This window comes from Monodelphis domestica, chromosome 2 (assembly GCF_027887165.1).
Source record: "Monodelphis domestica isolate mMonDom1 chromosome 2, mMonDom1.pri, whole genome shotgun sequence".
NCBI lineage: Eukaryota > Metazoa > Chordata > Mammalia > Didelphimorphia > Didelphidae > Monodelphis > Monodelphis domestica.
This window is the reverse complement of record NC_077228.1, coordinates 292,561,023-292,705,201: the sequence shown is the minus strand read 5'-3', so window position 1 is coordinate 292,705,201 and position 144,179 is coordinate 292,561,023. Positions and strand designations below refer to the sequence as shown.

General features: G+C 38.1%; 1 protein-coding gene and 1 long non-coding RNA gene across 3 annotated transcripts; one reads left to right on the top strand and one right to left on the bottom strand.

The window, feature by feature from the left end:
• Positions 1 to 27,798: 27,798 nt before the first annotated feature.
• Positions 27,799 to 126,869, top strand: TNFRSF21 (TNF receptor superfamily member 21). Of its 2 annotated transcripts, none has more exons than XM_007484039.3 (6): positions 27,799 to 28,354; positions 54,313 to 54,979; positions 57,988 to 58,491; positions 91,648 to 91,913; positions 123,488 to 123,716; positions 125,414 to 126,869. In XM_007484039.3, exons 1-6 carry the CDS (start codon positions 28,235 to 28,237, stop codon positions 125,641 to 125,643), a joined length of 2,016 nt encoding a protein of 671 aa, XP_007484101.1. In that variant the 5' UTR covers positions 27,799 to 28,234; the 3' UTR covers positions 125,644 to 126,869. The 2 variants fall into 2 exon arrangements, with proteins under 2 accessions (XP_007484101.1, XP_007484102.1); XM_007484040.3 differs by lacking the exon at positions 27,799 to 28,354 and adding an exon at positions 33,526 to 33,817.
• LOC103102161 (uncharacterized) lies at positions 101,931 to 120,828 on the bottom strand. The gene is made up of 3 exons (XR_001628286.2): positions 120,445 to 120,828; positions 119,998 to 120,047; positions 101,931 to 104,076 (listed from the first exon to the last, which is right to left on the bottom strand). It is a non-coding gene; the product is annotated as an uncharacterized LOC103102161 (long non-coding RNA).
• Positions 126,870 to 144,179: the final 17,310 nt, after the last annotated feature.

Here is a 144,179-nt window from a genome sequence, read left to right as displayed (position 1 = left end):
CACTGAGATTTCTACCTGGGTAAGATCAAAATTTCTATGTAACTGGCTGTAAAAGCCTACTGAGGGTGCTTCTGGCAACCACGAAGGGATATCCTCACTCTTCTGATCTTTTAAGTTCAGCCTTTAATAGCTACTGCCTAGTTTGTTTGTTTTTTTAAGCCACGTTTCTCCAATATGCTTTTTTAGAAAACCGTCTTGATCAGCTCTGGCCTTCCCGCCGGCCTGGCTTGGCTTGGCTACTGTTGCTTGTAATTTGGACCTGTTTTAATTGCTTCTGCTCTGCCTCCTTGCCCTGCCTGCCACTGTCTGCCTGTTTCTGCAACTCAGACCCTGGTGGCTCCTGCTCCTGGTCTTTCTCTCGCTCACCTGGCCTGATTCCAGCTGATTCCTGCACCTCTGGCCTCCGACCCAGATGGCTCATCACCCAGGCTGCTGGTAGCAGACCCAACTTCTTCAGGACTCATTTCTATCAGCTGGTAAAAAATGGGGGTAATTTTCCCTTAGGCTATGGTGATCTGGGGGCAGAGGATCACAGGAGGGGAGAAAGAAAGGGAAAGAAGAAAGAGACTTTTCCAAACAGGAAGTTGATTACAAGCATGACATATTTCAAAGAATATCTTTTGAGTGCACTGGTCCTTTTATTTATCTCACTTGAGATTCAGGAGAGAAATTCATCTCCCTGCAACTCTTTGCCATTTGTTGAGATTCCAAAAACTCACTATGGGAGGGCAACTGGGTGGCTCAGTGGACTGAGAGCCAGGCCTAGAGACAGGAGGTCCTGGGTTGGAATCTGGCCTCAGACACTTGCTGGTGGTATGGCCCTGAGCGGGTCGCTTAAACCCCATTGCCTAACCATGACCATTCTCTTGCCTTCTGACAATAGGCATCTAAATGGATAAAAACCCAAGGAACTTTAAAGAGACTGGAGGTTATATTTTTAAGGCATTTCAGACTCCAATGTTTTATAAAAAATCTCTGTGTTCTATTGCATTTACTGTTTGTTTTGTTTATGGTTTAACTTTGTGATTTTAAGTTCATACATTACTGCATTCAATATTATTCTTTTATACTGAATCATTGTAATGTACTGAGTTTTAACTACTGTTATATTCTGTTGCTTTTCCCCTATAACCATACTGAACAAACATTGAGTAAGCCCATATAAAAACAGCTTTTCTATTTTGGCTTTGTAAATTGTCACATAGAGGATAGATGGACTCCATCAGAAAAATTGCTATAACAACCTTTGCAAAAATTTACTGTGCTAAATAAATATCTCAATTGATTTTAAGGGTTTTCTAGACAGGATTTTTAGAATTTTTCTTAACAATCTCTGGTCATTTTTCCCTGCCCCCACCATGAGGTAAAGCCATTTTAATAGCTGAAGTGAAATACATTTTATAAACCCCAACCTTTCTACATTTCTCAATATGTGACTGGAAGTTGGGCAGTTAATCTCAGGGCATTTGTACCCCTAAAAAGCCTCCAAAAAAGGAGCAACTTTAATAACTCTTCAGCTCATTTTACTTCCACCAGAATGATCTCTAGATTTCTTGATGATGTTCTTAACTCAAAATGAGTTTTACTTTGTTTAAAAATGTATTTGCCAAGATTGAACGATTTGCTATGTTTGTAACAAATTGTGACAAATATCCATCAGCTTATAGGCTTTAAAAATGCCATACAGCAACTTATGTGAAATATGAGAGTGTGTTTGTTTGCTATTGTAATTAATTGGGCTATTGAGAATTTGGGGGATATTGATAACTACATATTTGTACTATTGTTCTTTAAAAATGAAAAAATGTTACCTTGTTCAATTCATTTGCTTGCACTCACAGTGGATCATGGCCAGATATGAAGAGGAAATGGATCACATTTTTGGTAAGAAAGCCTTGTATTCTGTATTTTCTTAGCTGACACAGTGTGTCAATGATTGTAAGCTACATTTTTGAATTTTAAAACTCTTTATTGTATTTTTATTGCATGTGCAATATGCTATTTCAGTTTTTTTTGTAGTTTTCTCTTCTTTTTATATTTGAAGCACATGTCACTTAGCATTAAAAATCTTCTTTAACCTTTTTGATTTAGCAGTAATATAAGTTTAAAATACATTTGCTCTAATGCTAATGCATGCCCTAAAAGCTTGAGACTATAAAAATGATGCCACTGATTGTTTAAAAAAATTATGGACTTTCAGGTAAACATGGCTGCAATCTAGATGTGAATCACTTCCTCTCCCTGGCACTGAACGAAATAGACTACCTCAAAAGAGCATAAAAATCATCTTTGGAAGAACGGAGGGACTCTTCAGTATCCCACAGAAATGAAGGTACATAGGGTTTGAACATTGCCACACAATAAGGAGGAAAAGCTTGCACAAAAACGTGAACTGAGCTACCTTCCCCCTCCTCCCCCATGGAACCAGAGTAGGGGCTCAGAGTGCTCACCAGGACAGCAAGTGAGTGAGGAACATCTCTGTCTGGGGGGGGGCACACCAGCATCCTTGGGATCTAAAGACTGCTAGGGAACAACCTCTCAGGGCAGTTTCATGGGAGAACCCTGAACACTGGAGAGCACACAGACCACAGGACTCTGCAAACTGCGAACAGTGTGGAGTCTCCAGAAATGGTAGAAATTGCCTGAGGCCAAAGGGCAGCTCCTCGCTGTAGTGAGGGGGGGGGTCATGCCAGGCTCCCTGGAAACTGACAGGGTCTACCATAGATCCACCCCTAAGAGTGGTTTTACAGGAGATTTCTGCACACCGGTGAGAAGAGACCACAGAGCACAGGGGCGGACACACTAACAAACTGCAGAGGCTGGGAAGAACTAGTCTGAGGCAACTTAAATCCACAGAAAACCCGCCCATATCACCCAGACCTCAGACCAAAAAGGAAAGGGGGAAAAACCCACCAAAGGGATGGCTCATACTGCCCTAAATCAATCCTCCAAGAAGAAAGGGGGAAAAGTGACTATTGAAAAATTTTATGGGGGGGAATACCCAAGGGAAAGAAGAGAAGGAGGATGAAATTCAAATAAAATCAAAACATGCCTCCCAGAATGGAAATTATCCACAAGCTCTGGAAGAACTCAAATTGGAGCTTATCCAAAAGATGGAAACCTTCTGGCAAGAAAAATGGGAAAAAATTCAGAAAGAGATCAGCAGCCTGACAGACAAGACCTCAAAATTGGAGAAAGAGCTGGAAGCCTCTAACAGAAGGGCAGACCAAGCCGAAAAGCAAAACCAGTCCCTAAAGACCAGAATTAAGCAACTGGAAGACAGTGATCTTGCAAAACAGCAAGAATTAATAAAGCAAAAAAAAAAAATTAATGAATTAGAAGAAAACATAAAATATCTCACTGACAAGGTAACAGACCAGGAAAACAGAGAAAGGAGAGACAACTTGAGAATCATTGGTCTGCCCGAAAAAGACAGAGATAAACAAAAACCTTGATGCCATACTACAGGAAATTATAGAAGAGAATTGCCCCAATGTTCTTGAGCAAGGAGGCAAAATAGAAATAGAAAGGGTTCATAGAACACCCTCTATACTACATCCCCAAAAGACAACCCCCAGGAATGTAATCCTCAAATTCAAGAGCTTCCAAGCTAAGGAGAAAATCTTACAAGAAGCCAAGAAGAGGAGCTTCAGATATAGAGGAGCCCCCATAAGGATCACACATGACTTAGCAGCAAACATGCAAAGCATGGAACATGATATTTAGAAAGGCAAGAGAGCTGGGTCTCCAACCAATAATCAACTACCCATCAAAACTGACTATATATTTCCAGGGGAAAGTATGGGCATTCAACAAAATAGAAGATTTCCAAGTATTTGCAAAGAAAAGACCAGAACTTAGTGGAAAATTTGACATCCAAACACAGAGGGCAAGAGAAACATGAAAAGGTAAATATGAAAGAAAGGGAAAAGGAGAAAAATCTTATTTTTCTTTTATTCAAACTCTCTTCTATAAGGACTACATTTATATCAAATTATATATATTAATATGTGGGGAAAATGTAATGTGTAACTCTCAAAAATTGTAGCATCATAGGAGTAGTTATCACTACTCTTATGAATCTTAAGAATCACACATAGGGAAAGACTGGGGCATCAAGACGATTTGGTGAAAGGGGGGAAAGAAAGAAAAAGGGAGGGGGGAATCATTGATGATACTATGATTTACTTCAAAAATTAGAGGGAAAGAAAAAAAACTAAATAGAATAATCTTTCCCACACAAAGATACACATGGGAAGGGGAAGGGAAGAATTCTCATATGTGAAGGAGAGGAAGAGAGCATGAAATGGTATTACATAAACCTTACTCTCAGTGAAATCAACTCTGAGAGGGAAGAACATCTAGATCCATTGGGATCTTGAATTCTATCTTATCAAACAGGGTAAGAGAGAAGAGGAAATTAAGGAAACTAAGGGGAGGGAATATAAAAAGGGAGGGAAGGAGAGGGGGAGGGGAAGGGAACAAAAAAGGGAGGGGCTAGAAAGGGAAGAATATCAAGGGAGGGGACTAGGAGGACTGATCTAAAGTAAATCACTGGTTCAAAAGGTTATAGCTAAAGAAGAAAGGTCAGAAGTAGGAGAGGATATAAATATGCCAGGGAATCCACAAGTGACAATCATAACTTTGAACATGAATGGGATGAACTCATCCATAAAACATAGACAAATAGCAGATTGGATTAGAACCCCAAACCCTACCATATGTTGTCTTCAAGAAACACATATGAGGCCAGGTTAATACTCACAAGGTTAGAATTAAAGGATGGAGTAAGACCTTTTGGGCCTCAACTGATAGAAAGAAGGCAGGAGTTGCAATCATGATATCTGACAAAGCCAAAGCAAAAATAGACCAGATTAAAAAGGATAGGGAAGGTAAATATATTCTGTTAAAAGGGAGTATAGACAATGAGGAAATATCACTAATCAACATGTATACACCAAATGGTATAGAACCCAAATTTCTCATGGAGAAACTAGGAGAATTGAAGGAGGAAATAGACAGTAAAACCATATTAGTGGGAGACTTGAACCAACCACTATCAAATTTAGATAAATCAAACCAAAAAATAAATAAGAAAGAAGTAAAATATGTGAATGAAATCTTAGAAAAATTAGAGCTAACAGATATATGGAGAAAAATAAATAGGGGCAAAAAGGAATACACCTTCTTCTCAGCACCACATGGCACATTCACAAAGATAGATCATACACTAGGTCACAGAAACATGGCATACAAATGCAAAAAAGCAGAAATAATAAATGCAAAATTTTCAGATCATAAGGCAATAAAAATAATGATCAGTAAGGGTACATGGAGAGCCAAATAAAAAATTAATTGGAAATTAAATAACATGATACTCCAAAATCGGTTAGTTAGAGAACAAATCATAGAAACAATAATTTCATTGAGGAAAATAACAATGGTGAGACATCCTTTCAAACCTTATGGGATGCAGCCAAAGCAGTAATCAGAGGAAAATTCATATCCTTGAGAGCATATATTAACAAATTATGGAGAGCAGAGATCAATGAATTGGAAATGCAAATCAAAAAACTTGAAAGCGAACAAATTAAAACCCCCCAGAAGAAAACCAAACTAGAGATCCTAAAAATTAAGGGAGAAATTAATAAAATCGAAAGTGATAGAACTATCAAACTAATAAAGAAGACTAGAAGCTGGTGCTTTGAAAAAACAGACAAAATAGACAAAGTACTGGTCAATCTAATTTAAAAAAGGAAAGAAGAAAGGCAAATTAACAGCATCAAAGATGAAAAGGGGGACCTCACCTCCAATGAAGAGGAAATTAAGGCAATCATTAAAAACTACTTTGCCTAACTATATGTCAATAAATATACCAAACTAGGTGATATGGATGAATATTTACAAAAATATAAATTGCCTAGACTAACAGAAGAAGAAATAGAATTCTTAAATAATCCCATATCAAAAAAAAAAAAATCTAACAAGCCATCAAAGAACTCCCTAAGAAAAAATCCCCAGGGCCTGATGGATTCACAAGTGAATTCTATCAAACATTCAAAGAACAGCTAATCCCAATACTATACAAATTATTTGACATAATAAGCAAAGAGGGAGTTCTATCAAATTCCTTTTATGACACAAACATGGTACTGATTCCAAAGCCAGGCAGGTCAAAAACGGAGAAAGAAAACTATAGACCAATCTCCCTAATGAATATAGATGCAAAAATCTTAAATAGGATACTAGCAAAAATACTCCAGCAAGTGATCAGGAGGGTCATTCACTATGATCAAGTAGGATTTATACCAGGAATGCAGGGCTGGTTCAATACTAGGAAAATCATTCACATAATCGACCATATCAACAAGCAAACTGACAAAAATCATATGATTATTTCAATAGATGCAGAAAAAGCCTTTGATAAAATACAACATCCATTCCTATTAAAAACATTAGAAAGCATAGGAATAGAAGGATCGTTCCTAAAAATAATAAACAGTATATATCTAAAACCACCAGCTAACATCATCTGCAATGGGGATAAACTAGATGTATTCCCAATAAGATCAGGAGTGAAACAAGGATGCCCATTATCACCTCTACTATTTGACATTGTACTAGAAACACTAGCAGTAGCAATTAGAGAAGAAAAAGAAATTGAAGGCATTAAAATAGGCAAGGAGAAGACCAAGTTATTGTTCTTTGCAGATGACATGATGGTCTACTTAAAGAATCCTAGAGAATCAACCAAAAAGCTAGTCGAAATAATCAACAACTTTAGCAAAGTTGCAGGTTACAAAATAAATCCGCATAAGTCATCAGCATTTCTATATATTTTCAACACAGCTCAGTGGCAAAAACTAGAAAGAGAAATCCCATTCAAAATCACCTTAGACAAAATAAAATACTTAGGAATCTATCTCCGGAGACAAACACAGGAACTGTATGAACACGACTACAAAACACTCGCCACACAACTAAAACTAGACTTGAGCAATTAGAAAAATATTAACTGCTCATGGATAGGACGAGCCAATATAATAAAAATGACCATCCAACCCAAGATTATTTATGTATTTAGTGCTATACCCATTGAACTTCCAAAAAAACTTTTTACTGACTTAGAAAAAACCATAACAAAGTTGATTTGGAAGAACAAAGGGTCAAGGATTTCCAGGGAAATCATGAAAAAAAAAATACAAAGGAAGGTGGCCTTGCAGTCCCAGATCTCAAACTATATTATAAAGCAGTGGTTATCAAAACAATTTGGTACTGGCTAAGAGACAGAAAGTAGGATCAGTGGAATAGACTTGGGGCAAGTGACCTCAGCAAGACAGTATATGATAAACTCAAAGATCCCAGCTTTGGGGACAAAAATCCACTATTTGATAAAAACTGCTGGGAAAATTGGAAGACAGTGTGGGAGAGATTAGGTTTGGATCAACACCTCACACCCTACACCAAGATAAATTCAAAATGGGTGAATGACTTGAACATAAAGAAGGAAACTATAAGTAAATTGAATTAAAAAGTTTTTGTACAAACAAAACCAATGTAACCAAATTGAGAAGGGAAGCAACAAATTGGAAACAATTTTCATAACAAAATCCTCTGACAAAGGTCTAATTACTCAAATTTATAAATAGCTAAATCAATTGTACAAAAAATCAAGCCATTCTCCAATTGATAAATGGGAAAGAGACCTGAACAGGCAGTTTTCAGCCAAAGAAATCAAAACTATTAATAAGCACATGAAAAAGTGCTCTAAATCTCTGAGAGAGATGCAAATCAAAACAGCTCTGAAGTATCACCCCACACCTAGCAGATTCGCTCACATGATAGTGAAGGAAAGTAACAAATGCTGGAGGGTGGCAAAGTCGGGACATTAATTCATTGCTGGTGGAGTTGTGAATTGATCCAACCATTCTGGAGGGCAATTTGGAACTATGCCCAAAGGGTGATAAAAGACTGTCTGCCCTATTATCCAGCCTTAGCACTGCTGGGCTTGTACCCCAAAGAGATAATAAGGAAAAAGACCTGTACAAGAATATTCATAGGTGCGCTCTTTGTGGTGGCCAAAAATTGGAAAATGAGGGGATACCCTTCAAATGGGGAATGGCTGAACAAATTGTGGTATATGTTGGTGATGGAATAGTATTGTGCTCAAAGGAATAATAAAGTGGAGGAATTCCATGGAGACTGGAACAACCTCCAGGAAGTCATGCAGAGCGAAATGAGTAGAACCAGGAAAACATTGTACACAGAGACTGAAACACTGTCGTACAATAGAACGTAATGGACTTCTCCATTAGTGTAAATATAATGTCCCTGAACATTCTGCAGGGATCTAGGAGAAAAAAAAAACACAATCCACAAGCAAAGGACAAATTGTGGGAGTAAAAACACTGCTGAAAAGCAACTGTTTGACTACAGGGACTGAGGGGACATGAATGAGGAGAGACTCTAAATGAATACCCTAATACAAATACCAACAACACGGAAATGGGTTTGAATCAAGGACACATGCGATACCCAGTGGAAACGTGCGTTGGCTAGGGGAGGGGTGGTAGGAGGGGGTAGGAAAAGAAAATTATCTTTGTTTCCAAGGAATATTGTTTGAAAATGACCAAATAAAATAATGTTTAAATTGGGAAAAAAAAATATGGGACTTTGCTTAATACTTCTGTCTGATTCCAGGACAAGATATACAGAAAAGAGCCATTGCATAGGGCCAAAGATAAACCAATCCAGAATGGATTGATGCATGTCTAAGCCAATACAAAGGTCTTGATCCTATTGTGAAGACTCGAGGTTGCTATGTTTAACATTGTTAAAACATAGACCTTCCTTGTGTCCACACTCACTCTGAAAATACAGACGAGTATTCCCAAACTTGGCTCCTATATGGCTCCTATAATCTGGTCCCTTTTCTGTCTTTCATAATGTGTTAACTTTCTGTAGTCCTGGCTACTGACTGGGTAAATGCATCATTGCTTAGATAATTTTAATTGGGCCCTGATTCAAGGACCTATTATAGATGTATTTTCCCTTGACTTAGAATTTTTACACATAAGACTTTGATAGTCTATATTTTCATCCAGTAATTTTTTTATTTGGATTTTTATGATGTCTTTTTAATCTCTCTTGCCAATTGATTCATATACCTCATAACTCAGCTATGCATCTTTAAGTGATCCTGTATTTTTTCAATCACCCTCAAGACAGGGAAATGTAAAAAAATATTATTATTTAAATTGCAAAGTTTAATTTCCTTTTAAGAAGAATTTTAGGTAAAGAAAGATGATACTCTGATCCAGAAACTGAACTGTTGGAGAAGACACCATGAAGAAGCCTCCAGACCACAAGCTGCAGAAGAAGATGAAGAATGAACTTTGGGTGTGGTTGATTGAACATTTATTTGTATCTATACTTTCATGCCAAAGGGGATTGTCCCCTAACTGGCCTTTTGTCAATGATTCCAGCAATTATTGGTTTTGTTTTATTTTTCCTCTTATCCTGAAATTATTGTAATCTTTAGGCTGATTATGTTTTCATGATCCTTTGGGAAAAGTCTTTTTCCCAGAGGATCATACGAGGAAATGTAAAAAAATGGAGATTTGAACCCCAGACTTCAATCCCCAGATGTCCTTGGCCACTTCCCAGAATGCTTTGTAATCTCACTGAGATTTCCACCTGGGCAAGATCAAAATTTCTATTTAACTGGCTGTAAAAGCCTACTGAGGGCGCTTCCTACTTCCGCTTCCAAGCAGAGGCGTCTCTCATGATGTAAGTGAAATTGAATGGGCCTTTTGGCTTTCCTAGGCGCATGCTTTCTTACTTGTATTTTCTTAAATTCTTAATATTTAATAAACCTCTAAAATATAATACTTCTAGCAGAGAAGCTAATTTTTAACTATTACATGTTCAGTCTCCTTACCAGGCTTGGGCAATGGACTGTTCCTGCCAGTTCTGCCAATGCCACAGCCCAGTGCTGCTTCCACTCTTATATTGTGGAAGATTGAGGGATACAAAGAAACCATCCTGGCCAGCCTCTACCTTTGTGGAACACAAAGTATCCAACCTGGCTGGCTCTCATTCCACAGACACATCTATCTTTCTAATCGGTCCTGGGCTGGAAAATGACTCACTGACTTTTTCTTGACTTTCTCACTTAGAATTTTGTTTGAATGTTTTTTACAGAAGGAGTTTTGGCAAAGTTGCTACCTCTTGCTCTACCATCTTGAACCTTGATAATTCTTTAAAAAAACAAAACACCATTTTCACTAGTGACTCCTTCTACACCCAGTATTACCATAGAACAATAAAGTAAACTGCAATAAAACAAAAGTAAATAGTAAAACATTTACAAGAAAGTATAATATAAGTAAAAGAAATCAATCCACTGGCCACAAATTATTACCTGTAACCTACTATCTTCATTTTAGGAATGCTGTATCATCATTCCTTCAAAATCACCATTAGTCATTTCATATCTTTTCTCTGTATTGCCTCTTAAATTTATCGGAATTAGTTATACTCTATGCTCAGCAGCATTTATTTACTATAGGCTTATCCTACACTCAAAAATCCCTTTTAAAAATTAATGAAACCCCAAGTATGATGAGTCTATTGTAACTCATGGATTAGTTTTAATTAAAAAAAAATACTGAGACTACCAGAATCCCTGTGTTAGATCCTGAGGGACACAAAGAAATGTAAGACACTGAAATAAAAGTCACTGAGCTTATAGTAACTCAAGGTAGAGAGAAAAGAAAATTCTTACATTAAAATATAACTAAAGTATTATTTGAGCATTAACTGTGATTTCAATGGCATAGAAAATTCTGGCTGAGAAAATTCTTCTACTTCTGTAGAAATTTCAGATCAGCCATTCTGCAACTTCTGATCTTAGACAGTTGTCTGGGGGCATTGAGAGGTCCATCAACTTTCTCATTGCCCAATATGTATTGGTGTCAGAATTTGAACCCAGGTATTCCTAACTCTCAGGTCAGCTCTCTATCCACTATATTAGGCTGCCTATTAACTAATAACACCAAAGAACATACAATGAGAGCTAAATGAGTGGAAAAAAGAAGATTTCAAAGTTGAGTGAAATTTTTGTAGGTTGAAAAGGTCAGGGAAGGAGTGAATACACCAGTCTTAAATAAGCCCTTGAAATACAGGAAATTTTTTTTAAAAGCTGAGAAATCACCATAAATGGAATGTTTGGGGGCAAACAAGGGAAAAGAAGAAAACTGTGAAAAATGTTTGGGAATTTGTGGAAAGAAAGGGAAAAGAGGAGAAAGTCAATTTTGTCTCTGCTTTCACTCCTTAAATTGTAACTGTGCCAACAATTAACGGATGTTCATATATTTTCATCTTCTATTTCAACAACAACAAATTCCTCTAGTGGGTATCATGAAATTCTGATCATCACTCCTTACAAAGACAAAATATCTGGAAGGAAAATAAGGTTGGGAAGATTAGTTATTTTCTCAAATTGAATTCTGATTCTTTCTGAAGTGGAATTATATAAAGCTATAAGAACCATTGTACACTTTATTTTTTAAAAACTAAGTTTCTAGTTAATGTTCATGAATGAAGAATAACGTGTTCATCAATTTAGTCTATAAGCAAATTTATTGAAATCATGGGAGGAAATAGAATTGTACTTCCCCATCTATCAAAATGGAGCTTTCATTTCTATAACATCTCCCTTGACCAAAATAATTGATGCAATTAGAAAGTTAGAGAAGCCAAAACTGCTGAATTGATCTCTTTTTCCTCATAGCTCCCTTTCTACTACAAAGAAGTAATGAATAATGAATAAGTGAATGAATATTTCTTCAAAATTTTACTGGTTTGGAAATTCATTGATGTGGGTGATCCTTCCAGATGTGCAATTCAGTTCACCAAGAATTTATTTATTTTCTTTTCAACTCAACAAACACCCAATAATATGAGCATTTCCATAAAAAAAAAAGCACAGAAGAAAAAGAGGATTAAGAATTCAGATGTAAACCAGTGTCATGCCCAGTTTTCATCACCTTCCAACTCTATTCCAAATCAACATTTTATGTTTGAAGCTGTTTATTTGTATTTCATACTGACCTCCCCCCCCCCATTTTTGTATATTTTAAAGGTCTTACAATGGCTGCCTTTTGTTACTTCTCTCTTTAAGAAAAAAATAATTTTGGCAACCCTATTTCTACCCTCCCTCTCCTCCACTACTTTTTATTGTATAAAGTCTTGCGTGTTTATCTTTTTTGTTTTTATATTACAAACATTTATAGATTTCTCTTGCTTCATGAGAGTAAAATAAAATAGTTAAGTGAAATTAACAATTCAAAGACTTCATCTGAAAGTGCATGCAACATTTTACATGTGTAACATCCCTTACCTCTAATTTTTAAAGTTACCAAAAATATATTTTTTCTTCTTCCCACAGCCACCCCATTGAAGAAGAGGAAAGAAAAACAAATTTCTTATCATAAATTTGCATAATCAAGCAAAATAAATTTCCTCCATGGTTGTGTATATTGTTTTTGTTCAGTCATTCAGTCATGTCCAACTCTTCATGACCCCATGGGCCATATTGTCCATTGGCAAAGATAATGGAGCAGTTTGTCATTTCCTTCTCTAGTAGATTAAGGCAGAGGTTAAGTGACTTCCCCAGGGTCATATAGCTAGTTATTGAAATCAGTTTTGAACTCAGGTCTTCCTGACTCTAAGGCTAGTGTTCTATTTCCTGAGCCACCTGGCTGTCTTTTGGTTGTATTTACAAACTCACACACATATGCACATATACACACATACACATATACACGAAAGAGATTTTTTAAAAGGATTGTGCATTCAAATGCAGATTTATATCATATACAGTTTTCTTCACTTCCAAGTACAAATAAAATCAATGTTATTTTCAAAACTTTGTGGCTTGTCTGTTTTCTATTAACATTTTATTGTTCTCTATATATTATTCAGATATAATATGTAATGTATATGCTATATATTTCTGCATGTGTACATATATGTATCTATATATGTATTTTTATGTGTGTATGAGGGTATATATAACTCTCTACTCTAAATCCATGACCTTTCTCTGATAGGTAATAGATAGGTCTTTCATTTTCAAAGAGGATCAATGACACCATGGGGTGATGCCTTTTTATTATTATTATATTTTCCCCAATTGCATGAAAATACCTTTTTTATGTTTTAATTGTCATGCAAAACACAGTTTACATTGGTCATTGTTATAAAAGCACACTCAAACCCCAAAATAAAACTATAAATGCACTGATGTGAAAGACGACTCCAACTGATCTTCTGGAGGCAGAGAGCATTCCCATCATGAGTCTTTCAAAATTGTCCCAGATGGTCAAATTGTTGAGAGTAGCTAAATTTTCACAGATAGTTAATATCTAATATTGCTGTTACTACAAACAATGTCCTCCCAGTTCTGCTTATTTCACTAGGCATCAGTTTCTACAGATCCTTCCAACTTTTTCTGAAATCAGAAGACAATATTTTTTTAAACCCTCACCTTCCACCTTAGAATAAGGCTGAAGAGTGGGAAGGGCTAGGCAATGAGGGTTAAGTGACTTGCCAAGGGTCACACAGTTAGAAAGTATCTGAGGCTAGATTTGAACCTAGGACCTCCAGTCTCTAGGTCTGGCTCTCAGTCCACTGAACTACCCAGCTGCCCTCCCCCCCTCCCCAGAAGATACAATTTTTAATGTTTTCTGGCTTTTTGTGATCCTTTCCTTCCTACCCCACCCCCTGGAAATGGCAAGTAATATGATATAGGTTATAAATGTGCTATCATGTAATAAATACATATTTCCATTTTGTCATTGGAGCATTTTTGCTGTGTTGTGAAAGAAGACATGCATTATTTATACTAGGAAAAAAACTCATGAAGGAAATGAAATGATAAATGGTATGCTTCAATTTACATTCAGTCTCCATCAATTCCTTCTATGATGGTGGATAGCCTTTTTTTTCATGAGTCCCTCGGAGTTCTCTTGGATCCTTGCATTGCTTGTAATTTCCATCATTCACAGTTGAGCACTGTACATTATTGTTATTACTGTGTATACTGTTCTTGGGTTCTGTTCTTTTCACTTTGTATTACTTCATAAAAGTCTTTCCAGGTTTTTTTGTATGTGTGATAGTCTTGTTTATCATTTCTTATGGTACACTTGTATTCCATTACAAGTATATATCACAATATGTTTAGCCATTCCCTAATTGATATACATCCCTTCTAGTTCTTTGCCACTATAAAAAGTTGCAAAAAATATTTTTATACAAATAGGTTCCTTTCTTGCTATCTTTGATCTCTTTGTAATATACACCTACTAGTGGTATTGCTGGGTCAAAAGGTTTGGCCCCTTAGGTATGATTCCAAATCACTCTCCAAAATGTTCACAGTTCCACCAACTGTGTATGTGTCCCAATTTCACAATATTCTTCTCCAACATTTATCATTTTTCTTTTTTTAGATCCTATTAGCCAACCTGATAGATGTAAAGTGGTACCTCAGAGAGGTTTTAATCTGCATTTCTCTGATTAATAGTGATTTGGAGCATTTTTTTCATATGATTAAAGATAGTTTTAACTTCTTTGTCTGAGAATTTTATCTAAGCATGCCACATCCCGAGCATGCTGTTTATAGCCTTTGACCATATATCAATTGAAGAATGAATTGTATTCTTATAAATTTAACTCAGTTCTTAATATATTTGAGAAATGAGACCCTTGCCAGAGAACTTGCTAGAATTTTTTCCTCTAGTTTTCTGTTTCCCTTCTAATCCTAGTTCTTTATATCTGAGAGATGAGGACCTTGTCAGAAACACTTGTTCTAATTTCTTACCCCAGTTTGTTGTTTCTTTTCTAATCTTGGTTGCATTGGTGTATTTGTGCATGATTTTTAAAATTTAACATAACCAAAATTATCTATATTATATCTCATCATGTTCTTTGTCTTGTTTCTTTATAAATTCTTCCCTTATCCAAGGGTCTGACAGATAAACTATTTCATGTTTCCCTAATTTGTTTGAGGTATCACCTTTTAATTATTTTTAAAAATAATGTTTTATTTTTTAATTGAAAAAATATATTTAATTAATTTAAAATATCTTCCCATGATTACATGATTCATGTTCTTTCCCTCTCCTCCTTCCCCTTCCCCCTTCCCCCAAGCTGAAGCACAATTCTGCTGGGTTTTACTTGTGTCATTGATCAAGACTTATTTACATATTATTGCTATTTTCACTTGGGTGATCATTTGGAGTCTACATCCCCAATCATATTCCCATCAACCCATGTGATCAAGTTGTTGTTTTTCTTCTGTGTTTCTATTCCCATAGTTCTTCACCTTTTATTTCTAAACCATGTACCCATTGTGACTTTATCTTGGTATGTGGCATGAGGTGTTTTTCTATGCCTAGTTTCTACATGACTTCCCCCCCCCCCAGTTTTCCCAGCAGTTTTTCTTGGTATGTGGCATAAGGTGTTATTCTATGCCTAGTTTCTACATGACTCCCCCCCCCCAGTTTTCCCAGCAGTTTTTGTTGAATAGTGAGTTCTTCTTCCAAAAGCATAAATCTTTGGGTTTGTCAAACACTAGGCTGCTATAGTTAATAGCTACTGCCTAATTGAATGCCAAATATATTCCAGTAATATACTACTTTTATTTCTTAGCTGATACGAGATTGTTCTGATGATTACTGCTTTAAAATAATGTTTGAGATCTAATACAGCTAAGCCAATTTCCTTCATTCTGTTTTTTCATTAATTCCCTTGATATTTTTGGCCTTTTATTCTTTCAGATGAATTTGATTATTTTTTTAGTTTTATTTTCTAGTTCTATGAAATAATTTTTGGGGAGTTTGATTGTTATGGCACTAAAGAGATAAATTAATTTAGGTAGAATTTTCTTTTTTATTATATTGGCTCAGACTACCCATGAACAATTAAAGTTTTTCCAGTTGTTTAGATCTGATTTTATCTGTGTCAATAGTTTTGTAGTTGTGTTCAGTACTATAGAGAAATGCAAATGATTTATGTGGATTTATTTTATATCTTATAACTTTGCTTAAAGTTGTTAATTATTTCAATTAGGTTTTTTTGGTTGATTCTCTAGAATTATATAATTATACCAGCATGGCATTGCCTATTCTAATTCCTTTGACTTCTTTATTTTTCATTGGTTTCATTTCAAATACAATTTTGAATAGTAGTGATGATAATGGGCATCCTCCCTTGTAAGTTAACCCTTACAAAAGGTTTGCAGAGTCTCAAGTTGTTTTAGCTGCTCCTCCCTGGCCTAAGGGCAAGATGGCTACCCTCAGACCTGGAGCTCTAATAAACTCTGATCTGACTTCTTAAGTAAACAACAGCAGATTTATTAAAGTTGGTAATTAGTAGTTTGGGAAGGATAGTGGGCTAAAAAGTTCTCTATTCTTTTAACAATCTATCTGTCTCAGATCCTTTCTGATCTGCAAGGATCCCTTTGGTTTCCAGCAAAGTTGGAGCTATATTATCTTCCTCTCTAGCTCTGTTCCAATGTTTCTATCTAACCACCCAAGTTGTGCCCACCAACAAAAGTCTTCGATGAAGTACAAGTCAAGTAGTTGGGTAAAAAACCAAGTGACCAGATTGATCCAGTCACTTAAAGTTCAGGCTGATGATAGCAGAGGTAAAACAGCACATTGAAGGTATCAAGAGAGTATTTTGTAGTCTTCAAGGAGTTCAAAGCTGTCTCTGGGATAAAAGAATTGCTGGCTGAAGCTTACAGGACAACAGGACTCAAAGTATAAGGTTTGGGATGGAGAAGAGAGAGATATCAGCCCAACCCTGTGACAGGCTCACTCCTCTCTAACCTCCCCCCCCCCCCTTCCTGGCAATGCGTTAAGTATACCATGACAGAATTCGAATTCTTCTCTTGCATTCTGTCCCTTGTCTTTCAACCAAATCTGCTTTTTCTCACTCTGCCACACACCTTCTCCGCACTCTGACATTTCTGTCTTTAACGCTTCACTCCTGATCTTATTGGGAAGGCTTTTACCTTATCTCCATTATTGAAAATGCTTGATGGTAGTTTTTGATAAATGCTCTTTATTATTTTAAGGAATATTCTATTTATTCCAATTTTCTCTAGTATTCTTAATAGGAATGAGTGTTGAATGGGGTGAATGGGCTTGTGCATGAATAGGATTTAAGTGAGGTAGAGTTGCACAAAGTCATCAGCCTTACTCTCTCTTCCCAAGTCTTCAAAGCCCAGTGACTAGACAAAACTTAGGATGACTGGTAATGGCCTTAGATGCAGTGGATGATACACCTTGTCATCTTCCCTGATTGATGAAACTCTACACACTCTACTATACCTGTTTCAGCTGCCTTCCTGGCCACTGGGGGAAAAAAGTTCTCATCTACTCATTCCTCCTCATTTCCTACCAGGAGAAAGCTTCCGGTAGACACACCCTTAATTCAATGATGGATTTGTCATCCATTGGTAACCCTCAACCTTGTTTAGCCTGCCTGCTGATACAGTTTACTGGTACAGGGTTGCTGAGTATGCCAATTTGGAGTCACAGAGAATGGTCAACTAGTACTATAAGAGAATGTTGAAAAGGACTTTGAAGAAATGCAATAGCAGACCACTAAAGTTTCTTAAGCATGGGAGTAATTTGATCAGACCTATGCTCTATGCTTTAGGAATATCCATTTGGCAGATACATGGAAGATAAATTAGAAAGGGAAGAAATTGGAAACAGGAAGGCCAATTATGAGGCTACTACCATAATAAGATAATGAGGGCCTAAACTAGGGTTGAAGCTATGGGAGTGAAAAGAAAGAATGGATGCGAGAGAGGTTATAGAGAGTCCATATGACTTGACCACTGAATGAAGTGTCAAAGATGGTTCTGAGATTTGTAATAATTTATACATACCTTCTTATCCTTGTGAATATCTTCCCATAAATCCTTTATCAAGGATCTACTACATGTCCTCAAGGTTTCTGAACATTTTGTGGGTAACTGTAAGTAATGATAAAGATAAAAAATTAAAAGAAATATGGGAAGACATATGATATAAAGTAGAAAGCATATCCCAAGGAACAATATAACTGATAATTACATTATAAATGAAGACAACAGCAACAAAGTAGAGGTTAAACACCATAAGTAATGTGGATACTATTTTGTTAAAGTTGAAGCACACAGCCTTCCCTTTTTTTTTAATATAAGTTCCTTTTGGGCTAGAATTGCTTCATCTTTATATTTGGGTCCTCAGTGGTAGTTCAGTGCCTGGCACATAACAGGCCCTGAAAAAGGTTTACTGACTGATCAACAAATGATACATTACAAAAAGGTAATGACAAGTACTATCAATTTGAAACACTCTTTTTTCTAATTTTGCTTAATTTCTTTTGAAAGAGTGGGGAGATTTTGCTTAGTGATTTTAGCCAGCCATATTAAAACAGAATTTAGCCATTTAAAAAAGAGGGACAAAGGTTGGTACCAGGCTAACCCTAAGTTATGCTTCACACTTGCTATGTGACCAGCAATCTACTTTTCAGATTATATATGTCCTGAATATCTTTCATGCTATGGAGCAGGAGTTCTTAACCATTCTGTGTCAGGAAAGCCTTTGGCATTCTGGTAAAGCCAATGGACTCTTTTTCAGAATGTTTTTAAATGCATAAAATAAAATATAGGTTACAAAGGAAATAAAGTCTATTGAAATTGAAACCAGATTATATCAAGTTATCAGTAACTATGAGTGATTGGGCTATTCTAAGTAATATGAATATTCAAATCAATTACAAAGGAATTATGAAGGAAGATGCTAACCACCTCCAGAGAAAGTACTGATATATGGAAGTATGTATCATATGACATGTATATCTGGGTCAAATGTTGGCTTTTTCTGGTAGTGAGTTGAGAGAGAGGGAGATAACATGGAACTAAAAATGTAACACAAAATAAACAAAATTAATATTAAAGAAATGCATTTATCAAAATATTAGCAATAAAAACAAGTTCATAGAGTCTAAACTAAGAACCCTTAATATGGAGATTGTAAAAATAAAATGGGGAGCTATAAAATAGAATATTTAGCTGGAAAAACAGTTCCAATATAGGTTCAAAACTGTTTAACTTGCCAATCAGGTTCAAACTGTTTGGATACTTTTGATAGAGGCAATCAAAAGTATCCTCAGAGATGAAGTGAAGCTCAAATGTGAACTCCCCTTCAGGGCCATTTGCAAGGACACTAAAGAGACTCTTATTATAAAATAAAACATTTATTGAAATATATAAGGATAAATAAAGGATTTCTAATTCTAAGTTATTCTAAATCCACCCAAATAAACTCCCAGGTTCCAGAAGTAACCACTTCTGTGTTTCACAAGCTACACTAATCCTCCCTGATCTTACTTACCCAAATTCATATTATCTAAGTAAAAACTACTGCTATTATCCTTCTAAATCTTAACTTTACCTTCAAATGATAAAATAGCAAAGGCTAGCTGTCTGAATCTCAACAAGAATCAAGTTAGGACTCTGAGTCTTAACAGATTCAGAGTCCAAACCAAAGACCAGGTTTTCCTTTGGTCTTCTCAGATATAAACCAATCTATAAAAAACGCAGTAGATATTCAATAATGTTTCCCAAGTTGGGAAAAGAAAACCCTGATTTCCTTCAGATCTTTCCCTCAGAGAGAGAGAGGCAAAGATGTTACCTCCTCCAGCCCTGAGAGAGACTCTGCCAACTGCTAGAGACTAACTCCCAACTGCCAGAGAGAGTAACTGACATAGAAAAACGGTTATAACTGTCAGCAGTTGACATTAACATGCTCTCTCAGCTCTGCTTCAAACTCCAGTTCTTTTTTCAAGACAGCCGCTTTACTTCTTATCCCTAAACTAATAAAACAATACTTATTTTCTAATATCACCCTTACAATTTCCCCCCTTCGAGCATATGGAGAGATGAAAAAAATCTCTTTCATATGCTCACTATTCTATGTAATTCTAAGGCTATACCCAACCCTATTATTATTATATTTCCTAAAAATGGTCTTAATCTTATGCTTATCTTATCCTACCCTTATTGCTACACTTTATCTATGCTAACCTGTACTAGGGATATAAATTTTTAAAAATTCAGTGAAAACAAATAATCAATGAAAATATATTTACAGAAATTCAAGTGCAAAACATACAATTACAGAAATTCAAAATGTAAAATACAAAATGCAAACTTTTGAAAAAGTTTCAAAACAATAAAATACAGTTACAAACTAACTTATGTTTTACAAAAAACTGAAGTCTATTTAAAATAATAACTATGCAAAACCCAAGCAAACTTCATTTTACAAATCCTATTTGAACAATTCAAATGAAACTTTTTACTATGCTAAGACCTTATCCTATCATTAATACAGAAAACCAAAACTAACTACATTAAAACTCAAAATCAACTTACTATAATAAAATCAAAACTTTGTAATAATTTAACTACATACACATCTATATAAATATGCAGATCTATATAATTTCTACATCAATGTATGTTATAGACAAACTATTTACATGTTGCAGGAGGAAAATAAACTCCCCCCCTTAAGATAATCTAAGAAAAACTTAAAGATTTTCTTTAGAAAATTATGTATGTTTTCTTGATTTTATCTCCAAAGAACACATAAAGTCTTCCTGTGAGATAAGATCTTGTTATTTTAATGTGTACAATTATTATTTTCCCAAGGTGATTTATCTGTATTTATTTATTTCTATGGATACTCATCACCTGGTTATGATGTTGCAGAGTTTATGAGAAATGTGTCCTATATGTGTGTTATTTTATAGTGAATACTTACTAAGTCTTTAAAGTTACTTCCTCTACTACTATCGTCTGTCTTCATGTTGTTACTATGTAGTGTTTGTTTGCAACTAGAGTGAAAGTATGTAGTGTTAGAATGGCGCAAAAATCTTACAGTTCATGTCCATAATGAGTCTGTATTCCTCTTCTCTGTGTTGATTTTTTTCTGCAATGTCTTTGTTACAGTTCAATTGTCCTTTTTGCTGTGATTTATGTTTCTTCTATGTTGTCTTCTCCTTTGTCTTGATCTTGATCTCTGTCTCCATTTTCTTCCTCTTCTGATATCTTTTTGACTGCAGCCATGTGTCTGAAGTAATCTCTTCTGCTATTGCTTTTTTTCACATACGAGCAATGCAGCCACATTTCTTTCTCTAATACACTTAATACTTAAAGGTTTTGATGTAAACCAAATCCCCTGGTTTTATCATATGCATAATCTAATAGACACCCATCACACCCCCAACTTCCATTTAACCTACTGCTTTGCATTCTTCAGGGGATTTCTACAATACAGATTTGGCAGCACCTGTGTCTAAGAGACAATCATAAATTTATGTTCCTATTTTTAGGGTTACATGGGGTTCTTTGCTATTTTCTGGAGAATGGACAGGTATCACAGGAGCTAAAATACTAGAATCAGAAAAATTCAATACTTGTTCCTATTCCTCATTCTCTAATTCTTCATTGATTACTCCTGCATTAATTTGCACATTTTAAAAATCTTTGTCATTTTCATTAGTTTTTATTCCATTGCCCATACTTCCTAGTCCATTTTCTCCATGTACTCCATGTATATTTTTAACTGCACAGGCCTTGGTACACCTTCATAATGAAGTTGCACCTTTTTGCATATCAAGTTTTGGGGTATTCCCACCAGCTACTTGGGAATATTTTGGACGAGCACCTGCTTTGATATATTCTTGTATGATATTCAGGTCTGGTGCTTGTCGTGAATTATGGTAGCATCCAGTATCAAAATAATTTGGGTAGTTTGATCTCCCATACTGCAATGCATTATTAAATCCATTATTAAACCCATAATGTCTATATCCATTTTTCCTGAATCCATTAGAGCAATTAAATCTATTGTCTCAGTTTCCCCTGAAGCTTTGTCCAAAGAATTGTCCCCTAAATCTGCATTTTCTCATGAGATAACCACATCTGCTACAAAGAAAACATCTTGGGGTTTGTCTGTATTGTCTGGGGTTGTAATTATTACTGGGTTGCCTTTAAGCTTTTAGTGCAGCAATTGTAGCCTACTCTTCACTAGATTTCAGTTTTTGTTTAAGCTCTCTAATTTCTTTGGTTAAGTTATCAATTATATCATTTTTCTCTTCTGATTGCCTATCTTTCTCATCTTGGAAAACATAGTTTGAAATTCTCCTAATTTCATCAAGACCCATGTCAAACCAATTTGGACAGTTACTCCAAAATTAATTTTGGACCGCAGATCATGCAGTTTTCACAAACTGCCCACAAATGTGATTTACATTCTCATTTCTTAAAGTATCTAACCCAATCCATTTTTCAGCACAGTCAATAATTCTATTGAGGAAAGTAGAGGCTTTAGGTGCTCAAATTTAGACCAAGTTCCTGGGTGTCTGGAATTTTGCCTCATAGTTTCAATTATTGCCTCCCTGGATGTAGTTAAGTCTCTGTATCCCACAAAATAGTTATATTCCTAATCAGGATCCCGAGTTGGCCAATTGGCAATTAGGAGGTTATTATTAGTGTCCTGTATAATCTTCTATTTCTCCCTTTTTGTTAATAATTCATCTATAAGGATGTCAAAGTCCACATAAGAAGGATTGTAAAACTAAATTAAATGCTTAAACTACTTTACAACACCAATGGATTCTTCTTCATATGATGGCATATCTTTCTTAAAACTATCTATATCAGCCTGTGTAAACTTTTTGTGGCACATGAGATTCACTATACCATGGTCTGGGGACACTATGGATACCTCCCTTAGAGGAAATATATGAGCTGGTTTGCTTCAGTTTCCATTTCTAATTTAATTGGATTATCTGATTTAGTTGCACCCTCTAATTTGTTTCATGATCTTTAGTTTCTGCCATTGTCCCTTTAGCCTTGAGTAATTCCTCTTATTGAGTTTGCATTCTATCTAGTTTAGTCTCTAGATAGTTAACTTTTAACATTAGATCACTCTTTGCAGTAGCTTGCTTGATGCTTGCTTTTAAATGTTTAAACACAACTGCCAAAGATTTGATCATCATGTAAAAGCACATGATAAACAATAGTAGCACAGGGACATAAGAGATTAGTTGTAGGAGTGTCATTGAGAGTACTAGCATTAGAAAATCATAGGCAAGTAGTTTATATAAATTCTGGTACAATAGTGAAAATGAGAGAAGTCATATTTGATAGAGAAAATCCCATGGTGATTTTATGTAGCTAATTCACCAGGTTTTCTGAGAGTAGAGTCTTTGTATCAACTTGACTGTAGCCAAGTAGAGTTCAGCTCACTGTTACCACAGCTCACCTCTAGCTGCTTCCACAGACCCCCTTCTGAGATAATGGTTCCAACTGCCTGAGTTGACAATTGGACCCTTAAAATCAGACAGTTAGGTTCTTTGTCCTATTTAGCTCGCCAAACTAGGTTTTTCTTTGGTATTCTCCAGACATAAAATAATCTATAAAAACCACAATAGATATTCAATAGTGTTTCCCAAGTTGGGAAAGGAAAACCCTGATTTCCTTCAGATCTTTCCCTCAGACAGAGAGGCAAAGATATCACCTCTTCCAGCCCTGAGAAAGTCTCTGAGAGTGTGTCTCTGCCAACTGCTAGAGAGAGTAATTGACATAGAAAAATGATTATAACTGTCAGCAGTTGAAATTAACACATTCTCTCAGCTCTGCTTCAAACTCCAGTTCTTTTCTCAAGCCAACCACTTTACTACTTATCCCTAAATTAATAAAACAATATTTATTTTCTAATATCATCCTTACAATTTAGAGAATATGGAGGAGAGACCAGTGGAGTCCTAGGCTTGGAGTCAGAAAGATCTATGTTCAAATCTGTGTCTGTTGCTAGATTTTTTTTCTTCCTTTCTTAGGCAATTGTTTAACCATTCTTTGCACTTCGTGTTGTTCTGTAGGACTTATTTACTAAGTTACAAATGTGAAGTTGGCATTGGTGGAGGGAGTTCCTTCACTGGGAGTTCCTATAGGGTGTAAAGCAGAGCCTGGGAACATGACCTATGACTATAGAGAATGTAAACAACCTTAAGTAAATATAAATAGCAAAAGAACTCCCAACTATCCCATGGGAGAACTTGCATGTGAACCTGGCCACCCCTGGCACCATGCCTTCTTTGTCCTGCTTCTATAGAATACCTAGACTGACCTGAGGTTTGTGCAGGAATCCATTTTATTCTGTCCTGCAGCCACTTAGTCCTGGCCTCATGTTAGTAAGCTCCCCCAATTAACCCTAATAAAACTATTCAGTATTTTATCTTTAATACCTTGGAGGGTCTGTAACCTTATAATTGGCATATCCAGGGCAGAACAGCTTTTTCCTCATATATTTAGTATAACTAGCAAGACAGTCTGACCCCCTACAAATCTTGTGTGCTTACAGTCACCCTCCTGATAAAATCACAGATTTTTTTATTTCCCTTCTTGAATGCAAATTATTATTGGCAGTATGTCATAGGAAACTTACATCTACCATGTCTTTTTAAGCCATCCAAAACTTTGATGCTTTGGAGATTGTCTTTCATGATCTACAATGGTTTTTAAAGTGACTTGCCCAGGGTCACACAACTAGGACAAAGTATCTGAGGTCACATATGAACCCAGGTCTTCCTGACTCCAGGCCTGGTACTCTGTCTGCTTTGCCACCTAGCTGCCCTTTTGTTGTTATTATTATTAAAATCCCTGAGTCACAAACCTAGTACCCACAGGTGGGTGATGTGTTTGACCTTTTAGTAGCCAGGATAATATTCTGTTCAACAACTTCCCTCAACGTTGTCATGTTAGTCTAATGTTTTAGGTATAGTTTCTGGAAATTGAGGAGAGAACCATATATTGAAATTGAGTTCATATACAGAAAGAGTAACATAGTAGAAAGATCATTAGATTTGGAATAATAAGTTGTTGGTTCAAATTCCAGTGCTGCCTCTGTGTGACCAGTTCTACCTATGTGATCCTGGACAAGTTGCTTCCCCTCTTTGGGCCTCAGTTTCCTCATTAGTATCATTAAAGGTGTTGGAATAAGTAACTGCCATCTCTAAAGTTGATGAAATATGTGAATTATAAAACTTGGTTTGAGAGAAGATGTTTTTGACATAAAGTTGTGTGTTTTGACTAACTTGCCTAATGAATTCAATTAACCAGCCTATTCTGTCTAAAAGACTGGGGTGGGGTCAAAGAACTAACTAATTTTCCCCTACACTATCTGGATTGTTTTTGTTTTTATTTCCATACACTTGATCTGGTATTTCAATTTCAGTCAAAACTGTCTACTCAGCACATATGTATATACTTAGAATCCTTTATTCATTGCATTTTCTAGCTCAAACTTAATGAGGAAAATTAAACTCTAAATCCCTTAACCTCTTCTTTCCTTGTTCATTAAAAATATAATAAACACTATGGATTTTGACAATATTTTTAGAAATCTTTGTGACATTTGCCAAAGATTATGTTTGGAGACCTTAAGGATACCAAATGGTTCTCTTATAAAACCAGTGACCTTTTCCTCCTTCCCTCTCAATAAAGCCTTGATTTTTGAATATTTGGGGATATTCTGTCATGTATATGGGAGAGTCTTCTGAGATGTGTTAGAATTAATCTCTGAATTAAGTTTCAGAGTTTTCTGAAGCGATCAACAGAGTGTAAGTCAGAGTAATATTTTAATTAACAAGTAAATTGAGCAATTGCTCCATGTGCCTTTATAGATAATCTCCCAGAACGGAATCCATTCAAGTCTTCTGCCTTGAAACTGACAAACTGACAATGAAGAATAGATTTGTTAGTATTTTGTTGTTGCTATTGTTCAGTCATGTCCAACTCCTTATGACTCCATTTAGGATTTTCATGGCAAAGATACTAGAGTGGTTTGCCATTTCCTTCTCCAGACATTTTACATTTTACAGATTAGCAACCAGGACAAACAAAGTTAAATGCCCAGTCACACAACCAGTAAGTGTCTCAGGCCAAATTTGAGCTGAAGAATATGAGTTATCCTGATTCCAGGCCTGGCACTCTAGATGCCCTTAGTATAGGAGACTACAGTAACCCAGGCCATCTGTAACACCTCCAGACCAAAAACTTCTCCATAGCTTTGTGAAGTAAGCCCTAATGCACTCTCATATGGTGAAATACTAAAATGGATTCTCAGGGTTATGACCTCTGACCAAGACGGGAGGAATCAGAGTACAGAACACTGTATTTAGAATTAGAGGACCCTGTTCTGCTACTTACCACATCTGATCTTGGACAAGTTCCTTAATCTCTTTGCCTCAGTTTCCTCATTTATGTACTGAGAGAGTTGGAACAGATTATCTCTAAAATCTCCTTCACTTTTAAATCTATGATCTTATGAGCAAGATTACAGTATCAGAAACAACTCTGTAGTATCAGAAAAGGCAGAATATATTGCTCTATCTGGGGCCTCTATAGAAGTCACTTCCCTTTCCAAATCTGCCCTTATATTTATATGCTCCATAACTTCTTCTGGGATGCAATTTTAATAACATGTTTTGCATAGATGGGGTCTCTGATAATCATAAGAATCTATGGTGATGTAAATAATATCCAATATGATAGGTTGTTTCCTATTCATTAGATACAGAATATCTGAATGTTTGACCTGAAAAGAATCTTGAGAGATAATTTAGTCTAATCTCACTGAAGGAATATGGAAACTCAGGACCAGCAGAGAGAATAATTTGTCTAAACTCACAAAGCTACTGAGTTATTTCACTTGTCACATTCCATATCTACTTAGTTCTACTGAGCCCCTCATGAAGTTGAACTCTACTCACCGGTATTGTCTTTCCCCATAAGCAAAGCTTCTCTTATAATATATGCATAGTTCCTCCATTTAATTTTTGTTATTTATCTGTGTCCCATTCTTCATGACCCCATCTGGGGTTTTCATGTCAAAGATATTAGAGTGATTTCCCATTTGATTCTCCAGCTCTTTTTCCAAAACAGGAAACGGAGACCAACAGGGTTGTGATTTATTTGCTCAGGGTCACAGAGCTAGTGTCTGAGGGTAGATTTGAATTCAGAGAAACATGTCTCTTTCTCCAGGTCTGTGAGTCTATCCACTGTACCATCTAGCCATCCTCTCCCATTAAATACTTTGTATTAATAATAACCGACATTTGCATCATGCTTTAAGGCATGAAAATAGCTGTACATATGTTTTGACTTAATCCTCAAAACAACCACAAGAAGCAGGTGTTATTATCCCCATTTTACAGATGAGATTGGGGCTCAGAAAATGATTCGTTCAGGTTCACACGGCTGAAATTTGTCTGAGGCAGAATTTGAACTGAGGTCTTCGTGATTCTAAGTCCACTGTTCAGATGCCCTTGCTCTTCAATGTCATTGTATCTGGAATGCCAATAACCTACACAAAACATCTTTTTTCGTGCCCTATTTAACGTGAAAGCACCTTAGGAGGAAGCAAAAGGAAAATATTGGCGAAGAGTGTGTAAAATAGACAGCATGAAATTAGCTAATCTCTTCCAGGAGTTGAGAGAAAACTCGGTTGTAATTCCTGAAGAGAACGCCAAGGGGCAACATTTCCCTCCCCCCCACTTTTACACCTGGAACCCTCCTTTCTAACTACACAAAGAGATCTGTCTCCGCCTGTTTGTGACATCACAAAGGGCAGTAGACCCGCCCCTTTCTCTTCCACCACGTGTGTATCTTAGCCTGGGCTGCCGCCCTAGCTCATTCCCTAGCCGGCTGGTTTGAGAGGCGGAGGAGGGGGTTGTTAGTCTTGGACTGAGGGTTCGCTATGGGAAGTTGCTCGTTCGTTCTCCTGCACCCAGCCCTTCTCCCTGGTTATTCGCAGCCGGTTTCGGAGGCGAGGAAAGGGAGGCGACGGCTGCTGCAGCGGCTGCCTCTCCTCTCCTTGGCTGCTGCACCGCTGGGCAGGTGCTGAAAGCCACCCAAATCCAATTCTTGCGCTCTCTCTTCCACCTCTCCGCCTGCCGCAGTCTCTATGGAGCATCTGAGTTAGATGGGCTCCTGGCCCCGGAGGCAGCGGTGGATGTGGCGCTGGGCAGAGGCAGCTAGGGAGAGTAGCTGCCGCGGGGCAGCGGGCCACAGGCTCCTCTGCGAGCCCCCGGACCATCCATGGGGGCTTCTGCGAGCAGCACTGCCGCCGGCCGGCGCTGCTCCAGCTTCCCCTCTTCCTCCTCCAGCCGGTTCGCCAGAGGACCCCGAGCCGCAATGATCACCCACTCCTTCTTCCTGGTGAGTGAGACTCTTGGCGGGACCGGGGAGGCTGAGGTGGAAGGGTTAGAGAAAACCGAGGGAGTGTGGGTGATCGTACAAGGGGTAGCCTACCCCTCTTTACAATCCCTCAGCTCCCAAGCTCTGGTGCCTCCGGACCAGCGGGGCAAGTGAGGCCCTGGACACCTGCCCTAGAAGAGAGGTTGTATTCATGAGGGTTGTTGGAAGCCCGTAGTTACCAGGGCTTTGAAAGGCTGGAGAGCGGCCTTTTAGGGAACTCTGCCAGGTCGGACTTTGGGGGAGTAAGGTCTTATTCCCCCCCCCCCGCCCCTGCAGTTTTGCTGGGTAGTGGGGGGAACCGAGCGGTGTAGGTTTAGACAACCATCGCCAGCTACCCATCCCTAGGGTGCCACCATTCCCTGCAGTGAAGCTTCAAGGCTGTATCCCTCCCTTCCTAGTCCGCAGGTGTGCCCCGGGCCTCCGGGTCAGATTCTTCGGTGCGGGGAACCAGGGTTGGGAGCTAGATCTTCTGCGGGCAGCGCGACAGCCGCAGCTTTTGTTCCAGCCGCAGCGTCATGTCGGGATGCTACCGCAGTAGGGAAGAAGAACGAAAGAGAGCGCGCGCCCATGTGCACCGGAACCCCGCATTCCGGAGCAGGGCGCCTGGGTCAGCTGGACTCCTCTCCAGCCGTGCCTTCGCCTTCTGTCCCCTTCCCCCATTCTCACCCCGGGCTGGGTCTCTGATGCTGAAAACCTTAGACCACCCATCCCAAGGAGCTGATAAAGTTCCGGCCACTGCATTCGAGATGGAAATAGGGGGAGGGGGAACAAGACGCAAAAAGGAAGATGAGCTCTTCCTTCTCTCTCCCGTTGGTTTTCCGCCCCTCCCCTCCTATTTACGGGCAGCAGGCTGGGATTCTTTCTAACTGGTGCAGTCCCTCGGTCTGCTGCACCTGCTTCAGGCGCGACTAGATTTAGGACCTTAATTACCTTGGCCCTTTGCCCTCAGCACCCAAAACAACTCCCTACGAAAACGAATGCCCCTACCCTGTGAGTTCTGCATATTCGCCTCTCTGAGACCCTGGGGAAGGGAGTGGTAATGGGGAAGAGTTGAGGGTGTAGAATATAGGAGGTCAGACCTACTAATCCTTTCCCTTTCCTAATCATTAATCTCAACCTCTTAATATTTCTTTTCCTTTTGTCCCCTGCTCTAGGGAAAATGGGGAGCCCTGGGCCAGGGGCCAGGATTTCAGAGAACTGTCGCTTCTCTCCCCTCCCTCCCTCCCCCCTTCCTCCAGTGGCCTGGATTAGAAAACAAGAGTCAGGCTTCAAGGCAATCTTTCCCTTGTGTATACCAGAGGCAGTCTTGCTGTCTCCTTTTCCAGAAAGGCTCAGAGCTGGGCCACCATGGGCTGCTTTGATCCCAGATCCTTGCAGTTGCTATGGTAGGGTGCACATTCAGTGGTGTGTGTGTGTGTGTGTGTGTGTGTGTGTGTGTGTGTGTGTGTGAGTGTGTGAGAGAGAGAGAGAGAGAGAGAGAGAGAGAGAGAGAGAGAGAGAGAGAGAGAGAGAGAGAGAGAGAGAGAGATTGAATAACCGAGGATAGAGGCTGGGGAAAGGGAGAGGACTTTTTTTATTAATAGCCCTAATTAATCTTTTCTACCCCCCCCCTTCTATATTTGGGTAGGTAATTTCTAGATTCCTATTCTTGAAATGTGTGTTAACATAGAGGGTTAAACACATCAGAAGAATTCATTTCAGAAGGCACTGGGGTTAGGTTTAAAAAAAAACAACAACTGGTAAATGGACAACAACGGAAGGGATGGGGTTTTTAGTTTTCTCAGACCAATGCTTGGCAGTTTCACAAGGTTGCTCATTCCACCTAATTATTCTGCTGGCCTGAGTTTACCCACCTGGTTGAATCTTAGTTTGCTAATGAATGAGCCTGAGAGGTAGTTTTATGTTTCTAAGTTAGAGTGAGGTGAAAAATGAGGCTCTGGGTAAATCAAGTGAATCACATGAAGTACTTAAACCAGGAAAAAAACAAAAGAGAATGTAATTTCTTCTTTTCTTAAATGCCCCTGGAATTTTTAATTTGACTTAAGGGTACCATTTGTGAGCCTGGAAACTTTGAGAGTACATCTGCTGTATTTAAAACTCTAGGGAGTTGTATGACCCTGGGCAATTCACTTAACCCCCATTGTCTAGCCCTCAGCACTCTTCTGCTTTGGAGCCAATACACAGTATTGACTCCTAGATGAAGGTAAGAGTTTAAAAACAAAAACAAAAACAAAAACAAAAAAAACTCTAGGGAGGAAAGAGTCCCTGGACTGGAAGTCAGGAGAATTGAATTCTAGTTCTCTATATGCTGCTCAGTAGCTTTGTGGCCTTGGATGAGCTATTGGAGGTCTTGATTTCCCCATCTGTAAACTGAAAGATTTAAAACAAAAGATCTCCTAAGATCTCTTCCAACTTTTGCATTCTAAATTGGAAAATAGGGTGGTGGTAGTGAGGATGTCATGAAGTTGGGACATTTGATTCTCAGATTGAGTATGATGCAAGATGTTTCACATCTCACTAAAATGATAATGATGTGCCCTTTTAAATTTGAAATGTCAAGGGAACTGAGCATGGGAGTTTTCAAGGAATTATGTTTGAATTTTTATAGAAGTTTTTTTTCTGTCTCCCTCCTGACTTTCTTAGTTATGGGCAAGTCATTCATGTCCTCTTTCCCAGGTACCAAGACTTTGCTTATCTGTATAGCACCAACCTGCATCCTCAGGATTTTTCTATGGATAACCTATGACCTGAGGCTATTTTGAAAAGTTTAAAAACATACTATCCATGAGGTTTCTAGAAGCATTGTGGCCCTCAGTTTTCCAATCTGTAAAATGAGGAGAGAGTAATTCATGTATTGCCTGCCTTGTATGAATGGTAGGTTTAGATCTGTAAAAGATCTTAGAGGCTAGTCCATACCCCTCCCAGTTATATGAGGGAAAAGCTGGCATTAGAATACATATATATGTTAATTCTTTAAAAAAAGTTTTAATTCATTTGTTCTTTTTTTACATTAGATTTTCTAGGTATGTCTCTCACTCCCTCCCTACCCTAAACTAGAGAAGGTATCATATGATAAAAAATTAGATATATATTTCTTGTTTGTTTCTATTTATCAGTTCTTTCTCTGGAGTTGGACCTACATAAGTCATTGTTCAAAAACTATTTCTGTTGCTTTAAATTATCTTTTGGTACTGTTCATTTCACTCTTCATATTTGTATGTAGGTCTTTCCATGTTTTTATAATATTAATCTGCTCCTCATTTTTTTTTAAACCCTTACCTTCCATCTTAGAATTAATACTGTGTATTGGTTGTAAGGCAAAAGAATGGTAAGGACTAGGCAATAGAGGTTAAGTGACTTGCCCAGGGTCACATAGCTAGGAAGTATTTGAGGCCAGATTTGAACCTAAGACTTCCTGACTCTCAATCCACTGAGCCACCCAGTTGCCCCCTCATCATTTCTTCTGGCACAGTAATATTCCATCACAATCATATGCCACAACTTGGTTAGCCATTCCCCATTTGATGGGCAAAACCTCAATTTCCAGTTCTTTGCCACCACAAAGGGCTGCTATAAGTATTTTAGAACATATTTGTTCTTTTCCCTTTCCCCTCATCACCTTAGGAAACAAACCTACTAGTGGTAGTGCTGGATAAAAAAGTATACATAATTTTATGACTCTTAATACCTAATAAATCATAAATAAATTTAAAGTACTCTAATATTTTATATCATCATGATATAACTGAGCTATGAATAAAAATATTACAGACTTAAGAGCAAGAACTTTGTAATTTAAGCACTGATTCATTGCAATTTTAAAAGATTTTAACATTCTTCATCACAGTTTATATTTCATCAGTGGAGTAATGGGGGGAGGAGAGGCAAAGTACAAGGAGTAAGGAAACTTGGATTTTAATCTCAGTTCTGTTACTTGCTAGTTACACTACCATGGACAGATCATTTCCTCTATCTGGATCTGTTTCTTTATCTGTAAAATAAAAATATTGAACTAGAATACCTTTATGGTGACTTTTATTTTGAGCATTCTAAAATTCATATTGACCAGGTCTTAATTAGATGTAGAGTTGGGAAAAACATTGTGATCTTGTTCAAAGCCACTGTTTTATAGTTGAGGAAACTGAGACCACTGGCACTAAGAAGTAGCAGAGCTGAGTCAAATGGATGAGAATCAACTCTCTTAAGCCCAAATCTCACTCATATTCTATCCACTATGCTCCATACTCAGCTGCCTTTGTTTAGTTTTGCTCAGTAAGATGATGCTTTCAAGTTTCTGAAAACGTTCCTTTAACTTTTTTAAAAATGGTAACATAATAGCTGAAAGAGAAGGAGAATGCTTTAGACTTTTTAAAAAGCAATTTTGCTGTTGCCAAGTTGCCAAGTGTTGAAAGCAATAGCAACATCTTTTTAGGAGAGAAAGGGAGAGACACTACAGCACAGGTTGGCTTTTTAGATTAAAAAAAGTGAATTTCTTCTGTGTCTCAGAGGGAAAAATCTGTCTTGTCACTTGTGTTTATATTGAATTGAAGCATCTGTACAGTACTAGAAACAATAAAACACCAACTAAGTGCTTGTGTATTGTAAAGTTTCAAGTAGGAATAATGACTGAAATATTACTAGGATGCTTAATTTCAATGCATAAAGTAAGAGAACTGTTAATAGATTATATAGATAATAATAGATGGCACAGTGGATAGAGTATCGTGTCTAGAGTTTGGAAGGAGTCTTCTTCCTGATTTCAAATCTAGCCCTCATACATTTATTAGCTGTGTGTTCCCTCCTCACTGCCTACCTGCAAGTCACTTTACTTTGTCTCAGTTTCTTCATCCAAAAAATGATTTGGAAAAGGAAATGGCCAACTACTCCAGTATCTTTGCCAAGAAACTCCTTCCCCCTCCAAAGGTTGGACAAAACTGAAAAATGGTTGAATGAAATAGTTAATTAGCAAATTTATTTTTATAATGATATTAGATGTTAAGTTTTTGAGCCTATGTTGAATTTTTTAAAAGTTTTGGAGCCATAAGACACTTCCTCCTTGGAGTCCTCTTTTTCTTCCTACTCCTGCCCCTCCCTAAAGTGATAGTTCCATCATCAGTTGTCTCATAGTACATTGCATATAGCTGTCTGCATTCATATGCTAAGATCTTATGATAAGACAGAATACAGTAAATGATAGAAGATAACTTAAAAATGATTTTAGCCTTTCGTTGTCTAGATGGGGAAACTGAGCAGGCCAAGTACCTTTTCCAATATGACATAATCCACATCCTCTTGACTCCAAAGTCAAATTTACTTCCATAGTTATTGGTATACATGTTTTACCTATGAGCTACAATTACAGTGTAAGCTCCTCTGGGAAGAGACTACATCATTGGACCTAGCATAGTACCTCACATGTAGCAGGTGAGTAATTATATAACTGTTCAGATGAGTGATTCTTTAGTCACTTTTCCACCATCACCTTTGTTTCTCCTGTAACTCAGAAGAAAAGACAAACAAAACCTTGAGTTGCTCCTGGTGTCAACATGCACACTGTAGCCTTAGTGCCAAGTATGACACAATAGAGGCAGGACCTGTTCATTGATCTCAAGGAGCTTATCTTGAAATGAGTCAGATCAAGTAGGCTTGAGAGAGCTGGAAGAAGGCCCTTGGTGGCCATCTAGTCCCAACTCTTTCACCTCATAGAAGAAGAAACTTAGGTCAAAGGTACCAGGTGTAGTAAGCTTCAGAGATGGAATTCAAACCCAAATCCTTTGACTCCAGTGCTTGTATTCCTTCTTTCCCCTGTATCACATTATTTTCAATAATGAAAAGGATCATGAAGTCTTAGAAACTTTTATAGATGTCTTGCCTTTGCTATCAGTGGCTACCAAACTTTGGTTTTGGTAGAAAGCAGCAAGTATGATTATAAGATAGTATTGAACCTTTAAAACTTGACCCCCCCCCCACCATTTCTCCCAGATGAGTTCATACTGATTTCTCTTTTATTGGGGGTGATTACTTAGCATCTGGGCACCTCAGGATGCCCATTTGTCAAGAGGGAGTAAGTACCTTCTTATACAAGGCTCAACGTCATATTCATTAATAAGCTCGGAGGAGGACATCATTAATGTCATGTCCAGAATCTAAATTATTTAAAGGCTGAGCTAGGCTGCCTCATTTCTGTGTGTTCTGATCAGATAATCTTAGAATATCAGAACTGGAAAGAGCCTTTAAAGCCATCTACACCAGTTTGCTAAAGAAGTGATGTGATTACAGTTTTTTCTTTTCTCATGAATTTAAACAAACTTAAATAAATCACATTCTGAAATATGAAAAGCAGACTAAAGTACATAAAAGGAACTTTAGTTATGTATCTTAAAAAACAAAACAAAATAACCTTATCTTCCACCTTAGAATCAATAGTGTGTATTGACTCTTAAGACAGAAGAGCAGTAAGAGCTAAGTAAGACTTGTTCAGGGTCACACAGCTATAAGTGTCTAAACCTAGGATGTCCTGGCTTTCAATCTGCTAAGCCACATAGCTATATCTTTTAAAAAACACATATTAAATTTAATAAAATAGTATCATAATTGCCCTACTTGTCTCTTTCTAAACTTTATTAATAAATGTTTTACTCAATTTTTTTCTGCTTATTGACATTTTTCTCATTTACTTTCCTTTTATCTTATCTTTTTTCTCTTTTTCTCACTCCTCTTGCTTTCCTCCTCATTCATTCTTCCTCCTCCTCTTTATCTCCTGTATCTTCCCACTCAGTGGAAAGAGCCCTGGGTTCAAATCTCACTTATACTTACTATTTGTAACCTTGGACAAGTCACTGAGCTTTCCTGGTTCTATTTCCTTATCTGTAACGTGAGGAGGTTGAACTAGAGGGCCTCTGAAGTCCTTTCCAATTTTAGATCTGTAGTCCTATGATCTCAGCAGAAGTTATATCCCCATGTCAAATAAATCTATTAAAACACACTAAGAGAGTGTGACTTAAAAATGCATGTCTCATTCTGCAACTATAGCACCTGTCTTCCAGGAGGTGGGAGGCATGCTTCATCATCAGCCTTCTGAAGTCATAAATGACCACAATCTTTGGGCCAGAGTTCTAGAATCCTTCAAAATTGTATCTCTTTACATCATTATGGTCATCCTCTAAATTGTTCCTCAATTCTTATTTCATGCTACGTCAGTTCATAGTGAACTTGTAAAGAGACTTATTCAAGGTCACATAGTTAGTGGCAGAGTCAAGACTTGAAACTAGGGTTCATTCTACCAGACCAACCAAAATATATGATAGACTAGTGACTTTTCTTTAAAAAAAATATTACCTACATCTTAGATGTGTATATTTACTTAACAAGATTTTATTAAGCTTATTAACATGCCTACTATGTGCCAAACACTGTTAAGCACTAGAGAAAAAAATTAAATACATCTCTCAAGGAACTTGCATTCTTTTGGAGAGTAAGGGGGAAACAACTTACACTCAGGTAAATAAAAATGAAATGTTTTTAATTTCTGTCTTGTTCTTTGACAATATGTGTGTCATCTGGAAAAAGCATAGCATTTATGAAAAGAGCATTGAATTTGGAGACCATATGACTAATTAATACTTATTAGCTGTGTGATCCTGGACAAGTCCCTGAACTACTAAAGCCTTAATTTCCTCATGTACCAAATAGGGATAAATACCTGTTCCCCTTCCCACTGTAGTATTATGAAGATCATAGAGATTTTATGTGAAAATCATTTATTAGTTGTAAAAATATTGTACAAAATAATTAGACAATGTAGTACAGTGAAAAGAATGCTAAACTTGGAGTTGCAGGACCTGAATTTGATTCCCTTCTTTGTTCAACTTGTTACCTATGTGACCTGGGGAAAGTAAGCCATTTTACCTCTTGCAGATCCTTTTTTTTTTTTCAAATCTGTAAACTGAGAAAATTGGATTAGATGACTTATAAGGTAACTTACGATTTAAGAGCTGTGATCCTTTGATTTATAATAAAAAATAGTTAGCTTTAATACTTGGTTAAGAAATGGAGATAACTTGGGGCCAGAGAAATGATTGAAATACTCAGAATCATACCACTAAATAGCAGTACCTTGTCCTAGATAAGTGATGACTAACTTTTTAGAGACCTAGTGCTCAAGCTGCACCTGCACGGCACATATGAGCTACCCCGTTTACCCCAGATAGGGAAGGGAGAAAGTATTCCCATTGGGCTGTTGGGAAGAGGGGTAGGTGATATGAAAAAGTGTCCTCAGGTATGATGAAAAGGGAGAAGGGAACAGCCCACCCTGGCACATGTGCCATAGGTTTGCCAACATGGCCCTAGATCATACAGTATGCAACAGATCTCTTTATAACCAAACAATTGGCATACATCATTTCATTTGAGCCAAAAAAAACTTTTGTGAGGTAGGTAATATGACTGTTATAATCCCCACTTTATAGATGGGGATATTCAAGCAAAACATTAAGTGATGTGTATTATTAAAGATCTTATACATCAGAAATAAGATACAAAACCAGGTTTTCCTAAGTCTTTCACTCTTTCCAATATATGCCATGTTATCATTCTAGTTGGGCAGCTAGATGGTATGGGGGCTGGAGTTCAGATCTGGCCTGTCTCAAGCACTTAACCCTGTGACCCTGGACAAGTCACTGAACCCTGTTTGCCTCAATTTCCTTCTGTAAAATGAGTTATAGAAGGGAATGGCAGATTACTTTGATATCTTTGCCAAGATAACCCCAAATGGGGTCACAAAGAGGTAAAGGTGACTGAAAAAATGAATGAACAATCTTTTCAGTTGCATAAATAACATTTCACATTTACTTAGTCAAATTCACATTTATGTAGTGCTTTGCCATTTTTCAAAGCCCTTGCTCCCTTAGAGACAAACTTGTGATGTTGGTAATGCAACCATTAATAATAACAGCAATGACAACAACAATAATATATATGTTTGTGTATGTGTATAAAATTCTCTATGTGCCAAACACTTGACAGATATTATTTTATTTTATTTTATTATCACAGCAACTCTGGGAGGTAGGCACTATCATTTCCCTCATTTTACAGATGAGGAAACTAGAGTAAACAAATGTTAAGTGATTTGCCAAGAATCACACATGTATTAAGGATCTGAGGCCAGCTTTGAAATCAGAAAGATGAGCTCAGCACTTTATCCAATGTGCCACCCAGCTTCCCCATTAGTATTCCCATTTGACAGATGCAGAAACTGAAGTTGAGAGAGCTAAAACCTAAATAAGTGGCAGAACCAGTATTCTAAGTCAGAGGCAGCTAGATGGTGCAGTAGACAGAACAGTGAGCCTAGAGAGAGTCAGGAAGACCCAGACCCCAACTCAAATCTGTCCTGAGCCACTAGGTAGTTGTGTGGTGCTGGGCAAGGTACTTAACCACAGTCTTCTTGACTGAATGAGGATAATCAGAGCACATATATCCCAAGGTTGTTTTAGGATCAAATGAGAGACTATTTGTAAAGCATTTAGCAGCTAGGCACAGCTTACATGTCTATCCTTTGCCCTTCCTCCTTTCCAAAGTAGGATGCTATTCCCTCCACACTGGCTTCCCAGAAAGCAAGGAAGGCATTAAGCTTAATAGCTTAGTAGCCAATTCTTGTAGATCACTGTGCTGGAGGGCCAAAGTGGTAAATCCCTTTGACTTCATCAGAAGTTGGTGGTTTTGCATTCTAATGGTGCTTTGTAGAAACACTTGCCATAATTGGCATAATCAAACTGTTTTATTTTTTTAAGCCCATTAAACTAGATGACCAGATTCATCTTCAGACTTTTCAGCCACCAATATGAAACAAGTGAATTTTCTGAGTGATTACTCTAATGTTGATTGCTTTCCATTAGGCACTAATAAAGCACTGGACTTTTACCCAGTGGAGACTGGGCAGATTCCCAAGATGTTTACTCCCCAAGCAGTTTTGCAGGCAAATAGGAAAGGTCCCCCTACTTTCTTTCTTCTTTGACCCTTGGAAAGGTGTAGATTTTCTTCTCTCTTGCCCTGGGAAAATGCCTAAATGTCTCAGGCTGGCCTAACCTAGACTAACCTATAGGCTACATTCTACCCTGAGGGGGGATGTAGTAACTAGAAGACCAGGAAGTCCTGGTCCCAAAGTGGGCTTGCATGGGGGCAGGGTTTTGTTGCTGCAGCTGCAGAACTTTTGATTCTTTCTGGATAGGGTAATGAATCTCCCATTCATTTTTCACCCATGTGCAAGTACTGGCCTTGCCTTCAATGTTTGTGTTTGGCAAACACAGAAAAATAAATAGGAGTCTTAAGCTGGCTCCAAATGCTGCCACATGGTTTCTTTTACCTATTTCCTTCCCTTTTCCATCCTGAGTCTATGAGGATAGAGCTGAGCTTGAGCAGGGTCTATGAAGAAAAGGAGCCTCTGGCTGGAGGTTTTAGTGCTGGCAGGTACTAAATGATCTAACTTCTAGATAATTTAAAACACTTTTTACTGATGGGAAAACGCCCCTGGAGTCAAATGAATATAAACTTCCTGAGGGCAGAGATTGCTTTTATTTTGTCTGTTTCTTTAGCACTAACAATACAGTGCTTGATATGTAGTGATCACTTAATGGATGTTTGATCTATTGAGTCAAAAGGACTTGACTTTAGCAGAACTGAGGAGCCTGATGATGACTGGGAGTAGAGAAGGGGGGCGGATCTATGCTACAGTGTTGGATAGTGTCTTTTGAGAAGATCCATAGTCCTAGGGATGGTTGGAAGTCTGCTTATTACTTTTTGTGCTTTAGTTGTTTTTCAATTGGGTCTGACTCTTTGTGTCTCCATTTAGGTTTCTCTTGGCAAAAAACTTGACTGGTTTGTTATTTCCTTCTTCAGCTCATTTCACAAATGAGGAGACTGAGGCCAACTAGGTTAGAGGATTTGTCCCCGATCACATAACTTTGTAAGTCTCTGAAGCTGGACTTGAACTCGGGAAAATGAGTCTTCTTGACTCTAGGTCTCACACTCTATCCACTTCACCATCTATCTGCCTACTTTTTACAGATGAGTTAACTTAAGTCCAAGAGAGGTGAAATGAGTTGCCCAGAGCCACATATGCAGTAAATTTCAAAGCCTGGACAAGAGCTACCAGGCCTTCTGATACCAAGTCCAGTATACTTTCATCAATATCATGCTGCCTTTAAAAAAATTAGAGTGTGAGATTTGGAATTGAAAAATGAATGGTAGATGGAATCATCTTTTAGTTTTTAGAATCATCATCTAGTCCCAGTTCTACTTCTGAGTTTAAGACCTTAGTTTCATTTTCTTTTTAAACCTGGGTTTCCTCATCTGTAAAATATTTATGTGTTATGGGGGAGTGTTGGAGGGATTGATGGGAATTAAATATCTTTAAAGATCCCTTGCTCTTCTAAGATTCTATGGATCTCTGAAATGTTTTTCTTCCCAGAGTGAAGGGGAATCTTGAATAGGTATATCCTGTAATCTACCCAGTCAGCATCTAGATTTTGTTTACATTTATCATCTCTACTTTTGAAGATAATTGCAGGCCACCTAAGTGGCCACTGAACTTATAGCCATGGGCAAGGTAGGGAGACCTAGTCTCCAAAAAGAAAAGAAAATAATTATTGGTAGTGGGTGGGTAGGAATGGACAGTCATTTATTGTTGGTAGTGTGGAAACCTATACATATATGCTTTTGGAGTGAGGAAAGTTATTTCATTTTGATGTTTTTGGTGCATTTAAAACTTTTCTAAAGCTTTTTTTTTCATTGAGAGACAATGACCAATAACTGATCTTAAAATCATTTCAATCTTTATTCCTTTCACTTGATATATTAGGGCATTCTAGCTTTGGAATCAGGTCTTGGCTTCTAATTTTGCTTGTCATTCATTACCTGCGTGACTTTGGGCAAGTGGCAACTTCTCTGGCCTCATTTTCCTTATATGTAGAAAGTGGGAATTGGATTGTATGCATCTATAATCACTTCTAGCTGGACATGGTGACACAGTGATACAAACCTATAGTCCCTGATGCTAGACTGCCTGTCTGTCTCTCAGCTGAGGCTGGTAGATCACTTGAAGTTGGAAGTTCTGAACAGCAGTTCAGCTAAAGCTGATCCCACAGATTGGACTAATCACTGTAATAAGTCTAACCACTGATATAGTGAGCCTCCAGGAGGGGAGAGACCACAAAGCTGCCTAAAATAATGATCAACAAATATTAAGTGCATAATATGTGCCAACAACTGTAATAAGTGCTGAGAATATAAATATAAGCAGAAAGACAGCTTCAAGGAACTCACATTTTAATTGAGGAAAACAGCACATTAAAAAAAAAAACCAAACCTGAAAAGGAGGAGGGGGGGTCGTGGTAGAGACAGTCTAGAGCCCTGTTGGCAAACCCATGGCTCATGTGCCCCTGAGTGTCGGGGGAACTATACCATTCCACCTCTCCACAGTGTCTGAGGACATTTTTCACATGCTCCTTCTCTCTGCCCAGCAGCTCAGTGCAAGCACTTCCTCCCCTGTCTGGGATAATGTGAGGGGTTCACAGGCAGCTTGATGGTGCAGTTTGATCATGCAATCTCTAAAAGTTTTGCCATCACTGGTCTAGAGTATAGCCTGGAGAGGAACAAGACATGCCTGACCTTCAATTAGACTGCCTAAGCAGAGTAAACAGGCCAGGTTGGAAAAATGAAGCAATCTATCCTGAGAATGGGTCTGTAGTTGATGTAATTCTAGTCTGGGAGAGATAGGGAACCTTAGTCTAAAACCTAGTCACTTCCGTCTCTGTGATCTTTTTTTTTTTAGTTTAAAATTTTTTGTTTTCCCAATTACATGTAATAATTTTCAACAGATGTTTTCCAAAATTATAAGATCCAAGCCATCTCCCTCTCTCTCTTTCCCCCCCTGATTCCAAGATGGTAAGCAATTTGATCTGGACCACTATCATGCAAAAATACTTCCCTGTTGGTCACCATTGTAAAAGGACACTCATACAAAACCAAAATCCCCATATAAGACTGTAAATACACAGATGGGAAAGCTAGTATGCTTTGATACACATCCCATCTGACTATAACAGTTATTCCTCTGGAAGTGAATAACATTCCTGTCACAAGTTTTTCAGGATTGTCCCAAATCATTGCATTTCTGAGAGTATAGCCAAGTTTTCACCATTGATCATTATACAATATTTCTGTTACTGTGTATATCATTCTTCTGGTTCTATGTATTTCACTCTGTATAAGTTCCTGCAGATCTTTCCAGATTTTTTCTGAAATCCTCTTGCTTATTATTTCTTAAAGTACAATAATAGTATTCCATCACCAACATGTACCACAAGTTGTTCAGTCATTCCCCAATGGATGAGCATCCCCTCAATTTCCAATTCTTTGCCTCCACAAAAAGAGCTGCTATAAATATTTTTGTACAAATAGGTCCTTTCCTCCTCCTTATTATCTCTTATTATCTCTAGATACAGATCCAGTAGTAGTATTACAGGGTCAAAGGAAATGTTCAATTTTATATCTAAATTATATACCCATTTTGACCAGCTCTGTGATCTTGAACAGTATTGCTGAACAGTATTGCAGTCTTGGTTGATGGTTTCTTTGGAACCATTTCTTATTAAGGATCTCTGTCTTAGAACATATAACCTAAGCTAAAATATGAAGTAGAGAGAGTAGGGGAAGTTGGGCATGTATAAGAAGGATAGACACAAGTACCTTAGTGGAGGTAGATATGGAATTGTCCTCCTTTAAAACAGGCTCCCATAGTCAGATCTCAAAAGTTAATGTAGTTCATGTATTTTCTTCACTGGTGGTTCCCCCTTCCCCCTTTTTGGAGAATTGTAGGGCCTTTATAGTAAAAAGATAATTTTAGGGTTTTTTTTTTTTCATAAGCCATCTTAACAGGACCATAAACTGAGAGCTAGAGGATATCTTAGAGGCTATCTAGTTCAGTCCTCTTATTTTGCAGATGAGGAAATAGCTACACTACTTCTGTATATTATTGGCAGGTTTTGGCCAAAGCTCTTCTGTTCTAAACTAAAAAATAACCACTGTATGTCCCTTGTGGGAGGAGAAAAGGCAGGAAGCATTTTACCCGCCAGCATTTTCCAGTGGCATGTTTTCTGACGAGGGATGGTGCCACTGTAAGAGATGGAAAGATACTCCTACAAGTTGAAATGTTCTAAATGGGGACTAGATGGAGATGCTCTTTCCTGCACCCTGGGACATTTTGAAAAATATTTGCTTAGTGAGTAATGATGTGAATTGACTTCTGCTTAGCAATCTAGTTACAAAACACTTGTCTTTTGCCACTTGGTAGAGGAATTGGGGCCTTGGAAGAGATATAGCACTTCTTTATCTCTGTGTGTTGTTGTTGTTGTTGTTGTTTGTCATTTAGGTCTTTTTTTTAGTTGTGTCCAATGCTTCATGACCCAATTTGGACTTGGTAAAGATACTGATATGGTTTGCCATTTCCTTATGCTTATTTTACATGAGGAAACTAAGGCAAATAGGTTTCAGTGACTTGCCTAGAGTCATACAACTAAAAAGTTTCTGAGGCCAGATTTGAACTTAGTAAGATGAGTCTTCCTGACTCCAAGCTTGGTGCTCTATCCATTGTGCCACCTACCTGCCCATATATATGCATACATGCACATACCTTTTAAAAACTCTTCCATTTCACAATATGTGTTCCCCTGTATTGAAATCTAGCAATCAGTAATAAAGGCACACATACACGCACATGTGTATATATATGTATCTCCTAACTTTTTTATTCTAGGCTCTACTGAAGTGCTTAGAAATTGGTGGGATTCTGAGATCTTAAGTATGCACATGTAAGGTGTTTGTGTGTAGTTTTAAGATGAGGTCTAGTTTCAATATCCACTTAACCAGACTTTTGAAATAGAACTTTTCCACTTGCCAACTGGAGGACTAAAGGATTAACATATATAACAAGAAATTATAATATATAATAAAAAGAATGTGAGAGGTGGGAGGTGGGATGGAAGTTGGTGACAGGGATAGAAGAGAGTGAATATGGCAAGCATTACTGAGAACCCCCTGGCATTGGGGTACAGTGGGAAGAGAGTTAGCTTTGTGGTAGGATGACCTGGGTCAGAATCCTGGTTCTACCAGGATTTCCTATTTGACGTTATATAAATCAGGCTACCTCTCCTGGTCTTGGTTTCCAGAGCAGTAAATAGAAGAGTTTGGATAAGACAGACTCATAAGATCCTTTTCAATTCTAATCCTATTTGAATTATTTTCCTTGAAACATTGATATACTTGACTTCTTACCCATTTAATGCCAAATCCCCATAATTTCAGTATTGTTTTACATCTGTCTGCACAGCTTAGCCAGTGAGTAGAAGGAGGTGGGAGGGTCAGGATTTTAAGGATAAGTCAGAGATTCTGTGGTGATGAGGAGGATGTGTTGGTGGATGAACATCACTACTGCTCTGAATGGTACTTTCTAGCTTCAGCATGTAAAATCCTCATCTGTAAAATTTAGGTTGGATTTGATGACCTATAAAAGACCCTTCCACCTCACAGTATATATTCCTATATTGAAATCAAGCAATCAGAAATAAAAAGAATTTAGAATTTCAGGGCCACACTGAATGAATTTTTGTAAATTTTTGTGATTTTTGATGACATCTCTACTTTCAAAGTTGCCTGTAAGACGTATGGGAAGATAAGTTTAAAGAGCTAGGCAGAGATGGAAATTGGGATTTAGTTAAGGAGGCAAAGGACCTTGCTAGTTGTTAGTGGCATAGCAAAACTTGGGGGTCAAGATACTAGAGTTCCAATCCTGGTCTTCCCACTATGAACCACAGGCAAGTCACTTTTCTCTTGACCTCAGTTTCCACATTTATAAAATGAAGGGATTGGGTTTCTAAATTTGTTCTTGTTTTAAAATCTTATTTTCATTTTTGTAATTAAGGCAAGGAGCAGCCTTACCATAGTTGTATCATTTGTATCTTAAGTAATTAATGTTGAGTCATTTCAGTTGTCTGTTTGTGACCCCATTTGGATTTGCCAAAGAGACTGGAGTGTTTTCTCATTTCCCTCTCCAGCTCATTTTTTTAACAGATGAAGAAGCTGAGGCAAAAAGAGTTAAATGACTTGCCCAGGGTCACACAGCTAGTAAATGTCGGAGGCCAGATTTGAACTCAGTTTTCCTGACTCCATTCCCAGTACTTTACACTGCACCATCAGGTTACCCTTCCCTTTGTCAGTTTTCCTTTATGTAAAGATTCAAGGTTTACAAAGAATGCTTTCCCCACAGCCATCCTAGAAAGTAGTGTGGTTATGTAGGTAGAATGTAAAGTACTGTTTTCATTTAAGTGACCATTACATACAATGGCTTGAGGGAGATAGAATAGAAAGAAGCTGAGGGTCCTTGGCTTCTAGAATTTATCTTCTAGGACAGATTCAATGTAGAGAATAAAATCAAATAGCTAGGATACAAAGTGGAATATCATAGACTTGTCCAATGTAGTAGGATCTTGACCATCATGTACCAATTCCCTCATTTTATGGACAAATAGAAGATCAGAAAGAGGAAATTACTAGCCCAAGTTCACCAGGAGAGTTAATGGGAGATTCGGGATTCAAACTCATGTGTTTTGATCCGCAGTCGCCCTCTCTTTTCCTCAGTACCTAGCATAGTACCTTACTTATCATAGGCACTTCACAGATTATTTGTGGAATAAATAACCTATTCCTGATACCAAGCAGAATTGGAAGATTTATTCTGAAACAACATCTTTTGCATATCACAGGTGCAGAGGTTTAGTTTGTGCTGAATCGACTCTCAATTCTCTGCATTGCAGATTTAAGTGAGAGAAATAACTGCATGTGCTTAAATTCCTCTGCTTTGCTCTCCCTGATGTTCTTTCCTCCCCCCCATTCCTTCAGGATTCTACAGTCAGCACGATCAAGCCTTGGCATCTTCTGCTTCAGCCTTCACTAGACTAGGCACTGTTCTTTACCTAGCAACAGACAGCATCTCCCTCCCCCTGTCTCCTGTCTCCCTTCTCTCCCTCCTCCTTCCTTTTGACTTTATTCCACCTCCTGTCTCCTCCTGTTTCCTCCTGTCTCTCCTGCCTCACCCCATCTCTCTTCTTTCCCCCTCCCTTCCTTTTTCTCCCTTTCTCTGTCTCTCTTCTCCCCCTCACTTTTCTCTCTTCTTTTTCTCTTGTCTCTTTTCCCCTCCCGTTTTCTAGCTTCCTCTTTTCCCCTCTTATTTTCTCCTTCCTCCCTCAGTCTCTCCTCTTTCCTCTCTCCACATCTCTTTTCTTTTTTCTTTCTCCTCTGTCCCTCTTTCCTCCCTTTCCTCTTGTCCCTCTCTTCTAGTCCTCTCCTCCTTCTCTTCCCCCACTCACTCCCTCTCCTCTTTCCTTCTTTCTCTTTGCCTTCCTACTCTCCTCTCTTTTCCTTTCTCCATTTCTTTTTTACTCTCTCTCTCTTCTCCCTCTCTTTTTTTCCACTCCCATTTCCTTCTTCTCCCATTATACCTTCCAGGATATGGCAGGAAATAGCAGAATTGGAGATATCTGCATTTTTATAACATAGCTACTAATCAATATGTGGTCTGGAGCAACTTTTATGTCGAATTTTTCCTTTTCATCTTTCCAAATTTAAGGAAAGAAACAAACAGAAGAAAAATGATAAGAAATAAAATTCCAAACAGGTTTTCTTTGTTTTTATCATGGAAGAAAATTTATTTTGGTAGAAAAGGCAAATTGTGGAAGCTCCAGAGATGCATAATTATGTCTGACTTTTTCCTTTAATTAAGGGGAAGTAGTAGGAGGTTCATATAACAGTGAAATGAACATTTATTGAGCTGATTGTTTTTATTTATATTAATGATATATAATGATAGTTGAAATGTGTATAGCATTTTTAGGTTTGCAAAGTACTTTGCATGGTTAAGTGTTATTCTTATTCCCATTGTACAGATGAACAAACTGATTCATAGAAATTAAATGTCCTATCAGAGAGTCATATAGCTAGTAAGTGTCTGAGGTAATATTTGAATTCAGATCCTTCTGACAAGTCCTGAAAACTGTACTCCCTACATGCACACCATGCTGCTGTGATCACATTATTCACTGAGAATTAACGATGGTTTCATTCAAGTAGCTCACAGGTTAGTACAGGATATGATTAGGATGGATATATCTTATATGTATATGTATATACACATACACATACATACACACTCAAATGTGATAAGTGCATCAGAGTGATATAGACATAATGTGTTATTTGAGATTCAAAGAGAGAGGTCATTTTTGGCTGGGGATGAGGGATCTAGGAAGGCTTCATGGAGGACTTGGCACTAGTCTTAGACCTTCTTTGATTTCAATAGTTAGAAAAGTGGTGGTGAGGGTTCGGTATTCCAGGCCTTAGAACGGTGTAAGCAAAGGTACTATTGTGTTTATGGGGGAAAGAGGTCCCAGGGTATGTGTGTGTGATGAATTTGGAGATGAATTTGGCCAAAGCATAATAGAATTAAAATATGAAGTAGTCTTAAAAAGAATGTTAGCACTTGATTTTAGAGAGATTTAAATGCCAGACTTAGAAATTGATTAATGTGACTGGGGAGCCATTGGAGGTTGTTGATCAGTAGAGTAACATGATATTTTTGTATTGAGAAGACATTCTGCCAGTGGTCTGGGTATAGGATAATTGGCATAGAGAGAGGATGGAGTTAGACTGACAAGTAGTCTAGGCGAGAGGTAACTTGAGTCTATATTCCTTTGGGAGTGCTAAGGGATAAATTGCTAGTAGTAGCATGAATATAGACTAGGCTGGAAGATGATTTTCATTTGACATCCTTGCATTAACTTATTTTTATCTTAATCTCAAAAATTCATCTTCTCTGAGGAAGAATAAATGAATATGCTTGAAGAAAAAAATACTTGTTGCAAGTAGGCAAAAATCACATCTCTGTCTCTCTTTTTTAAACCTTTTCTGTTTTTCCTTTTAAAAATTGCTTTATTCAACAAATTTTTTATTTAGTCACTTGTCCTATTCTCAACATTGTTTTTTTTTTGACTCTTACCTTCCATCTTAATTAATACTATGTATTGATTTTAAAGGAGAAGAGCAATAAGGGCTAGGCACTGGGGGTTAAGTGACTTGCCCAGGGTCACACAGCTAGAAAGTGTCTGAGGCCAGATTTGAATGCAGGAACTCCCATCTCTGGGCCTGGCTTTCAATCCACTGAGCTACCCAGCTGCCTACCTCAAAACTGTCCTAAGGGATATGGGAGGGACCTTTATATAGTAGCTCCTTACCTTAATATTGTCAGAAAATAAAGTCTTCTAAAGAAATGAATTTTCCAGTTAACTAAAGCTGATTTTGAAAAAAAAGTTTTCATGGGAATCTCTATAGGGCAAATTACGGTTTCTTAATCAAAGTATCCCAAGTAGGCATTGCCCTATTTTAAGGCTTCATTTGGCTTCTTCATGACCCTATTTGGGTTGTGGAATTGGTTGTTATTAGGACCATCTATTACATTAGAGTACCATGATGCCCTCACAATCCATTCAGATACGTGTCATCTATAGGTTTGAAGGCCATCCTTCATAGTTTGAAGCTGCTTTTCTTTTCTTTTTTTTGGGGGGGGGGGAGTTTTTGTGCCTGCTTTTTATAGCTTTTTTTCTGTTTTCTCTTGTATCAGACTCTCTACCGTTACTTCCTACTATTGGAGTCTATCTCTAAAAGCTTCCACCTACTCACACTTCTCTTCTCATTTGCTGTTTTCAGTTTTCTGTGTGATTAAAAGCAGAGACCAAAGGAAAAATTTGGGGTAAAATATGTGAACACATACTGATCTTATCAGTTATTACTATGATTTGCAAATTGATATGTCCAGCCCTAACCGCTCTTCTGAATTCCGTTCCCACATTGTTGCTAACTGATTGCCTGATGGATAGCTCAACTCGGATGCTCCAATAGCACTTGAATTTCCACAAAACTTGAGATCTTAATATCTTCCTATGCTCCACACTTCCCTACTTTTTATGACTAGGCAGGTCACTTAACTGTTTGCCTATGTTTCCTGATCTGTAAAATGAGCTGGAGAAGGAAATAGCAAACCACTCTCATAATCTCTGCCAATAAAACCCCAATAGTTTGATGGAACTGAAAAACAACTGAACAACAACCACCACAGGTTTAACAGAGTAACTTAGCTCAAAAATTCAGGATTACTTCGACATTGTGATAAGGAATTAGAGGACTGAAGTGAATCTTTACCAATGGACTTTACCAATGAATTTCTCAATTTTATAAATTATTCCTCTTCCTCTCAACATTTTTTTAACTGTTCCCCTCCCTGGTCAAATGAAAGGGAGAAAGAAAAAAAGAAGAGATCCCTTTTTATCCCCAAATTGGGATAATTAATTTTTAGAGTCCAAGGAAGACTCCAGTCCTCCATTATTTCCTCTTTAGGACCTGACTCTGCTGCCTTGAATTCTACTGTTATGACTTGATTCCTTTGGGGTTTCAGTGTGGTCACCTATTAAATACTTAGGTTTAATGTGCATCAACTATTGAGCTACTGTAAAAAATGAGTTTGTGGCTTTCCAAACCTACCATTAGCTGAGAGCAACACTTTCTCTATAAAGAGAGGTTCAGGAGGTAAGTTTTCATGGAGAGGAGGTCCTTAGCTTGAGTGAGAGATTAGATTTAAGGTTTTTAAACAGTTAAACAGTAACATAAAAATACTGGGCTGTGGTACAGGAGCTTGGCAAAAAAAAGGGGCACCACGAATCACAAAATCTAAAAGTTGGCAGAGATGGTGAGAGATAATTTAGTTCAATACCCTCATTATACAAGAGGAAGTTGAGGCCCAGAGAAGGGTAGGAGGTTGTTTAAGATCACAAGGGTAATGAGTGGCAGAGCTAAAACTTGAATCAAGCCTGAGGAGCCCTGAAAGGAGAGAGGATAGAAAAGCATTTCTCTTATTTCATGATTTCATGATTGCCCCTGGGCCCAACTATCTCTTAATTCTTTAAAAAAAGAATGTGACATGGTATTTTGTACTTAGCGGCTTCATATAACTATTCTTCCTTCTCTTTGAATCACCATTCTGCCACTCTCCAACCCATCCTAATACACTAAAAATCTTTTTTACATCTTTGTAGGATATCAGGAAAGGCCTTGATCTCTAGAGAAGTGTATTTGTCTCCCCTTCTTAAGATAAAGTAAAGTAGCCATGTTGAGGTATAATGGAGAGACTGTTGGTCTAGGAGTCAGGATGTTAATCCTGTCTCTGCTATGACTGTCTAGATGATTTGAGGCAAGTTAGTCACTCTCAATATTGTTTCCCCTTTCCTCTTTTTCCCCTCATCCCACCCCTCTATAATATGAGAATCCATAATTCCAGTGATATTTCCTTCTAAGATATTAAGTATAAAATTAGATATATAGCAAAAGTACTTATTAGAGAGAACAGTTATTTAGTATGATAATACAGTGATCCCTCACCTATCATGAGAGTTATGATCCAGAGACCTTCATGATAGGTGAAAATCCACAAAGAAGCTGCATTATATTTATTTTATTATATATATATATATATATATATATATTAAAGCTTTATAAACCCTTTCCACTCTCCTATAAACATTTTCCATACTTATAAACACTTCATATGCTCTTAAACACTTTCTATTCTCATTAGCCTATGTAATTTTAACAACATATAAAATTCTATGAGTACTCAACAAAGAAGTACTATACCATAATTTGAATAAAAATCCTGCAATATAGTGAGGGACGACTGTAGTCCCAAACTCCAATAGATCTAAGATATCATCATTGAAGGTATTCCCTCCAATGATGCATGCCACAGGTTTCTGTGCCTGCCTGTCCTCATGACATCCATTCCTTTCCTCCTAAACACCTGTCATGGTTTGAAAATAAGCTTCCCAATTTCCCCAATTGCTCTTTATTATTTATTTACATTTATTCACTATATTCCAGTGGATATTGCAAACCCATTAGATCAGGATTTTTAGGTTCTGTCTACACAGTTGAAAATATTGGATAAATCCCAGCCCTTAACATGTTGTGGTTCTAGGTTCCTCCTCTGTATCTGCAGAACTGCTGAATAACCAAAAACATTCCCTCATCTTTTCTTCACCAAAGATTTTGTAAGAATGTGTGTATGAATATATAAATATGTCTATGTGTCTAGATGTATGATTATAGGTATATGCATATATATGTATACATACCATAGACATATATACATATATGGGCTATATGAATAGTCTTAGGGCATGGTGAAATAGCATGGTTATTGAATCTGGTATCAGAGGTCCTTGGCCAAAATCTGAGTTTTAATGTTTCTTCCCTGTATGATTGTGAGCAATCTTCCAAGCCTCATTTTACTCATTGGTCAAGTAAGAGGCTTTGGTCTACATGACATCTAATGTCCCTTTCAACCCCAAATTTATGATTCTGCTTTGGTTTTTTGTTTGTTTTTGAGTAAATGTAAGATCAGAAGATTTTTAAAATTCCTTCATATGTGGCCATTGTTTGACTGGGTCCTCTGCAATGCTTGGTTTTCTATAACCTAGCTGGTATAAGGCAATATGAATAACATTAGCCTTCTTTTAATTAGAACTGTGATTAGTTATCCCAAATGAATGAGAAGGGAGGAATCCACTTGATAGGTAGGGAAGTGTAGTGAGGGTTGGAGGGTGGTTTGTTTACTGCCAGGACAGTCTTATGAGATACAATAATCAGTGGGCCTCTGAAGCATCTGTCATCTCTGATGATTTCAACAATTGCTTCCTTATTCAGTATCTCGAAATGTCAGGCAGCCTCTTCCTACCAATAGATTACTTGGGAAAATGTAAAAAGGTCTTTTCTGGGGAACTAAAAGCACAGCCCCCAAAACCTAGCACAGAGCAATTTGACAGCTTATGTTCCTTCTGCAGAGGTGTGTGTGTGTGTGTGTGTGTGTGTGTGTGTGTGTGTGTGTGTGTGTGTAATACATTCAGTCTGGTATGGTCTGGCTGTTCTCCCCCATCAGGTAGGGAGCCAGAGTTGTAACATACTGTCCATCAGAATGTTATATGTGCCCAACTTCCATGCTAAAGTGCCCTGGGCCAGCCCCCAGTATTCTCCTCTCTTCTTAATATAATCTTCTCTGATTTAATAACCTGTTTGAGGCAGGTTTTTAGGGGTAGGGGACAAGAGAGGTTATCATTTTGAGTATTCATGCTTCCTTTCAAACTTTAATGCTGCTGCTTTTCTAAGTCAGCCTTTTCATTTAGAAATGAGGTACTGAATTACACACAGTGGAACAAGATGCCCTCTCTGCTCAGGTTCTTTGGTATTAGGCCCTTTGGGTCTAAATCTTCTCATCAGGAAACTTGGCAAGGAAAGGTGCCATTCTTCACAGTGGAGGTTTGGGGGCCTATTCTCCACAGTTCACTTGGTGGTGGTTGTCAAAGCGGCGAGACTAGGAATGAGCTTCTGGAGACAAGAAATGAGTAAGGAAAGTAAATTTAGTCAGAAATAGAAACTGGATGATTTATAGGACAATGTAATCAAAAGTGAGCCTTTTTTCTTTTTTTTTTAAACTTAAGATGATCTTTAAAAAAAACAAACAAACTTTATCTTCTGTCTTAGAATCAATACTTAGTATTGGTTCCAAGGCAGAAGAATGATAAGAGCTTGGCAATGGGGCTTAAATGTTTTGCCCAAGGTCACACATTTAGGAAATGTCTGAGGCCAGTTTTGAAACTGGGACTTCCCACCTCCTGACCTGGCTCTCTATTCTCTGAACCACCTAGCAGCCTCAGCATAAGATGATCTTAAATTTTCTTAATTAGAAAATAAGTAAATACTCTACCTCCCCCCTACCCCACAATCCTTTAAAGAAAAGATGAATAAGTGAGTTATATATACATCTCAGAATATTAGTCTGCCTTTCAACATCACTTGATAGACTGAAGTACCTTTCTCTCCAGAGAAAGTCATATCTTTAGTTATTTGTTATAATTAAAAGTCATATCTTTAGTTATTTGTTATAATTAAAATTATCTTGAGAGATTGACTTTTGGTTGAAAATAAAATTTATTGATTAGGCAGGCATCATAACCGAGAAAGTGATCTGTGACCAGGGACAACCTGAGCTGGGTCAGGCAGCTTAATAAAGAGGTTTTTAGTAGGTCATTATTCAACCCTTCCCTTGAACATCCCAAGACATCTTTAATTAGAGATAGCCAATTAAGAGGTGGTTCATCAACTTATTGACCCTTCCCTATGCCTACATCTTGGGAAACACACAGGGTATAGGAAAAGAACTCTTCTCCCCTTCAGTTCTTAAACAAATCCTGTAATGATGAACTGGAGGATTTCTAGATGAACTGGAAGAACCTCCATGAAGTGATGCAGAGTTAAATGAGAACAAGAGAACATTGTACACAGAAAGTGAAACACTGGTACAATTGAATGTAATGGACTTCTCTACTAGCAGTAATGCAATGATCCAGGACAATCCTGAGGGACTTAAGAGAAAGAATGCTCTCCACATGCAGAGAAAGAACTGTGGGAGTAGAAACACAGAAGAAATGACAATCTATTAAAGTCACCCATAGTAAAAGTTAGAAAGACTGGAAAATTCCCAGGAGGCTCCAGGTAGCTGAGAAATTATGGGAGCAAAGCAGAATATAGAAGAGGACCACTCATGCCCAGGATCCCTGTTTTTCTGGGCAATGATCTGCAAAGGTTCATTTATATTCCCAATGCCTTATACAGTACTTGGCTCATAGTAGGAACTTAATAAAAACTTGTTCTCTGAGATTGTGGATAACTTATGAATCAGATCATTAAATTGTTAGGGAACTGCAAACCTCTCATTAATACAAATTACTCCTTGTCTGGGACTCAGTTATACCATTTGTTAAAGAAGAATTAGATTCCAGTATTCTAAAAGTTCCCTCTTACTGCTGAAACTGTTGATTAACAGGCTGATTCACTGTGAATAATGATAATAGATATAGATAGCAGATAATAGGAATAGGAATAATGATGATGACTGTCTTGGTTTATATAAATAAGTGCACAAATTTTGGATGTGCTAGATTTGGGGACTTTGGGAAAGTGTGAAAATTTATTCAGTAGAATGTTTCCTTTGATATAAGTACTCTATAAAACAATTAACCAAGTGACTGAAGGGTCCTCATGGTTTCTTCTTTGCTTAGTCTAGCATTTAAGGCCCTCCATGATCTTACCCCATTGTACCTTTTCAGCTCTGTCTCCACTATTCCTTTTCACGTGCCTTCTGTTCTAGCCAGGTTTGGCCATGTACTCATACCTGAATATGCCCTTCACTTTTCTGTACTCTCTCCCTTCTTTGTTCTTTCTGCTCTTTTTACCTCGAATGTCCTCCTCTTCTGTTGTTGCTTTTTGAAAACCTCTCCATCCTTCAATGCCCAAATCAACCACCACCTTCCCCCTGAAGCTTTCCCTAGTTTTCTCCCTCCCTCTAACTCATCTTTCCTTTCTTGTGATCACAAAGCACTTTGTTCATCTCCCGTAGTGATATTGTGTCCTTCCATGTATTAATCATTTGTCATATGTCTGGCCTCCTTTCCTAGATGATAAGCTCTTTGGGGGCAGAGACCATATTGTACTCATCTCTGTGTCTTCCCCACATACAGTGCCTGGTATGTAGTTAGTGCTTAGTTAACTTTTGACTACTTCTTTACTGATTCATTTCAACCTTGTAGATCTTTGGTCCTTTGAAACTCAGTGGTGGTGGGAATCAGTCCTCTATTCTGGTCTTTCCTATTGCTATCTAACACCTTCTTGGGTTTTTTTGTTCCTTCCTTCCCCAACTTTTCTTTCAGCTTATCTTCCTTAGCACCACTCCTGCTCAGCCCAAGCAGCTGACTTCTGAACAGGATGCCATGAATCACTTTGGCACATATCTCCATTTTGACTCTGCCACTGGCCACTGGCTTACCTGTGACAAGTGTCCAGCTGGAAACTTTGTGTCTGAGCACTGTACCAACACTACCCTGCGGGTATGCAGCCGCTGCCCCCCTGGGACTTTTACCAGGCACGAGAATGGCATCCAGAAATGCCATAACTGTAGTCAACCTTGCAAACAGCCAATGGTTGAGAAAATACCCTGTACTGCCTTGACTGACCGGGAATGCGCTTGCCCATCTGGCACATTTCAGTCTAATGGTACCTGTGTCCCCCACACGGTTTGTCCCGTGGGTTGGGGTGTGCGGAAGAAAGGGACAGAGACTGAAGACGTGCGGTGCAAGCAGTGCCCTCCGGGTTCCTTTTCTGATGTGCCTTCTAGTGTGAAGAAATGCAAAACTTACACCAACTGCCTGAGCCAGAACCTGATGTTGGTAAAGCTGGGGACTAAGGAGACAGACAACGTCTGTGGCCCGCTCCCGTCTTTCCCAGGCACTCTTCCGTCTTTCCCTGACACAGCCATCTTTGCCAGCCCTGAGCAGGTGGAATACCATGAAGTTCCTCCTCCCACTTACATTCCCAAAGGTAACTGCGCCATGACCTTGCTAAATGTGGGTTAGCAGGATGGATCTGAGCACCAGGGATGCTGGGTAAAGATGCATTGACCCCCAAAATGGTTTCTGTCTAATTCACTAGCCCTCCTGGTGAAGTGGTACCAGGTGTGGACCCAAAACTCTTACTTCTTTGTGGAGGCATACAATTATTCTTCATGATTGTAAAGTTTAACTTCTCTTGAGCTATCCACATAAAAGAGCGAGCTAGATCTTAAAAAGTAAAACCTTAAATCCCATTTCAGTTATAAGATTTAGAGCTACTTCCTAATAAACCTTTTGCTGTAGCTGTTTATGGAAGCAAATTGGACTCAGGATCATAGACTCATCAATTTAGAGCTCAAAAGGACCTTGAAAGCCATTCCATTCCAATCCCTTTATTTTATAGATGAGGATGCTGAAGCACATAGCACTAAAGTGACTTGACCCGGATTTCACAGCTATTATGTGTCAGAGGCAGGATTTGAACCCAGGTCTTCCTGGCTTCAAGTCCAACATTCTGTCCCCTTGTTGACTTTCTATCTTTTTTTCTATCCCAATCAACCCCAACTGCACCCCTAACCATGGAAATTCTGCCTCTTTCTGTTAAGAGCTACTAGACTTAAAAATTTCTCATGGTAAGGTCATTGTTTTGATGTGGTTGCCACTGTAGTTTTCTAAACCCAAAGATGGACCTGTTAAGAAAAGAGGGAACTATGTGAGAAAGAAGAAAAAGGAACATGGGAACTGGAATAAATCTGTGATCTCAAATTGGAAATGAGAGAGGCAAGTAAATTATTCAAGTGGTGAGAAAAGTTGGAAATCTTGGTTAAAAAAACTAACTAAATGTTTTCTATTTAAATAACATCACATAACTAAGCATATTTTATATGGGGACACATTGTGTCTGTCTTCTGCTCATGATTTTAAGGTTTTTTTGTTTTTTTTTTTTAACTCACTCTCCAAGTAGCTGTCCTACAAAAAGTGGAGTTTGTGCCTTGATGTCTTTCAAAATTCCAGTAGGAAAAATAGATATGTAGCCCTCCAGAAATATCTAAGACTGATCTAAGGCTTTTTCAAACATGTTCTGCAGTTAATCCAATTCAGTTCAGTTTACTAAATATTTATTAAGCCTATTAAAAGAGGATCTATGCCCCAAATCTTGCATCTCTCTCCTGTGCTGCCACACAGTGATGATGGTGAAGTACAAAGGAAGAGCATCAACCCCCCAAGAGCATAGATAAGCCCAGACTGAACAGTTCCTTAATAGCCAAGAATTGATTAGAGTCCATAAAGGTATGGCCAAGGGTTACAGAGTGGAGAGAGTCATATAAGAAGTCTTCTTCTGGCTTTAATATCACCTGTGGTATAATCGCCCTCAGTTTCTGGATTTAGAAGCAGATTCATCTCTTTTTTATCCCAGAGGTGAAATGGATCATTGGTCAATTATGAAACTACAAGTAAACATACAAACAAACATACATAAGATCAGTATTGGAATGGAGCTCTTATATATTAATTCTCATTTGAAGCCCGAGTTCCTTCTTTAATGTCCTTGATAAGTGGGCATCTAGTTCTTGTCTGAAGATCTCTAATGATGGACCTCTCATTGCTTCTCAGGGTAGCCTATTCCTATTTTTTATTATTGAAAATAATAACACTTATTTAGCCTTTTGTAAATGTTTCATCCAATTGACCTGAGAAATGGTGTAGCTAGAAAGAGCATGAGGTTTGAGAGTTGGAGGACCTGAGTTTGAATCCCAGCTCTGCCGCTTAATGACCTGTGTGACCTTGAGCAAGTCATTTTATCTCTCTTTAAATAAGGCAGCAGGACTAAATGACTTTTGACCTTTTGAGCTCTAACTATGATCCTCTGCTACCACATAAGTCATGGCCAGACCTTCCTGCTTCTCCTTTTCAACTTTGTTTAAATCCAACATTTGACTGCATGGAGGTGCAATCAAACTGTGTTTCCTTATTTACTTTCTCCCCACTCCTACTCCCTCACCCCAATCTCTGTGATAGTGATAGTTTAATTGTAAAGTCTTTTCTTTTCTCTCCCCAAAGCCCAGCTAATGAGGCATTTGGTTCAAATTCAATCAACTTTCCTTCTATCTGGGCTAAGGTCGGTTGGGGCAGGAGAGAGGAAAGCAGAAAAATCTTTCTTTCTGTCTCCCCCCTCCCCCCCTCTCTCCCCTATTCCATCTCTCCCCCATTCTATCTCCCTTTCCTTCTGTCTCTCTCTTACTTCCCCTCTCTTCCCACCTCTTTATCCATTCTTTCTCTATATATCTTCCTTTCTGTCTTCCTCTTTCTCTACTCTCTCTCTGTCTCCCTTTCTTTTCTCTCTTTCTAACCTCTACCTCTTTCCCTATCCCCACTTTCTTACCCTTTCCCTTTCTTTTCTTTCTCCTCTCTGTCTCCACCTCTCCTGTTCTCTCTATCCCTATCTCTACATTCTTCCTTTCTGACCATCTTCTTCCCTCTCACTCACCCTCTCTGTTCATTCTCTCTCCCTATTTTCCCTTTCCCTTTCTCCCTTTCTTTTTTCACTATCCCTATTCTCTTCCCCTCCCCCTTTCTTTTCTCTTACTCCCTTTCTCCACTTTCTGTCTTTCTTTCTGTCTTTCTCCCTTTCTATCTCCACTCTTTCTATCTCCTCTCTCACTCTCCCCATCTCTGTCCACTCTCTCCCTATCTCCACTCTCTCCCTTTCTTCCTTTCTTTTCGCTCTTCCTTTCTTTTTGTTCTCCCTTTCTCTGTCTCTCTTCTCTTTCCTTAGCCCTACTCTTCCCCCTTTTTCTTTCTCACTTTCTTTGACTCCATCTCTCCTTCTCTCTCTCTTGCACTCCATCTCCACTCTCCCTTTCTGTCTGTCTCCTTCCCTCTCACTTTCCCCATCTCTCTCTTTCTTTCCTCCCTCTCTTTTTTTACATTTCTGTAAACATAGCCCTATGTATTTATATAAATATGTATATGCCAAATTGCTTTCCTTTATTTCAGGTATGAACTCGACAGGATCCAACTCTTCTGCTTCTGCCAGACCAAAGGTACACAGTGGCAGCCAGGAATTGGCAGCCTCCAAAAATGCCACCTTGTCCAGGGAGATGGGAGGCGTGAACAAGACCTCCCCAAACCTCCAGGTTGTGAACCACCAGCAAAGTCACCACCACCGGCATATCCAGTCAGTCCCAAAACCATTGCCCCCCATGGAAGCCACGGGAGGGGAGCGCTCTAGCACGCCCATCAAGGCCCCCAAAAGGGGGTCACCGAGGCAGAACTTGCACAAACATTTTGATATCAATGAGCATTTGCCATGGATGATAGTACTCTTCCTCCTGCTGGTGCTTGTGGTGATTGTGGTGTGCAGCATTCGGAAGAGCTCAAGGACTCTAAAGAAAGGCCCCAGGCAGGATCCCAGCTCCATTGTGGAGAAAGCTGGGCTGAAGAAATCTGTAACCCCTACACAAAACAGAGAGAAATGGGTTTACTACTGCAATGGGCATGGTGAGTCCTTCCCATATTTTTCTAGATCCTTCTTTCTTCCAAGATTCTAGAAGGGCTTTGAAGTAAGGGAAGATGAGGTGTGCTGATGGCAATGTTCTTTAAGTATGTCTTTTAGACATGCTCTCAGAGCTAATTGTGCTTTAGGGAAAATAAAATCAATATTAGTCCAAATAAGTTGAAACAGGGTAAACATACTTCATGCTATTAAAACAGGCTGTCATAGGTGCATAGGAAAGGACGTTAGAGATCATCTTACCCAAAATTTACTTCTTACAATTGATGAAACTGAGTCCAAAAATGTTAGCTTAAGATAACTACAAAATCAGAGTAGGAAGAAGTCTTAAAGGTCCATCTCATACCTAAGCGGGAATCCTTGAAAGCATATGATCATGCAGGCACTACTCTATTCAAAGACCTCAAATGATGGGGAGCTCAATACTCTATCGGATAGTCCAGTCCACTTTGGGTCATATTCAATTTTAGACAGATAAATGACCTTTGGACCAGTCACATAATTAGTGACAGAAATAATTTTGTGATTCCCATTTCAGTGCCCTTTCTGAACTTCCACAGCTCTTTTGGTTATATCAGAAATTTGGACATTAGTAGTTGGTCTAGTAGAGCTATTCCTGAGATATATGGATCTGATTGAGCTTGGTCCTTTTGGATCTCAATTTCTAAAGTTAAGATTTAGATTATTTGCCACATATGCCCATTGCCGCCTTCTCCATCTTCTGAAAATGCACTAGCAGAAGTGAAAATTCCATTGTATAGCTGGACCCTCAAATACAAAGTCTATACATTTTGTCCTTATTTAATTGCAAGTCCTGCATCTTGGGTGGAGGTCTGAAATTGTTGTCATTTTTAATCATGTCTGATTTTTCATGTTCCCATTTGGGGTTTTCTTGGCAAAGACACTGGAATGGTTTGCCATTTCATTCTCCAGCTCATTTTATAGATGAGGATACTGAGGCAAATAGAAGCAATTTGCCCAAGGTCATACAGCTAATAAATTTCTGAGGCCAGATTTGAATTCACAAAGTAAGTTTTTCTCACTCCATTCTAATCACTATACCACCTAGCTACCCCAGAAGTCTGGAGATCTGAATTCAAATCCTTAATATGCTATATGCTACTTGTATGACCTTGGGGAAGTTATTTATGTGATGGGATTAAATGATCTCTAAGGTCTTTTCAAATGCTCTCCCTCTAAGATCATTCACTTACTACAGAATCCTAGAATGCAAGAATTTGAAGGTCTTTAGAAGTCAAAGGGGCATATACCTAGAGCTGAAGGGTGGATCCTGTGAGGCCTTCTGCTCCAGTCATTTTATTTTACAAATGAGGAGAGTGGCCCTGAGTAACATCACAGGAGACTGGTTAAGTGACATCAAAGGGCACAGTGGAGAGAATGTTAGGCTTAGAGTTAGGTAAGACAAGTTTAATTCTTTCTTTAGACATTTAGCTGTGTAACCCTGTACAGGTCACCTAACCTCTTATCCTCAGTTTCCTTATCTATAAAATGGAGATAATAGTAATACCTACCTTGGTATTGTTGTGAGGTTCAAATGAGGTAACATATGACAAGTGCTCTGCAAACTATAAAGTGTTCTAGTAATGCAAGCTGGCATTAAGGGACTTTTCTGGGACTGCATCCAGCATTAGTGACAGATCTAGAACAAGGATCTCCTGACCATCTCCAGCTTGGTGCTAGTACCAGATAGCCTAGAACCCTCTGGTCTCATTTGTATGGAATCATATTCAAGATTCTGAAATATGATGTCAAAACCATTGATTAATCAGCTTTCTAGGACTTTGCTCATTTCTTTAAGTGAACTGGAAGGGTTCTTTGAGGTCACCTAGTCCAGATCTCTCATTTTACAGATGAGGAAACTGAGTTCAGTTTTTTTGTTTGTTTATTTGTTTGTTTCTTTTCTGTCCTGAGCTGACAGATAAAATGGAAGCCCGACCCAGGCACATTGGCTCCTGGCCCACTGTAGAGCAGATGAGTCAAGGAATTTCTCTCTTGGTAATCTGATCTGAGTAGGCAGCTTAAATTGCCCTCCAATAGGCCAGTTACTACATACCTTTGTATCCTGCTCCTGACTCATCGGGCTAAAGTCTTTACTTTTGCCCCATCAGTGTTTCCATGGGGAAATAAGTTTGAAGGCCCTTTTAGAATGTGTCAGCATTGATATCTTGGTTACCTGAGTTACTCCAGAAGCACTATTGCCTTCTGGAAGTTGTATTTAACAGAACTAGTGCTATTAGTGTTCTCTTGGGCTTTCTTTCTTTCTAGTTGCCAGATGCCTGAGGAATAGAGTGAATTTTACAGTTCAAACTTAGCTCATAACCAAGAAGATAATTTAGTCTAAGGATGATCCCACAAGCTTTTATTGTGCTTTATGCAGTGTGTATGAACCATTTTGATGTCTGCTTCCTTAGCTGATCCTCTGTTGAGTCAATCAATCAATTAATTATAAACATGTGGCACTGTGCTAAGTGATGGGATATAAGAAGAGACAAAAACAGTCCCTAGCCTGGAGGACCCCTCCAATGATGTATTAGTAGTTGACTTAGTTAAGTTCCTTAGTTACAAAGTACTAATATAACTGTACTCTGTAACATAGTACCACGTATAATATAATATACTATTGTAACTCCTGCCTCCCCCCCCAACACACACACTTTTTTTTTTTAACACTTATCTTCTGCCTTGGAATCATTGGAATCAATACTAAGTATTGATTCCAAGGCAAAAGAGTGGTAAGAGCCAGGTAATTCGAGTTAAATGACTTGCTCAAAGTCACACAACTAGGAAGTGTCTGAGGCCAGATTTTTTGAACCCAGATCACCTCAACTTCAGATCTGGTACTGTATTCACTGTGCTACTTAGCTATGCCTATAATTCCTTTATAGAGAAGAAAATGGCAAACTGTTATAATATCTTTGCCAAGAAAACTCCATGGGCAATATTGGCATGCTGTGGTCCATTGGGTCATGAAGAGTTGGACATGACTAAACAATGACAACAAGAATAATGTAACCATGAAGTAGATAAAGCAGATGGTATCATACCCATTTTACAGATGTATAAACTGAGGCCCAAAAGTTAAGGGACTTAGTCATAATTACTACAGCTAAAAAGAAACAGAACCTAAGTCCTTTACCTTGAAGTCTAGTGTTCTTTCCACTGTTAGACACTCACATAACTTGAGCAGCCTTGGAAACAACTTCCTCCGTGCCATTAAAGTGATATAAATTGCTGGTCAAGTGGGTAATCCTAGCTGCTATGGAGGCTGAGGTTGTTTGGAACATCTCTTGAGTTTCAGGAATAATCAGCTGAAGTGGACTGTGCTGACTATGTGTCTGTATTAAGTACAACATCAGTGGGGTGAGTTCTTGGGATTGGGGGTGTTAGGTTGCCCAGGTAGTGACAAACTATCCCAGGTCAGAAATGGAGCAGGTTATGGGATCAGTGGATGGAGAATCAGGTTTGGAGTCAGGAAGACCTGGGTTCAAATGTGGCTTGAGATACTTCCTTACTATGTGACTCTGGGCAAGTCACTTTATCTCAGTTGCCTAGCCTTTGCTATTCTTTTACTTAAGAACAGATACTTAGTATTTATTCTAAAACAAAAGGTAAGGGGTCTAAAGAAAGAAAGAATAGAAAATGGAGCAAGTTAAAATTCTCTTGATCTGTTTTGGGATCAAGTCTATGAGTAGTCCCTCTATTTGCAGTTTGGAACAGATGAGAAGATCCAGATTTCACAAACAAAATACAATGACCAACTACTGCCCTAAAAACACAAACCAAAATTCTTTTTCCCCAACAATAATATGGGTTGTTTGGAATTTGGAGGGGAAGGTTCAAATTAGTCAAAAGCATGATGAAGGAATTGTGAATCTAGCTTTTTAGCCATCTACTCAGTGTTAGTAGTCTGTCACATTGACTTTATTTGATGACAGCATTTCTTTAAATAGTTTCTTAACATCTTATTTCCAGTGTTTAGTATTAGCTCTTTTGGCCTTGTAGATTCTTCTAAGGTCTGTATTTTGCTTTCCAACTTCCCAGTTTCCAAGGAGAAAAAGGGAAAGTCCCATTGAAGAGAGAACTCCTCTGTCTGATGGCTATTCCATGTTACAAACTATCTGTAGAGAACAACAGGGGCTTATTGATCTGATCATAATATATACAAATCCTGTCTAATAAGAGCCTTCCTTGACCTTTCTCTTTCTAGCCCTCTGACATAGGAACCCAGTTGTACGGGCAGTAAGTAGTACACAGAAAGAACCCTAGACAAAACATTGGGACATGAGTATTCTAGTCCAGACTCTGAGACCTTGTAGTTTGTGTAGTTTGTGAGACCTTGGGCAAGTCGCTGTTTCTCACTGGGACTTCATTTTTCATCACTGTTTTTTTAAAAGACAGTTCAACTGGATCTCCAATTCTCTTTAACATCCTATTTTTCTTTATTTGGTCTTTTTTTGCTGAACTATTCTTTTGGTATTTCAGAGATCAATTAACCTGGAAATCTGTGTGAAGGCAATTATTTAGGGGACATTGATTCAAGTACAGAGTCCAGCACTGCCATCTTGCCCTCTTCTGTGCCATCCTAAACATGCCAATTATTGAAACCTACCTTAATCTTAATGATAAACTACCAAATCACTTATCATCAGTAAAGATTCTGTAGAAAGGAAGGAGTGAGGGCTATTTAGACTCACACCAATTTCCTTCCCCATATGGGCATCCAAACACTCTTTTTACTGCCTTTTTTTTTTTTAAAGCAAGACTGGTCCCAAACATTAGAACAGTAGCAAATATACTCAATGTAATGTGGAATTCCATTTCAAGACAATTGGAAGATTCTCTTGGGATTTGTTAAAATTCAAACAATGGGTTCTAGAGACTGTAGGATAAAATCAAATGCTCCTGCCCTCAGGGAACCTATCCTAGAGATAAGTACCTTGAAGAAGTCAATAGAAAAGAAATAAAGGGATATAGAAGACATAGAAATGTCATTTTGAACACAGTTATCTGTAAAAATCATAATAACAATAACTAACATTTATATAACACTTTATATGGGCCAGGCAGGATGCTATTAACTCATTTGATCCTATAATACATATAACTCATTTAATCTTCACAATAATTCTGAGAGGTGACTACTATTATTATCCCCATTTTACAGATGACAAACTAAGGCAGAGAGTGGTTAAGTGTCTTTTTTAAAGTTATACAACTGATAGGTAACTTTGGTCACATTTGAACTCTGGTCAACCTGACTTCAGGCCCATTGATATTATGCATGCAAAATACATGTATTACCTGAATACACAGATATATTTGTGCATGTGCCTATATGTGTCTATATAAATTGGCTCATACCTATGTTGTATTTGGGTATGGAGCTTCTGACCCCTGCTGGCTATGTGGCCTTGAACAAGGCTCGACTTTTGTTCTGAGAGAGAGAAGAAAGGGGAAACAACTCATGGCATCTCAGTCACTTGATAGGAAGGTTTAAGTGGAAAGTATAAATAATAACTTCAATTTTGTAGCAAATTTAGCTTTACCAGAAGCAGTCCTTAACAAAGTTCTGTTTAGTAAATAGCTCAAGTGGTCTTACCCTGATTTCATAGACAAGAAAGCTGAGGCTCAGAATAATCTATTCTTAATACCATGCTGCTGATAGGTATCAAGAATGTGGGATTTGAACCCAGGTCTTGTGATTACAAATAAATCTAAGACTATTGCCACTACCTCTATATGTAAAGCTCCCTTTAAGGAAACAATAATTCTCTCTCTCCCTCTCTTTCTTTCTCCCTTCCCCTTCCTTCCTCCTTCCCCCCCTCCCTCCTTTCTCCCCCCCCTCCCCTCTCACTTCCCTCCCCCTTTCCCCCAGCTAGGCAATCAAGGTTAAGTGATTTGTCCAGGGTCTCACAGCTAGGAAATATCTGAGGCCACATTTGAACCCAAGTCCTCTCAACTCCAAACCTGGTACTCTCTCCACTGTGCTACTAGCTTCCTCAAAATAATATACTCTTGATTTGGAGAGAGGGCCAAATCCAACCCCATGAAAAGGACAAAGATACTTTATAACTTAATCTCAGTGCTATCTTACCTTTCTCATTTCTTGGTTGTCTTGCCCTGTTGGTCATTGAGAAATTGCCTTGTAACTGGGTTGAGAAGATGAAGGTAAGGAGAGGAAAGCCTTATATTTATTCTTGGAACTAAGAAGGCTTCTGGAAAGCAAACTCATAACTCTCCAGGACATTTCCCAATTAATTTACATGTGATATTTCAAAAAAAGTTGTTGAGCTTCTTGTCTTGGGAGCTATCTCAGGGGAGACTAAAGAGAGAAATGAGGAAAAGAGAAAATGAGAGATGGTGAAAGAATGAGATTATTTTGTTAAGTCTGTATAGAGTTGCAGATTATCATTTTATTTAGTCTCTGGAGTCTCTGATCAAGAATTGAGGTCAGATAACTCAGGAAACAATCAAAGAAATTTGTCCTATGATTTTCTTTAAATGTATGTATGTGATCTTAAGGCTAGCAAATTGTGCTCTCCAGGGCACAAAGGTTTTTATCCTATAGTAAATTCAATTATATGTACTATAGAGAGCCCAGAGAGTCTATTGGGCTATAACATATCTAGAATTCCTAGCAATTTTGAATCTTTTCCATTGTCCCAGTTCTGGATTCAAGTGCCTCAATCCTCAGGGGCCATGATGGATATAGAGCTGGAAGGGACCCCAGAGACTGTCAAATCCAACTTTTGTTTTAACCGATAAACAAACTGAGGCCCAAGGTCACTTGGTAACAAAAACAAGCTCTTAACCTAGATCTCCAGATTCCTGAACTAGGATGATCCTATAAACTGACTGCCATTCAGTGTCATAAATTCTCAATATGGATTTGCCATTAAATAAATTCATTTCCTCAAGACTCATTAACTGGAAAATTAAGGCAAGTGGAAATCTCATTTGCACGGATATCTCAAGTGGAAATCTCATTGCCTCTTTTTCTTTTATATTATATGATTCCCTGGGTAACAGCAATTCCCTGGGTATACAAATACAGTTGCTATGCAGGCCATGTAGAGGACTGTATTCAATTGGCCTGGGTTTGTGAAGACATCTGTTGGAGAATTGGTACCTCTGTGCGCAAGCTGGAAATTGAACAGGAAAATAGTCACCTTTTATAGAATTATATGTTATAATGCCATTTGCTTGAATGGCAAGCCCAGAATGCCTAATACCACTTCAGTTTGTCTAGTTCACTCTATTTGGGGGATTTGATTATATATTGCTGCACAATGACTTTTGTTGTACAATGAACGTAAGTAAATTCCATTGCAGGCACTGATCCACATTGGTAGAGGGTTTTCCTCAACCAATAAAATCATAGACCTGGTCTCCAAAAAAAGGGCTTATTGGATTCGATTCTTTTAGTAGTACTGTCACAAAGACAAAATGGGCACATAAGGGTCCCTGTGGCCACATATTGACTTACTTTCAAAATGTAATGTTAACCTTTTTATTACATTTTATTTATTTGTAAAATAAATAGTTCCCAATTACATTTTAATCTGGTTTGGGCCACATTCAGGTGTTTGAAATCTTGTTTAAATCCTGGTTTAGAAGATGGAGCCAGATTTTGCAGTGTTTTCTACCACATCCCTAGCATAGTACTCCGTAAATCATAGGTCTTTAGTTAGTACATTAGGGCCCTTAAATGGACCCTACACGGACTGTTATTTTGTGCTGGGGATTTAAAAAAAAACAGCCCTGTGAATATGGGCTATAATGTATGATATGTTTATTTATAAGGCTGGATAGATGCTTCAAGGCATTGAGCCATAAGCATCCTTCTCAGCCTTCTCTTTGCTTGACCATATGACAACAGTGGTGGAGAATTGTGCATAATCAATTTTATGTAATCTTCATATAGCTAAATTGGCTTCAAGCTTTAGACTAAGGCCAGTTGACTCTAGCTAAGGGAAACTCCTATATGACAGACAGTAAGAGCTTAAGTGCCTTTTAGAAAGGAAAGAAAAAGAAAAGTTGAAGGAAAAAAAGCTTACAAATATCCTTGGAAATGGGATTTTCATTTGCCTAAATTTTTACAAAATCTGTCTTATTTAAATGAATTTATTTCATAGTAAATCTGCACTGAGAATTAGCAAGATGGCATTGCATAGATCCAGAGATGGATCAACTTCAGGTCATCCAGTCTAGCTCTCTCATTTCATTGATGAGGAAACTGAGCCCCAGGGAGACTAAGAAACTTCCTATGTTAAAAGGGAAGTTCTTTTAAGAGACACATGGAATCGTTGGGATTTTATACTCTTGGAAGAGAAATGCAGGGAGAATGTTTCTTAGTTCACTTTTGGCCAACTCTTACCCCACTAAACTATACGTTGCCATGGTGGTAGTTTGTTGTTGTTGTGTATGTTGTATATAATGTTGTATATATTTTGTTGTATATAGTTTGTATTATGTTGTATATCATTTAAAAAAAAAGAAAATTCAGCCCAGGAGAGGATTTTACATATAATAGACATTTAAATATTTGTTAAATGATAAGGAAATTCAATACAAAAGTAAAGATATAATGGTAGATCCCTTCCCCCCCCCCTTTTTTTGCAAAGAGCAGCCATCTTTATTTTCCTGATTTTAATTTTGTAACCTAAAAAGAATCCACCAGAAATGTTATCTTTTTTCTTGTACTGGATCTCGGTTTTTCTGCTGATAATTGTTCTTGGCTTGTATAAATGATCTCTATCTTTTTGCTCTTATTGATCTTACCTAGTTACAGAGTAAGAATTCTTAACTCTTTTTGTGCCATGGATACATTGACAGTTTGGTGTAAACTATGGACACCTTCTTGGCACAGTATTTTGAAGTGAGTAAAATAAAATACATAAGTTTGCAAAGGAACCCAGTTATGCTAAATTGTATTTTTCAAAATATTAAAACAAGTTCATGGACCCCCAGGTTAAGAACTTTTGCAATAGAGTCATTCTCAGCAAAGCCAACTGTTTTCCGGAATTCACTCAATAAAATGATGATATCATAATGGAGTTAATTGAGAGAAATGTTCAGTGTCTTATGGAAGTGTCACATGCTTTGTTTCCGTATGTTAAAGGATTGCATTAGCTGGGTTGAGGCCATCACTGTGTTAACAGAAAAATTGTGAAATTTAAATGGAATGGTTTATTGGTGGTTCCAACTACCAGCTTTCTTGACTTCTTGATTTTCCCAGTGCTCATTTTCCATATGCCCAAGGGAAGGGCAGGATGGGTCAAAAGAACAATATGGAAAAGAAAGGGAATTAAGGAGGAGGAAGGGAAGAGGCAATACTATATATTCTTGTATATATATTCTTTGCAAAGAACTGGACTATTGACAATTCTACTGTAAAATTACTCATATTTGCATAACTTTATGGTCTGGGAAGCTCCTTCACAACTGCCCTCTGAAATTGTTTTTAACTTTATTATTCCTATTTTACAGAAGAGAAAACGGAGACTAAAATAAGCGAATAGTTCCATAGTCATAAAATTATACTGTGTCTGAGCCAGGATTTAATTCAATTCAACCAGCACTTATTAAGAATCTCACCTGATATCAGATTGTCCAAAGTGCTGGGGAATACAAAGGCCAACAAATAAAAGTCTCTGATTTCATGGAACTAGCAAGCCACCAGTAAACAGATGAGTAAGTACAAAATAATTAGAGGAGAAAAGGCAATAAAAACTAGGAGGAGGAAAAAAGACTTACTGTTGGAGACAGCATAGAGACTAGTAAGGAACTAGGGATTCTAAGAGGTGGGAGATGAGGAGAGCATATGTTGCAGACTTAGGTATGCTAGTGCAAAGCAAGAGACATAGAATGCCAAGGAGATGGAATACCAGGATGGAATATTCAACTCAGGTCTCATGACTCTGTATTCACTCTGTACTACACTCTCAGAGCTTCTCATTTCCCACTTACATGGCATTCTGTATATCTTATTGCTGTTATTGTTCATTGATTTCAGTTGTGTCTGACTTTTTGTGACTCCATTTGGAGTTTTCTTCACAAAGATACTAGGGTTGTTTGCCATTTCCTTCTCTGACTCATTTTACAGATGAAGAAATTGAGGCAAACAGGGTTAAATGAGCTGCCCAGGGTCACACAGCTACTGAATGACTAGGATCAGATTTGAACTCAGCTCTTCTTGATTTCAGGCTTGGCACTCTATCCATTTCACCATGTTGCCCTTCTATATATATTCTACAGTCTATATTTCTACCTACATTTTAAAAAAACTCTTACCTTTTGTCTTAGAATCAACACTAAGTATTTGTTCTGAGCAGAAGAGTCACAAAGGGTAGGCTATTGGGGTTAAATGATTTGTCCAGGGTCACACAGCTAGGAAGTGTGTGAGGCCCAATTTGAATCTGGGACTTCCTGTCTCCAGGCCTGCTCTCTATTCACCGAATCACCTAGCTTCCTCTCTGCCTATAATTCTTATACCTAAACTACCTATCACCAAAATCATCTGCTTCACATTATTAAAAGGCTTTTAATCAGTAGACTTTGAAGCCATCTGCCTCTATTCTATATTTCTTCTCTTTTCCCCTTCTGGAGGAAGCCAGCATCTCCATTAGAGAGGGTGAATGTAGTCCCAAGAATGCTTTCCTGCTCCCTGGATCTATTCAGATATCTCATTGACTCCTTAGAGGTAAAAAAAAAAAAGATGGGGAACATCAAGCTGGTTTTTCTCCAGCACTGCTCCCTGCCCTTCTCATAGACACATGGTGAGAATAGAGTTAAATTATTCTGAACTTGGTTCAAAAAACAGTTAATTCTTGCCTAATGCCATTTTGGGGAATGGAGGTGAGTTGTAGGGATAGACAAGGTGAAAGTCTCAATCCAGAATTGGAAATCCATGTTTGGGACTCAAAAAATGATTCCCATCTTTACTCCACCAAGGTCTGACTTAACCTATTCTGGAGGACAGAACAGGCCCAGCCACCTTGCAAAATCTGAGCCTTGAACCCACCAGATGGGACTAAATCTCTTCTTGCCATTAGTATAAATCTCTGAGTGCTTGTTCTACTGATGGAGAGTGGAGGCTGCTAATTCTGTACCTCTCTAGGACTGCAAACTGAGCCAGCTACCTATTCCTTCTGATCCAATTAAGTAAATAGACTTAGCCTTTGCCTTTGCTGAAATACTATTTAACCTTAATGTATTCTGCTTATTGTTCATTAGGGTGAATATTACACTGTCTGATAAAGGACCTTTTTTTTTCCCCCAGCTTTGTGTGTATTGCCAGTTACTGGCACCTAAGTAAAGGCCAATATATGTATGTGTTTTGGTAATGAACAGTATTAAAATGCTCCCCCAGTATGATTTCATTGAAGAGAAACCCATATATAGGGATGGAGAGGTTAGGCTAACAGAAATACTTTCCTTTACGTATAAAGACTTAATGGGAAATTCTGATTTAGCCTATGGACACATGCATGGCTAAGCAGCTTCTAAATTTAGAGGGCTCAGGGAAGGCTACCAGCTATATAAAGGTTATCATTAATATCAAAAGCAGAAAATTTTCTTCTGGTAAAAAAAAACAAAACACCTCTGATTCCTATAGTCTTAATATGGAAGTTCATATGATGGATTGGAGAGCACACTTGGCTTGAGAGTCTGGAGGAAAGAAAAAGAAGGCAATGAGCGTTCCTTAAGTGCTTACTATGGATTATGTCAGTCTCTGTGCTAAGTGCCAGGGACAAATAGAAACCAAAAAAAAAAAAAAGGAAAAGAAAAGAAAGATAACCCTTCTTACCCTCAAGGAGGTTATTTTCTAATGGGGGAAAACAACACCCAAAAGGGAAGTGAAAAGTGATGAAGAGAGAAGATGAAGGCATCCAGTGCAGTGGGCATAGTTTTGAAGTGAAGAAAGTCAGCTCCTGACTGTGTGATCCTGGGCAAGTCACTTACCCCCTAATTGCCTAGCTCTTGCCACTTTTCTGATACTAAGACAGAAGGTAAGGTGTTTTGTTTTTTTATGTCAGAATTAGGGGTGTGATGGGAATGAAAGCTGGTCAGCCCAAGCCTCTTCACAAAATGGAGGTCTGAGGAGAAACTCTCAAATGGGAGAATGGGGAAGTGGGGTACAGCTTGGTGGAAGGATATTGCTGGGGTTAGATCCAGCAGGGTTTATAATGGATCTTCCAGGTTGAGGAGATTCCAGGCAATAAGGGAGATCCCAGGGTATGGTTATAACTAATGCATGATCCTGAAGTTCAGAAAGTCAGGACATTTCTTCTAGTTGCTGAATTCTAGTCTTGTCTCTGTTGAATACATGAGGAAATGTCTTAATTTCTCTATATCTTCAGTACTCTACTTATGTAAAATAATGGTGTTTGACTGGTTTTGTTGTTGTTCAGTCATACCTAACTCTTAGGGATCTTATTTGAGGTTTTCTTAGCAAAGCTCATGGAGAGGTTTGCCACTTCTTTCTCCAGCTCATTTTACAGATGAGGAAACTGTGGCAAACAGGGTTTTTGCTCAGAATTATGCAACTAGTAAGTGACCGAGGCCAGATTTTAAGTCAGGAAGATGAATCTTCCTAACTCTAGGCCTGGCACTCTATCTACCAGGTGCCCCACTTGCCTGATATCTATTCCCTGAATGGGGTATTCCATCTGCTATCTCCCTAGCCTTTGTAGGGACTGTCTCAATGCTCCTTTTCCTGGATAGTAGTTCCTCTTCATCCCAGCCTTTTAGAACTGCTTTCATGTCACCTCCCTTATAAAGCTCTTTACCAACTCCCTCTCTCCCCATTGAAATCATTTTGCACATAATTTACTGTGTACATGTTGTACTGTAGAAGCTCCTTGAGGGCAGGAGCTGTTTTGTTTTTTTCTTTGTATTCCCAGTACCTACAGGCAGTACCTAGTAATTTTTGTAAAATGAATTGAACCTCTAAAGCCTCTTCTAGTTTCACCATTTAATGCTTCTTTGGTTTTGGTGAACCTGATGATAATAATGTGCAAAATGCTTTACTGTGTCATGGAATTGGATTCTTCCTACCATTTGAGGTAGGTGTTTTTATTATCTCCATTTTCCAGATATGGAAACTTGAGGCTGCATGATTTATTCATTTGCCCATGTTAGTAAGTATGTGAGGTAAGATTTGAATTCACACTTTGCCACTTCACTGGCATCTGTCTTGGTTTCTGTCTTAATTATTCTACTTAGTCCTATAGTGTGTGTATGTATACATATGAAATAGACATGCATAATGTGAAAAAGGAAGGCGTGTGATTCCTGTGTATCATGGTTAGAGCTGTCAATATCCAAATACTGATCATTTCCTAAAACAAAACCTACAGCAGCGTTAGGGCCCTGAATCCTGGTTTCCTGAGGAACTGGACTGGTTTTATCTTAGAGCAGATGCAGTAATCTAATCTATGAAGCAAGCATTTCCTTTGCACATGACAACACCCTAACCTGAAGCCTTGGAGGAAAGTTTTGGGTTTGAAGCTAGTAGCCAAACATCCTCCTCCCACTTTCATCTTCTTTCTCCTCCTTCCCCTCCTGCAAAGGAATGAGCAGTCTCAGCTTGGAGACTTTCTAAAGAAGTATGACAACTTTTTAGTGCTTAGAATCTGGTTATTGCCGGTTCTGCTTCCTTGTTTTCAGAAGGCTTACTGGAACAATAGAGATAAGGTTCTATTTAAAGCTGGAAGGGATATTCCAGTCCAAGACCTTCATTTATACAGATAAGGCCAAGGTAGTAAGCCTGAATTTGAATCTGGGACCTCTGTGTTTAAATACAGGCCTCTTTTACCATACTACACAGTGCATTTGGTAATAACTTTTATTTATAGATCTTTTTAAATTTATGACTCACTAATAAATCTGTGGAGAAAGTATTATGACCTTTGTCTTGCAGATAAGGAAACACTCAGAGGTATTCTGCTACACAAAAGCATTGGACTTGGCACTAGGAGACTTGACTTCAACCAGTGGTCTTGATGGCTTGCTAGATGGCTGTTCATTGTCCTGTTGGTTCCATATGATTTCCCATATCCTTAAAATGAGCTGGAGAAGGAAATGGCAAATCACTGTAGTATCTATGCCAAGAAAGCACCAATGGGCTTATGAAGATTTAGACGTGACTGAACAACATCATCCTTTTCTTGCCCATCTAATTGTGCTAACAAAATTAATAATCCTACCTGAAGGGAAAAATAGACTTTACTTTGCCTTATGCTGTTGGGATGGTGAGAAGAGACAGAGTTACTGAAGGGTTTCTATAGACTTTAGCAATCCCTGTTCATTGCCTCCTTTCTATCCCATATCCTACTTCTCAAACTAATGTTCTTCTATCCCTGCTTGGTTCATTTAAAAAATATTTTATAAGCACACAGTAGGAGATGAGGTTGAGATGTGACGGGGTAATATTGCTGATAAAGAGGATAATTAACCCCTTAGGTTCCCATTCAGGCCACAGGGCAAGCTTTAACCCAGATTTTTGAGAATAAAAATGGAGAGGATGTTGGCTTGTTGACCTCTGCATGGTTTTTCTCTTTCCTATTTATCTTCTTGAGGAGGGAGGAGAGCTGAGGGGCTGGAGGAAGTTTTCTAACTTCTTTGAGATTTTTTACTCAGCCAGTCCAACTCTCTGTGAGCACTAAAAGAGATGCCAGGTCCTCTAATTGGCAGAGTGCAGTGCCTCGATAGGGAGCTGCTTGTGGGACTTGGGGGGCAGTGCTGTTAAAGAGTTCTGAAGCACATAGATATAGTCAGTCAGTAAACATTTACTAAGTTCCTACTGTATTCCAGATGGTAGCACTGGGGGATACAAAGAAATGGGAGAGTTGGCTCTGATCTCCTGGAGCCCAAAGTCTCCTGGGGAGGATTGGTGGTGAAACAACATGCAAACAGCTATGTAGAAGCAACTATAGACAGCATGAACTGGAAGTTATCAATACAGGGAAGGCCCTAGAATTAAGGGGATTGAGAAAACTTTTCTTGTAGAAGGTGGGATTTCCCCTGGGACTTAAAGGAAGCCATGGACTATCTGGGAGATAGAGATGAGCAGGAGGGCAATTCCCTGGGATGGGGAACTGCCAGAGAAAATATCAACAGCAGAACTGAGGCAGAAGTGTGGGACTGCCAGTCCTCCTTCCACTACCCACCTTCATCCTATTTGCTTTTTGGCTGTCTTCTCTCCTTCTTTGCCAGTGATTTTTCCTACATAGTAATGCTGGGGTAGTTTGCATCTGTGATTTGTATTATCTACTGGGGCTTTTAGATGACTTGGGGTATAGAGAGCCAAGCCTGGAGACAGAGAGCCTTTGGTTCAAATCTACTTTCAGATTCTTCCTGGCTGTTTGATCCTGGGCAAGTCACTTAACCCCAATTGCTTAGCCCTACTACCCTTTTGCTTTAGAACTTATATGTAATATTGAATCTAAGACAGAAGGTAAGGTTTGTTTAAAGGGGGGAAAAAAGAAGAAAACAACCTAGTTCTTAGATCATAATTTTTGATTAGATATCATCTTACCTAAACCCTATATTTTACATGAGAGGATACTGAAGCCTACAAAGGTTGTATTAAATTACTGAGGTAGTTTAGAAGCAGAGCTGGAATTTGAACTTGGAAATCTAGGTCCTTTGATTCTAAATTTAGTACCCCCCATTTTGCAACCCAGTGGTCCATCCTTCTGCATCAGCTTCTGGAGAAGAAGAGCAAAGTTATAATGTTACAGATTTTTACCAAAAGAGGCAACATACATGTGCTAAATTATAACTGATCTTTTCTAGATAGGTGAAGAATTATGAAGAATTACATCCCACAGAATGGCAATAACTTATGGGTGGAATTAATAATAGAAAATCACATATTTCATATAGGCCTTCTTTTTGTTGGCTCTAGTAGTCTACAAATATACTAAACAGAAATCTATTAGTCTTTTGGGCCAAAAATAAGTTATTACTTGTATTTGGAGATAAGAAGCAGAGAGGTCTTATAGAAAGAGAGCTGGCCTTGGAACCAGCAAGAACTGGGATCAGGTTTAACCTCTGACATCTTTTGGCTGTATGACTTGAGGCAACCCCCTTTACTATTCAGGATTTAAGGGAATTTTTTAAGAACATAAACTGTAAATGGGTAGCTAGGTGGTATAGTGCCCAAAATTCTGGGCTGGAAGTTGGAAAAATTCATCTTCCTGAATACAAATCTAAGACACTTAATAGCTATGTAACCCTGGGCAAGTCACTTAACCCTGTTTGTCTCAAAACAAAACAAAACAAAAAACCAAGGTCCATCTCACTTTAGGGGGCAAATAGGTAGCTCAGTGACTTAAGAGCCAGGCCTAGAGGTGGGAGGTCCTGGGTTCAAATCTGTCCTCAGACACTTCCTAGCTGTGTGACCCTGGGCAAGTCACTTAACCCCCATTGCCTGGCCCTTACTGCTCTTCTGCCTTGGAACTAATACACAGCATTGATTCTAAGACAGAAGGGAAGGATTTTTTAAAAAAGAAAAGACTGTAAACTAAAGCTGGTGTTGACCTGCTTGAGTATAGGTTGTATACTAGGAGCTCCCAGTGCCAATGAAATCATAGGTCCAGGTGATAGCTTTACATCAAAATGACAGCTACATAAGGATATTCTTAATAATGATTATACTAGCTAGCACTTAGATAGCTCTTTAAAGCTTGCAAAGCACTTTACACATATAAGTTCATTCTATTTTCACAACAGCCCTGGAAAGTAGGTGTTATTATTATCCCTATTTTATAGATGAGGAAACTGAGGCAGGCAAAGGTTAAATTACTTGTCCAGGGTCTAGTAAGGTAAAGGTAAGTAGTTGGGATGGAAACATGAATTGGTAAGCAGCAAAATTTATTAATGCCCTTTTGGGGAAGAAGGAGAAAAATATAGAGGGTTCAGAACAGGGTATGATCATATTCAAATCCTTGTCAGGGAATGAATTTAAGATCTGGAAAAGAATTTGCCGCATAGCATGTGTTCAAGTGCCATCAGTGGCATCTGGTTCAGAGACAAAAATGCATCCTTTGGGAAAAATGTAAGGAAAAACAGTCTTTCCATTTTCTAAATGGAAACATTTGGCATAAGACAGAATGTTAGTATCTGTAGTGTGCCAATCATGAACATTGGGGACTGTGGCAAACCCAACACTGGAGAAGAGTTTCAGAGAACAGACTGTAAGGGGGAAATGTGGTTAATTTTTAAAGGGTTGGACCTGATTATTTAAGAGTTTGGTCACCAGGAATTTAATTCCAAAGAGATTTTATTTACAATTTATTTACAAAATGTAGAAAGAGTGAATTAAGAAATCAGAGAGAGGATAAGGTTTATCTAGCCTAAACACTAAGTCATTTACTCCCAGCCCCTGGGCAGGGAGAGTAAGTTCTTAACCCTGGGGATGCAGGAAATCTCTCTAAAGAGGATAGGTCTTTCCTGAGGTTAGTCTCTTCTGAATATCCAGCAGTTAAGAGACAGCTTTTCACTCACTATGTATCAGTCTAAAGGAATAGGGTCTCAGGTCCAGACAGCCTTCTGCCCTTCTTTACCAACCTCAACTCAAGCATGAAGAATTGAGCTCCTTTCAGGAAGTTGTCACTCCCTTTTAAAGACATTTTCTCTTGTGTCACTTCCTGTGCCTTCCCCTAATTCTATGTCTACCAATCACAGTTGAAGGCAGTTAGTCGATTCTGATTCATCACCCACAATCACACAACATGGGTCACAGACCTCCCACTTAATGATTAAGTGGGATGTTTACACTTTTGGTGATAAGATCTAAAAATGGGCAGCTCTCCATACTCAACTTTAAGTAGGGTGTTCTAAAAATAGTCAGGGGTTACAGTTTCATCTTCACAATCAGGGGAGAGTTCATTAATTTCATTGTTATAATGGGGGGGATTAAATTTAATCTTCACAAAACCAAGGTGCTCTGGTTCCCACCTACATTGTGATTGGGACCATAATGTGATGATGATGAGAGGGATAATTGATTTAGGGATTTACATGTATGCCTCATTCAATCTCCACCACAACCATATGGAGTAAATGCTTATTATCTATTTTTAAAGATGACCAAAGTGGTGTTGAGAGTTTAAGTGACTTATCCAGGGTCACACAAGTAGTGTTTGAGGAAGGATTCAAACTCGGGTCTTCTGACTCCCATGTATATCCCCTGAAACTCCTAGTTGAGACATATCACTCTCCACTCTTTGGCCTTCATCTTCCTCATTTCTAAAATGAGAAGATTGCTCGAAAAGATCTCTTAAGGTCTTTTCCTGGTTCTGAGATACTATGAACCTTACACTATCATGTTAACTTTAGGAAGAAAGAAGTTTAGTTGCTCTTATGTGATGGGCTCGGAAGACAAAAATCTAGGAATGCCTCATAGATGACTGTTCAGTTGTGTCCAACTCTTAGTGACCCTTCCATTTGGTGTTTTCTTGGCAAAAATACTGAAGTAGTTTGCCATTTCCTTCTCTAGTTTACTTTGCAAATGAGGAAACTGAGGCAAACAATTTTAAGTGACTTGTTCAGGGTCACACAGCTAGTAAATGTCTGAGATTAGATTTGAACTCAGGAAGGTGAGTCTTCCTGACTTCAGGACCAACACTCTCTGCTCTGCCACCTAGCTACCCCAATGCCCTGACATGGATGGCAGGACTCACTAAATCAGCCTGCTGAGAGTCTTGGGGATGGTGATATTGTAGCTATAGTGGACTGTTGTATTTTGTGGGTTGTCCTTAGAGACAAGTTAGGAAAGTGGGTTTTGGACCTGAAGGAATCAGTTTCAACTTCTCTAACTTCAAGACTAGAACTCTTTCCACTGTAGCACACTAAAGACCAAGTCCCCTAGTCAGAGCCTTGGTTTCTCCATTGATAATATGGAAGTAAAGGCTATTCTGACACAGGTATTTTGAGGAAATCACTTTATATATCACCAACTGCTGTAGAAATGTGAGTGGTTGTTCCTGATATGGCAATGTTGCTGCTATCATTAGGAGGCTCAGAATAAATTCAAACTTTTGATTGGAATGTTCTATGGCTTCAATTTTCTAGGAATGGCTTGGGTTTTAGTTGGCCAATACCATATCTTGTGAAATTATAGCATTCACTGGACATAGTTTCTGAGGACAGGGAAATATTGCTCTACCTGTTCTGGAAGCCTAGAGACCTGAGTTTGAGTCTTAGCCATTGGTGTTCTTTTTTTTTTATGTTGGACCAATCACCTTTAATACCTCTGGGCTTCAGTTTCCCCATCCGTAAAAAGGAAGGGGTTAGATTGAACTATGTTTTGACCATTGTCATTCTCTGATTTTATCACTGAAATGGTGAGGCTTATGAAGAGCTGAGTATTCCTGCAACATTTTCCCCTAAATATCAAGTTAAAGAGGAAAACATCAGATGGGATGAATAAAGACTTTCCATCAGTTCTTATTTGGCATAATAATTACATCTTTTCTTTTGAATGGTTGCAGTCCCCATGGCAGAATGTAAATGAGGGTCCTTGGCACAAAAATGTTGTTTAAGGAATTGAGGTTAGTTTGCATAACTGTTTAAAAAGTTTTTTTTTTTTAATTTAGATATTGTCCTGATTTGATCTGAATTTATTTTTTTCAATTAGCAAAATTGAATCTATTTTCTCTCCCTCCTACCACCTTTCCATTGGAGGGAGGAAGAGAAAAATAGAATTCTTTTAACATATGCAAAGTTAATCAAAACAAATTCTCTCATTGATCATATCCAACAAAATCTTATTATACACTAAATCCAATAACTATTGAGGGTTAAGAGGAGTGCTTCATTATCAGTCCATTAGAATTCGGATTAATCATTGCATAGATATATGTTCTTAAGATTTTTCCAGTTGTTTGTTTGACCACTATACTGTCTGTTGGTTTTTAAATAAACATCTGTTAAGCATCTACTATGGTACTAGGCTCTATGCTAATCACTGGGAATACAAATATTTAAAAAAATACAATCCTTGTCCTCAAGAAGATTAGTATCTAAAGAGAGAAGATAAGAAATAGGGGAGTAAAAGGATTCTGCAAGGAGAGCTGGGAGGCATTACAGAAATCCATAGGAGAGTGGTTGATTGGGAAATAAAGTCCATATATTATTTATTATTGTTATTGTATAAATTATTCTCCCTGTATCAGACCATACAATTCTCCCTAGGTTTGTTTGAAAATAATCTTTCAAACATCTCGGGTAGCAGTGATACAGTGGATAGAGATCCTGGCTTGGAATCAGGAAGACTCTAGTTCAAATGTGATCTCAGACACTATGTGACCCTGGGCAAGTCAGTTAACCCAGTTTGCTTCAGTTTTCTCCTCTGTAAAATGATCTGGACAAGGAAATGGCCAGTTCTAGTATTTCTGCCAAGAAAACCCAGAATGGGAATATAGAGAATTAGATACAACTCAACATTAACAGAGACAACATCCTTTTCATCATTTCAAAACTAGAATTTCACTACGTTCAGAGATCATAATTTGTGCAACCATTCTCTAACCTATCAGTTGGGTTTTTTGATGGATTTCTTTGCTACTACTACCACCCTACCTCCCCACCCCCTACACACATACACCTCTACTAAAAAAAGAAAAAAGAAAGAAAAGCCCTTATTCTTTCTGAGTTGATAATTTGGCCCAAGAGTCTAGTTTCAGACAACAGAAGCCTTTTTATCACTTCTTGGTCCCTACTAACCTTCATATGACAGGCTTTGCAAAAATGTTTCCTATGCTTGTGTACTGTGGTTTCTGTTCAGGGTTGGTGAGCCAGCCTGAATTAGTCTTTAGTCTCCTCTGAGGGCTGTGGAATGTTCAGGCATTTCCCAAATTCACTAACAAGTCAGTCTGATTTCTCTTTCCAGGTTAATAAGTAAGACACCCCGAATTTATGGGAGTAGATTTGGAACTGAAAGTATGGCTTGTTTAAATATTTCCTTTGGTTGGTTTGCAATTATTAGCAGCTAACAGATGTTAAACACAACCAGAGCCTGTGTGGATGCTGTATTTTTAAATGCCTGCCCCTCACTCCACTTTTTTTCCCTTTTTTTTTTAACTCTTACCTTCTGTCTTAAAATCAATATTAAGTATCACAAGAGTGGTAGGAGGTAGGCTGTTGGGGTTAAATAAGTTGTCCAGGGATACCCAGCTAGGAAGTGTCTGAGGTTAGATTTGAATCCAGGACCTCCTTTCTCCAAGCCTGGCTAAATAATCTTCTTGCCTCCCCCAACCCCCGTTTCTGTCAGTTTTAGTTCCATTCAGGGCTAGGCTCAATGTTACTTGAATTAAACTGAATCCTTTTCTTAATTTTCTTAATTAAATTTAAAAAAACTTCTATAAATTATACATGTTAAGAAATAGGGAAACAGTTCTTTTAAGTGTTTGTTAGGATAGAGCTTATTTTTCTGTATTTTTCTCCAGCTTTATTTAGAGGTGTGGTGGGGAAAGTCATTTTAGAAAAGATGACTTGGGCTGTTGATGCAAAGAATTCAAAAGTTGTGAGCGTCTTGCCAATCTTTATCTTTTTGAGATATTTCCCTTGAAATTATCATGATTGACACAGAGGTGGCTCAGTTGAAAGAGAGCCAGGCTCTGACATAGGAAGTCCTGAGTTCAATTTCATGTCTAATGTTTCTTAACTGTGTGATCCTGGGCAAGTCACTTAACCTCCATTGCCTAGCCCTTCCTGCTTTTCTGCCTTGGAACTAATACTTAATATTGATTCTAAGATGGATGGTAAGAGTTTAAAAAAAAAAAAAGAGTATTCCTATGCCATCCAAACTTACTTCTCTCATAGCTTTGCTCCTGATTTTCAGGACTTTTCCACCTTTCCCCTATCTCTCCTTATACACTCCCCAGTCTCCCTTTCAGTTGGGAAGATATAAAAAATGTATTTTGGGGCAGCTAAATAGTGTGAGGAAATTTACCCCCACCCTGTTTGATGTCACAGTCTCGTAATATTTAATAGGTAGCACAGTGGATAAAGCATCAGGCCTGGAGTTATGAGGACTTAGGTTCAAATTTGACTTCAGACAGCTTCTAAAACTAAATACTTAATACTGATTCTAAGACAGAAGGTAAAGATTTTAGAAAAACAAAGAAAGAAATTAGCATGGTATAGAGAAAAAAGGGATGGATCAATCAGAGGACATAGGTTCAAATCCACCTTTTAGCATAGTGCCTGGGCACATAGTAGGCACTTAATAAATGTAAATAATAAAAATAAAATAAATTGGCAGACTAGTTGATTTTTTTCTGCCTGTAACTTATTGTGTATTACCTGTATACTTTGGGGTAAGTCATTTCACCTGTCTGGGTCTCAGGATCCTTCTCTGTGAAATGAGGGGATTGGACTTGCTGACCTGTGAAGTTGCTTCCAGTTCTAAATATATGATAGTACATTGATTGTGTGATGTGAAAAGAGGTTCATCTTGATTTCTTTAGCCTGAATTTCCCAAGTATTTCCTGGAAGGGGGGGGGGCATGCTTTTGTTCCTGTGGTTTATTTATCATGTCCAATTAGGAAAAATGCTTCATTTTAGGGGAAAATTCATCTTCTTGTTACATTAACAACCACAAGATTATCAATTTTGGAAGCTTTCCTATATAATCATTAGAAATTGACATTGCTATTGTCCTTTAAAGATACCAAAGCACTTCATGTTCTCTGTGTCCATTGTGCATTGTATTCTGACCATCTTATAGGAAGCCATGTGACCTGGCCATAGTTGCACAGGGAAATTTGCTTTTGTTTGGCAGTTAGGGCTCATTACCACCTGGCCCCAACCTACCTTTTCAGGCTGAATATGTATTGTTCCCCTCTGTGCATTCTAGTACTTTACCTTCCAGTCAGACCAGATTACTTGATGTTTCTCAAATATGAACTTTTCTTTTAACCTTTATCTTTTGTGTTAGCATCAGACATAAGAGTGGTAAGGGCTAGGCAATTGGTTTGAAGTGACTTGAGCAGGGTTATATAGCTAGAAAGTATCTGAGGTCAAATTTGAATCCAGGACTCCCCCCTACTCCAGGTCTGACACTCCAGCTACTGGACTTCCTAGCTGCCCCCTGAACATGATCGTTTCCCATGCATGGTCTGTCCCTCTTACTTGAATGATTCTCTATCCTCTCTCCCACTGCTAATTTTAGGATTCAGCTCTAGTGTTGTCTCCTCCAAGAAGCATTTCCTGATTTTATCCAATTAATATTGGATCTCCAATCCCTTTCGCTACTTTTTGGTTAATCTAACTGTGTAGGTAAAGCTTCCTCCATCCCCCATTGGAATGTATACTCCTTGAGAGCAAGTACTTAAAAAAAAAATTGGCATCCCTAGCTCCTAGCACATAATTCCTCGTGGAATTAATTGAAGCTCAGAGGTAGAATTTGAACCTACGTTCATCAATACCATACCACTAGGGTATATGGAGTGTTTCGGGAGAACTAACTAGCACCCCTGAGGAGAGGATTGTAGAATGGGCAGTGGTGCCTACACCCTGGTAAAACCATCTTGGCAGACAGGCTAAACCAGGTTGAGGATAACTAAGAGAGCTCAAAAATTTGTCAGTGACTTAGGAGGAGGATGTCTCCCCTAAGCATGTGAAGACTTCCACCAGGGGAGGAATGGGTGGATGAAAACAGTTTTTTCCACTGGCTATGAAGGTAGGTCATTGTAGCAGGCACTATAGAGCACTTGGAGCTTGGTGAAACATGGAAGATGCCAAGGTTATCCACTACATGTGAGGCTATCACCAGTTTTTCTGACTTTTGTCTTGCCACTGGACTTCAATAACTCTAAAAGCAAGAGTGAGCAACTCTTCCTCACTTAAAATACAATTCACACCCAAGTCAAGACATTACCCTGTGATATCATTATTCCTCTTTGAAAATGAAAGACAAGGGAAAGCCAGGTGGCTCAGTGGATTGAGAGCCAGATCCAGAGACAGGAGGACCTAGGTTCAAATCTGGCCTCAGACATTTCCTAGTTGTATGCCCCTGGGCAAGTGACTTTACTCCTTTTGCCTAATTCTTCTATCTTTCTTCTATCTTAGAATTCTAAGATAGAAGGTAAAGTTTTTTTTTTTTTAAGAAAAAACAAAATGAAGACAAATAACAACCACACCACTTGGCAGATAAATACAATTATGCCTAATTTCTGGTTCTTGATTGTAAGCACACAGTTACTCTGTGCTTCCCCATAAGACTACATACAGTATAAGACCCAGCACCTCAGAGGACCTGCCATGAGGTCAAGATAGGTGTCAACTAAAGGAGACAAAAAGGAAGCTTGGTAACATTTATTCACATTTATGATTTATCCCAGTGAGAAAGAGGTTTTCATTCACTGGAATATACTCTTTGGATTAAAATCCCATGAAACAGTTCTTCTTTCTGTTAGCTCAGACTTCCAATGGGAAATAGGCTTGAAGTATAAACAGAAGGAAGCAGAACTGAGGGGAAACCAGATAGTTTGATGCCAGAAGGTGCCTTGGCCCAGTCAGCCAGCACCCCTGTGCTGTCTGCATTCCAGACTCAGAGCATACCCCCTCTGCCCTTGAGTCTGGAATCTGCATTTTTTTGTCAAGGGCAGGTGGAAGAATTATTTTTCCACTTTTGTTTTTTAGTAGATTGGAAGACTTTGGTAGTTTGGATGACTTGAGGATTTAAAAACCTCAGCAGAAAAGCAAAGTGCCTAATGAGCATTGAATGTAACACATTTTTCTATTTCAAAGTAGAGTAAGGGGGGAAGAGTCAAGATGGCAGGGTAGAGGCAGTGAAAGTTCAGACCTGAAAACCCTTCCTTACTGATTACAAACTAAATGCTCCTAGGGGACTGAAAATCAAACCTAACAACAAGACAGAGCCAAGGAACCTTCCTGCTGGATTCAACTTAAAAAGTACACCCCCAAATCCAGAATTTGAGAACACTCCAGTTTAAGAGGAAGGAAGAAGGAAGGTCCCAGGACCCCTCCCCACCTAGAGCGCTGAGCCTCCAGAGGTAGCTAGAACCTCTGGGCAGGCAAAGTTGCTGGTCTGGAGGGAGGAGTACCTTGAGGGTAAAGCTGTGCCAGGCTCAGATCATGGAACACAGGTTGGTGGGGAAGCAGTTGGAAAAGAAGCGCAGAGCAGGCAGCCTAGTTGCAGCAGCAGAGACACTCCATATCCCCCTTACTTCCCCCCCCCCCCCAACTTCCCAAGGTTTTGGCCTCAGGGCACATCCAGCTTTGCAACTCAGCTGGGCTTAATCTCATCAAAGCATTCAGAGGGCAGGGAAGCTCAAGCTCCAACACCCCTCCCCCACAGACTGCCCATAGAGATTTGCTGACTAAACTCCAAGGGTGAAGACAGAAAAGCCCAAAACCACAGATCTAACACAAAATGAGAGGAGCAAAAGCCAGGCAGCTATAGGGAGTAAAGAAGTGGTTAATATGAGCAAACAACAGAAAAAGAGAAAAGAAATCACAATTGACAGCTTCTATCCAGGCAATGAACAAAAGAACAAATGGAACAGAGAAAGATGAAGGAACACCAAGCCAAAAAAAAAAAACAGAAACTGCAGAGAATTGGATACAGGCTTTGGAAGAACTCAAAGTAGTAAGGGGATGATATGTCTTTGTGAGAACCCCAAATTATTCAGTCTTCTATTGACTCAATGGAACAAGTCATCTGGCCTCTATGGACTTCAGTTTCCTTAACTGTAACGTACAAGGATTGTAATTGAACAGTACAGAATCAAAAGACCTGAGTTTGAATCTTGTCTCAGCTATTCTGCCTGGGTGAGCTTGAGAAATTGATTTACTGGAATATGTTTGCTTAGCTAATACTGGATGGAGCACATTCAGTCAAGAAGCAGGAAGTTCATTTATGATGTACCAAGGCTAAATCCTGGGGATATAAAGTAATAAAATTGTCTCTTCCTTCAGGGAGCTTACATTCAGTTAGGGTAGACTACATTATAGGTATATACAATAAAGACTGGATGTTTTTGGTGCTGAGGCATAACTACCTGGGAACAGGATGGTATTAGAAATGCTTCATTTGAGGATATGTTTAAATGCAGATTTACAGAGCCAAGAGAATGCACGGAGAATGAGGGGAGATAACAAGGAGGCAACTAGATAGATTGACTCAGTGGATAAAGTTTTGGGAATAGAGACAGGAGAAGACCCAAGTTCAAATCTGGCCTCAGATACTTCCTAGCTGTGTGGCCTTGGGCAAGTCACTTAACTGGTCTGATTGTCTGACAAAAAATATCCATTGGATCCACTGGAGTAGGAAGTGGTAAAACTCTAGTATCCCTGCCAAGAAAACCCTGTGGATAGTTGTGGTCCATGGGGTCAGGAAGAGTTAAATATGACAACTGAATGACTGATCACCAATAACAATGATAAGGGGACAATTGGTAGAAAGGATGTCAAGTGTTAGGAACATCAAGAACATCTGTTTGGCTGACTATGAATATGACTATGACTATGAAGGGAGTATTGCATAATAAATCTGGAAAGGGACTACAGAGAGAGGCCATAGAGTGCACACTGGGTGTGCTGTGGAATTCCTCTCCCTGCTAGATTTTCTGATTTGGATCAAGTTCTCTCTTTTTGAGCCTTGGCTTCCATGCCTATAAAATGGGAATAATAACACTTAACATTATGTATCTTAGAGTTCCTTTATGAACTGTAAATCAGTGTAAATGTGCTATTTATATATGTGGACCTATTAGACTGTAATAATCTACAAAAATACTATCATTTGGGGCAGCTGGGTGTCTCTATGGATAAGAGAGATGGGAAATTCTGGGTTTGAATCTCACCTCAGATACTTCCTAGCTGTGTGACCCTGGGCAAGTCACTTAACCCCCATTGCCTAGAACTTACCACTCTTCTGCCTTAGAACTAATATATGGTATTGATTCTAAGACTGAAGGGAAGGGTTTGTTGTTTGTTTGTTTTTTTTAATGCTATCATTCAGTTCTTTTGACAACCAATTTTTTTTCCCTTTAGCTATAACTTTTAAGTGTTATTTTATGGAGTGGAAATAGGAATAGGAAATTGCCTTCAGAAGTTTCCATTCTTGAATTCTTGTATTGTCAGATGTTAAAAGTCTAGTTCCAAAAGTAAACACAACACTCCATTTTATGAGACAAGTCATTAATATAAGTATTTACGTTGCAGCTTGCTGCTACTTTTGATTCTACACTTGGAGAAGATTTAAACATTTCTCCAGGAATGAGACTATTAAGTTCTCTTGAGAAAGGTGGAGTCAGATATAAAGTCTTTTGAATTTGCTCATCCTCTCCATCTCCTAATCAGTGTGAGGTAGTAGAAAGAACGTTGGGGTTTAGAATCAGGACCTGGATTTGAATTTGAGCAGTCAAATGCTCCCTTAGCCTCAGTTTTCTTGAGCAAGTCACTTAACCCAGCCAACTCTCAAAGACCTTAAATTACATAGTTTTAGGTCTATACTAATAAAGGCAGTTTCTTCACAGAGAGCTCTTTATATGTGTGAAATTACAGGTCTAGGCCAAATTGAACATTTTAAAGGCATATTCTTCATAACCCTGTGAAATAATGCTAGAATACTATAATAATACTATTTAAAATGATAAAAAGTAGCTGTTTATATAACCTATGTTCTTGGCTCTATGCTAAGTGATTTTTACAAATATTATCTCATCTGATCCTCACAGTTACCCTGTAAGATGCAGGTGCTATTATTATTCCCATTTTACAGTTGGGTAAATTGAGGCAGGGTCACATGTCTAGTCAATGTTTGAAGCTGGATTTTTAACTCTTATCTTCTGAGCCAGTCATTTATTCATTGTATCACCTAACTGCCCTTAGTATGAGTGTTATCTCCATTTTATAAATAAGAAATTCAAGGGAAGAGAAGGCTTCAGTGACTTGCGCTAGTACTAGTTTAGCTAGTATGAATCTAAAATGGGATTCTAACCCAAGTAAAGGTGGTTGTGTTGGTTCCAATTCAAGTGCTCTATGCACTATGGCCCACCACCTCTTTATAGGTAGGCAGTCTCAGGACTGCATTTCTCCCATCAAGGTTTGATCATTGGATCACTTCCTCCTAGTCACTAAGGTATGGAGCTTCACTATCTTTTTTTTTCCCTATTTCCCCTTCCCATTCCAGCCTCTAATTTGCAAAAACTATTCAATCTCAAATAAGACCCTGATATTTATCTTCAGAGCAGGGCTCTGATTAAGAGCTTTTCTTTTTTGTGGCTGGAGAAGAAATGTCATCTTGGAAAAATGAAGCATTCAAAATTGCCATTTTCTACTGTACATATTGCTTGGATGCTCTTAATAACTCCCAAGAAAAAATAGTGCATACAGAAAGAGGCAAAGTGGGGAGGAGACTTCCTTCTTTGTGGATTTTCCCATGGGAGAAGTGTTTGCATTAATTGACTCCATGGGACTTTTTATCAGTCATTAGTCCTTCTAATTCCTTTTCTAGAGAAGAAAAAACATCTTGCATCATATTTTTATTTTTATTTTTAAAAACTTTTTACATTTAAATTTTATTTATTTTGTCTCAGTTATAAGTAATCAAAAATTTTTAACATTTAAAAAAATTTTGAGTTCATATTCTCTCCCTCCCTCCTTGAGAAGTCAAGCAATTTGATATAGATTATACATATGCAGCCATTGCATCATATTTTACAAATGTGGTGGACATAAAGGGAATGTCTCATTTTTATTTAGTTTGTTTAAGTTAGAATTTACTAAAGAATCATTTAGAAAAGTCAGTAGAATGTAAGTTTCTCAAGGATTGAGTCTGTTGCCTTTTCTTTTTTTATCCCTAGGGCTTAACATAGTGCCTTGTATGTAGTTGGCATTGAATATATTTCTCAGATCAAGTTAGATGTGAAACCATTCCAGGATTTCGGCCACACTCCAATAATTTATTCCTTCATGTGTTTATTGAGTGCTTACTCCTTGGTGCAGTGTCCTTTTGTTGGACACTGTAAATAACATAAAGGAAATCTAAAGCATGTAAGACTTAGGTACTCCCCTTCTTACTCTCTATCACTAAGCATTTCCCAAATATATCCTGGTCTCTTGCACTTTGGTTTTCACAGTGCTTTCCTCCTTGGCATGTTAAAATCTTGTTCATCCCTCAATGCTCTGCTCCATGAATACTAAGACTTTCTTAACCAGCCCCCCAGTGACCCAAGTCAGAGGTGAACTCCCCTCTGTTAAACAACTATAGCCTTTTTGCTCTTCTTGTATATCCCAACACATTATACCTTGTTTGAAATTCATCTTTGTCTTGTCTTATCCATACCTACTAGAGAAGATATCCTTAAAGATGGTGCCCATATTTTGCTCAAGCTATATATTCTCCATAGCACTAGTATAGTATCCTGCCCAGATTATAGTAGGAGCTCACTAAAGGGGAGGGATGAAGGGAGAAGGGAGAAGGAAGTCGAAGAGAAAGGCTATGTTCACATGTGCATGTGGTCATAGGCTCATAAGTTTAGAGCTAGAAGAGATCTCAGAGGCCATCTAATCCAGGGATTCTTGACTTTTTGTGTTTCATGGATCTCTTTGGCAGTCTGGTAAATCCTAAGAATCCCTTCTGAATTTTTTTTAAACCCTTATGTTTGGTCTTAGTATCAGTTTTAAGAAAAAAGAGAGGCAATAGGATTTATTCTGGAGTATTTTTACCAAATTGACTTTGACCAAACAATATTCATTGAATGTTAGAAATCAGAGATACCTCAGAGATTATCTAAGGCAGACAGTATAGTACAGTGGAAAAAAAAAATTAGGGACTGCCTGGTGGTAGTGGATAGAGCAGCAGATCTAGAGTCGGGAGGCCCAGAGTTCAAATCTATCCTCTGATACTTCTAGCTGCATGATCCTGGACAAGTCACTTAACCACCCATTGCCTGACCCTTAACACTTTTTTGCCTTGGAGCCAATATATATTATTGATACTAAGACAGAAGGTAAGGAGTTAAAAAACAAAACAAAACATTGTTTATTAAGCTAGTTTATAGTTAGCTTTGTGTGATGACTACATGAAGGTCATGGGGAGATTCATTCCTGGTTGATTCTTGTTCTGATATTGTTGCTCCCCTTTTCAGTTTAAATGATATTGTACACTCCACTGAGAGCCTGGTATCTAGAAAGCTGGCTGTCTCAAAGAATTTTTGGATTCAGCATCTCAGGGTTGTGAATCAACACTGCAAATAACATTATTGAACCAAAGCCAGCCAGTTCAGAGGAGTTGAACATGAATGCTTCATGGTAGGGCAAAACTAGTTGGAGTGAATTTTCTTGATAAAGCATGACATTTAGATTTTCAAATGGAGATTAGGGACTATTTCTGACTCTGGGAACTCTCCTTGAAGTCACTCATATGTTTTGCTGTGCAGTGGTTTTTTTTGGGGGGGGGCTCATAAAAATAAATTCTGGGTTTTGAAAGAAGGGAATGTTGCTGAACTCTTTAGCCTTTTAAGCTCTGTAATTATCCTGTAAGGGCTGTCTTGGCATCTGGAACATCCTACTAGTTTTAAGCTATAGTGTATGCTCTTTGCAAGCACTTTGCAAGTGAGCTGGCTTTCTTCTAAGAAGATGCAAAGAATGCAAATTAATTAGCTCATCTGTCCCCTGGGGAGAACTCTATAGTATCTTCACAGTACACATGTGGAAATGGGCACTGAATGACTGATTAGTGGTTTGTCCAAAGCCACACTGTCATTGGAAGAAAGGAGATCTGAGTTAAATTCCTGTGCTATTGAAGGAGAAAACTCACTCATGCTTTTACATCAGCTGTTTGAGGCCTCAGTCAAATAAAACTAAATTAAACCTTAGCTTTACTTAAAGAGACACTTTTGGGATTTACAGAGTTTTGACATGCTAACCCACCCCTTGAGTCACTTATCCCTGTTTGCCTCAGTTTCCTTATTGTAAAATAAGGCGGAGAAGAAAATGGCAAGTAATTCCAGTGTCTTTGCCAAGGAAACCACAAATGGGATCATGAAGAGGCAGACATGGCTGAAACAACTGAAAAGTAAAAAAAAAAAACAAATACCCATCTAGTTCCTGTAGTGGTTTGCAAGTTTTTTAGGTAAGATACTGAGGTACTTCAGTAAGATACTTTTCTTGCAACCAGAAGAATTTCTATTTGTTTAGAATTTCTGAATTGTTGAAATTAAAAAAAAAAACAGTCTAAATAGAAGGATCATAGGGTTAGAGTTGCAAGAGATCTTAGAGAATATTAGGAAACTACTCCAGAGGTTGTAATAATAATAATAATAATAACTAGCATTTAGTGTTTTAAAGTTTTACAAAGCATTTTACAGATATTTTATCACTTGAGCTTGGCAACAACCCTTGGAGGTAAATGCTATTATCACCCTGATTTTGCAGATGAGGAAACTGAGGTACAAAGGGGTGAAGTGACTTGCTCCAAATCACATAGCTAGCAAGTGTCAGAGGCTAAAACTTAAGTGTTACTTACTCCAGATCTAGTGCTCTATCTTCAGCACTACCAAACTGCTCATTGTCACATAGATAATAAATGACAAAACTGGGATTTGCTTCCAAATTCAGTGTTCCTATATTTTATATGGTCAGATAACTGAGCTGGAAAGTGAAGAATTTTTAAAGCTTAATTAATTGGATTATTTTGGTTTTATCTTTAGCCAAAAAGCTAACATAACTCTTAAAGAATAGATATATTTGAACAATTCACTTTCAGGGAATGATCTGGGATTAGCTTCCATTCTGCTCAATATCTTACATTACTTATAGCTATCTTATTGTATGTAGAAATTTGTATTCCCAATGAGAGACACTGAGGTGTACTATATGCTCTTTCACTAACTATTGTGATCTTTTATGTAATCTGTTTACTACTTATCCCTATCTCAGAGTATGAAATATACCCAATTAGATATCTCAGGCTGGATGTCTAAAGGAATTTGGGGATTTATATCCAACACTCAAGTTCCAGTGGTATTTTTTCCCTCTAATTTATTCAGTAATAGCCTTAGCATCTCATAGGAGGTTGATATTTAGGAAGGAAAATAATTTACTTTTTGAAGTATATCTTCATCCTTTTCATGGGTCATCATCTCCCAGATCTATATATCCAGCACCCATCTCTCTCTCCTAAGCACCAGTCCTGCATTGCCAACTGTCTGAGACATTTCAATTTGACTTGCCCTGTAGACATCTCAAACCCAGCATGTTCAATGCACAGCTTGTTATATTTTCCCTTAAACCATCCTTTCTTCCTAACTTCCTTCCTGTTGAGAATGCTACATACATATACACATGTATGTATATTTTATAATGTATATATGTATTTTATTATTTAAATGTTTATTAAATGCAAATGTAATTTTGTATGTTTGTAAATATATTATTTTATGTGTATATGTATGTGTATATTTTAATTTTTTTTTCTGTGACGCGGAGCAAGTCATTTAACCCCTATTGCCTAGCCATTATATCTCTTTTGCCTTGGAACCAATACAGAGTGTTGATTCTAAGACAGAAGTTAAGGTTTTAAAATTTTTTTCTTCTAACTCTTACTTTGTCTTAGTAACAACTCTAGGACACAAGGGCAAGGACTAAGGTTAAAGTGACTTGTCTAGAGTCACACAGCTAGAAAGTATCTGAGGCCAATTTTGAACCCAGATCTTTCTGACTCCTGGCCTGGCCTCTATCCACTCACCACCTACCTGCCCCCTTTTTATATATTCATATATGTGTATGTCTTGTCTCAACAGAACAAAAATTCCTTGAGGATTGAAGCTATTTCATTTTTTTCCTTTGTAATTCCAAGCAGTGGAATTTGCAGTGCTTGGGCACATAGTGGGTGATTAATCAGTACAAGTTGAGTGAGTAGAATGAAGACAAGTCAAAGGATCATAAATTTTGCTAGAAGGATGGGGGGGGGCAGGGGAGTAGAGGACTTTAGAAGTAATCTAGTCCAACTCTCTTATTTCACAGATTGGAAACATTTTGTTAATAGATTGTTGTGTGCTTTTGTGAATCAATCAAAGGAGCTTTATCCAGAGACTTTCCATTAAGTTCCCATTTTTATCTACCCCCTGGTCCAGGTATTGACATTTTGAAGCTGGTGGCAGCCCAAGTGGGAAGCCAGTGGAAGGACATCTATCAGTTTCTGTGCAATGCCAGTGAGCGGGAAGTGGCTGCATTTTCCAATGGATACACAGCAGATCATGAAAGGGCCTATGCAGCTCTACAGCATTGGACTATACGGGGCCCTGAAGCTAGCCTTGCCCAGTTAATCAGTGCTCTGCGTCAGCACCGGCGAAATGACGTTGTGGAGAAAATTCGAGGTCTCATGGAAGACACAGCTCAGGTAACTTGATCTTGATCTGCCTTCTGTGATGATGTTGGTCTTTGCCTTCCTAATATTTTTTTCCTCAGTATGGTTCATGGATGAGTTGGTTACAGAAGGAAGTCCTCACTATCCCAAAGTAGAATTTTTTCCTATGCTAGGTTTATAAAAATATATTGAGTCCCAATGCCCTTTCCATAAAAAATTTAAAATTCAGAGTCACTTTTGCCTAATAATATTAATACTACTACTACTAGTTTAGTTTGTTAATTCTTAATTAGCTAGAATTTTTTCCTCTATACCTATTATGACTGAATAATTAAGAGAAAAAGAAATTATCATCAGGGACTTTGAAAATGGTGTGTCCTGGGACCAGTGTCTATATAGTGCAATCTCCATCCCCAAGGTTGGTTGGAATGTTGGCTGTAATAAACTTTATGTTCCTTAAATAATAAAAGGATTATGGTTTATTACTAATAGCTAATCATGTATATAACATATGTAAACTTATTTATATATACCATTCATATACTTTATTATTTGCAAAATGTTTTACTTCTGTTATCTCATTTGATATTCATAATAATCGTAGTCAATATGAACTATTATTGTCCCCATTTTATAGATGAAAAAACTTAAGCAGACTTGCCTATGATCACATAGCTAGTAAGTGTCAAATCAATACAGGATTCGAATTCAGTTTTTTTATGAGGTTCTTTTTAACTTTGCTTTATTATGTGCTGCTTCAGTCTCTGTGTTATTCTTACCTCATTTATTTCTGTGCTATTCATTAAGACACACAAAAATGGATATTTTAAAAGCAAATGATTTATTCATAATGATATTGGCTACTGATTTCACCAAGTAAACTTACTTAGTAATTGCTTATGTTTCAGTGAACTAATTTCAATACATAAAGTGCCATAGAAACCCTTTGCTCCTCTCTTTATGTCTCCATTGAGATTCTTTGTCCATTCTCAGTCACTTTTTCTGGTTATCTGGTCATCATTAGTAGGTCTGACATGTTTCTGATCATTATTTTTTTTTTGCTTTTCATATTTCATAAAGCTCTTTCCAGATTTCTTCATATTTTTCATGCTTTGTCACTCATAATTATACAATATTAATTACCACATTCATGGTGATCATAATTTCATTACATTAATGGATCACAGTTTATTTGGCCAAGCTACTGTTGGACATTTAGATTTTTTATTTTATTTGTGTATTTATTTTTATGATTTCATGTAATGCATTTATAAAAATCCATGAACAGAAAATCTTTTTTTAAAATTTTGATTCTAATAGCACTTTCTGGATATAATCTGAATATTTAATTATTGGATTAAAGGATATGATTATTTTGGTAATATTTGCTGCATGCAACCAGATGGCCCTCCAGATTGACAAGGTTTCAGTCCCACCAAGGACAAGTAAGTGGTAACTCAGTGGATAGAGTTTCAATTTGGAGTCACGAAGACTCATCTTCCTGAGTTCAAATCTAGCTTCAGCTTGTGATCTTGCACAACTCTCTTTGTTCTGTTTGCCTCAGTTTCCTCACCTATAAAATGAACTAGGAAAGAAAACAATAAACCACTCTAATAACCTGGCCAAGAAACCCTAATAAATGAGATGACAAAGAATTGAGCACAACTAAAATGACTAAATAACAATTGTACCATACATGTATGAGTATACCTGGTTCTCCCCATTCCTACCAGCATTGGATTTTGTTATTTTTATTATCTTTACCAGTTTGATGAGTATGAGGTGGCACCCTGAAGATACCTTAATTTCCATCTCTATGTTATTTTAATGTCACATTTAATGTTATATTTTTGGAAGGAAAAGTCAGAAACCAAAAGGGTTTCTAATTAAGACTCAATTACCTAGAAAAGTCCTACAATCAGAAAAACCCATTTTATTCTAAGTCTTCTCAGTTTTTTGATGAAAAACTTGAACAATCTATCCTTTTGCAAATAGGCTTTGCTACCACCACTGAGATAAATTGATTATCAGTCACTCCTCAGCTATTTGCACACTAATTTAAAGCACACTTTCCAAATGCATAACAGAATTTAGATTTCATTAGGTGCCCCTGGTTAAGTCCATGTCATTCAAATGTGAGCCCTATGTGGCAATGCTTTTACTCCAGGTATATCCAGAAGAACTTAGTACCTGGAGGAACCAGGCATATTTTTCCCCCTAGTGACAATTGTGTTCTTTGTGCACAGTATGCCTTTCTAGGTTGCTATGTCTTTTTTCTCCCCTATTTAGTGATTGTCGTCTTCATCAGCCTCCAAAATTTAAGGGTGCATTTTGTTAAGTCATCATCAAACTAAAGGCATTAGTTGATCAGGATCTTTTAGATTTGAAATCAGTGGACTTAGGTTTGAATCCAGGCTTTGCAATTACTCCTGTGTGACCTTTGGGTAAGTTACTTACTCTCTTGCTAAGGCTCCACTGCTTTGCCTGTAAAAGAAAGGGGTTGGCCTGGGTCTGTGATCCTGGGAAGCTCCTTTCTTTAAGTAGCTCCTTCCTTTCATAGCTCTTTTGAAGTTGTTTAGGCTTTTAAGGGAAAAAGGCTTTCTTTAGGACATGTTATGGGATAAAGCAGGAAATGTTGAAAGGGACTGCCTTTATTCAGTACCAATGCTTCTTAACCTTCTGAATAGAACCTAATTAAATGTGACCACAAGACAAAAACTTACTGGGCTTTGGGGAAGAGCAGGAAAGACTTTACTCTGCAATTAAATTGTCATATACATACAAAAACTGAACTGTCACAGCCTGTGAGTGTAAAGAGGAGGGAGAGACAGGAAATATTTTGCTTCTATGGAAGGGAATATTATATTTTAGGAAAGAATTGGAAGGAGCAATGCTAGGATTTAAATAGGATTTTGATCATAGGGATCTTAGGTCACCATAAAAAAGCCTCTATATAATAATATAATGTTACATATTGTCATACATAAATATACACAGGATAATAAGTAGGCAGCTAGGTGGTTCAGTGAATAGAGCTCTAGGTCTAGAGCCAGAAACTTATCTTCTTGGGTTCAAATCTGTCCTCAGATACTGCTTAACTGTGTGACCCTGGGCAAGTCATTTCACTCTGTCTCAGTTTAAATGAGCTGGAGAAGAAAACGGCAGACCACTTCAGTATCTCTGCCAAGAAAACCCCAAATGGGGTCACAAAGAGTTGTACATGAATGACTTAACAAGAATTAGAGCCTTGAGCAGTAAGGAAGTAGAATGCTCTGCATTTCTGGAGGTCTTTTAGAAGCTTATCAAATGCATCTTTATAGTAGAGGTCTAGGTAGCATGGTGGATGGGGCAGCAGGCCTGGAATCAGAGGATATCTGGGTTCAAATCCAGTCTCAGATTATAGACCTTGTGTGTAACCTTGGATAAGTCACTCTTCTGTCTTAGAATTGATATTGAGAGAAGGTAAGGATTTTAAAAAAAAATCTTTGTAGTTTATTTTGTTTATGCATTTGGTATCTCTTTTCTCTGGGAGACTCAGCTGCAAAGAATCCCTTGATCATGCTTGAATTATATCCCTCTTATAGAAATGGGAAGGAACAGGATAAACAACCCCAGAAGGGCAAAGAGATGGATTGTGACAACGGGAGCAATTCATAGAGGAAAACCAATGGAAAGGGCATTGGCCATGAGCACAAAAAACACATTCTGGACATGTGGAATATTCTTTTATCCTATTCTTTCACTGCCCCCTCCTTATATTAAAAAAAGGAGATTATTAAAAGGAAAAAAGAGAATGGTGGGAGAAAGGGCACATCCCAGAGTTCACTCTCTTGTCCCCACTCACCCTACATCCATTATGATGTGAATAGCATTAATCTTTCTGCTCCTTGTTTAAATAATGAACAATATTCTCTGGCAGTAGGTTCTGGGAAATGGTTCTGCCTCTCATTTAAATAGACAAGTTGCATGGACTTGTTTTTCAGCTGCCAACTCTCATTAATGACACAGTATGTAACTGTCTGTCTGTAAACTAATCTCAGAGGTTTGGCGTCAAAGAATAGAATACAGAAGCATGAAGCATAATTGAGACTCATTCTTCTAATATATACTTTCCCTGAATAGTGGGTGATAGTTGAGGGTTATGTCTTTTCATGGCGACCCAATGTGGATGAATAGCTCCCTTTTTGTGTCAAAATAATGACTTGAAACAAAGAGAAATCTCTCAGGATTTTTAGAAAATGGTTGGTTGGTTGTTTTTTTTTCTCTTTGAGATTTAGATGGGCAAATCACAGACCTGAAAGTTCCCATTTGATGTTCCCTCTCTCAAGGCATTAGTTATGGCAGGGCTTTAGTTACCTGTGACAGAGGACAAAGCCAAGCCATTTTTTAGAACATTAAGTTGGAACACTGGTCATTAAGAACAAAATAAGCCAACTGAAGAGCTTTGGAGAGTGGCAGAAAGAGCACTCACTAGCCTTTGGGACACCTGGATCCTGGCTCTCCCATTCCTTGTTGAGTGAATCTTTTATCCTGAGTTTCCTAATCAGAAATGAGGACAGAAAGAGGGGCAGCATGGAGTAGTCAACAGAGATCTAGCTTTGGTATTGGGAAAACCTGAGTTCAGTTTCTGCCTCTGGCACATACTGACTGGGAAGCTGGGCAAAGTCAGTTAAGCTCAGTACTCAAGGCAATTCTCTACGACTACAAGACATCTCTAAGATGTTAAGATCAAGTGATTATATATTTCGGTGGAGGGAGTTTCCTCTTTATGAGTCCTCTATACCAAGGAGAGAGCAGTCAAGTGGCTCAGTAGATGGAGTGATGAGCCTGGTGTTGGGAAGACCCGAGTTCAAATCTAGCCTCAGACACTTACTAGCTATGTATGACCTTGGGCAAGTCACTAAAACCAGTTTGCCTCAATTTCCTCATTTATAAAATGAGCTGGAGAAAGAAATGACAAACCACTGCAATCTTTGCAAAGAAAACTCCTGAAGGGGTCATGAAGAGGCAGGCATGACAGAAAAATGACTGAACAGCACAACAAATAACAATGAGATCTTAAATCTGGCTTTTCAAAAAAGGGTAAGAATGAAGAGGACAGGACCTGTAATTGCACTCATAGAGAAAATTCCCTGGTGAGATAATGCTCTCTTCTGATGCGAGTTGGTACCTTCTTTGTGACCAAAATGCCTTAGAGCACTAAGAGCTTAAATGATTTGCCCAGTGTTACAAGGCCAATACGTGTGAGAGGTACAACTTGAACCTAGAACTTTTTGACTGCCAGACCAGCTCTTTATCATCCACTCTGCCATGTTGTCTTAATTTTTTTTTAAACCCTTACCTTTCATCTTAGAATCAATACTGTGTATTGGTTCCAAGGCAGAAGAGCAGTAAGGGCTAGGCAATGGGAGTTAAGAGACTTGCCTAATGTCTGAAGTCACATTTGAACCCAAGACCTCCCATCTCAGGGTCTGGCTCTCCATCCACTGAGCCATCTAGCTGCCCCCTCATGCTATATTAATTTTTTAAAATCTTTTTATTTTAATTTTTTCCATGATTACATGATTCTTATTGTCTTGCTCCTCTTTTTCTTTCCCTCTCCCATAGTCAACAAGCAATTTCACTGGGTTATACATATATTATCACTCAAAACCTATTTCCGTATTATTTATTTAAATCTTTTTTTAAAAGGATTTTAATTGTTCAGTCATTTCAGTTATATCTTCATGTCCCCATTTGGGATTTTCTTGGCAAAGATACTGCAGTGGTTTGCCATTTTCTTCAGCTCATTTTATAGATGAAGAAACTGAGGCAAACAGGGTTAAGTAACATGCTCAGTGTCACATAGCTAGTAAGTGTCTAAGGAAGGATTTAAAGATTAAAGGATTCATGAAGATGAGTCTTCCTGATTCCAAGTCCAATTGCTATATCCACTGTGTCATCTAGCTCTCTTAAAGGGAGAAGGGTCGAATAAAAGTAATACAAACAATAACTAGAATTTGCATATAATTGTGTGATGGTTTGTCATGTACTGGACATATCTTATCTCATCTGATCCTCCAAATGTGAAGTAGGTGCTACTGTTATCCCCATTGTACAAATGAGGAAACTGAGGTAAGAGGAGGAGACATGTCTTACTCAAAGTCAGAGAGGTATTAAGTAGCAGAGCCAGGAATATAATTCAGCTCCTAGGATCATGAAATTTAGAGCTTGAAGGAGGGCCTTAGAGTTCTTCTCATCAACTAGTCCTCTTACTGATGAGGAAACTGAAGCCTAGAGGCATTGAGGGACCTGTTTGAGTCCTTGCAGGTAAGTAATTGTCAGTGTTGGAATTTGAACTCCTGGTGAGCCCACTCTAAATCCAGCAGGGTTTCTGCTCTGCTGCTCTGACCTCAATAAGTCTTGAATCTTGCCCAATGTTCATTCTGCTACAACATGCAGACCCTAAGAGATAAGGCAGATAGGAAATCTTCTGTCACTAGAAAGCCCTGCACCAATGAAAAGGCTGATTATGAAAGGAGAGAATAGCTTTATCCTAAGCCATAAGAGGTTTTTCAGTACTCATACATTCACTTTAAGCAGCTAAAACTCCCTGAGTTATCTATAGTTATGCTTCCTTTCTGTGAGCTGGCTCTATCTCTAGACACAGTACTGTTGTTTTATTTGAGAAGTCTAAGCTGTGGCACTAGCTTCTGAGCCCTAGTGGTGTGCTTTGGGCAACTTACCAGCACTATTCCTTATTTTCGTCATTGGAATAAAACTTTTCCTGTTAGTTTTTATTGAATGGGTCTTATTGTTCCAAAGTCGACTTAGGATAATTGACAATCTCCCTATGCAAAAAAAAAGTAAGCTTATGCTTTATTTTCTTAATAAAAAGGCTGTACTTGGCATAGGGAAAAGAACATGGGGGTTTTCAAGTCAGAAGGCTTGAAATGAAATTCCAGTTCTGCTGCTTATTATTTGTATGACCTTGAGCAAGTCACTTCCACTCCTGGGGCGGTTTCCTCATCTGTAAAATGAAGAGATTAGACTTGATGGTCTCTAAACCTACCTTCTGGGTCTAAATCCTCTGATTTTATGAAAGAGCTTTTGACATGGGTTGAAGAGATCTGGGTTTGTATTCTTGTTAGTCATGTGATTCTGGGCAAACTTTTTAATCTATCCTTTTTGGTTCTCAATTTCCTCCTTTGTGAAGTAGAGGTACCACATCATCATTATCCTCCTCCTCATCCTCATCAAGCATCACTGATTCTATCATTAGCAGACCTGGAATTAGGAAGACATCTTCCTGAGTTCAAATCTGACCTCAGATACTTGCTAGAGGTGTGACCCTGGCCAAGTCACTTAACTCCATTTGTCTTGGTTTCCCTATATGTCAAGTGAGCTGGAGAAGGAAACCCATTCCAGTATCTTTGCCAAGAAAGCTCCAAATAGGATTATGAAGAGTCCGACCCAGCTATGAAAAAAATGTGATTGAACCTATGTCAAAAAATTCTTGGGGGGGGGGCAGCTGGGTAGCTCAGTGAATTGAGAGCCAGGCCTAGAGATGGAAGGTCCTGGGTTCAAATCTGGCCTCAGACACTTCCCAGCTGTGTGACCCTGGGCAAGTCACTTAACCCCCATTGCCTAGCCCTTACTGCTCTTCTGCCTTGGAATCAATAAACAGTATTGATTCCAAGACAGAAGGTGTAAGGGTTTTAAATTTAAAAAATAAAAAATAATTTTAAAAATTCTTGTAGGACTTCTTGATCACATGGGTCGATAGGGATATGATTGGGGATGTACTCTAAATGATCACCCTAGTACAAATATCAATAATATGGAAACAGGTATTTATCAATGACACATGTAAAATCCAGTGGAATTGAACGTCGGCTGTGGGAGGAGGGGGCAGGGGGGCAGGGGAAGGGAGGAAAAGAGCATGAATCTTGTAACCATGGAAAATATTCTAAACTAACTAATTAAATAAAATTTTCCAAAAAAAAGTTCTTGTAGGACTCTAGAAACTTTTCCCACTGATATAGAGAGGTAATTTAATTAATGCCTGGAGACACTTAAAAGTTCAGTGCCTTGCCCTTGGTTTCCATAGCCAGTATGTGTCAGAAGTGGGGCATGAACACAAGTCTTCCTGACTTAAGTCTCATCCTCTATCCACTGCCTCTCAAGAACCCTCTCATTTTTTCTAATAAGATTTTAAGTCTTGTAACTTTTAGTATCTTAGGATCATAGATTTGAATTCTTAGGAAGGATCTTAGAGTTCATCTAGTCCAACTCCCTCATTTTCCAGATGAGAACTCCGAGCCCCAAAGAGGACAAGTGATTTGCCCAAGGTTATCCAAGTAGGGTTGGGATTTGAACCTAGGATCTTTTACTTCAGATCTAGAACCTATCCTGCTAGACCACTAGAGGAAATTCTGAGCCAGGCTTAGGCAAGTCTAAGAGGTTCAGGCTTGAGATTTGAAGGATATGGGAGACATTTATAGACTACTTAACCTTAGGGAAGCTACATGAAGTGAAGCTCTGGAGTAAGGAAGACTTGAGTTTAAATCTAGCTTCCAACCCTTCCTAGCTGTGTGACCCTGAACAAATCACTGAACCCTGCTTGCGTCAATTCTTCATCTGTAAAATGAGCTGGAGGAGGAAATAACAAACCACTCCAGGCTTTTGGCCAAGAAAATCCTAAATGGGGACACAAAGATTCAGACACAACTGAAATGACTACATGAACTTAATAACAGCATGATTGAGGTACTGGGCAAGAATACAATGCTCGTTCAGGTAGACTGCTCCTCTCATCTCAATAAAAAAATGGAAATGGTTAGAAGGTTGTGTTGACTGCCACCATAGTGGGACGTCCATTAATTCTGACCAACACAAACTCCTCCAGGTTTGGTCTTTTTATGCCTTAGTCAACTGAAAAGTTTCCTGAATGGCTGGTGTCCTACTCTCCTGAACGAAGTCTCTAGAATCAGCTTCCTTTTCTTTTAGAGAAAAACCAGCTCAATCTATGTGGCAAGTGTCCTAATAAATTTTGTTCCTGCCACTAATTAAATATGTTCTTCTAAAACTTCATAAACTGAATTGGTTTGGGGCAAATAATTGACTTTTAAATTAATTTTAAAAAGTCATTATCAGGGCAAAGAATTTGAAAATATTATGGATACATAAATGACATACTTGTTATGGCCCAGCTAACTGGTTTGTTCAGCTCCTTGGAGCATGGGTTAGCACTACAGCCTAAGGGCCAAATCTAGCTTCCTGTTTTTGCACTGCTAGTACTATGAATAAATAATGTTTATTGTATTTAAAATGTAAAAGCCATTCTTAGCTCACCTGCCTTATAAAAACTGTCTGGATTCTGGATTTGGTTGACAGGCAATGATTTGGAGACCCCTGCCTTTAGGCCATGGGCATAATAAAGCTAATACATTGAGGAAGATCCCAGCATAAAGCTATCAATCAGTCAACATGTATTTATTGAGTACAGTGCACTGGGGGATGGATATAAAGACAAAAAAATGAAACTATCCCTGATCAGAAGAAATGACTTACCAACCAGGTAATTCTTTGGGAGGAGGTACCAGTAACCAGAGGTTGGGGAGAGGTTCAGGAAAGGCCTTAAACAAATTATCTTTACTGTTCCTAATCTTTGGTCCTTAACCTCAATTAACTGTCTTACACTGTGTGGCCTTGACTATGAGAATGATTTGGGGATAAATGGTTGGGTCATTCCAAAACCATTTTTACTACTAGAAAAAATACTGTTGGACTAAATGTGGTCTAAGGTCCTTATGTGCCATGGTCAGGGTCCAACCTCACTCACAACTCCTGACAAGTGGTGAACAATCAGTCAAAATAAATAAATAAAATAAAATAAATAACAAACGGAAGAGAGCTTAATCATAATGGCCATGGAATTGCTTTGCATCTCAGCTGCTCTGACATTCCCAGGCTTGGGAATTATTTTTCTATCCATATTCTTGGCATGCAGATACACAAAATCAAAGAGAGATAATTGGAAAAGTGATACATTAACTTTTAACAAATCACTTGATTAACATTCTATATTTTTGTATTGTGATTACAGACAGAATAAAGGTTGCACAAAAGATAAATGATTTCGTCATAGGTGGCTTAATTTTTTCATTACCCTGTGAGAAGTTTTGAGCTTAAAAAAAATCAAGGAAAATTACGTATTGCTTTTAATAAAATGGAATAATTAATCAGCAGTTCTTAGAAGACAATTCAACAATCATATCATTGAGGCTGAGGGGTCTGGGAACACAATTCAAATTTAGACTGATGGCTTCTAGGGAGTTCCTGAATCACTGAGGCATACTGAAGCTTGATGTACTTGTACTTATTGCTTGGGCCTTTATGATTGATTTGTGTGCTGCCTTCTTGAGAATAGGCTTCTGTATGTGGGGAAGTTTTTGGCTTGGTCTGTAGCTGTGGTTTTGCTGGGAATTATGTACGTAAGTAAAAGTTAACCCATGATAAGTTTTTTGGGATTGGGTTTAAGAGTCTGATCTTTTGGTGATGCTTTGGAGAATTAGGGTACAGGTGTTTTGCTCTTGCATTATTTCTTTTGAGACTAGGGGGAATAATCGTGTCAATTCATAAGTAAGGGGCATTGATGAAAGAGGTCATGTAAAAGAGGGTTGAGTGGGCAATCACAACTCACCAAGTACTACTCTGTGGTCTCCCCAGCTACCACGTGTGACTCTGTCAAGGCATCATGGTCTGATGGCTCCCAGAACTTTTACAGTCTTAATTCTATGAACAGAGTCCATATCTTTTATGAAAGCATGAAGTAAAATCTTGGGTTCAAAAAGCCAAACCTAAAGGGCATGTTCCACAACTGTGCATTTTTGGTATTCTTCATCGTCATCATTGCCATCATATATCTCCCTCTCCTAGTCCAAGATTCTTTTGGAGAAGTCTAACAAGAGAGAATGACTATTTCTTTGTCTTTTGGTAGTCAAATGGCTGCAACAAGCAGATGATTTCATTATTGTTCTTGCATCTCCAGTCCTTTATATGTAGAATCTTATTTTAAGTAACTACTGAACTAAATTGAGGAGGCCATAATTTGCTGGATGTCTTATAAACGGTGTGGTCAAAAGACATCCTATTACTGGTATTTGTAAGTTCACAACCCTTGTGGTAGCTGTTCTCAGCTACTATCTATCAGAATGACTTTGGGGAAATCTATTCTTTTTTATTGGACCCCAATTTTCCCCATCTGTAAAATGAAGGGATTGGATTCCAGTGGATCTCTGAGAAACCTTCCTACTGTAATATTCTGTGACTTGAAGATTCTGTGAAGTCACTAACAACATGCTTACCCATTTTTTGGGGGGGGCAGACCTGGCCCCAGGATTATGGGACCAAGAACTAGAAATACCAGCTGTTTGTAAGATTTTTCTCATGCCATGGGATGTGTGTGTTTCTGGGCTAGCAAGTTTCTTTAGCTGTAATTCTAAAGTGGTATTATGCCATCAACTTGTTAAAAGGTTCACAGTGAAATGTTATCTTTGAGGAAGAATAATAACTTGAATCAATTCTAGCACTTGATATCTTACCAAAGGCCATTTTTTCCCATTTCACCACAAGGCAAGTATTCTAAATTTCATCTTATAGATAGGAGGGAAATGAAGTTTAGGAAAGTTGTCATTTGCTCTAGGTCACATGGGGAAATTGGAACTCAATACTATATATAAGGGGCTTTTTTCATAATGCCATAGAGTGTCTGCAGAGCAGAAAGGCAATGATTCTATAAGTCATACAAAAGGACTTTGAACTTTTTATGGGATTGTATTGTAGGTCTTATGTTGTAAGGGATCTCAGAGGTCATCTATGTCAAACCTATCAGTTGAAAGATGAGGAAGTTGAGCAGCAGAGGAGCTAAGGGACTTGTCCAGGGTCCCTCTAGGTAGCAAGTCAGAGGAAGAATTTGAATTTGGGTCCTCTTACTCCAGTCATGCTCTTTCCATTGCACAGTATCATGTCCTGCCTTCTTTTTGGAAGATTACATTTAGAAATCTGAGCTTCCCACGGACTGTTTCATCTTAGCAGAGTGAAGAGAGCTCTGGGCTTGAAGTCAGAAAGAACTGAATTCACATTTGGTTTCAGACATTTTATTGGCTCTGTGACCTTGGACAATTCACTTCACTTGTTGCCTCAGTTTTCTCATCTGTAAAATGAGATAGAGAAGGAAATGACGAATCACTCCAATATCTTTGCTAAGAAAACTTCGAATGAAGTCATGAAAAGTCAAATGCAACTGAAACAAAGAACAAAGGTGGAGCTTAGGGAATGGATTGACATTCTCTGTCCGTAACAATGATAGTTGATTTAATGGTACAGTTTTCTCAAAGGACAAGAGCTCAGTGACTGGTTCTTTCCTAAGTAGTTGTCTTTGAGAAAAACCATCCATTGAGTCTGGCAAGTGGGGTCATGAGGAAGATGGAAAATGGCCTGGCAATTAGCAAAGTGGAAAAAGCTGGAAGGTAGGATGAAAGGAACCTCACTGGATTATTGTGAAGTAGAAAGCTCGGGCATAACAGTCTATGAAGGCCATCTACCAAGGCTGGTTAGTAGGAAGCTGTGATCTGCACAGGTGGATAGAAGTAGCTACATTGCTGAAATTATGGATCCTTGAAGTTCAAGTGAGAATTGACAAAACTGTGTTTTTAAAATATTAAGTGGAATTTATCTTATCTATTTGTTGTAGTTCAGTTGTTCCTAACTCTTCTATGACCCCATTTCTCAGCAAAGATTCTAGAATACTTTGTCATTTCCTTCTCTGCTTCATATTACAAATGAGAAAATTGAGGCAAACGTGGTTAAGTGACTTGCCCGTGATCACAGAGCTAGTAAATGTCTGAGATAAGATTTGAACTCAAGTCTTCCTAATTCTGTGCTCTATGCTCTATCCACTAGACCACTGAGTCGAGCCTATCTGTTATCTAACATCTAGCCACCTCTTTGAAATCATTTAATGGAAGGAATTTCCTGAGGAATCTCCCTCTACCCATACAGAATAACATTTTCTCAGCAATTTAGAGTCTTTGAGTGTTACCTGAAGCACTGAGGAAGGTGAAAGTGTCTTACCCTAGGTTACCTAGCCAGACCTTATCAGTGATAAATCTTGAACCCAAGTCTTCCTGACTAAGGCTAGTTTGAGTTTTCTGTCCTTATTTATAGGACATCTGGATGCTTTCCAAAATCAAATTGGAAGCTCTGTGTCCAAGGTGTAAGTTTCTATTTTTTTGTGATTATAGAGGTTTCCCAGTCTTAGTGTCCCAATTGACTTGGTTTCACAAACTGATTAATCCCAGCAGTGGGAGTTCTCATATCTGCTATTTTGGTGAGAGTAGGGCTCCCAGTGCAACTGCCTTGCAGACTACAGTTACTTATTTTTGCTTTACCAGCTGCATGATGCAGCTGTCTGTATCCACCAGTCTTACTGAGACCAGCTATTTTCAGAAATTTAATATGGTGAGGATGAGTTGAAGCAAATTACAGCTGCACTTTTAACTGTTTGTAGCTTCTTATAGGTTGAAATTAGTCTGAGTCTTTGAGTTACTTGCTTAACTCTTTGCTAAGTCCTTAAGATAATGATTTAAGTAGAATACAAAACTAGGATACACTCTCCCATAGATTACTGCAAAGTCTAGAGTCATTTAAGTTCAAAGTAACTTGCTTTTCCAGGGTGTCACTGTCTTTTTTAAGGGAACTCAAAAGAGTTGAATAAAGGGGAACTTACAGAGGAAGTTATAATAATTTAAGGTAGGTTTTGGAGATTTAAAAAAATTATCCCTTCTAGAAAGGAGGCAGAGTGGAGAGTAGGAGTTTAGTACAAGGGGCATATAGATACATGAAATACAAGAGGAGTAGAGAAAGAATGCCAAAAATTTAGGGCATAGGGATGGCTTCGCAGGAAAAGTGGAACTAGAACTACTCTGAGGGCAAATTTGGAAAGATAGAGGTAAAGAAGGTGTGCATTCCAAATTGGGTTCAAGAAATAGGAGGCAGCCCTGTGGTGCATTAGATAAAGTACCTGGCCTGGAGTCAAGAAGACTTATCTTCTTGAGGTCAAAGTTGGTCTCAGATGCTAATTGTGTTATCCTGAGCTAGTCATGTAACCCTTTTTGCCTCAGTTTCCTCATCTGTAAAATGAGCTGGAGAAGGAAATAATAAACCATTCCAGGATCTTTGCCAAGAAAAACCCAATAGGGTCATGAAGAGTCAGATATGATGACTGAAACAACTGAACAACAGTAGAAAATCATGTAGTTTGTCCGGATTATATAGGACATAATTGGGAATGCTGTCCAACACGGCTGGAACTTTAAATTAGTCCTAGACTCTGGAGAGCCTTTTGTGAGCCAAGGACCTGTTATAGTGGAATTGCTGTGGAGAAATTGGCCCATAAACAGCATTAGTCATTAGCTTCCATTTAAAGGTCTTACTCCAAAGTATTTTCATTGCAATGAGGTGTTCTGGGTTATCGAAAACTATTTCAAATGGAAGTGCAAACTCTGATCCAGTCCCACAAGGCTAAAAAGACTTTGCATATGGATGTGTTGTTGAAGGCACATTCCTATCCTTCAAGGACTAGCCTGGTTAAGTGGAGAGACAGGCTTATTGCCAGAATATTCACATATTTCAGAGCTAGCTAGTCCAGTCCCATACCTTTCTATGCAGCACATTAGACATATAATCATTCAGTTTTTGTATAAAGGTGAGCCATCAATCAACGAACATTTATTATTGTTAAATACTCATTGTGCTTAACCATGTTTTATGCGCCTGAATGAGGCACTGGGGTTATTGTTCAGTCGTTTCAGTTGTGTGTGACCTTTTATGACATCATTTGGGGTTATCTTGACAAATGTACTGGAATGGTTCCCCTTTTCCTTCTCCAACTCATTTGACACCTGAGGAAACTGAGGCAAACAGGGTTAAAAGATGTGCCCAAGGTCACATAGGGAAGAAGTGTCTGAGATTGGATATGAACTCAGGAAAATGAGACTCCCTTCCTTCCTGGAAGGCTTCTTAGAGGTCATCTAGTCCAACCTTCTTATTTTACAGATGAAAAAATTGAGGCCCAGATACATTAAAAGTCCATTCTAATTCTTCTTTTGGATAGCTCTGAGTTCTAGGAAGTTTCTCTGACCTCAATTCTAAATCAGACACTTGGCAACTTTCAGCACTTAGTACACAATCCAAAGTAAGGGCTTAATAAATGCTTCTTGACTTGAGATCCACTCACTGTTCCTAGTTCTGACCTTTGGGAGTCAAACAACATATCTAATTCCCTCCTCTGTGTGAAACTCATTAGGTTGTTTTTTTGGGGGGAGGGGATGTTGACTTGGTTTGGTTTTGGTCATTCCAGCTCTTGAAGACCACCAACTTAGTAAGACATGGAGTCGTTTACAATCTGTGCTGGTAGTGGAAACACCTACAGAAATGAAATCAGATATTCAGAATTTTTAAGGGATAAGAAAACTGGGAAGCTTCAATGGCTCTTTAATAACTCATTCAGGACCCTGTCTCTGAGAGATAAGTTGCTATCACCTCTGTTTTCCATTTGTCAGAACTATGGCCCAGAAAGGTAATTTGATTTATCTATATTTGTCCAGTGAATCAGGAGCCAGACTTAAATTATTAGGGGCTTAATGACTTCCCAAGGAATGATGATACCAGAGCTCTCTAAGACAGCCAAAGAAATTTTTTCCCCCATCTTTCCCTTCAATTCTTTACTAAAACCTAATAATTTGGAGTTTTACAGTAAAGTCTTCCCTAAGACTTTGAAACTTATTTGGGATACAAAATTTTGTATGTGAAGGCTGTAAAAGTTCTTTTGTGTAAAAGATTAGTAAAATAAAGAAGTCTTGAAATTCACAGAAATTGATAACTGGAAGGACTATTAGAGGTTTTAGAGGTCAATCTTATCCATCTTTATAATGATCAGAAAATTGGCTTAAGGGAAATGACTTGACCAAGTCTATACTGTAGCTGAGACTGAAAGCCCCATTTCTGACTCAAGATCTCTTTCTCACATGAATAATGATAATGCTGTTTCCTTTTAAATATGTGTTGTTATACTGAGGAAAGATGATTCATTTGGAGTCACCAGGACTTGGGTTTGAATTTACTTCTCTTACCTTTGTGTCCTTATTATAAGCAAATATTTTTACCTCTCTGGGCCTAAATTTCTACATCTGTAAAATGAGGGGGTTGGATTAGGTGCCCTCTAAGGTACTTTCCAGGAAGGAAGGGAGAAAAGGAGGGATAGATTATTACTTGTTGGTTAAAACAGGAGGGCTTTATTTTTTAAATATCTATTTGGGGAAGAAATTAGGGGAGGCAGTGATAATGATATCAAAAAGAAGAAAATAATGTCACTGAAATATTTTTTTCAAGAGAGGGAGAGAGAAAGGAAAAGAGGGAGGGACAGACTCCTGTATCACATAAGAATAGTTAAGCAAAATGTAATTTTTATTTTTTCAAATTTTTATTGAAACCTTTTTAAAGATATTTAATTTCTTTTTCTTTTTTTTTATAACCCTTATTTTCTGTCTTAGTAATTCAAAGCTAGAAGGGCAAGGGCTAGACAAATAGGTTAAAGTGACTTGCTCAGAGTCACACAGCTGGGAGGTGTTTTGAGGCTAGATTTAACCTAATACTTTCCATCTCTAGACTTGGCTCTCAGTCCACCTTGTCCCTCCCCCCCCCCCCAATCCATTTTTAACAAAGAGGAAAAAAATTTTCAAAGTAGTTTCACAGAACTAACCAACATAGCAACCAAATTTAACAGTATATACTGTATTCCATACCTAAAATCTCTTTCTGCCAAGAAAGAAAAAAATTACACTTCTATATCACTTTTCTGTGGCCAAACTTGGTCATTATAGCAATCAGTGGTAAAAACATAAATTTACATAATTTTGCTGTTATAAACAATTTCTCTAGTTCTGTTCAATTCATTCTGCATCATTTCATACAAGTCTTTCCATTGCTCTTTGAAATTGTATTTTCCTTCATTTCTTACAGTAAAACAGTATTCTTTTTTACATTTTTACATTTCATTCATCCATTTGTTACCTAATGTGGAAAACAAGGGGATTGGCCTATATGGCATGAGGAGCAGGGGCCCTTTGGGCTCCAACATTCTATGAACCTGTTAGATGGAACATAAATCAAGAGATTCAGAACTAGAAGGGGCATCTAATCAACACTTCTCTTCTTTTACATGAAGAACTTGGGGTCCATAGAAGTTGTGACTTGTTACAGGTTTAATAAGTGTCTGAGATGAGATTCAAACCCTAAAACTCTTGCCTCCAAATCCTATACTTTATTGTTAATATCTTTTATTCCAAACTGCCCCAAGAATGTGTCATCTGGTTATAGAACATGTAATTTGTGAGAAAGCATATCCCTTTAAATTATCTTAGGTGCTTGACACTGCAGATATGCAGTTATGTTAGGGGCATCCTTTTGTGATGAGTCTTGAGCCCTGAAATCAGAGAATGGACTTCCTCTTTCTAGTGGAGACTTCCCTCTGTTAGCCAGCCCTTCCCAGTGAGTCAGCTCCACTGTAATAGCTTTACTGTTGATGTAAGCTGCCTGAACAGCTTGCTGACACACCAGCAGCTGGGGAGATGTGCTCTGCTCTTGCCAGTCCCAGCTGGTTTGTACCAGCTTTGGTGGCTTTGTCCAGGGTTACTTATGGTTGGTTCCCAGGGTGGCTCCCTAGTGAATCCTCCCTCTGCAACTTCCCTCCTCAAGGCAGGAAAACTGGTCTATACTTTTTACTCATACAGATAGATTTGTAGCTGGCGGGCTGGGGGAGATATTATTTTGGAACTAGTATTTGGTATTTCCTTTTTGTTCTAGTAACAGGATTACCAGACGTCCAAGGCAGTGACTAGGGTTAATTTAGTATAGATTCTAATTGGAAATGCTGAAGAAGGCTGCTTGCCACTGGCTCCTGATAAAGTTGTGGGTTGTTTTGTTTGGGGCTTAATTACTGTGGGCGTTGAATTTGACATATTGCCAGCAAACATAAACATTTCCATATACAAGGAAGGAGAGAAGATTGTATATAAAACCATAAATCGATAGTTTGTATTTTTAAACATACATAATAAATTCATGCTGCATGGCTAAGTGAACAGTATTGGACTTGGAGTCTGAAAGTTCCTGAGTTCAAAATTGTGCTTTAGTCTTTTACTATATATTTCTTGGGCAAGTCATTTAATCTCATCTTTAGTTTTTTCTACTGCCAGGATAATAATGGAACCAATGGGTTGTTGTGAGAATTAAATGAGATAATGTAAATAAAATGTTTACGTGCCTTAAAGCATTATATAAATGATATTATTATTTGCTACTATGTTATTTTCTGTTCTGTTATTCTGTCTTTTGAACTTTTTGTTTTCTTCTGTGCATTTAAACATTATTTTTGTTTTTTTGAATTTGACATATCAACCAATAATGAACATTAAGATACAATGAGTCCATTACATATAGTTTCTATTTTTTAAGTGCATAATACATTCAAAATGTTAGTTTCAAGACTGTCTTCTTATCTGTCCTTTATGTATTTTTAAAAATTTTAGTGATGTTATTTTCTTCTTCTGGGGGGGAGGGGGTGTATCACTATCACCGCCATCCTGAGTCCCTTCCCCAAATAGAAATTAAAAAATAAAACCTGTTTTAACAAACAAGCAATAGTCTGTCCAAACAAATCTACACATTGACCATTATTAAAAACATATGTTTTATTCTGCACTTTTAGTTTAAACACCCATTACCCTGGAGCTGTAGTTGATTGATCAGAGAGTCTTTTAAAGTTATGTTTCTCTCAATCCAAGCCTTTGGTTATTTCTTTTGGCACAATATTATTCTTAGATTTAAATGGCAGAATTTGTTGTCACTCCTCAGCTGGTGGGCATCTAGTTGGTCTCCAGTCCTTTTCTATAACAAAAAAGTGCTGTATATTATATATATTTTAATATATGGATCCTTTTCAGCTTTCTTTGATCTCTTTGGACATATACTTATGCACTTCTATCTCAGTCAGTAGGACATCAGACTCTTACTCTGAGGGTGGTGATTTTGAACCCCCATGTTGGGTGTAGTTGTCTTTTAGAGGCAATTTGGGGTAGTGGATAGATTATTGAATTTGAAAACTAGAGTTCAAATCCTACCCCAGATATTTTATACATTATGATGGGAAATACACTTAACCTTTCTGGATCTCAGTGGCCTTATCTATAAAATCGGGGGAGGTTCAACTAATAACCTCTATGGTCCTACCTATAATAAATGATAAATGTTATCATTTTAAGCCTATCTGTATATGCTGTGTAGAAGAAGCCTTTGATTTTAACCAGTAACTTGTATTCTGCCATTCTGCACATTTCATTGGTATTTGGGCCTTCAGTTAGGTCAGTTATAACATACTACCCATTTTATTCTATGAAGACAGTTGAACGAACTCTAGCCTTAGAGTTAGGACACTGGGTTCAAATAAGGTTTCTGTTACTTCCTAGTTGAGTGTCATTGGGCAAGTCTGGCCTATATCTCCCCCTCTCAAAAATGCAAAAGACTAGGTTAGATGATCAGTGCAAACCCTTCAAGTTGCAATCATCTCTGAGTAAGTATATGAAGATCCTTCTTCTGTTCTCAGGATCACAGTAGGAAAAAGACTACAGGCAGACTCTTTGTTAAATAAATAGAACACTAGGGAAAGTTTGGGAAGTTGCTGACTTGGGGGAACTGCTTCAGAGAGTTTGAGGAACTAGCATTTCTTCCACCTCCAACTTCCCCCTCTGTTGTGTCTGTCTGTTCTATTTACTAAGTGAAGTCAGATTATTCTTGCCAGGATTCTTAACCTTGGGTTGGACTTGGAAAATAGATACCTAAGCCAAATGACAGAAAGGGAGTCTAGTTCCCTGCAGCTTTTACATGAAGTTGTGGGCATAGAGAACTTCAAAGCAATTAAATAGGTTTAAAAAAAAAACTGGTACAGTTGTGGGTGATTTTTTAAAAATTAAAGACACAAAAAAGGTATGTATCAGACCATAGAACCCACACTGACTCACAACATAACCTTGTTCTAAAAAAAATAAATCAAGGTTGACTGACTTTTTTTTAATTACTGTTCCAATTGGCCTTTGAAGTTAGAAAAATGATCTCCAGGTCATAATTAAAATACATGGGGCCTCTATCTAAGTAGCTTCCAAAGGGAACATCCTCTGGTCAAACACTGTCCTCTACCCATTCCACAATTGGCTCATCAGGGTAGACGTGGCCAATAAGGGGGCTTTCCTTATGGGTGTGTTCCCTTTTTCCTCTTCTGTTTACAAAATGTTCTAATTGTCAAACTGCTGGAGTTGCAAGAAGTCAGGTTGGCTAAGTCAACAAGTATTTATTAAGTCCCTGTTATGTGCCCAGCACAGTCAGGAGTTACAGGGTTTACAAAAGGTTGTGTCTTCTCTGTACTGTTCCTGGGTTAATGAGAGGCCAAGACATGCCTGATGGCACCAAGGTTACTGAACAATGGAATTAAAATCTTTGTACCTCCATTTTATTGTTTGTTTGTTTGACTCAGCCTATGATTTCATAAATATAAGGGAGCTCCTGGTAAAGGGACTCTTGCTACCAATGCAGGCCAGAATCTCCTCTATAATTTATATTCCCTGGGGCAGCCAGCTAGCTCAGTGAATAGAGAGCCAGGCCTGGAGACAGGTCTTGGGTTCAAATCTGGCATCAGATACTTCTGACTGTGTGACCCTAGACAAGTCATTTAACCCCAATTGCCTGGCCTTTACCACTTAGTATTGATTCTAAGACAGAAGGTAGGGTGTTTTTTTTGGGGGGGGGGATTTATAGTTCCAAGAGAATTGTCTGGATCAGATAGATTAAATGATTTTTTCCAAGGTCACAAAGCCAATATGTGTTAGATAGAACTTGAACCCATGTCTTTATGACCATAAAGCCAGCTCTAACCACTGTACAATGCTATTATTTTTACAAACTCAAAATGAATATCCTTCTTTCCTCTTAAAATGAGATGATTTGGGGAGAACTGAAATAAGTAAGACAAAGAATTTAGTCCTTATCCTAAGGAACTCCTTGGTACCAGGCAGATAGCTTGAGTTTAAGAGGTCACAGATTTATAGCTGGAATGGCCAGTAGAAGCCACCTGCTCCTCATTCTACAGATAATAAAACTAAGATGGAAGCAGGTGACTTATTCTAGATCAAAACAGTATTATAGAACAACTGGGGTTCAAATCTAGTCATGGAGTGTTTATTCTACTAATACCCACACTGTATGTATCCAAGCCCCTCATTTAATAGTTTAGGAGGATGTGACCCCATGAGGTTGTGATTTGCCCTAGGCCACAGAGATTACAAGTGGCAGATTCCCAATTCAAATCCAGATTCCCCAACTCTATTTTCATTGTGCCTCAGGTATCTCAAGGGAACTCTTAGTTGGGCAATGCCAGGGGGAACGGAGTTAAATTGAAATAGTTGAGACAAACCAACAAAGAACAGAGTACAGATGATTCATGCCTCATTTCAAAGGGTCACCCAATGATGCATCAAAGTCATTAATTGGTTTGTGGTAAAACAGATTGTATAACCACAGGGTAATGGTAATTGGGTAGTAATTGAAAAATAACCATAGTAAACTTTAGTTGAAGAGCCTAGTTGTAGGGAAGCTGGGGAAGGAAGTGAGTAGGGAAAAAAAAAAAGATAAAGTGAGGCAGGAGGCAGATAGAGGGATGAGATTGTTGCTGTTTCTTGGTGTTGGACTCAGCATGTAATGAAATGATGGATGGCCAGACTCTGTGTGCTCTGACCTATTCTCATTTGTATAGTATATAGGGATAGGGAACCTTGATGGTTAGAGAAAGAAAAACTGAAACTACATCAAGACCTTATCTCCCAGAGCTGTAAGAAGTCCAGTGTTCAGAGGACAGGATTTTCTGATGCTCTTTGCTCTGATGGTTTGGGAAATGTTTAAACCAGCATTAAAACCAAAGTACTGTCACAACTGATTTTTTCACATAACAGGGTGGTGATTTGTGAAATCACTTTGTAACCATGAAGTATATTATGTAACTCCAGTTGCTGCTGATATTATCCTCAATAAGGAACTGAAGGTAACACTAGGAAGCAGTTATATATTATAGCATGTTAAGGTTTACAAAGCGCTTTACTTGGGTTATCTCATTCCTTTCTAGCAACAACATTAGTTGGTCGTAATTTGAAAATTAACTATTTTTTTCATGACAATCTCAATTGACCTTTGAATTAGAAAAGTTAATTTCTAGGTCATAGTTAAAATATATGGGACTGTCTATCTAAGTAGCTATGGTATTCCCATTTGACAGATAAGGAAGCTGAGACTCATAGAGGCTGAGTAATTTGCTCAGGGTCAAACAGTAAGTAAATGTCTGAGATTGTCAGACTCCAGACCCAGAGCTATATGGTACCACCTAGCAGCTATCCTGCAACATGCAAAATCATCTTGCAAACCAGATCTGTAACTTATAAGACTGGATCATTCATTTCTGCTACAGGATTTCATCATGCCCCCACTTGGATAACCTTTCTGCCCCCTTTTCAGCTTCTGTTTGTGGATTATCTCCCCCATTAGACTGTCATCTTCTTGAGAGCAGGAACTGTCTTGTGCCTTTCCTTGTATCCCTACTATAAATTTAGCACAGTGCCAAGCACATAGTAGGCTCTCAATAAATGTTTATTGACTCTAGTGTTCTGAACTGAAGAACTGTTATCTCTTTTTCCATGTCAAGATTTAATCAAATGTAATTTCAAGGAATTGTGACATGGGAAAAACTCTGAACTTTGGAGTTTGGAGACAAGAATACTTTAGTTCCATTCCCACCTTAGATGTTTACTAGCTCCTTAACACTGGGTTAATCTTCTGAGCTTAAGAGATTCATCAGCCTCAGCTTCCCAACCTCCTGGTAGCCAGGATGACAGGCAGGTGACATTATTCCAAACTGAATCCTCACTTGTAAGAAAAAAAGCAGTTAAGCAAAACTGACCAAGAAATGTCTAACAGTGCTTATAGGATTCCATGGGAAGCTAGGTGATGGAGTAGATAGAAAGCCTAGCCTGGAGTTTGGAAAACTCATCTTCTTGAGTTCAAATTTGGCCGCAGGCACTTAGTTGTTTTGTGACCCTGGGTAAGTCACTTAACCCTGTCGGCCTCAGTTTCTTCATCTCCAAAATGAGCTGTAGAAAGAAATGGCAAACCATCCGAGTATTTTTGCCAAAAAAACCCCAAATGGGGTCATGACTGAAATGACTAAACAACAATAAATAATATTCCATTCCTTTAAGTACCTACCACCTGGCCACAGAGAGTCAAGAAACATGTTTCATCTATCATCTCTTCTCTGGGATCAAGTTTCAGTACACATGGAGTGAACAGAGTTGGGAATTATTACTATTTTTTTAATATGTCATCTATGAGGTGGGTGGTAGTGCTTTAGAGTTTGTAGAGGGCACTGACCTGTAGAAATCTGGAGGGAATAGAAACTGTGGTCAGCAACTGTGACTCTTATGTGTGTGGCTTCCCTACCTAGTGAGAGGAGGAATTTATCTTTCTTTTTATATCTGTCTGGACTAATATAATATCTGCAAGGAACTAAATGTACTTGCATTGAATCTAATCACAGAGGAAATCTCTGACTGGATGAAAGGGAAATAAATGCAGGGTCTTACTCCTTGAAGAGAACAAGGTGTGATGGAAAGAGGACCAGACTGGGATTCTGTAGTCCTGGTCTTTGGCAAGCCTTTCCCCCCTCTTTGGGCCTTAGTTTTCTCATTTGTAAAAATGAAATAGCTGAACTAGAATCGCTGAGGGCCTTCTAGACCTAACAATCACCTCTTCCTTTTTTCTTTTTTTTTTAAATAAAAATTTATTGATACATTTTATTTTTTCATTACCTACATTTTCAGTGTATCCCTGTTCCCTCCCTGAGAGCCAAAAATTTAGAATAGAAATTTCAAAAGTTGAAAACATAATAGTTCAGAAAAATGAGTGACTTTTTAAAAAATGTATTATAAGCAGTATTTTATACTCATGGTCCCTCACCTCTGAAAAATAAGAATGAGGGTATGTTCTTAATCTTTTCTTTGGGGGTTGGTTGTTCCAATTTCATGGCATTCTGCTTTGACTTTTTTCTTTTATTGGTAGTCACTATGTGGGGACATTGAGGTGTGGTACAGTGGATAAGGGCATGGGCTTATAATCAGGAAGACTCATCTTCATGAGTTCAAATCTGGCCTCAGACACTTATTGTGTGGTCCTGGGCAAGTCACTTAACCCTGTTTACCTCAATTTCTTCATCTGTAACATGAGATAGAGAAGAAAATAGCAAACCACTCCTTTATCTTTGGGGGAAAAAACAAAAAACAAAAAACAAACCACCCTGAAATAGGGTTGTGGAAAGTTGGACACAACTGAAATGATTGAACAAGTCATTATATACATTGTCTTCCTGGTTCTGCTTACTTTATTTGGCATCAGTTCATAAAAGTCTTTACATGATTTTCTGTATTCAACACACACATTTTTTCTTTCTTTTTTTTTTTCACCCTCACCTTCCATCTTAGAGTCAATACTGTGTATTGGTTCCAAGGCAGAAGAGTAGTAAGGGCTAAGCAATGGGGGTTAAGTGACTTGCCCAGGGTCACACAGCTGGGAAGTGGCTGAGACCAGATTTGAATCTAGAATCTGGCTCTCAATCCACTGAGCCACCCAGTTGCTCCTACATTATTTCTTAAAGCTCAGAAAGAATCTATTACATTAATTTACCACTGTTTGTTTAGCCATTCCCCAACTGATGTAGTCCTAACATTGTATAATTCTTTCAACTTCATGGACTTGTTCCAGGTTTTTTCTTCTTATGCAAATTCTTATGACTACTTCAGGGCAGTACCTTATTATCATCTCCTTTCCTTTAATTCTTCTCGCTTATTTACTTATTCATAATCTTATTTCCCTGCTGAACCTTATAGGTTAATACAATCTTCCCCCAGCACTGAAACATCAAAAACTGAATTTTTACTGCTTTCTCTAAAGTCCCTTCAAATATCTGCTGAGCACATTGTAGTAAATAGCCAAATTTGATGTCAGTCTGCAGTTTGGACTGTTTCTCTTTTGCCTCTTGGCAGTAACTTTTTGGAACCAGAGCAGCAGCAAGATAAATTCTGGTACAAACTGGCACTACTCTGAGGCCTGACTTGCCAGAGCCATGGGCACATCTTAGGACCTCCTTGTTTCTTGGATACCAGTTTAAACAAATTCTGCTGCAACTGGAACATTTTTAAGGGAGCAGTAGGTTCATATGCCATTGTGACCTAGCTCTTGGGAAGAGGGAAGCCTGTTGAGAATTAATCTGCTTCTTTGCTTAGTGCATCTGTGTATTACACTACAGTGCCTAAATAATTCTATTGCTATGTCTCATTTAAAACAAATTCAGTACATTGGATTTCAGCATATAGCATTAGTGAAATTGAGAGTGAGGTTTGTTTGGTTTTATATCTAGGTAGTGATCACTGCTAGAATGTGTCAGAGGCAGGATTTGAATCTAGGTTTTTCTGACTGCAAGACTGTCCCTCTAAAATATATAGCATTTGTATTGCACTTAAAAGTTTGCAAAGTACTATATGCCCATTATCTTATTTATCTTCATAAAAATCCTGACAATTAGGTACTTAACCTCATTTTGCAGATGAGGATACTGAGGCAAGAAGAGATTAAGTAGTTTGCCCCTAGTTGCACAGTTAATAAATATAGACAGTGAAGTTAGTTTTTCTGACTCCAAAGCCAGTACTCTTTCTCACTCTACTACTTTGATGCCTGAGTGGCATTGTTCAGTCTTCCTCTCAGATGACTTGGACATTTCATACAATCTGATGATATGTCAAATCTAATTATTCACTTTTAGTTTGTCTCAGTAGTTATGTTCACCACTAACTGATTTTCTTCTCTGAGTGTACCAGGAATTGGGCAATAATACTTACTGGAAAAGTATAGTATCCTAGCCCCAATTGTATTGAACATGAGACTCAGGAAGCTATGGCCCTGTCTATGTACACTTTAATATGGGCATAAATTCATGTTTTCCTATACAATCCCCTTTTTTATTCTTATCTGTTTATCAAAATGTTTGGGTTAATGATTAATTCATTAATTTTTTTTAAAAGGAAATGTAGGGAATTCCCTTGGTATATAAACACTTAAGCAAAAGGAATAAAAAAAGATTTCTGGGAGGTGAATTTTGAGAGAGTCCCAGTGAGAGGAAAATTTTCTCATGAAATTTAATCTAGCAACTTTCTTCCCTCCATGTGGGAAAAAAAGTGAAAATCTAGTAGCAAATGTAACTTTCAGAAATTTGATTTGCTACTAACTATTGGAACCCAGGGCAAAAAAGGGGTCTTTGCCATCTAAGTCAGATTCTTGGAGGGCAGTTGTTGTCAGGCCTCCCCTCAGTACAAACAAGGACCTTAACTTATCAGGGAATATGCTAAAAGAATTCTGAGGGAGCCTTTGATAACTTCGTAAGAGTCCTTTCAGTGGCAGGGAGGAAGGGCAGCTGTGTATCCTGTTATGCATCCACTGTCCTAGAACATGTGGAAAATCAGCTAGTGCCCTGGTGCTGAAAGGACCCATTAAAATGTGATCTTGTGAACTAGCATGGGGAAGGGAGGGGGGAGGAAGAGGTGGGTGTATTCTACCCCCCCCCCACATACACACAAATCTTTTGGTCCATTGGCATGTGATTTGTGGGTGGCAAATTCTTTGGTTTTGTGTTTTAAGAACTCAAGAACAGTGCCCAATGTTGATTGTCTGTCTGAACCATATCTTTTAATGAGAAGTTCCTGAGAAACCAGTGTGTTGATAAATATGGCTTTGTCCTATTGAATGAATAGGAAATGTGTCTTGTCAGGAATGACCATGTACTTTTTCATGGGAGGAAAGTAGTGGGCCAGAATCTATTGCAAAGCAGTAACCAAGGGGTCATGCACAAAAGCAAGCAAAAGTTCAACTCTTCTGTAGATCAGGAAGGTGGCAACTGGGAAGGATTTTAATCTAAGCCTTTAGAATCAAACTATAGAAGCCTAAGCAAAGTGTGGGTGGGAGAGAAAAACTGCTGCTGCAACAGAACACATGGGCAGCCAAGGCCACTGGAGAACCCAGAATCTGCAGCAGGGAATTTTTTTCTCAGGCCTTAAATGCTGTTAAAGTGGCAGCTGTGTTTGCTTTGTTCCTTGTACAACTGGCTGACTATCAAGTGTAAATCACCCTGGTACCCAACGCCTCCTGCCCTAACCAGGGAGAAGAAAGCAGGTGCCATTTCAAACAGAGTTGGATTTTCCAACATAATCAGGGATGGAAGAGCCTTTGAGGAAGCCAGTTATCACATGGGTGACGGATTGTCAATCCAAAAAACAAAGAGGAAAGAGGGACCATCATTTGCATCCCATAAGCCTTTCTCTGTGTTCTCCAGATGTCTTTTTGGAATTAGCCATGGAACCTGAGGTAAAGACATGTGTTAACTTTAGGTGTCCAGGATAATCACTTTGACTATGCATTTGAATGCCCAGGTGTCTGCATAACAGTGTTCTGAGGTTGGAAGAAGAAAATAGTTACTTGATGCTTCCTTACCTCAGCTTTTCTGAACAACGATGCATTTGCCACTTAAAATCAAGAGAAAACTTGAATAGATGTCAGCCATGGAGTCAGTAGATCAATCAACAGGGATTTATTAAATGCCTACTGTGTTCCAGACATTGTCTTAGGCAAAAATGAAGCAGTGCAGTGCCTGTTCTCAAAGAAGTTACATTCTATCGAATAAAGCACAATGTTGCTTCAGGATTCAAAGAGCCATGATTTAGGATGTTAGGGGGAAAGAACCAGAATTGTATATGATTCCAAGTTAGAGAGAATTCAAAAAAGTGGCCCAAGTTGTTGGGGTTGCATGGAACCATGGAAAGAGTGCTGAATTTGGAGTCAAAGGGCCTTAGTTCAAATCCTAGCTCTGTTACCTTACCTGTGTGACCTTGAGCAAGTTTCTTTACTTCACACCTTCAGCTTCTATGTCTGTAAAATGGAAAGTTACAATAGGTTACTTATTTCCAAAACCTTTTCAGTTCTGGATCTATTTTCCTGTGACTAGGTGATTTTCTTCTTAGAAAAGGAAGATTTCTTTTTCTTTTGTGTAATAGGAGAAATCCAAGTTCTCAAATAGAAGGAAATCGAAATAAACTGTTTAGGAGTCAATATTCTGTAGCTTACAAATAGCAAACCACTTACCCTGAATATCTGAAAATTGTCATTAGAATAATAGGGGCATTTGAGTATCAATTCTTGGGAGAGGAAGGGTCTTTTAACAATTTCATGGGATTCTAGGAGTACAAACAAATGGACCAAAGGAGTCAACAAGTACCATACAAAACCCGCTATACATTACTTAGGTCAGTTTCCACAGACTTATTACCTCGGGAAGTCCATAATCACTTCAAGAGTGGCGAACCAGTGATGCCAGGGTCTTGTCAACATGCCTTAGGTACTTTTCAGAGCTTTAGTGGGGTAAGAATATTCTGAAGTACATTTTCATCTTAAAGACAATCAAGTGATACCCCTTTGGCTTATTTACTTTTTAAACTGAGATCAGTAGCAGGTATAATCCTTGGAGGTTTATATCAATTAGCAGTATCTTCTATTTATTTCCTTACTTATAATAAGGAGAGGGTTGGATTAGATCATCAGTAAGGTCCATGCTGGCTCCTAACATTCTATATTCCTTTTACTACACTTCTGCCATTCCTTGATATCTCTTGTCATGATACACCTCTCAGATATGTTTCCTATACTCCCTTACACTGCTGCTATGGGAGTTCAGGTCTTTATCATCATCTGACTGGATTATAGCCTCCTAATTGGTCCTCCTCTCTCAAGTCTCTCCTCCTTCCAGGTCATCTGCTCCACAGCTGCTATAGTAACTTTGTTTTTGTTGCTACTGTTGTTGTTATTCAGTTGTTTCCATTGTGTCTGACTTTGTCATCCTATTTGGGCTTTTCTTGGCAGACATACTTGAGTGGTTTGCCATTTCCTTCTCTAGTTCACTTTTGAACAGATGAGGAAATTGAGGTAAAAAAGATTAAATGTCTATTGACTTGTTATCATGTAAAAGCTTAAATATTCTTTTGGCTAGGTTAGACCTCTACACTGTGCCACTGCCTGATACATGGCAGGTGATAAATGATTGCTTTTTTTTATTGATTATTGATTAATTGGTTTTCTATTCATTTCTTATATTTCTGCAACTTTGCTTCTAAGCCCACCAGTTGTCTTAAACAGTTCTCTCTAGGGTTCCCAATGATCTCCTAAATGCTCCAGCTTGATGACCTTTTCTCTATCTGAAGACATCTCTTAAGCTTTTGACACTGGACCATCCCCACCTTCTAAATATTCTTTCTTCCATTGTCTTTCATGACACTGCCCTCTACTGGTTCTCCTGTCTTTCTACCCTCTTAACGGTCTTCTCTGGTGGATGTATCATCATCCATGTTTTATCCATAGGTGAAACCATAGTACATAGGTGGCTCTCAAGACATTGACTTTGACCCCCTTCTCTTTTCTCTTTACATTTTCTGCATAATCTCATCAGCTCCCATAGGAGCAATTCTATATGTAAGATTCTCAAATCTATGATGTCCAGAACCAATTTATTTCTCGGCACTTAGCATAGTTCCTTACACATAGTAAACACTTAATAAATGTTGATTGAGTGATTTCTGAGCTTCTATGTTACTATTGTCTGCTAGCCATTTATTTCTAGATGTCTAGTCATCTTATGTTCCGTATGTACAAAGAGAATCTCATTACTTTCCTACCAAAACCCACCCCTCCTCTTAAATTTCCCTTTTTCTCTTCACAGCCTCATCAACCTTCCAGTCAATCAGGTTTGTGATCTCAGAGTCAGACTTTTGGGGCAGCTAAGTGGTACCAAGCATGGAATCAGGAAGTCCACAGTTCAAAATCTGGCCTCAAACACTCCCTCCCAAAGTGTCCCTTTGTTCAGAGCTTAACTCATATACTGCCTCTTATGGGAACCTTTTTCCTAATACTTTTCTTAGTTATTATCCTGTTCCTCAGATCATTTTGTATTTACTTTTCTATTTGCATACTGTGTATCCCCAATCTGCTGGAGAAGGAAATGGCAAAGCCACTTCAGTATCTTTGCCAAAAAAAAAACCACCCCATGTTCAGCAGGTAGAGTATTATGGGCCACAGGAACACAAAGACTTGGACATGATTGAATGACTGAACAACAACCCCCAACCTGTAGACTTGACATTCAGTGAGCTCAAGGGACTTTTTGCCATTTTCTTTTTCTCCTCTCTGTGTCTACTACTGTAGCTCTAGCATAGCTACATAAGTACTTTAAAAAAAAAAATACTTGTTGAATTGAATAGCTAATAGGGATGGTAATGTGGTCTTGCTCTATCCTGGTTGTATATTTTCTCCCTATCTCTTTATCTGTCTCTGTTTCTCCTCTGTCTTTTACCATTCATTTATTTTTGTATTTTTTTGAAATATAATTTTAGTGTAATTGAAAGAAATTGGTTCTAGAATCATGGAGTAATAATTGATTAATAACTGGAAGTGACTTTGCAGGCAGCTGGGTAGGATAGTACATAGAATGTTAGGACTGGAGTAAGGAAGACCTGATTCAAATCTGGCTTCAGATACTTAATAGCTGAATTAACCTGGGCAAGTCACTTAACCCTCTGCCTCAGTTCACCCCAACTATAAAATGGGTAAATAATAGCCTATACTTAAAAGAGTTATTGTGAGAATCAAATGAGATAATATTTGTAAAAGCACTTAACCTATAGTAAAAACTTAATAAATGCTTATTCTCTTTCCCTCCCCCACTTTAGAGGTTACCTAGTAGAATCCCTTCATTTTCTGTCTCTCTAAGGTCACTGATTGGGAGTTTAAATCTTGATTCTACTAATTACTATCTTTTGTGAACTTCAAAATTGTTTTCCCTTTGTAGGTACACTAGCTCAAAACGAGAATGTTAATGCCTGTTTCTATAGCTTCTCCTACAGAAGCTATAATTACTGTTACTAAAACTTTAAAAGGATGGGTGACCCCATTTAACTTTACTACAGAAGCATTAGACTTCATGTTCTCAAGGTGTGTTACTGCTTTAAATCCAATGTGAACTACAGAGCTGTGTGATACGGGGTGCAAGAAACACTTAGGACACTTGAGTACTTATCCTAGAGCCATCAATAGCTAGGAAGTAATTTCACTTCCATAGGCCTCAATTTCATTTATCTCTAAAAGAGGGGTTTGGATTGCTCGAGTCTATAAGCAGTTTATGATCTAATTTTCTTATTATACAGAATAAGGCTTTAAATGGGGGCTTGGGGAGGAGTAGAAAAATATGAAAAGTATAAGGAAAGGAAAATGAAGGTCATTTGCTAAAGAAAATGTTTTGTTTTGTTTTATTTCCCTATTTATAGCTGGAAGCTGACAAGCTGGCCCTTCCATCAAGTCCCACCCCACTCAGTCCCAGCCCTATCCCTAGCCCCAACCCGAAGTCTGAGAATGCCACTGTTCTAACTGTGGAACCATCCCCCATGGATAAGAACAAGGGTTTCTTCGTGGATGAGTCAGAACCCCTTCTCCGTTGTGATTCCACTTCCAGCGGCTCCTCTGCTCTGAGTAGGAATGGCTCCTTTATTACCAAAGGTATGGAAGCCAGCAAGCCCAAGGCCAAGCTCATATTCCCATTTCCATCTAACACTAATTTGAAGGAATGAAGGAGGAAACAATGGGCAGCTAGATGGTACAGGGGATAGAGAGCTGGGCCTGAAGTCAGGAAGACTTTATGAGTTCAAATCTGGCCTAAGACACTTACAGTGTGACCTTGGGCAAGTCAGTTTAACTTTAACTCCTATTTGTCTGAGTTTTGTCATCTGCAAAATGATCTGGAGAAGGAAATAGCAAACCATTCCAGTATCTTTACCAAGAAAAGCCCAAATGGAGTCATGAAGGGTTGTACACCACTAAAACAGCTCAACAATTTAGGCAAAAAAATTATTCAGGCTTTTAAAATATCCTCTGTTAAATCACTTTAGAGTATTTGGAAAGACCTAGTTTACAACAAAACAATTTGCATTTTATTAATTACAAACTATTTTTATCTACTCATTAAAAGAAGCGTTTTGAATTGTTTCTGCTAATGTAGCCTTCTTTGGGCTAGTTTGTGTTGTCTGCTAGACAACTGAAAGCAATCCTAGTGGGTTTTTTCTCAAGATGGTCTACTATTTTGCTAATTGACAGACCTATTCACAGGTCTTTTTTAATGATGTTTTACTGGGACTCTTAAACAGAAAGGCAGGAGACAGGAAAAGCATCTCTGTTTGCTTTCCTAGCCATAGTGTTCTTAGCACTGACTGTAGCACCACCAACAAAAATTTATATAGAAATTTCAGGTTTGAAAAGCATATAAATAATACCTTATTTTATCTTTACAACAATGATGGGAGTCAGGTGCTACATTTTCTTCACTTTATACATGAGGGGGTTATATGGGGGGTTCAAGACTAGTACCTCTTGTATGAGGACTTGCTGAGTCCTTTTCAGGACTATTCTTCTTCCTTTGGCATCTGCCACCCAACTCTCACCAGGGGCTCCAAGAAGCTAGAGAATGCTCAGCAGCCACCCTCCTGTAAAGCTTTGGCAGACAGACTAATCCAGGTTTTGGATACTGACTAGCCTCCAACTTGTAGGTGTGTTAGGGGGATGTCTATTCTAAACATATGAAGACTTCCCCTGGTAGAATGGATAGGTGAGAACAATTTGTTTCAAAGATCACAAAGGCAGCTGAAGCAGGTGCTATCACTGTGGAGCACTTAAAGCTTGATCAAACATGGAAGATGCCACAGTCATCCACTGGATCCTAGGCCATCACTGGTCTTCCTGACTTTTATCTTACCCTTGGACTTTGATGATTAAAAGAGTGAGTGAGACTGATGACTTTGTGCAACTCTGCCTCACTGAATCTAATTCATGTCCAAGTCAAGATATCATCTGGTAATGTCATTGATCCATTGATAGCAAAGGACTAACCACAATAAATACAGGAGGAAACGGAAATAAAGAAGTTAAAGTGACTTAGATAAAGTGTCTGAGATAGGATTTGAACTTACCTGATTTCAGGTTCAGCACTCTGCCACCCATCGTATATGTATGTAGTTATTTTTCTGTTTGTTTTCCCTATTAAATTGTATATTCCTTGAGATCAGAGTCCTTTCATTTTTTAAATTATTGTTTCCACTTTTGTATGCCAAAGCCAAAGTGTCTGGCACATAATACACTCCATAAATGCTTGTTGACTGGCTTATTGACTACAAATGTCTTTCTCTCCCTTACATCTTCTACAGAAAAGAAAGACACAGTGTTGCGGCAGGTACGCTTGGACCCTTGTGACTTGCAGCCAATCTTTGATGACATGCTCCATATCCTGAATCCAGAGGAACTACATGTGATTGAGGAAATTCCCCAGGCTGAGGACAAGCTGGACAGGCTGTTTGAGATTATTGGAGTCAAAAGCCAGGAAGCCAGCCAGACACTTCTGGACTCTGTTTATAGCCATCTTCCTGACCTACTGTAGGACACTGGGGACACTGCATTCTGGATTATTGCTTAGGGCACTTGGTAAAGATGATGGACAGTTAGAGACAGGATTTTTTTTTTTAATTTTTAAACTACAATACAGGGCCAGTGTTCTTTTCTTTTTATTCTCCTTCTTGGGAAAGGATAAGTTCATATAACCTTTCCAATTGTAACTGCTAGTGCAGTTGTTTTTTTTTAAGTTTCATCTTTTCTCTATTCAGCATTTTTGTATTCTTTCCAATCATTTTGTGCACTTTAAATTCACTTAACTGACCACAAATATGAGGTGACCTTCCTCCTCTGCCCCTGCACACTGAATTTGGGATGTTGCTGAAGTCTTTTTGTTTGTTTGTTTTAAACTTCATGTCAAGTCTCTTCATTCTCAGTTGGAAGTCTTATTGCCTCTCCTCCTCCCATTTCCCTTCAAGTTTTTCTTTTATATCAATAATTATTTTTCCTCTGAGGGTAAAGGAAATTAGAGGCTCATGCTCATGTGACCAGTTTTTACTTGAGTTAACTTTTTAATATGTCCTGTTATATCATGTGTATACATGGCTGACATTTGACTAGCACTCTCATCAGTTTACTCATACTACTTTTAAGTGGAAGCTCTTGTCGGGGAAGGGTCTTTACTTTGGCCTTTAGGACTTGCAAATACAGTTGTGTGGCATCCCAGCCAAAAAGGGGAGAATTTTAACCTCACCTCTTCTGGACTAAGCAGTCAAGTGCTATTGATGCTGAGCTCCAGGAAGTAGGAACTGGAGCCCCATTGGGACCCCACCCCCTTTTCCATAGTCCAAGTTTGCCCAGTTATGCTTTATGAAATGTCTTGGGGTTGTTTTTTTTAATACATGCATAGTCAGTAGTTCCAGGTGGTCCTCACAATCTTGCTTGGTCCTGGTGGTATCTACCATCATGCAATCACTTTTCGTAAAATGGCTGCAACTGTAAGAACTCTTCTTCAATATATTTGCAACTCTTATGCTCCCATTATGAACACACACACATGCCAAGTGCATACACACGCACACACAGAGTCTGTTATGCTCAGTTGCAAGAATTGAATGTGAAGGTGGCTTGGGCCACTTTTGTGTGAAAGGAATGGTGGGATGGTGGTGATGGTGGTGGTGGTGGTGGTGGTGATCATGGTCATAAGGGACTGATGTGGAAAATAAAATGCCTTCAAGTGTACTAATTTATTAATAAATATTAGGTGTTTGTTAATTGACTTGTTTGGGTGTGTTAATCCTTAATCCTAACAATTAGAGCTTTCCAGCCTTGGGAGGTAGATAGTGGACTGCCCATTCTGGCAGCTAGGTAGCACAATGGAGAGAAAGCTGGCCTTGGAGTCAGGAAGATATGAATTCAAGTATGGCTTCAGATACTCACTAGCTGTATAACTCTGGGAAAGTCACTTAATCTCTGTCTGCCTCTGTTTCCTGAATTGTAAAATGGGGATCATAATACCTACTTCCAGTGTTATTATGAGAGTCCAGTGAGTTAATTTTTCATAAAGCACAGTGTCTGACACAATAGATTCTTTAAAAAATATGCTTGTTCCCTTCTTTCTGTTCACTAGAGGTCCAAAAAATAATGGCTGAATTGCCCTTGTGTTTGGATGTTGCCACATAAAGAATTATTTCTGAGTGTTTTCAGAAGCTCCCACTGCTCATGATGTTGCTTCAGAGGATTGTGCTTAGGACCAAAGAGAACTGGGTTCTCAGGAAATGTGGGCAAAATTCAGTACTTGTGCTTGAGTTATCACACCTGCTAATTCTTATCTTGGAGAATAATTGACTCCATATGTATCATTGTGTGGTACATTGAAAATGGTACTGGATTTGGTGTCAGAGGACTCATTTTCATGGCATATAGTTGGTATTTCATTGATGGACTTCAATTCAATCCCAGCTTGCCATTTACTGTTTTTCTTTGACCTTGGCAAATTACTTAAACTCACTGGGTCTCAGTTTCCTTACCTATAAATTGAGGGGACTGGATTAAATGATCCCTACAATCCCTTCCAATTCTAGAATGAGGATTCTATGAACTCAAACTATACCAGTCATGTACATTTTTGGAAGTCTCATATATGACCAAAAGCTAAGAAGCCCATTGTGCATATTGTAGAGACATTTATAGGTGCTTTAGGACTAACCTGCATAATTCCATATGTATCTTGTTTGAATACCTTCAGGGCAACCAGATGTTCCTCCTTTAGCCCTTGGGTCTCTGATAGATGTCACAGGGACTAAAGAAAATCCTAGGAGGCATTAGGAGAGAAAGGGATATTTTGGTTTGTCCTGCCTAGTTTCACGCTTTCTCACTCGGTGACCTCACCCCTTTCCATAGACTTAGTAATCTTTATGTTGATGGTTCTCAGATCTATATATCCAGTCAGAGCCTACATTCCAACCTTTAGTCCAACATTGCTAATTAAACATTGTGAATCACATACTACAGACATCTCACTAACTTGGTGTCCAAAACTGAACTCATTATCTTTTCCTCCCAAACACATCCCTTTTCTAAACTTCCCTGTAACTGTCAAAAACACTACCAGATTTCCCAACTATCCAGAATACTAATATTTTAATCTCATGTGTCACCCTCAACTCCTCCCTCCCTCACTCTATCCAATAAATTGCCAAAACTTGTCTATTTTTCTTCACAACCTGTCTTGTGTCCATCACCTTCTCTCCACTCATATGCTCACCACTCTAGTTCAGGTTATTACCTCTTGCCTGGCCTGTTGCACTGTTGCACTCCTTGCTCTCAAGTCTTTCCCTTTTCCAATCTAAACCCACATAGTTGACAAAACTGATTTTCCTAAAGCACAGGTCTGACAGCATCAGTCTTTTACCCCTCACTTCGATTCCAGTGGCTCCCTCCAACCTCTAGCATTAAGTATGAACTCAGACACTTAAAGCTCTTCACAACCTGCCCCCAAACTACCTTTTTAGCCTTTTCAGATATTACTCATCTCCACATACTTTACAACTTAAAACCAAACTGGACTTCTTGCTATCACTTGTGACCTTCCATCTCCCATCTTTGTGCCTTTCTGTTGATTGTCCCCCATGCCTGAAATGTACTCCCTTACCACCTTTGCCTCGTGGAATTCCCAATTTCCTTCAAGACCCATATCGAGACCCTCCTTCTGCATGAGGCCTTTCCTAATTCTCCCAGCTGTGAGTGCCTTCCTCATCAAGATTACCTTGTATCTGTTTTGTATGTACTTAAATGTGTGCATGTTGTTTCCTCCATTAGAATGTAAGCTTCTTTGAGGGCAGGGACTTCTTTTTGTCATTGTATCTGCAGTGCCTAGCACAGTAGCTGGCATACAGTAGGCACTTAATAAATGCTTGTTGATTGATTCATTGGTTGAAATTAGTGGAATGCTTCTCCCACTCATGGGAGATTCTGTGATTGGAGGCCTTCATACCAAATGCTTTATTAGGAGACATCCCTGGACTTGATTTAGCAGGACTGTCTCTAGGAATAAAGATGAGGATGGTTCAAACAGTGAAATGGTCTGTCATGTGCTCCCATGGACCAAAAGAATTGACCACAGAGCTCTATAAGCCAATGTCTCAACACTTCTGAATTCCTCTTTCAGTTGGGGGTTGGGGGAACAGAATGGCCTTCTGAATGCTTTGAGGATTCACCATGTAATTGAAAGATAGCTTTAAGGTTCTTGATATTCTCATTCTTTCCTTATTTGTATTCTTGATCCCTAAAATTAAATAACTTTTTGTTCTAAAGTTTATTGTATAAGGATTAAGTCAGTAAAGTAAGAAAAGTTTTCACAGAAGAAAAGCAAGACTTAGGCATAGAGAAAAACTTCCTCAGAGGGCCTTAAGCATTAGCCCTTAATTTATGTGGGAAGAGGAAGATGGACATGGTAGCATACTTAAATAGAAGGAGAAACAAAAGGAAGGAGTCAAATTTATGCCTTCATATTTCTGTTTCATAATTTTAAAAAATCAATAACACGTAAAGTCATAGGTGGTGTGCTTATTAAATTTGCAGCTGAAACAAAGCTTCACTTCAGAGTGGGAAAATAAAAATAAACATCCTGACAGGTTAGGAGATTGGCTCCAAATATAGTAAAATGAAGTTAGTGGGGATAAATGTAAAATCTTATCCCTTGGGTAAAAAAAATAATTTATAAATAAAAAATGGTAAAGGGAACTTTGTAGCAGTTCATCAGAAAAAGATCTAGGGAATTTGACAGATTACAAGCTGAATATGAGTCAATAGTGTGATATGATAGCAAGAAAAATTAATGAAACTGATATTGCTTTAAAAGAGGAATAACATCCAGGCCCAAGGAGGTAATAATCCCTTGTATTCTCTGCTCAGGCTTCATCAGGAGTAGTGTTCAGATCTATACTTTACATTCTAGGAAGGACATCAATAAGTTGGAGCACAACAAAGGAGGGTGAGGGGCCTTGAGATAATGACAAATGAGATTAATTGGAGGAATTGAGATGATTAGATGAGAAAATATTTTGGACAAGAGACATATTTGTCTTTTAAGGATCTGAAAAGTTGTCATGTAGAATATAGATTTGATTTGATCTCTTTGGGTCCAGGGAGCATGATCAGTATTTGGTTGCAGAAAGGCATTTTTCAGGCCCAGAGAAAATTTTACTAATTAGACTTATCCAAAAGTGAATTGAGATGACTAAGGAGGTAGTGAGTTCTCTCTCACTGCAGGTCTAAAACAAAGACTGGATATGTTATAGGGTGGATTCTTCACATGCAAATTGGACTAGATGGCTTTAGAAATCCCTTCATACCTTGATTCAATAGATAGCATGCATGTCAAATTTGGTAAATCTGAGACCTGAGAGAGATAGCTAAAATACTGGAAGACAGACCAAAAAAAGATAGGACCAAAAAAAAGATGTAATCTTGAATAATGGACTAGGAGAAAGAATGGAAACTTAAGCACATGATCAACATGAGGATAGAATAGTTTTCTGCAAACTTCTTCAACCTAAAAACCTCAAGAGAAGGAAATGTGAGTCAAATATAGAGAAATTAAAGCTGACTCAATCTGATTCTCTTTTGACTTAAAAAAAAGTTGAAAACATTGATTCTGAAGAGCTCTCTGAGTACAACTGTGGGAAGCAGCATAGAAAGTATAACAGTGCAGAGTTGGCCATAGGGTAAGTGGCTTACATGACTGCAAGTAAGGAGACTTTAAGTATTTGGGGCCAATCCTTACCCAGTGGAGCTTACTCTGAACAAGAAATTTATCAGGTTCCCATATCCTCAGTCTTGGCCTTCAGGGTCTGTGCACGAAAATGCAAACCACTTCATTAAAGGAAAAAAGGGATGATGAAAAGAATTAGAAATAAGATAATAAAAATAAAAGGGCTAACATATATAGAATGTATAGGAAAAAATGTCCAGAAACAAGTTTAGCTCATAAGCAGATAAAGAGGAAGACTCATACCAAAGGCAAAATGTGAAGAAAATTTTTAAAGGCCATAATACATTGAACTGTGAAAGAAAATGAAATAAAAATGACAAAGATAATTCTGAATACTTCCTAATGATCAATAAAGGTCATGGAATGATAGAAAAAAAAACTTTAAGAATTATTCAAAATGGAAATAAAAATTTTATAAGAAGATATTAAGAAAATTATTTTGGAAATCAGAGCTCTTAAAAGAATTTACAAATATAAACTATACAAAGGAGAATCTCTGCAAAGGACACAATTTGAAAAAATGATGAATAATTTTGGAATTAAAAAATACAGAAATGCAAGAAAGTTTGGCTAAAGATAAACAAAATAACTTTAAAAGAACATATCAGTTTGATATAAGCCAAAATAATCTTGAAAACAAAATGCACAGTGGTAACTTAAGAATGACAAGTTTCCCAGAAGAACGTGATGAATGTATTGGCTTTTTTTAAACTTGAATACCATATTTCAGGAAAACATATAAGAAACAAAGAAACACTCCAAAAACTTTTGAATATAGACAATATTGCCAAATGACTATCCAGATTTTTACCAGACAAAAATTCTATGCATGAAAGTAATACTTAAAGCTCACATTTAAATATAAAGCAAAATTTTCAGGCAATAAATATTAAGACATTGCTATTTACTAAAGTTTTCAACAAATAAAAATCAGTTTAAATTGGAAAGAGTACTAGATTTGGATTTAGGGAATATACATTTGAATTATAGTTCTAATAATACCAGTGTGACTTTGGAAAAGTCTTTTATTCTCTCTATTCCTCATCTTTAAAATGAAGGGATTTCATTTATTGGCTTCTAACGTCTATTTTAGCTCTAAATCTATGATCCCATTGATTACTTCAAGGATACATGAAATATTAGGAAAGAAAGGAAAAGGATATTTAAAAAAAACACCTTACCTTCTGTCTTAGATTGATGCTAAGCATCAGTTCCAAGGCAGAAGAATGGTAAGGATTAGGCAATTGTGGTTAAGTGACTTGCCCAGGGTCACAAAGCTAGGTAGTATCTGAGGCCAGATTTGAACCCAAGACCTCCCATCTCAGGCCTGCCTCTCTATCCACTTAGCTATCTAGCTCCCTCAAAAGGATCTTTCAAAAAGCAAAGGAATTTAAGTTGCAGGCCAAAATAACATATCCTGTAATGTCAAGGTTAATCATCAATGAAAAAAATGTACCTTTAACATTTGGGACATTTCTGTAAAAACAACAATAATAACATACCTGCACATATAATGAAGCAGAACATTTGACCTACCATCATGCCAAACAAGAAAAGTACAAAAAAGGTAAATAAGCACAATTATTGAAAAATGACCAAGTAATTAAAGTGATCTTTTTATGTTGAAATAGTCCATTGTTTTTAAAAAAAATGGATTGAAAGGTTAAAGAAAGAACAAAATAAAATTATCAGTGGGCAAAGAAAGATTTAAGGAGATTATATTTAAGGAGATCTTGAAGAATCAGAACAGAAGTAGGAAAAGCTAAATTAATATTTCACTTAACTAAAACCCACTCATCCCTATAAACGAATTAATACATTTTTATAAGACGGATAAAATAAAGGGGACTTGATTAAGTGGGTAGAGGAAAGGCAATATTAAAAGGGAGACAGACTAGAAATACCCCTTTACCTAATCTAGATATGAGCAGAGAAGAGACAATTTTTTTTTAATTTCTCAGAGTGGGAGAATGAAGGATTGTGGGGGGAGCAGAATAGAAAAAAAAAAAGGGAGGCAAAAGGCTGCGATGTGGAGAATAGAAGAAGGTGGGTCTCTAGAACCTACATGCAGGTCAAGAAGCAATAGTTAGAACTGAACACTGGAACAACTGATAGGTTTAAGATTAGGAAAAGAATACCAGGATGTATATTGTCACCTTATTTATTTAACTTACATGCCAAGTACATTATGTGAAATGACAGGCTAGCAGCAGTCCCCAAACTTTTTACACAGGGGGCCAGTTCACTGTCCCTCAGACCATTGGAAGGCCAGACTATAAAAACCTAACCCTAACCCTAACCAGGCAGCAGTATACACAGTGCAGAATCCCCTCCCCCAGATTGCCACTCACCATGCTGACATCTTCCATTGTGCAGCCACATAATCCTTTGTGTGGTGCCTTGTTCTAAGGCACCACACAAAGGATTATGTCACCAGAAGTAGTACTGTACATGAGCGACGCCACACTTTGTGATGCTACCACATACAGTGCTCCTCTCACTGACCACCAAGGAAAGAGGTACCCCTTCCAGAAGTGTGGTGGGGGCTAGATACATGGTCTCAGGGGGCTGCATGTGGCCCATGGGCCATAGTTTGGGGACCCCTGGTAGACAAATCAAAAACCAGAATTAAGGTTTCCAGAAAAAATATCAAGAAGCTCAGATATGTAGATGATACCACTCTGATGGCAGAAAGTGAAAAAGAATTAAACCCAAAAAAAGAAGACAGTATAAAAACTAGCTTGAAGTTTAACATTAAAAACAAAACACAACAAAAATAATATTATGACAACTGGTTCCGTAATTTTGTTACAAACAGAAGGAAAAGAAATGGAAGCAGTGTCATATTTTATATTCTTGGGCTCAAATATAATTGCAAATGGTGACTGTAGCAATGAAAATAAAAGTGTTCTTCTTGGAAGGAAAGCTAAGGCAAATTTGGACAGCATATTAAAAGGCAGAGATATCATCTTGATGATGAAAGACCATAAAGTCAAAGCTATGGTTTTTCCAGTAATGATGTATGGCTATAAGAATTGGACTATTAAGGAAAGCTGAGTACCACAAAATCAACACTTTCAAATTGTGGTGCTGAAGAAGACTTCTGGGAGCCCCTTGGACAGCAAGAAGATCAAATTAGTCAGTACTTACTTAAATTGATTCAGACTCCTCACTGGAAGATTATATATTGGACCTTAAGCTTAAACACTTTGGTCACATAATGCAAAGATTGGGTGGGGGGGAACAAACTTTGAAGTTAGAAAGGATTGTAGGCAATAGGACAAGGACATGGTAGAGGATGAGAGATAGATAGACAGTGTCTTGAAAGCAATGAACATGAGCTTGAAGAGAGTTTAGGAGATAGTGAAGGATAGAAGGGCCTGGCCTACTATGGTTCATGGGGTCACAAAGACTTGGACATGATTGAACAACTACTCATCCTAGAGGGAAAATGAAAGGGGTCTATCAAAGAATAATTTCATAGAGGAAGTGAAATTCATGTTTGTGGGTGAGAGTCTTTATTCCTCTTCCTGTTCCCAGACAGAATTTACACAATAGGAGACCACTTTGTGCAAGGGCTATGCTTACTTTGATTTCTGCTTTATCAAGGAGAGAGATTTTATGGGTCTCTAGGGACAGCTAGCACTTAAGGCGATAGGAGGAACCTAGATCAGAGATATAATAAATTTATCTTAGGGGAAATGAGTCATCATGGCAAAAAGAGGGAGTAGGATTGGGCTCCAAGACTTTAAGGGGACAGGCTAGATCCCAACTAGGTTTCTATTACATGTTCCCTCAGGTATGAAAGCTTCTTCCCCTGCTCCACCATTTCTTCCAAACTTTTTTCCTTAGTTGCACTCCTTTTTCTTCATGTGGCTTGGCAGAATACATGTTTTCCACTTTTTATGGATTCAGAGAAACTAAATCCAAATTGAGGTACTGCTTTGGTGCTACTAAAAATGGGCCTCCACATCAAGACCCTGAAGCATAAGCCTACAAAGTACTTTATATTGTCTATAACTGGCATCTAGGATGGTCTAGGGATAGGGTCACTAAGTGGAAACTCCAAGTAGTTCAGTTGTATATTAAGTGATCTTTACTACAGACCTTTATGAATTTCTAAGAGGGGTACAGTAGAAAATACCACCAAAAGCAAAACAAACCAAACTATAAAATAAGTATACAAAGGAGAAGAGAAGATGAGATAGAATCTATAAATGTAATGACAAAGGAATGAGATAAAAGTGTGTTAGACTTAAAATAGTTTTGAGTGTTAAATAGTTGTAGATAAGAGAGTGGGAGCCATAAACTGTGATAATTAAAATGTTTGGGAGCAAGGGAAATATATATATCAATTATGACCGCTGAAATGTTTTCTATTGTGTCTTGGTTTTATATAAATATAAGATGGTCGCCAGGGAATATATTCCCAATTTATGAATATGCCCAAGCCAACTGGATTTTATAGAGAAATTTAATTTATAATACACTGATTAATCAATAGAAAAAGAGAGAAAGTAAGAAAGGAATAAGAATGAATAAATCAGTCAGTTGGTTTTATCACTCACCCAAGATCTCTCTAGGTAAGGCTTCTCATGCCAACCTCAGGCTCCACCATCAAGAGAGCCTCCTTTCAAGAAATGTTTCCAGAGAATTCTCCTCCTTCAGAGCCAGCCTTCTCTCCTGGTCCTCCAACAGAGCAATCTCCTCAGTCCTCCTTCAGAGCCACCTCGCTCAAAGCAAAACCTCCTCAGAGCAAAAAAACACTCCTCCCTCTGTCCTCAGACCCAGCTATCTTTAAGGAAACCATCTAAGTTCCCTCCCCTCAGTTCTCACATCTACCAATCACTGTCGATGTCTCCCCTCTGCCAATGGTGGCTCTAGCTTAACCCAGGACCGCCCAGATGTCTGACCCCTTTGCACATGTCTGTTGAAGGTCATATTCTCAAATAATTAAATCTTGATCTTTGCTGCAGCCCTTCCTAAATCCTTTTACTCTAAGTAGGGTGGAGATTGTATTTCCAAGACCTGGTTCTGTCATTCCAAGTATCTCTATTGTATCAATTATAAAATCAATCATGACTCAAAGAACTTCCTGTTCTATGCTTAAGCATAGGTCAAAACCCTTTCCATTGTTTAGCAAAAGGTTTCTGTCCTAAAGTAGTCTTAAGTAGGGAGGAGAAGGATCCTCTCATGCCAACGGGTTTCACATTCGAATAGAGTTCTTACTATCAGTAGGAAATTTTTTCCAGTATGAGATTTCCCAATGGGGAAATTTCCAACATTCATAAGCCTAAGAAATTTTAAGGTTTACAAGTGGGAGCTCAAAGTTAGTACTTGGGAAGTTCTTCTCAAGAGGGATATAGAGAAAATAAATTAGGAACAAGAACAATTATAGTACTTGAATGGAGAGAATAATATATGGGCAAAGATTAGAATTATATACAAATAATGAGGACTTAAGGAAACTTAGAAAAGGAAACCACAAGATACTAATACTTAATCAAAGAGAATTTGATGGGAGGAGATCAAAAGAATGGAAAATTTTGAACCAAGTACTTATGGGGAAGTGGGGAGGAAGGGAGGGAGATGGGGAGGAAGAAAGGCAGGGAGAGAAAGGGGGGTAGGAGAGAGGAAGAATCATTTATTAAGCACCTACTATATACCAAGTACTGTGCTAAGATAAATATGAACATATATGTCAAAAAAGACACTTGGATGCAAATTGGGCTGCATGCCTCACGATCTAGATTGTGAGACCAATGACTAAGTCCTGTTAGAGACTCTGAAATTTACATTTCTTTGTGGCTCAAACTAAATGAGAAGACTACTTGATGAGTAAATGAGAAGAAATGCAGTATTATGTTGTGGACTTTTTCCAACCACCAAATTATTCTTTCATCAAGTTTCTTTTACTTTTCGATATTGTATTGAATGAAACATTTGTTTCTTTAAAGAGCTTGGGTCATAATGATGGAAGACAATACATGAAAGGGAAGTGGATGTGGAAATTTCAGGAAGGAGACAGGAAGAGAAAGGATATCCTCATGAGGGCAAGAATTCTGGGGGGCAAAGTAGTAAAGTTCAGATTGTAAGGAGCAGATCTGGGAGTGAAGTGAACGTGAAAGGAGAATGAATGAAAATGAAAGCCTAGAACAGAACTTAGTATACATGAAATTATACCACACTAGGAGATGTAGTCATTTTACTAGACAAAGTTTAAATAAAAAATTCACAATGTCAAGAAAGATAAACACTGAAATTACATTATGCTCAAAGATGAAATAGACAATGAAACAATCTCAATATTAAAAGAATATGCATTGAATGGCATTGTATCTAAATTTATAAAAGGAAAGGTAACTGAGTAGCAAAAATATATATTTAATAATAATAGTGGTTATGGGATACTTTAATGTTTCTCTTTCAGAACTGAATAAGGCAGAAAGATAAAGAAAGTAGGGCATATGAAACAGAATATATATATATATATATATATATATATATATATATATATATATATATATATATATAAGTAGTATGTTCTTTATGTAGGTGAGTGGGACAACCACCATAGTATGGTAGAAGCTTTCAGGCTTCATCTCTTGGATATGAGAGTGAAAAGTGTGTGTGCTTACAACCCCCCTTTTATCATGTCCCTGATGCAGAGATGGTCCCTCCCCTCATGCACCATTGGCCAGTTACTTGAGAGTCACAATTCTGAAAGCTAGCTAAACAGAATGTGTAAATTACATACCAAATTATCCTAATTATTCAAGTGGGGTTTAACCAGTCAAAACAAGAATTGTTTCAATCCTATCAATCTGAAATCCTATATCCTTTTAACCAATCAAAGGAGGAGAAAGTTATATACTGCTCCTCTTCAGGGGAAAGGAAAACTTAGTTTGTTTTATCTGGTCAGCCAGATGTGCTTCCTTGAGAGGAGTACATGTTATCTCTATTCTTTACATAAATGTGTGTTTATATATATATATATATATATGTATATATATATATATATATATATATATCCCCCAGGCCTTTATTGAAAGTGATCAAGTGATAGTACAATGCAAAGAAAGAGAATAAGGTAAGAAAAATTACAAATAGATACAAAAAAAGCAGAAATATTAAATACTTTCTTTCCAGACTATAATGTAATAAAATGTCAATTCATACAATGAAGAAAAATAAATGGATCTAAATTAGAGACTTAATAATAACCACCTGAATAATGAGTTAAAGGGACAAAATCATAAATATAATAAACAACCATTTTGACAACCTTGTTTTATGAAACCTCAAATTTACCCTTGTCCCATGGGAATTTGCCTTCAAGAAACCCATAAAATTACCTTTGTCCCAGAATGAATAATAAGCCATTAGCACCATTGAGCACCCTGGATAAGAGTGATGGATGTAGTACCCTTTTGTCTTTTTAGTTGATCTTATTGTATTTAGGTTGCTCCCAGGTACCATAGCTTCTGGCTACAACCTCTTTCCCAAGCATCTATGTAACCAGTCAGTTGTTTCTTTTTGGTTTTACTCCATGAGGTATAAATATAATCCCAAGTTCCAGAACTTCTAGTTCCATTCTTGGTATTTTTCCCAGTGACAATATTCCCAAAGACTTGGAACAAAGTAGCTCTGTGTGTGTGTGTGTGTGTGTGTGTGTGTGTGTGTGTGTGTGTGTGGTGGTCATAAGATTTTGTCTCCTCTGTCCTGACATGTTCTATCATGACTGTGTTGGTGGCTCTATATTTTCTCAGGATGACAATGTGAAAAGAACAGGAACTATGAGAAAACATCAAAAATACTTGGATGCAATTAAAGCAGTTTCTCAAAGAAAAAAATTACCATATTAGCCCCAATATAATATGACCTTGAATATAGTGCAATCCCACAAATCTTGAAGAGTAATTCAGAAAGAGGAAACACCCATTTTATTTTACCCTTTTCAATTACAACTTTCTCTTAACTCCGGAACAATGCAGGCACTTTATATTAGAAGTTTTTTCAAGGTCCTGAAAACAAGTTAAAGATGTTTTTAATGCCAACACTTTTATTAAATATGTATTACTTTTATAGATACATGTGAGAAACTACCTTCCAATATTTAATCGTAGTCTTCTTCCTCTTCTATTTCCTCAGCTCCCAAAGTGAAAACATCATTCAAAACATCACTATCACCTTCTTTTTTCCTACAAAACACCATCTTCACTACCATTTATATTGTTTGATATTATAAAGGTTAAATTTATGGTTGAGACTGAATATAATAATTATTGGTCACCAAGGATTTAATTTCTTAAATCCTAAATGAAACACTCGAGTCGGAATGGAATTTTATGGTGATTTAATTGCAATAGGAGGAAGAAATTAAAAGAGAGAGAGATAGAGAGAATCAGAGAGAGAGAGAGAGAGAGAGAGAAAGAGAGAGAGAGAGAGAGTGAGAGAGAGTTAACTCAAACTGCTCTGGCTCAGGCTGAGCCAGGAAGGAGTTCAAGACCTTGGGCAAGGCGGCCTTCCCCTGAGAGCCAAGGGAAAAGGGAGTCAGTCCTTTTCACTCACGTGACCAATTGAAGGAAGCTGTCTGCAGGAGCTCCTCCAAGCTTGAGTTCCAGGATGGAACTGGTGCCTAGTCCTCTCCACAGGAAGTGATGAGAACTCAAAAGGCAGTTCTCCACATCACTTATTGCATCTCACATGTGCCAATGGTGGCTCAAGCTTGGCTTAGGACAGCCCAGGAGACAGTCAGTGATTTATGATTTGTCATTTGCTAGCACATGCCAGTGTAGTGTGGGTGTGTACATCCCTGGGTTCTAGACTAAGCAAGATGGGAAAAATCTAAAAATCACAATATACAGCATTTAAAATCCAAGCACAATGGAGTCAGTGGAGATTTTGTCCCAAGTGGTTTTGATCCAGTTCCCCAGTACAGTGAATGACAGTTTTATTTTTCCTGATGGAGTAAATTCATGGTTTCCAGCCAAAATTCACTCCTTATATTCTTTCCTCAAATAATCTTTGAATGGCTTATTAAGTACTTCATCTCACACTTGTAATTGTGATGCCATTCCTCCCTGAATAACAACTATGTAGGTCCCTGCATATTTCAGCAATTCTCTTCTTCAAATTTTCAGTCAGGTGACCCTTAAACGGGTTGAGTAGGAGCATTCCTCTCTGACACAGTAACACACCCAGATGCCTATCCCAGACCACATTCAACCAATCTAAAACATGTTCTTCATTCATCCATTCCTTTTCCTGCACCTGAAAGATCACTCCTGCTGGTAACTTTTCCTTAGGTAATGTTTTACACCTTAAAATTACATAAGGGGTCTTTTTTAGCCCATCAGCTGTGACTGTAATCATCATGGTCATTCTCATTTCCTCATTTCCAGTAGTTTTAATCAACACTGATTTGGTGCTTTTAGTATTAACAGTGACATTTGTCAGAATATCAAAACAAACAGGGGTTTGGTCCACATTTCCCATCTGCCCCAGGAGATAGCCATGCTTTTTACAATGCTGAGGAGCACAATATACAACTTATGCTTTCAAAACCGGAAGTGCTCAAATTTAGGGTGAATGCAACTTTCAAAGGTACATATTGGGGGGGCAAAACACCCCACTATATTCAAGCTAATAAGGTATTCTTCTGAAGATATACATTAACAAACTGAAAAAAGAAGACTGAGTAGTGTATGTAGGCTGTTAAACTGGAGAATCAACAAATTAACAAATACAAACTAAATAGAAATTACAAAATGTAAAATCTAGGGTATATGGATCACTTTAAGCTTATAGATGAACTATTTCAAGGGCTATCATCTACAAGAGAAATTTGACCAGTTGCTTCTCCAAAGGTAAGAACTAGAGCCAGTGAGAGTGGGTAGAAATAACCGTGAAACATTTTTTGGTCCTATATAAATAAAGAAAAGTAACAGGTCAAAATACTCTAGCAATTCTGGACAAAAGGGTGAGAGGCATGAGTTTGAAAAAGAAGTATGTCTTCTCTTTATTCTGGAAAAATTCAATGACTAGGAGTACTCTAAGTTGGATTCTTTGGCAGACTTTTCTATTCATCAAATTCTCTGTTTTTCTCTTCTTTTAAAAAGTTGATCCTTAAAATCATAATTTCTCTTTACATTCTTCTACTCATTAGACCCTCCTTTCTAATAAAAAAAAAACCCACTAAATGTAATAGAATAATAAAACAAGATTTTTCAAGTGTATATAATTGTAGTCTCATTTTCTCTACTGAGAAGAGAGATCGGGTTCCATCTGCTCTTCTCCAGAACCAATACTATTCATTGCAATTGTTCAGAGTTCAGACACCTCTTAGTGTTTTTATTTTTAGCTATCCTAGTCATTGTGTATATTGTTCTCTTGGTCCTAATTCTCCCTCCTCCTCCCCCCCCCCCCAACTCTCTATCTGTCTGGTTTTTCTGCACACAATGAAATGACCTTGCCTGTATTCATAGAACCACAAAGAGGAGAGAGCAGTTTTCCTCAGGGTTCCAAGAGGAGTAAATGACATCAACAGCACCCTACTTTGTTTTTTTTTGTTTTGTTTTGTTTTTGTCACTTACCTGCTCCTTTGTCCTGCTGCCTAGGAGCTGCAAAGGAGAAGAGACAGAAAAGTGGCCAATTTCTTATCTGTCTGAGAAGGCAAGGCAGTACCCTTTGATGAGGACAAGGTCCTGAGTAGTCAACTCCATATCACTTTCTGGTCCCTTTTGTTTAAAAAATAAAACAAACAACAACAGAAACCTAATCTCAAGCAGATAAGGAGTCTGTCAGATACCCTGATGTAAAAACCATGCATTCACCCAGATAATTTCAACGTTAAAAGGAACTTTGAAGTTCCTCTAGTCCTACCACTGCCTGAAATGAAAATTGCTCTTCACCTCATTCTTAGAAGTAGTTATCCATATCTCCAAATGAAGGAAAATCCATTGTCTCCTGAAGCAGCCCATATATTTCTTGGACAATTCTAAAATCTTTTAGGAAGTTTCCCCTTCCCTTTCTCTTTCCAAGAGATTAATTTTTATATTTTATTATATATAACAAGTATATATTACATATTTTATATATTGTGTATATTCTATATTTTATATAACAATATTATATTAAATTTCTATTTCACTAGAACCCATTTCTTTAGGAATCTGAAGTATTTTATTTTAGACATTTAAAAACTGTTCTGAGATGGCCAAGGGGCTCAGATAATAATAGTTATTATTGTCTTATTTTTAAAAAAAATTTTAATATTTATCTTCTGTCTTAGAATCAATACTAAGTATTGGTTCCAAGACAGAAGAATGGAAAGAGATAGGTAATTGGGGTTAAGTGACTTGTCCAGGGTCACACAGCTGGGAAGTATGTGAGGCAAAATTTGAACCCAGGACCTCCTATCTCCAAGCCTGGCTCTCGATCTACTGAACCACTAAGCTGTCCCAACAATGATTATTTATTGACACGAAATATAAGACAAAAAAAAATTAAAGAACCTTTTTTCCCCTAAGGAGGCAAAATCTTCTGTCTTCAACCCCAGGGGCTCTTAACCTTTTTTTTTGAACCTTAACCCTATTTTCCTGAATCCTTTTACTATCTGGTAAAGCTTATTGACTGGGAAAAAAAACACAGAACTATTAAAAAGTCAGAAAATTAAGGAAAGGGGTAGAGTGCTAAATTAGGTCTCCATGCAGAGCTGCTGGCCACATACCCACAGAGTTCTGAGGATTGGAACTCTGGTTACTCTGGTCACTGACCCCTGGGACAGCCAAACTGGCTAGATTGAGAACTCTGAGGAGCCATTAAAATTGAGAAGCTTAAATACCTTTCTAGGGGAACATGGGGACTAAGGATGAGAGGGATAGCTGATTGGCAAATGAGGAGTCCCAGACAGGAATAACAGTGAGGGGCTGGCACTTTACAAAGGGAAAGACCCAGCCAAGGGCTGGGCCACTTTGGTAAAAGACTTTGGCTTAAGGGGAGAAATCATTGGGACAAAAGAGATACATAACACCTGAAGGGATTAGCCACCTCCACTTAAACTCCTTTAAGGTCTATTGTCAATCTGAGACTAGTGAAGTTGGACTTTCCCTCAGGGAGAAACTCTCAGGTGGCAAAGTCAAACCTGAGGCTTTCACCTTTAAGCTAAGTAAACTGGGGGTCATTACATCTTTCTAGGTTACAATTTTGGGGACTTCTAGATTCCATGTTGACAAGCCTATGACCTCTCCTTAGAATAATAGTTTCCCTTTATTATTGGGAAAGGACTTTTTCACTAGAAATTTGCTTCTGAGCTTTTCTTTGGCTAATTTTTACACAATATATACACACTCTTTGTCTGAAATAATCTGCTATTCATTATCATTTTTCCTGTCTGGTCATGTTGCCATAATGGTGAGAAGACTAATTTAACAGGAATAAAAAGTATAGTTCTCCACTTGGGTTAAAAAAATTAATTGCTAAAGTTGGGAATAAGAGACATGACTGGACAATATTTCATGAGGGAAAGAGCTAGATATTTCAGTAAATATTGAAATAACAGAATGTTTGAAATATTTGAAGAAAATGCTGAATTTCAGTAAGAATTTAGTAAAAATAGAGGGCAGCTGGGTAGCTCAGTGGATTGAGAGCCAGGCCTAGAGACAGAGGTCCTAGGTTCAAATATGGCCTCAGACACTTCCTAGCTGTGTGACCCTGGGCAAGTCAACACCCATTACCTAGCCCTTACCATTCTTCTGCCTTGGAACCAATTACACAGTATTGATTCCAAGATGGAAGGTAAGCATTAAAAAAAAGAAAAAGAAAAAAAAAAGAATTTACCCACTTGAAATCAGACCATAGACTTTTGGTTAACATTCCTTAGAATAAACCCATGTTGGAGAACCTATGGCAATGTGTGCCAGAAGAGACTGCTCATCTCCCTCTCTCCACTGTGCCTGAGGACATTTCTCATATCACCTGCCCTTCTGTCCAGCAGCCTAATATGGGAGGGCTTCCTCTCTCCCCTATCTGGGGTAAGGGGGTGGCTCACATGTGGTGTGATGACTGTAGTTTGGATACTCATTTTCTAAAAGGTTCACCATCACTGTGTTAACTTGGAAATAACACAGAACTACTAAAGTAGTCAGAAAAAGTCTTTAATCAGGAAAGGGATAAGTCCAATATTTGGCCCTTTATTCAGAGCCCAGGACCAAAACTTTTATAGGGTCTACATGCTGGGACTCTGGGGACAATATCTCTGGGAATGACACTGTGGTAAGGAGGTCCCTCCTCCCTCCAACCCCTTGCTT

What these genes read in the sequence shown, in the direction of transcription:
- TNFRSF21 (XM_007484039.3), top strand. Translation starts at nt 28,235, where the DNA reads ATGGGGGCTTCTGCGAGCAGCACTGCCGCCGGCCGGCGCTGCTCCAGC. An exon ending in TCATGGAAGACACAGCTCAG is followed by an intron (nt 91,914 to 123,487) that starts GTAACTTGATCT and finishes CCCTATTTATAG; the next exon opens with CTGGAAGCTGACAAGCTGGC. An exon ending in TGGCTCCTTTATTACCAAAG is followed by an intron (nt 123,717 to 125,413) that starts GTATGGAAGCCA and finishes CATCTTCTACAG; the next exon opens with AAAAGAAAGACACAGTGTTG.